Genomic DNA, 114391 nt, shown 5'->3' on the forward strand with positions numbered 1-114391 from the left:
CTTGCCTCAGCAGGGAAAACGAGCAATTATCTATCTCATCTCTCATCTCAGCTCTCCTCCTTTGGCTTTGTTGGGTTCTTTCTGGCCATTATGGACTGGAGCTTTGGACTGGAGCTTCTGTTGAGAGCTGGCTCCAGTCAGCCATCATCCCCCATTCCCTGTTGTTCTTATTGAATGTGAAAATTGGAGTTAGGGAAAGTAGCCAACCCAAGGATGTAGCAAAACACAAAACACATTGAAACCAAATGAGCAAATAAACAGATAAAAAGGCTACCAGACACATAAGTCCACAGATGCACTGACAATCAGAAATGCACACACACACAGACAAAAAACAACTACAATAAAAACAATGATAATCATAATATAATTGAAAAAATATTTTTAAAAAACCTCTAAAAATCTGATGTAAGCACTCTCAACAACCATAAGAAAGGAAGAAGAAGAGAGAAAGAAAAAAAATAGTATTAAATAAAAAGTTAAAAAAGAAGGAAAAATTAACAATAACTCCTCCAAGAAAAGGATGAAAAAAGAGAGGGAAAAGAAAGGCCACAACCACAAAAATACTATTCTTGTATATATATAAAAAAAATACAACTCTACATATTATGTAGGGGTCAACTTTAGCAGGAATATATTTATATTGCACCAGGTGGTGCTGTGAGTAGTTCCAAGGCTTATACCTGATTCACAGGTTACATAGTTACCATGGTAACCACCGTACCTGGCCCCTAGCCATTTCTGAAGTTTCAATATATGTCTGTGTCCTAACTGTTGCCTAACCTCCACTGCTCTGTTCCAGATAGCACCCCTATCTGACCTCCAAATTCGGTGCAGGCATCCACGCTTCACAAATCTTTCCATTCAGTTCCCAGATTCTCCACAAACTGCAAGAACTTTCCATCAGTTTCCATGGCTCAGAATCTCACTTTTGAATCCAGCAACCCACCAGTTCACTACACACCCTGAACTGCCAGTCCACACTAGTATTCCCCACCAGGAAGGTCCAGTCTATTCAATCACACCTGTTGTTCTGGGAAAAAGGTGTCCGCCATTTCTGACATTTCAAAATGTGTCTGTTTCCCAGGCTGGATCCTTTTCCCTTAATTTTCTATGGGGCTGCCTAGCCCCTTGCGGCTCCGGACAGCAACCCTTTCTGGTCTCCAAATTCTGCTCAGGAATTCATCACTGAAATTTCCATCAAATACCTAAGTTTCCCCATGAACTGGGAACTGCAGTCCTCTATGGGGGAGGAGCCGGCTGCCGGCTGCTAGCTGCTGGGTCCACAGGGGTAATTTCTACAGCAGAGTCTGTGGCTTTGGATTACAGCTCAAATACAGAAATCGACCAATTCGCTGCACACCTATAGCTGCCTATCCACATGACACTCTATGCTGGAAAAAGATCTAGAGCCCCCTAGCTCTCACCTGATGATTTGGGAGAGAGGGGCTAAACATTCATCCCATCAGCCATCATTTGTAATTCTTGATGTGTTTAGCCAGCCATAACCCCATGCTCAGTTGAGAAGCAAATTGAATGCATACCTCTTTTGTATCATTGTAAGTCAAACCATTCTAAGTCTGGGACTATCTGTATATGATCCAATTTATCTGAAATTCTAAAAAGTCTGAGTTAACCTAGAGTGATAGCACTTCTCCCTTGAGAAATAAAGAAAAGGTGGAAGGACATCAAACAAAAGTGAGGAAATGTTGGGGGGATGAGGAATACGTACCATAACTCATTATGGGTGCTTTGGACCACTTGGTGATGTCACCTAGTCACATGTCCCATTGCTACCAGTGCCCCCTATTGTAATATGAATTCCTTTTCAGTAGGTCTATAATTGTCTTTGGTAGATGGCACGATCTTACCGCAGAACCATGAGGGACAGCTTAAGGGATAGCAGAACCTACTGGGGCCAGCCAGAGACTCCACAGGCAATCATACCACAGATACTGTGGGATCTGCCAGTTCATATGGACCAAGTGACAGGGCTTTTCGTACCATGCTTGGACCTGCTGTAGAAACTTCTCTTACTGATTCAACTTCGAACTGGCAGTTGTACATGTCACTTGGTCTATGGATTGGAGCAAAATTCCCAAGTATGGTAAATGCTGTCCCCGGAATCCAAAAAGGCTTTCAGAGGACTATGAGTCCCACTTTGAGGAAGAACATGCAAGGTGTAGTGACTTGACCACTGGGGGTAAAAAATTAGAACTAACATGTCTGTGAATTTATTCCTTTCAAGTAAGGCAAATGTGATGATCCTTTCTCAGACTTCCTGTAGGAAATCTGCCTCTAACAATTTGTACCAGATTTTAATTTTCATTCAAATAAAGAAAATCATATCAAGAAATTGTTTCTGATTGAACTCTCCTCAAATAATTTCAAGGAATTTCTAAATTATTTCTTCTCCTGGACAGCTTACCAAGGGCTTGTATTGAGGAAAACCTCTAAGGCCTAGCAACCTCAACCTTGTTGCGGATGGAAGTTTGAATATGGGCTGACATACTTTAAATGAATCAGAAAAGCCTAAAATCAACTGCATAATGCATTAATTATGCCTGAAGTTATTTTAATAGACCTTTTAAAAACTAAAAATGCATACAAATATATTTATTGGTCTATGATTGATTCTGAAACTTCTGCCTATGATATGTCTGAAACACGTCAGTCCCAGGAGAGAGAAAAATACTCCAATGAAAAAAGCCAGAGAAATAAGATGAAAACTAGATAAAGCCCTGTGTAGGATTTTCTAAATCCTTCGTGACAAACATACATGTTAGCTTTACGCAGACTCCAATGTCTGTCTTTGGGCATAAGAACTTGGAGAGATACATTTGTGTGGCTATACAGTGCATTGAAGAGGGGCCCCAACAGGTGTCGTACTATCTTCATCAAATATCTAGCATTCTTTTCTGGATTAAAAGAAATGTTTTCAAAATAAAAAATAAAAGTGCGTGAGCAATAAAAAAAATATATATATATATATATTCTGCCTGACTAGTAATTTGCAAATAAATATATTTGTTTTCTAGACAAATTCCAGAAAGGCCACAGACACTGTCTTCTTATCGGTATGCCATAATCCACAGATGAATTTACTTGAGGAGGGACCACAGTTGAGCTAGACTATAACTTTTTCTTATTTGGGTTCTGCATCTTCTGAGGAAACTGGAGCCCAGCTTGGGTCACAGTCAGCTGGGTTGAAGTGAAGACCTCCCCTCTAGGGCACATGCTTACTAGAGCTGGCCCATGTGCCACGTGCCCTCGGGCTATAGAAATAAACAAAGGGAACCCTGTCCTACAGGAGAGGAGGAGGTAGACACTGCCTGGGTTGGAAGCCTGGCTGGGCCACTCCCACCACTGTGACCTCAGAGGTGAGCTAAGGTTTACCTGTCCTTTTACCAAACATGCAAAAAGAAGTGAAAAGAGGTGACTGCCAAGAAGGGATGTCACAGGTGTAGCACCTGTCAAGGCACCGCAGTTCCCTCCTGGGAAAGCATCCCAGCTGGGCCAGAGACCCAACTCCCCCCAGCCCACAGGCATTGAGATGGGAAGGGATGGACTGGAGGGTGTCACTGGAGGAGGCTGGCAGGATCGGGTCCCTGCTCTGCCTTGGGGAAGCTCTGCCCCTGTGACCTGGAGCCCTTCATCAGGTGCCCTGGAGCCTGCAGAGCCCCCTCCTAGCCAGGAAGGCACCTGGAACATGGAACTCATACAGTCCCCACACAGTGGCTCAATTTGAGCCCAACACCTGCCACCAACTGCAGTGACTTGCCCTTTGCCCCTTGGCGCCACTTGTAAGTGCCCTCTGCTATGCCCCTCCCTCGACCCCTGGGCTGGGCCTCTGTCGGTCACCAGCTCCATTGGGACTTCACAAGTGCCCCGCTGACCAGTGAGTGATCAGTCTCCCGACGAGGTGGACGCCAGGAGAGATCTCTCCTTCCTTTTGCCTCTTCAGAGAGTCACTTTGCACTTTGCGTAACTCACCAGGATGGACAATCACATCGGTAAACCCGGCCTCCCCAGCCCCCATTGGCCGCCTTGCGCTCATGTCCAGGTGCCACCTGCCCTCCACACCACCCAGCCTGGGGCTGAACATGCCTCTGCCCTCCACACTACCCAGCCTCGGGGCAACCACCCCGCCTCAGCTTCCCCTTCCGCCTCCTGGCCTGTGACAAGGCTGTGCCAACTCCACAGGGAGATGAGGAAACTGCCCATGCCACTACTGCTGCCACGGCCACCACCAGTGCCAGTGCCACTGTGCTGTCATGGGACAGAAGTGAGCTGCCCCCACCTCCGAAGCTTCCAGCTGTAGCAGCAGAGAAAGATCAAGGCACCATGGAGGGGGGCACTGGGGGTCAAAGGAACATCTGGCAGAAAAAGCAGAGGCCTTGGAGAGGAAGACAGAGGCCCTGGGAAGCTGCAGGGCCACCCAGCCTGCTCCTTCCCTTTCCCAGGTCCCACTTCCTCTTCCTTCCTCTGACCCCCCTGCCCACACGGCTGCTGCTGGACCTCCTGTCCTGCCTGTCCCTCCACTTTCCTCCACCCTTAGCAGCCTCGGATCCTTCTCTGTGAGGCAGAGTCCACAAATAATGGATGTCACCTCCCCTCCTTTCCTTCTCCTCCCGCCACCTCCTCCTCCTCCCCTTCCCATCCCGCCTCCTCCTCCTCCCCTCCCTATCCCTCCTCCCCTCCCTGCACCCTCCCCTCCCCCTCTATCTTTCATCTTCCGCCCTCCCCTCTCTATCCCTTTCTCCCCCCTCCTTCCTTGACCATCCCACCTCCCCTTTCTGTTCCTTCCCCTCCTCCTTCCTTCACCTTCCATCTTCCCCGTTTCATCCACTCCCCTCCTCCTTCCTCCCACACCACTTCCTCCCTTCCCTTCCCCTCCCCTCCTCCCACTTCCCTCCCCATTCCTCCTCCTCCATTCCCTCCCCATCCTACTTTTTCTTTCCCCACTTGTCCTCCCCTTCCTCCTACCCCAAACCCACCTTTTATCCTGGAGACACCCAGGTCTTGTGAAGCCACCACGTCCAACATCACAGGCCACCCATCTGCCCATGTCACCGGGCAGCCTGATGAAGAGCCGGAGGACATGGACACCACACCCCCTTCTGCAGCTGGCATTTTCACCTCTCCCTCAACCTCTACCAGGACCTCTCCTCCCTTTCCTCACACTCCTTGGAGCACAGATCAGGGGAGCCCTGTCCATTATGGTGTCCCCACACACCAGCCTCCACCTATCATTCCCCACCCCACACATAAATCCAGGCTGGGGAACCCTTTTCCCACGGCCCCTGCCTTCACAAGCCTTCCCACCATGGCTCCTCCAGTCGCCTCCAGTCTGGGAGGCAGGGCCTCTGCTGTACCACCGTCCATGCCTGCCTTTGACCTCCATGCCATGGACACCACCCCTCCATCTATGGCTGTCATCTTCTGGCCTCCCTCTCTACCTGCTGGAGGGAAGAACACCATTTACTTCTGAGGGGGCTTGCTGGGAGCTCAACCCCTGCCCCGTGGCAGCGCTGGCTCAGCACTGGTCACCATCAGCACGGGCAGTACTGCATGGGTAGTCACAGGGCGGCAGCATCTCTGGAGCCACTCCTCAGCCCACAATGGGCTGCCTCACAGGCAGTGAGTGGCAGCTGCAACTATGGAAGGAGCTCTAGGCACAGTGGCCCCACAGCCCAGCCAGCCAGGCAGCCTGGCCCCTTGGAGGTGTCTGCCACAGCGGCATGATGAGAACTCTAGCATCTTTCCACTGCTGGACCTGTACTCACTTTGGAATACAAATTACCTGGCCAGCTCAGCTCTACCAACTGGGCATCTCTTCCCCTGGAGAAGGGCGAGCTTCTCAAGGTCCTTGCACATAGTTTCACACACATCCGTGCAATTAGTCCCCAGCAAGCACTTGTGCAGCTTGCTACAGAGTTTATAGGATAGGAAATTGAAATGTTCATGTGACAAAGAACGATTAAGCTCGAAGTCACTCCAGGAAAGGAGAAGCTCAGCGACATGCTCCCATTCACTCTGCTTATCAGAGTGGGCCAGGCTGCAAACCCACCTTGATGCTTTCTGCTGAGGCTGTTGCCTTCTTTTAGAAATTTGGAACTGCACTGCAGAGCTGCTCTCCCATCGGCAGGGAGGGATTCTGAGATCTGTAAAACAGAGCAACATTAACACAGGCGGGCACCGTGGAGTCGGGGTGGGGACTGAGCACCAACTCCATCAGATGAGCCTCCAGCCAAGTTCACAACAAGAAGGTGGCTAGGAAAATGGTAAGGAAAATTTAAGATGTCCCAGGAAAAGAACACAAAGACTTTTTTAAATGTACAAAGAAGGAAACCAGCCATTCAACAAAGATTTGCACCACAGGTAAAGAAAAATGTCTCAAGTCAATAACAAACAGCATTATTATTTGTATTATAGAATACAACCCTAGCTCCCACTCTGTATAAAGAAGTACTTACAATATTAAGAAATTAAAACACATATCATACAACGACAGACGCCATAAGTAGAATCCATCAGAAAAGAGTGTTAATAAGCATAAATTTGAGCTGCTGGGTCTTTGGTCAAACCCCTTATGGACCAATCTCCTTCACCGCCCAGAGGAAGAAGCCCGCGGCATTTCTTCCCAGGCCCACCTGAGTCACAATCCTGTGAGCATCTTTTGCCAGTTTCTCTGATTCTTCAATCAGACTCTGGAGGTTGGAATAGACACGGGCTGCATTGGTCACGTTCAGGGACACATGTCTGACATTTTCAAGGTCACTACTGAATCAGCATGTTTAGTAATGTTATGACAAACTAAATCACACTAGCAGAGTCACTTGCGAAAATTGTAAGTGCCCACATTCTTGAAAGTCTCCTAGTTTCTTTCCCCATAGAAAAATATCACTAGCAAAAAGTGACAACAATTGTGCTCCCCTCTAACTTCAAAAGTAATCTTTCAGGAGCAGTAGCCATATTATCATGCTGACACTCAGAATTGCAATTTAATCAATACTAAAGAATGTATTGCTGTTTTTCCCATTGATCACTTCCCACTAGCTGCCTTCAGTATTCCTTGATCTCTGTTCAATGCCCCCTGCCTGTGTTACAGTGCACTTGTTAATTTCCAAACTGCTTTCCTAAGCATACATGAGGATGCTGAATTTTATCCCTCAAATGTCATATACCAAGAGACTTTGGAAGAGGAGGATCAGATAATATTTCAATCAGCTGAACTTCATTCTAACAGTTAGTGGTCAAATCACTTAGAATGTGGCAAAGGGCAACAAGCACAGTTGCGTCCAGCTCGCTCTATCTTGAAAATGAAACCCTGCATTGACAATCTTTGCTTCCTGAGCAACACACTTCATTTTCTTTCCAAGGGTATTGATGTAGGGCAATTTCCAGACCAGATGTTAGCAATTATTGCTTCTTACTACTTGGTTGGCAAAATTCAGTGATTTATAAATCAAAGATAATGATGTTATTTAACTTCGTGTATCATACCAAATTGCTTTTATTACTGTTCCACTAAGCAATCGTGGTGTTGTTCTAGCTACACGTGGACTGGAATATCTCTTTCTCTTTTAAGAAATGAGCAAAGATGATGAAAATAGAGAAGGAGAGTATCTAATGCCATTTTCTGTTAATGAATCCTACAGCCCATGTAGGCAGCAGTGCTCAGTTTAGCACATAATTTACACAACACTCCACCTTCTATCATTTTTAATTGCCTTTGTTGTGTGAGCTAACCTTGCAGGACAGCTTTCCTCAAATGGGGAGATACTAAACTTTCCCCTTCCATGGAACACACATGCACGAAAACACTTGTTCCCAGCATGTGCAGACTTTTTCCGCTCAGAACTTATAGCAAAGTCTAAAGAAATAAATTTACCAATTAACCCCCAGTATTATATAAATCACAGATGAACCCTAAAATACAGGTTCCCATGTTTGCCGCACATGAGAATCACTGGGGGATTTTTTAAAATGTTACAAAGCTCAGGCCACATCCTGGACATATTAAGTCACAATCTTCATGGAGAGAGGAACAGAAGATAAAGCCATCGGTAGTTTCTGAAGTTCCCCAGATCCAGTGTGTGCAGATGAGTTTGGAACCACTGGCATAAAGTGCTTCTCGCTCAAATGCTCTTTTAACACTTTGGGTGCATATTTATATTGTGTCACAATGGCAGACTTCGGGTAGTGGAAAATATTAGTAATTGGGGTGGTATCTTTCCAGAGTTGGAAAAGAAACTGTTCAACTGTAAAGCAGACTTCTATAATCCAAATGCTATTTTCCCATTGACATCTGTGATGAAATAGCAAATCTATCCATCCTCCTAGTAGGTTTGGTGGAGTTTAAAGAAGACAGAAATTGGCTGACAATTTATAGTAATATTCAGAATAACCGCAAACTACTGACAAGGACAATGTAGGAATGCTAATTTCATGTTGATTATTTTTTGTTATTAGAAAGTCTGAAAGTCTTAAATTATTAAGACTTCAGTGTCATTAAATAAAGATGAACCTGTATATGTTCCTTGCCATGTTTTAAAAGACTTATCCCATTAGTATTTATGACTATGCAGATACCAGTCAGTGCTCCATGATGCAAAAGTGATCAAAACAGCTTTAAAAAACCACTACACATATGCAGTCATATATCCATACATTCTAGAAGGCAGAAATGGGAAGATTTGGGAGACAAATATTTGGAAGACAGAGACGCATCCACTGTGGAAGAACAGCCAGACAATAAAGTCTAGAAAAAGCTGTTGTTTTCACTCTGACCACCCAGGACAGAGTGGCAAGAAAGGCCTGGAGCCATGGAAAGTACGGCTGACACACTGTAGCTTTAGTTTATAAAAAATCAAAGCTACTAATAAGAAACTACCATGCAAATGGAGTCCCCCTCCTAGGTTAGGTTGTAGAAAAGGGAAACTCTGATTTTGTGTGCTCATCAGGTATGCAGCGCATGGGTACTAATTGCTGGAGTGACAAGACACCATCTCTGGCAGATGCTGGGACAAGCACAATGTCTGATAAGGACCACAGAGACAGGAGCAGATCAGAGACAGGCAGGGCAGGGCGGCACCATCAGACGGGAAACCCCTGCAAGGCCTCTCTGTGCTAGTCCTAGAGGAGCCCCAGGGGCCAGGGGAGGGGGGTCTCTGAGAGCAGCAGGGCTGTGAGCCCCAGGTGGGAACAGCCCAGGGCTGGGAGCAGGAGGTTGAAGAAAAGAAGTGGCCCGGAGGTCGGGGAAGCCTCAGAAGACATTCGAGGCACTAAGAGGGAATGACACAGCTCTCCTCTGTTGCTCAGCGCAGAGTAACTAAAGTCAGTCGAGCAACTAAGAAAAGCGACATCTATGATGCACTTTGGAAATGTCACAGGGCCCAGTGAAGGCTGTGAGGTTTGGGGAGGCGGGTGCACACAGCTCTCTGTCCCTGCTCTTTTCTCATTTCACACAGGCTGTTTGGGAAAAAGGAGCCAAATTTTTGGTCAAATCCAACAGATGTGACACATGCTACTACCTGTCTTCTTTAAGATGCCCTGTCCTTCTGTCTGTGAGGCCAGCCTTGCTTCTGCCCGGTAGAGCCTCGTGGTGGTGTCCCAGTGAGTGGCTCAGTGTGCAGAGTCGCTGCCAGACAGTGGGAGCTGTCAGAAGAGGAAAAACTTGTTCTACAAGTCCAGGTCCTGTGCCCCATCACTGCCCCCATGGAACGCAGGACCCTCCAGCCTCCCCTTCTTGGGACTTGACACCCAGCACGGAACTGGGGACTTGGGAAGCAGAGAGGGAGGAGTGTGTCAACAGCTTGTCATTGTCTGGCTCTTCCCTCTGCCCAGCACCAGCCTGTCACCTGCAGCTGCTCTGGCAGTCACTGCCCCTCCCTCCACAGCTATGGACAGAACCAACCACTAACTGTCCGAGGTTCCAATAGTCCTGCCCAGCAACTGCTCCCAGCAACTGCCACTGGCTCCCAACCCTGCCTTGGCATCCCACAGGGACCAGGCTCCCCTCAGCTTCCCTGTCACCTTCATTTTTCTTCTTCCCCTCCTGGAGGTCTCCACCTCAATCGGAGCCCTGTTCTCTCACACTTTGTAAATGGTGCCAAGGGGAGCATCAACTGATGTAGAGCTTTCTCCAGCTTTCTCAACATCCCAGCCTACTTAAATACTATTGTCAAAAGCAACTCAGAATCACACAGTAACTCTCTTAGGAAGAATACCCTCTCCTCCGGCACTGCTGAGGCTCTTCCAACTACCTGTAAGATTTGTCTAAAGCCTCGTCCTGGGTGTGCCTGTCCCTCGTAGCTCAGCAGTAAGGTTGTGACATCTGAACTCAAAACCCAGAAAACTGTCATTTCGGGTGTTGCACAGCTAGGAACAGCCAGGGGTCTGCCCCAGTGGTCACTCTCTTTCACTGGGAACAGCAGGGCCTCTGCTGCCCTGGGCCCTCTTGTTCTTCCATAAATCATTTCATTCTTCATCTAGATACCAACCCTACTCCTCTTCATGCCAAATTTCTTGAAATTTTGCTTTGTTTATTTTCCTTTTCCTTGCATTCCTCCTGACCACTCTTCAGTCTGTGATGTTCTGGGTTCTCCTACCACAATTCATGCAAAACTCTTTTCTGAGGAAGATACCAGTGAGCTAATTGCCAGAAGCTATGAACACATTTTACACTCCCCTTGGGCTATACCTCTGGGGAAGCGCCTTCTGTCAAGTACTTTATTTTAAAACTCTGTTTGAGCTCTTGGTCAAGCTTTCTGTTGCATGATGGGGCTGCCAAGATGGATCTAGACCCTGTCCCTTCAGGGAAGCCAGAGTATGGCTGAGGACAGAGGCTGAGCTCTCTGACAGACACAGAGGAAGTTACACAGTTTTCTCAAGAACAGGTGCTTGAATTGAATCTGGAAGGATGAATAGGGGTCCACCCACACAAAAGAAATGTGAAAGGCAAACATGGGGGCTTTATTTGCCCGGACAGTGGATTGTCTCCAGACCCCAAGGCCAAGACCACAGGTGGCTTTAGAAAGAAAGCCAACATCAGGAAACTCTCAGCATCACTCCTCTCTGCTCCCCTCTGAGCAGTCCTTTCCTTCTTTTCTCTCTGAGGACCTACCTCCTGTATGGCTCCTGCCTACCAAAACAGGCAGCAGTGACTTGCTTAATACTGCTTTCTATCAAAAATGGCTTATCCACAATTAAGGCTCCTCCAAGCCCATTAAATATGGCCAGAGGACAGAGTCACACAGTGCAGTTGGGTGAGCCAGAGCCCCCCTGCGTAGAGGGCATCCTCCTCAGCCAGGCCAGCAGTCACCTGAGCCCCCTGTGTGTATGTTGGAGGGGGATAGATGGGGCTGTCACTGCCTGGTTTTTGAGTTGAGCCATGCTATTCCTGTAGTAAACTCTGTTTCTGAACTGGCAGGGGAAAGCTCCCACCTGCTTCAGCCTCTGCTCTTGAGTCTTCTTGCCCAGTGGGCACCCCTGCGAATCACATGGTAGGAATGAGTTGAAAGTGTTTGCAGTTTGGGGGGCTCAGCCCTCTCTGACCTCCTCCTGGATATCTGGCCAGATGCCTGGGAGAGTCCCTTGTCTGGTGGTGCTGCCATTTGTAGGACAGGGAGGCTCCCAAGATCCTCTTAACATTGTTTCCCCTACACATGGCTTCTGCAAGCAAAGGCAGCTACTGCCCAAGGTGATTTCTGTATCTCCTTTTTTTTTTGGATGCTAATGCAGATGTTATATCTCTAAATTGTTGTTTATGAGAACATTTGTACTGTGAATTATAAATACATACACAAGTCTATCACCATTCATTTTTACTTAAATGAAATAAAATGAATAGTAGAAAATAATTTCAGGATTAAAGTAGTCTGAGGAAGCAAAAGTTGATAGTAGGAAGAAAAACAGCGAAAGAAAAATATTTAAAAGAAATACATGTTACATATGGATCTCCATACATGAATTGGAGTCTCAATAACAGCATTTAAGCACAGAAACATTTTCAGAGATATTCACTAACTTACCACTTCTGTATTTTTGTGCATGAAAGTAAAATTGATGTTATTCTTTTGCTCTTGTAGAATATTTTCAATAACACCAATGCCAATTTTCTTTACAGTTGCTGGATTGTCTGTTCCTTCCTGTAAAAAAAACAAAAACAAAAAAAACAAAAACAAAAAAAAACCTGACTTCAGAACACATTGTATTTATGGCATTAACTCATCCCCTTGGTCAGTAAGACAATAAATATTTAGTGTGTCTATCAGTCATGGGCAGTATTCTCAGAGGAACTGAACATGTAAAGAGAAGACACATGCTACCCTATTTTAATGTGTGCGTAGAGGTGTATGAAAACAAGAATGGAAAAGGACAATTCACTAGCTCTAAAATTAAAGTGAATGAAGGACGATAAGGGCACACAATGGAGGGAACAGTCAGTTCTATCTGGAAATTCAGGAAATGCTACAGAGATAGGACCAGATTGTGAAAGACAAAGCATGAGGGTGTGCAGGGTTTCTAGACAGGGCAACGTGGGCAAAACAAAGAGGCATGAAACAGAACAGCAGGTGAAGGGTAGAACAGGAATGTGGAAAAACTGGAACACAGTTATAGGGAATGAGGTGGAGAGAGAAAAGGGGAGAATAAGGCCAACCAGAGTGTACCATCCTGGAACGTGCACTTTCCCCTTCATGTCATGGGGATCTGCTCAATGAGCAGGTGACTTAGATCATCACGAATATATTTTAGAAAGGTCATCCTAGCAGCAAAGTAAAGATAAATGAGCTGAGGTGGGGGAGGTGACTAGAAAAGAGTGTTTCAAAATCATAAGTCAGGGTGAATTAGTGTAGTAAGATATGGAAATTAGTAAGCAGGTGGCAAACACAGCACTTGGTGAATGACTAGACTAGCTGGAGGTAGGACCATTCCTGCTTGCCTGTTTCCGTGCTATGTTCTAGATGTTATTTACTAGGGTGGGAAAGCCAGATGACAGAGAAGATTAGAAAAAGTCAGGAAAGAGTCAGATGAGGGCCCAGGACATCTTCATTGGTGATGTATCGAATTCCAGGCCCCAGGGGGCTGTAGAAGACAATTCTGGATATATACATTGGGAGTAGGATTAGATAACCTTACTTAGAAAAAGTATATGAGATTAAGAGGATTGTTCTTAATTCTAAACTAGGAGAATTAATTAACACAAACCTACACAGAATTCTCAAATTTTGAAAATGAAAACAAGAGGAGGGAACAAATTTAAGATTCAGTTTATCAGTTAAATATTTTAATATCTGTTTTGAAAATATAAAATATACTTTTATTAACACATTTAAACATTTATTTCTGGAACATTGTTGGCATACGCATTTTTTTTTTTTTTTTTTTTGTAGAGACAGAGTCTCACTGTACCGCCCTCGGGTAGAGTGCCGTGCCGTCACACGGCTCACAGCAACCTCTAACTCCTGGGCTTCCGCGATTCTCTTGCCTCAGCCTCCCGAGCAGCTGGGACTACAGGCGCCCGCCACAACGCCCGGCTAGTTTTTGGTTGCAGTTTGGCCGGGGCTGGGTTTGAACCCGCCACCCTCGGCATATGGGGCTGGTGCCCTACTCACTGAGCCACAGGCGCCGCCGGCATATGCATTTTTAAATCGAATAAAAATATTTACTACTAAACCACTGGTTCAAGACACTGGAAGGAGACTTCTTTATAAAAATTAATCTTAAAAGTTTTAGACTGTGGAAGACATGCATCTCCATTTGTGCGATTACAGCACCGAGGCATTCCTATGTGCTTCCATAATTTAAGAAAGAAACAAAACCCTATGTTAAATATCACATGGGTTTTTTTATACCCCTGTAAGCAACATACTAATAGCTCTTAATTTCTTCTCTTTACACCACACAGGATCTTAGGTAAAAATTGGATAGTGTATCTAGTATAAAGGAAATAAGGCTTCTTGGTTATTCAAGTTGAAGATTAAAAGTCTTCAAATGCATCTACAATTGAACAAAAGACAATAGCTTTAAGAATAAGAAGTACTAAACTGGATAAATTAAGTATAATTTTCACCACGACTCCATGGTCTAACGAAAAAGTAAACAGGTTGTGTAGTCACTCAGACGTAGACTCCAACCTCCATTCTGCTGTTTTCTAACCTGTTTCCTCCTGGGGGAAGGATTATGAGAGATGGTACAGATGTCATCAAAATATTACTGCCGCCCAGAAAGGCGGCGACTAGGCGGATGACAACTTTAGGCCGCGGCGCGCTCCGGGCCGGGCGGCGGTGTTGGCGGCAGCTCGGGCGGCTATGCGCTAGCTTGGCCGCCGCCGCAGGCAGGCGGAGGGCAGGCGGAGGGCAGGCGGAGGGCAGGCGGGAGGCCGCTCTGGCGGGCGGACGGCGGGGCCAGAGTTCCCGCCCCTCTTCGCGGGCCGCGCCGGCGGCGCCCCGGTTGCACCTAGACAGCGCCCTCAGTCTGGGCTCGCGCCCCAGCCGCCGCCGGCCACAGCCGCCAAGAGAAGTTGGAGTCCGACCCGACGCGTGCAGGGCCCCGGACCGCGGCGTCGCTGCGACTCCAGAGGAACCGGCTCCCTGCCTCCCGCCTCGCTGGGGGCCCGCGCCGGATTTGCAGATATACATGATGGCTGAACAATAATGTAAAGAGAAGCAGAAACCTATCTTCTTCCATTATGGAGACAGGTTTGCCAGATGGAGAGCCTGACCGAACTTCCATGTTATAGCAAACAGTGAGGAAGCTCAACATCTAACCCCAGAAAAGATGAGTCAGCGCCAAGGGAGAGAAGCTTATCCAACACCAACCGAAGATTTACATGGGCCATCTCAGTCCAGCAAGTCCTCCTAGCCAGGGTTTTGAAAGAGGGAAGGAAGATATTTCTCAAAATAAAGATGAGTCTTCACTTTCTATGTCAAAGAGTAAGTCTGAATCTAAACTTTATAATGGCTCGGAGAAGGACAGCTCAACTTCAAACAAGCTCACAAAGAAAGAATCTCTTAAGGTGCAAAAGAAAAAATACTGAGAAGAAAAGAAAAGAGCTACAAAGGAGTTACTCAGTACAATCACAGATCCTTCTGTCATTGTTATGGCTGATTGGTTGAAGATTCGTGGTACACTAAAGAGCTGGACCAAGTTGTGGTGTGTGTTGAAACCTGGGGTGCTGCTGATGTATAAAACCCAAAAAAATGGTCAGTGGGTAGGAACAGTCCTTCTGAATGCCTGTGAAATCATTGAGGGTCCATCAAAAAAGGATGGCTTTTGTTTCAAACTTTTCCATCCTTTGGAACAATCTATTTGGGCAGTGAAGGATCCAAAAGGTGAAGCAGTTGGATCCATAACTCAGCCCCTCCCTAGCAGTTATTTGATCATCCGAGCCACTTCGGAGTCTGATGGAAGGTGCTGGATGGATGCTTTGGAGTTGGCTTTGAAATGTTCTAGTCTTCTTAAACATACAATGATCAGGGAAGGAAAGGAACATGACCTGAGCATTTCATCCGAGAGCACACATGTGACTTTGTATGGCTTGTTAGTGCTAACAATCTCCACAGCGGTGACACTTTCAGTTAAATGATAGTGAAATCGAACACCAACATTTTAAGGACCAAGATATGTATTCTGATAAATCTGATAAAGAAAATGATCAAGAACACGATGAGTCTGACAATGAGGTGATGGGGAAAAGTGAAGAAAATGACACAGATACATCAGAAAGGCAAGATGACTCCTACATTGAACCTGAGCCTGTTGAATCTTTGAAGGAAACTACCTATACTGAAGAGAGCCATGAAGAGCTTGGGGAGGCTGGGGAGGCTTCTCAAACAGAAACTGTGTCTGAAGAAAACAAAAGCCTTATCTGGACGCTGTTGAAACAAGTTTGTCCTGGCATGGACCTGTCCAGGGTGGTTTTGCCTACATTAACTTTGGAACCCCGTTCTTTCCTGGATAAACCTTCGGATTACTACTATCATGCAGATTTCCTTTCTGAGGTTGCTCTTGAAGAAAATCCTTATTTCCGTTTGAAGAAAGTAGTGAAATGGTATTTGTCAGGATTCTATAAAAAGCCAAAGGGTCTGAAGAAACCCTATAATCTTATATTTGGTGAGACTTTCCGCTGTTTATGGATTCATCCCAGGACAAACAGCAAAACTTTTTATATTGCTGAACAGGTGTCCCATCATCCACCAATATCTGCCTTTTATGTTAGTAACCGAAAAGATGGATTTTGCCTTAGTGGTAGTATCCTGGCTAAGTCCAAATTTTATGGAAACTCATTATCTGCAATATTAGAGGGAGAAGCACGATTAACTTTCTTGAATAGAGGTGAGGTGAAGATTATGTAATGGCAATGCCATATGCTCATTGTAAAGGAATTCTTTATGGCACAATGACACTGGAGCTTGGAGGAGCAGTCAATATTACATGTCAAAAAACTGGATTCAGTGCAATACTTGAGTTTAAACTAAAGCCATTTCTAGGGAGTAGTGATTGTGTTAATCAAATATCAGGGAAACTTAAATTGGGAAAAGAAGTCTTAGTTACTTTGGAAGGCCACTGGGATAGTGAAGTTTTTATTAATGACAAAAAGACTGATAATTCAGAGGCTTTCTGGAATCCAACACCTGACATTAATCAATGGAGATTAATAAGGCACACTGTAAAATTTGAAGAACAAGGAGATTTTGAATCAGAAAAACTCTGGCAGCGGATAACTCGAGCCATAAATGCCAAAGACCAAACAGAAGCTACTCAAGAGAAATATGTTTTAGAAGAAGCTCAGAGACAAGCTGCCCGAGATCGAAAGACAAAAAATGATGAATGGACTTGTAAGTTATTTGAACTTGATCCACTCACAGGAGAAGGGCATTACAAGTTCGCAGATACCCGACCATGGGACCCACTTAATGATGTGATACAGTTTGAAAAAGATGCTGTTATCCAGACCAAAGTGAAACATCAAACTCCAATGGTTAGTGTCCCAAAAGTGAAACATAAGCCAACCAGGCGACAGAAGAAAGTAGCAAAAGGATATTCTTCCCCAGAACCTGATATCCAAGACTCATCTGAAGTGAAGCTCAATCATTAAAACCAAGTACAAGAAGAAAGAAAGGGATAGAACTGGGAGACATTCAAAGTTCCATTGAATCCATAAAACAAACACAGGAGGAAATTAAAAGAAATATTATGGTTCTTCGAAATCATTTGGTTTCAAGCACACCTGCGACAGATTATTTTCTGCAGCAAAAAGACTACTTCATCATTTTCCTCCTGATTTTGCTTCAAGTCATAATAAACTTCATGTTTAAATAGAAGTTCTCTACTGTTGAATCAATGAACTAGAAACATGAGATTTTGCCTAGGACTAATGACCAAGTTGGTTTGGTCTTTATTAAAACATCACAAAATTTCAAAAAACCTAGGGGATAAATGGAGAGGTATTAATCTTTTGTATCTTTTATCCTTAACCTGAAACAAGAGCTATCCTATTTGGTTATTAAAGTGACCTGTGTGTGAAGTGCCAGGACATTTCTAGCTTTCGTGAAAATGTGTCCACATGTGAGTATAATAAATCTACATGTATACACGGCTGTCTCTTATCAACTCTTACCTGATAGTGGTCTTTGTATTCTATAATATGTTCTTAGATATAACATTAACATTGTTCATAACAAAAATGCTATTACTCTTATAAATATATGTAATTTATTTTCTTCTTAAAACTGGCACAAAGCTTTTATCAATAAGAAATTACAGATTGAGAAATGATAGAATACTACACATGAATAACTCAGTACATTGTACTGTTAAAATAATTTCCAAACACCCAGCTCAATTGTCTTCTTATAAACAGCAAGAAAATAGTGTGAATGATCAGTGTATAATATGGAGACAGGTGGCAAATTGCTTTTTAAAAAGTTTACACAAGATTTTTTTAACCCCTAGAATTTAACTTAGTATTTATAGATACAGGTGTGTATGTACTTACGTGTATATCAATATGAAAAAACTTGTATGTAACTATTTGGATTGATTGTAATACCACTTCAAGCACTTGTTGAAAAAGGTATGGTCAAAATTGACTGCTTTTTTTCCCCCACATTTTTGTATTTTTTTAAATCAGCTGGTCAATTTTAGGTCAACTTCTAGAGATGTTTGTAGGGTATATGGAATGCTGATAATTCATTTTTTTATCATGAAACTTTACTTTAGCTTTCATTTAGAGTTAGACTCTAGTATGGTCAGTCAATAAGTAGAATACAAAAATTATAACCAATATTTTACTTAAAATGCCAAAAAGAGAAAGGCCATAAAACCCTGTGTGGTGGCCTTTCTGTGTATATTGAAATTGGTTTATTTAAAATGTGCAATAAGTCGAGCATCTGAGAAGAGTATCACGTCTGAAGTTTAATTCCTTATTATCCTCCTCTGTCTCAGTAAATTCTTTCTGTGGCAAAACCACAGTTCTTTAAGATTCCTTTTGTTCAGCTCAGGCATACTTTTTCCTAAGTTTTTTTTTGTTTCTTCAGTTTAGTATTTTAACATTTTTTTTTTTTACATAAATATCAACAGTCTGCAAAAGCAAGTTTTGCCAAGGTAGTTAAGCCTAGGAACATAATGTCTTAAAATATATCTTGGAATCCTGAAAGTACAGATTTTGAAATGAATCTTAATGAAAGTGGAGGTCAGAGAGTGGATTTTCTCTGGCCACATTTGCCTTTGCTTAAGACTGTGAGACTAATAAAACTATAATCAACTGTTTATTATGCTATGATAAATACAAAATCAAGGGATGAATGCTGAATTACGAAAATTAAAATGATAAAAAGAGCTTGCTCTTTTCCCCTAATAAATATACCTATCTTAAGTCTTGTATTTCTATAAAGAACCATTCACAGCCAGACGCAGTGGCTCACACCTGTAATCCTAGCACTCTGGGAGGTCGAGGCAGGTGGATTGCTTGAGTTCAGAAATTCAAGACCAGACTTAGCAAGAGCGAGACCCTGTCTCCACTAAAAATGTAAAAATTATCCGGTAGTTGTGGCACATGCCTGTAGGTACCGCTACTTGGGAAACTGAGGCAAGAGGATTGCTTGAATTCAGGAGTTTCAGGTTACTGTGAGCTATGCTGCTACAGCACTCCACCCAGGACATCAGCGTGAAACTCTGTATCAAAAAAAAAAAAAAAAAATACCATGTTTTGTTGACAAACTATTGTACTCTATATGTACATGTAAAATTATTTTTTAAATTGATAAAAGCATAAATAAGATGTACCTATACTCAGTATTTTCATGACTACAGTAGAGCAAGTGTTTTTTCTGTTTTGGTTATATTTTGTATTTGTCATTGTAATTTTTTGTTAATATTCTGTTCCAACATTATGTTCCACTGCCTACTAGTTGATATGTGATATTTTGTAAATACTGTACAATTTGATCTTTCTTATGGTTTAAATTAGAATTAATTTATTTACATGTAACTTCATTGGCTAATGATGAAAATAATTGTATCATTAAATCCTGAAAACTTAAAATTTTTTGTTAGGGACTCAAATCTTGGTCCTATCCACTTGTATATTATTTTTATTTGGTCCAAATGTGTCTTATTTTATGGGTATCTTCTAAGACTAGAAAGGTAGTTATTTTCCTTATTAAAAAAAAAAAATTAGGGAGGATGTTATGGGTTCTTACCCAAAGAGTCTAAACACTATTTCATAAGAGCAGGTTTATTGGTGACAGTTTTTTTTATTTACTGAAGTCCTCTCAATGCTTTTAGTTGTATGACTTCCTTTCTATAAACTGAACACAAAACTCAGGAATTGGTGGCTTAATTTTAGATCAGTGCTTATATAGTAGGATTAGTGTGTGAATCTTTAAAACACATAATTAATTTTGTACTTAGCCATAATATGTAATTGACTTTAAATTTTCTTTACCTGAGAATAATCTCCTTTCATACGTGGATTCATAGTGTGATTGACAGTTTCCAGTTGTCTGAGAGCCTCTTGAGGGTTTCTGAAATTTACAATCTTAATGACCAGTTTTCTTCAAAAAAGTATCAATTTTATTTTCCCACATAAAAACTTAAATAAGTAATAATTACTGACATGTACATTTCTTTCTTGGTTGTTAAATTACTATGCCATCAGTCATCCACCGTTTACTAAGATGTAACTGGCCCAGGAGGGTAAGGCAATAATAAATAGGGCATGTGAAATGTTAAGTTTCAGCAATAGATACTTCACTTGTGTTTCATGTCAGTACTCTTCTGTATCAATTATAAAGGTACAATGTAATCTTTGTCCTAGCTCAGTTGGCAACTGCATTCCATTGAAAAGTTGGCCTTGTAAAATACAACCATCATTTAGTATTCACGCTTTTGTGCCTTTAAGAAAATACTTCCTGTCATTTTTGTGTTACAGAACTATAGTATGATTCGGTGTTTATAGGCTTAATTGTCATAAAAGAGTCATTTCTCTGTGTCATTTTATTTCCTTTTATATAGCTTTAGTATAAACAGAAATGCTATAATTTTATAAGGGTTTGTCTATTTACCTATTTCAAATATATTCACTCAGACATCACTGAAGTAGACTTGTCAGATTCTGAGGTTTGTAAACAGTGCCTTTTTGATGGAAATCACACTGATTTGGAGGTCAACTTGTGCCATATACAGACAAAATGTTGCGGCGGGCAGTTTTAACTTTTTGAAGAATATCTTAAGCAAAATTTAAGAAAACAAATATATAAAATTCCATCTTCCTAGTGTTCAGCATTTCTAGTGAGGAAATAATAGTTTTGGTATTTTGTTTGAACATAAAGTTATAACATTATTGAAGAGCCATGCATGATTTTGAATTATGTTAAATAAACAGAAATAGAATATTAGCATTTATATCAAATTTTCCAATTTGAACCAATAGGAGAAACCACAGAAATCAGTTTGTTTCCACTTCTACCTTATTTGACTAAGTGCAAAAAGAGATTCTTTAAAATGTATAACCTGCCATTATGATGTAATTTGGTTTCATTTTGTTCTACCTATTGTGTGAGTTCAGTATTACTTGCTTTTTATTACTTTTGACATACTGTTACAGTTTTTAATTGAAGATGGACTGTTAAAATTGTATAGGACCAGTGTCTTCTTAATATGATTAACATATTGAGAACAGCCACAAAAAAACCCCATGACAAATGAATGTGAATGTACTTTCTAAAATATTTAGAAAATTCCTTTCTGCATTTATCATGTAAAATTATTTTAACATGGTAACATCAAAATTTTTCATTTAAAGAAAAAATGCCATAAAATATTGGAACTGGTGAGCTACAGAATTCAGCTATTTTTTTTTTCACTTTTTAGCATGCTAAATATACATCTCAGTTTAAATAGTGTTTAATGGCCATTTATAAATTCAGACACTCCCACTGGTCAGTTTTGTATGATAGAATAAAAGTATGTTACCTGCAGTTTAAGTACAGCACACTGTCAAATAATTTTCCTTAAGGTGCATAGTAAATGTACAGATAGTCAAAGGCTACTGTTTTGTAATGTATTATATTTCTAATCTATTATTCCTAACATACTATAAATGTTTGCAGAGACAAAATAATTGGAATTTTTCTAATATGTAAAACATGCTGACTTCTTCAAGTAGCCATTCTAAATAAAGTTTTTTTAAAAGAGAACAAAAATATTACTGCCTTCACTTCTCGTTCACTATTATATAAACACTATGATATCCAGTAGCGTCTTAATACAAATAACTTAGAACAAAAATTTTCCCAGGTAGTTACAAGTATCACCGAGATAATTAACATTAAAAACTTAAATTAATTACATGTTATGTTTTGAAATGTATCTGCATGATTTACAATCGTATGAATCATCTCCTGTCCAGAAATATGTGGGAGTTTAGTTTTTTTTTTTTTTTTTTTTTTGCAGTTATTGGCTGGGGCTGGGTTTAAATCCACCACCTCTGGCATATGGGGCCGGGGCCCTACTCCTTTGAACCACAGGCGCTGCCCGGGAGTTTAGCTTTTTTAGCAGTATCTTATTTAGATTGGTTGACACTTTAAGTAGTAGAAGTTGTTTCTGTTATGTTTGACACTCTAGTACTTACAAGAAAGACATAAACAAACAAGAACAAACCCTGTTGGGTAAGGACTGATGAGTGAGAGGCACACATACCTTACTACTAAATAGAAAGTTGTAACTAAATATGGAGACAGAGAGGAACTGAAAGGAAAGACACTGAAGAAATGTATTCTGCAAGAAAAATAGAGGCAAGGGTCATCATTTCCAAAGTTAGAGGAGGAGGAATAAACATGCAAACAAAAAAAAGTGACATGATTGGTCAATCAATTACAAACTTAAGTCAAGGAAAAAAGAAGGAAACATATTTAGAACAATAAGATGTATAAAAAAGACTTGTATTCATAGTATATCTATAAAAATACTGATTAATATTTATAGTTAGTTTTTCTCTCTGTAGAGTTTCATTTCATTGCTATAAAAGAAGACACTTAAGCGGTTAAAGATGGTCATCTACCACTACCTGAAAGCTGAAACCTTATTACCTACAGAGAGACAAAAATGAAAACAGAAATGTTCCATCAATTTCTACCTAGAAGAATTCTAAAGAGTAATATATGGCTTGTAAAAATATCTGTTAATATCTTGGCAAGCTATCACTGGTGAAAATCATAGAGGGGATATGGAGAAAACAGCTGATGAGAAAAATCTGTCATTAGGTTGTTTCTTTCTGAAGAGAGCATTCCAGATTAAAAGGCACACCCCAGGTATAATTCTGAGGGAAGAGTGCCAGAAATGCTCCAAGGTGCCCTACAAATCAAACACAATAGTCAATACACACCTGTATAAAAACTCAAAAGTGAAACTTCACAGTTTTCCTTTTCCATTCCTAGTTACTTTTCTAAAGAGGATGTTCTCCAACTCTAAAGAGGATGTTCTCCAACTCTTAATAAAAAAGATGTAATGTACACTCAATGCTAATATGAAGCCAGTAGACAAACTAAATAGATGCCCACATACACATAAGAGAAACACTCAATTTAATTCAAGTTTTAGGGAGTGAAAGTGGAGGAGAGAAAGGGAGAGGGGAGGAGGGAGGGGGAAGGGTGTGCTTCCACCTAATGGGCACAATGTGAGGGTACACAGCACACCTACTGGGGGAGGGGCACAACTGCAACAGGGACCTTCCCTAACACATGCAGAAATTGTAACTTCATTATATGCAGTCTCGTATTAGCCTGAAAAAATTAATTAATTTTTAAAAAGTCACAGTTCTTAAGAAAGAGCAGCAGAAGAAAAATACAAAGCTACTGATAACAAAGAACATGATGATCAGAACAGTGTCTCTCCTATCAATGCTAACATTTCATGTAACTCCCCCCAGTGCCCCATTTAAACGGGACAGGCTCATGGAATAGATTAAAACACCACAAAACAAACAACCCCCTCACAACCCAAATTCAAATACCTGCTGTCTTCAAGAAACCCATTTAACTCATTAAGAGTCTCGCAAAATGAAGGAAAAGTGGTTTTGGGGAAAACCATTTCCTGGGAGTGGAAACCCAACTCCAGTAGGAGTAGCTAGTATTGCATCAGGATAAAACAGACTTTAAGTTACCAACAGGTGAAAAACACAAAAGTGGTTATTATATAATGATACAGTGATCAATTCAACAATATATTACAACCCTAAATACATACGCACTTAATGCCTGAGATCCCAGATACATAAAACAGATGCTGCTACTCATAAGAATAGACATGAGAGTGGTGAGAGCTGTCAAGCTCCACTGACAGAAGATGTTAGAACTGGAAAGAGATGCCAGAGAAAATGGACCTATCAGATATTTACAGAATATTTACACATAAACTGGAAAATATACTTTATTCTCACCAACACATAGAACATTCTCCAAATTAGACTATATGTTATGCCATACACCAAGTTTCAGAAAATTTTCAAAAATCAAAACTAAACCATATGACTAATTTTTCAGATCAGTGAAATAAAACTATTTAGTAGAAATCAATTGAAAGAGGAACTACCAAAACTAAACATATACCTAGATAGTAAACAACCTCCTGCCAAATAATCTTTGGTGAACAATGGAATCAACAAGAAAAACAAAAAATTTTGTAAAGTAAGTTACAATGGCATTGCAAGATATCCAAACCTCTGAGACATAACAAAAGCAGTGCCAAGAGGGAAGTTTATAGCACTAAATGTCTACACCAAAAAGAAAAATGCCAACCCTCAGAAAACGGAAACAATGAGAAGAAACAAGCCCACAGCTGCAAGAAGATAAGAAATAGATCAGAGCAGAAATAAGAGAAATTATACAACAAAGTAAAAAAATGAAACAAAACAAAAAAACAAATGATCAAAGACACCACAAGTTGTTTTTTTAAGAGTTAGATTAAGAGGAAAAGAAAAGAAAATCGGGAATAAGAATCTCCCAAACAGGGCGGCGCCTGTGGCTCAAGGAGTAGGGCGCCGGTCCCATATGCCAGGGGTGGCGGGTTCAAACCCAGCCCCGGCCAAAAACCACAAAAAAAAAAAAAAAAAAAAAAAAGAATCTCCCAAACAAAAACATTCAGAACAAGATTCACAGCTGAACTCAAGGAAACTGGTATCTGTCCTACTAAAACTATTCCATAACATTGAAAAGGATCGAACCTCTCTAACTCATTATGCCAGCATCACCCTGACCTCAAGGATAGGAAAGGAAACAATATCAGAAAACTATAGATCAATGCCCTTGATAAAGAGAAGTGCAAAAATATTGAAACAAAATATAAGCAAACTCAATCCAAAAGCACATCAAAGGGATAATTTTCCATGATCAAAAGGGTTTCATCTCAGAGATGAAAGGATGGTTGAACATATGCAAGTCAGTGAATGTGATTCACTGCAGGATCAGAATTTAAAACAAAAAACCAGGAAATCATCTGAATCGATGCAGAGAAAGCATTAGACAACATCCAATATCTCTTCATGATAAAAACCTTCAAAAAACTAGGCAAAGAAAGAACGTAGCTCAAAATAATAGAAGCCATATATAAAAAACACACAGCTGACATCACATTGAATGGGGAAAAAGTAATAGGTTTCCTGTTAAGTCTTGGAACAAGACAAGGATGCCAGCCTTTGCCAGTTCTACTACATATAGTACTGGAAATCCTAGCCAGAACAATCAGACAGGAAAAAGAAAGAAAGTGCATCCAAGTTAAGAAAGAGGAAATCACCTTAATCCTGTTGGCTGATGATATGTTCTTAGGTAAAAATTGGATACAGTAACAAAATCCCAAAACTACAGATGTTGGCGTGGATGTGGATAAAAGGGAACACTACTGCATTGCTGGTTGGAGTGCAGGCTAATACGTCCCTTTTGGAAAGAAGTATGGAGGATACTCAGGGATCTACAAGTAGACCTGCCACTTGAACCTCCAATTTCACTACTAGGTGTATATCCAAAAGACAAAAAATCACTTTGTAACAAAGATATTTGCACCATATTGTTCACTGCAGCTCAATTCATCATAACCAAGACATGGAAGAAGCCCAAGTGCCCATCGACCCATGAATGGATTAATAAATTTTGGTATATGTATACCACGGAATATTATGCAACCTTAAAAAAGATGGAGACTTTACCTTTTTTACATTTACATGATTGGATCTGGAACATATCCTACTTAGTAAAGTATCTCAAGAATGGAAGAAAAAATATCTAATGTACTAAGTACTATTATGAAACCAATTTACAATCACTCACACTTTCATATGAAGAATAGATCACAACTATGACCCGGGATGAAGGAGGAAGTAGTGGGGGAGGGAAAGGTCAGATCGAGGGAGGGTGAATGGTGGGATCACACCTATGGTGCATACTGCAAGGGTACATGTTGTATCTATTAAGCATAGAGTATACATGTCTTAACACAATAATTAAGTAAACGATGTGAGGAATATATTAACTAGTGCGATGTAAGCATTCCTAATTGCATATGAAATCAGTGCATTGTACCCAATAAATGCATTAATGTATACATGATCTATGTGTTCATGCTTTCATAAAAGAAAGAAACTTGAAAAAATGGATACAATGTCTAGTATAAAGAAAATAAAGCTATAATTATTCAAGTTGAAGATTAAAAACCTTCAAGTACATCTACAATTGTCAAGCAAGACCCAATATTCATAAAAAGAGAGAAGAAAGTGACTGAAAATGTCAAACCCACAGGATTCCTGAGTTTTTCAGATGAATGAAATTATGTGCTAGGTGGAATGACTTTGAATATTACAGTTAATAAAGCTTCTTGAAAACAATATAAAATGTCCCCTTTGCTGGAGGTATTTGTAAAAGTGAAGAACCATCATCCAAAAGTGATTTTGCTTTCTGTTCTTACATGAGTTAATTTTTATGTCCAAATACAAGGATAATGAAATATATTTTCCATGCAAAACAGAGGTGATCTTGTACTTCCTCTTGGGAACCATCCCTCATCGTGTTTCTGTGATAATGGGCAGTTTATGTTAGAGGACAACTACTGATTTTAAGTTCGTGTGATGTGCGTATGTGCATGTCCATTTCATACAGATATTAATATCCCAAGGTAAATCAGAACTATTCCAGAGATAAATAATTGTTGCATCTATGTCTTTAAGAGGGTTGCAGCACAAAATTTCTTTTCTCATTTAATTGATACAGATTTAGAACCTCCTATAAATAACCAGAAATTTTGATTTTAGTTAATGAAGGATTATACCAAGGCTTATTTATGTCTCTCTCTTTATTCTACAAAAGATCTATAACAGCTACCAAGACACCGTCGGGCAGTAAGATGATTTGCTTCAGTAAGTTATGAACAGACAAGACACCCAGTTAGAAACCTTCACCAAGAAATAAGACAAGTCAAAAATTAATAATCCATAAAATATCTTACAACACCCAAGACAGATATATCTAGGAACACAAGTTTTACTAGATTCAACGTAAGACATCACTTTACCAAATTTAAAACAAGTGAGGATTAAAGAAAATTTCTTTGCTTGCCAAGTTGCTTTTCATTGATGCATAATAGGGGTACATATTTGGGGAGTGCATGTGATAATTTGATATATTTACAGAATCATATAGGGTAACAGGAATGTCCCTCATAAAAAAAAATTTATATTTTCTTTATGACAACACTAAAATTATTCTGTGACAGTGATTATGGGTGTTCTGCCCTTGGAAGCCATTAGGATTCTGCCAAGCCATACAAAAGAGGCCCACTGTGTTTCTGATGCAGATGACTCTGTTTGCCCTGGTGCATTTCCCATATTCCTAGGGAATGGGGATCCATCTTGCCTCTTTCTTCTGGGTCTGTGTGGGTACATCTCTAACACTGAAGCTTGCCTAGGTCCCTGCTCCAGTCCCCCACATAGGCAGCATGGTGATCCTTGCATAGCCCATATGTTGTAATGGGCCTCGGTCTCCAGCCAACACCTTGCAGTGGATGCCTAGGGGGCCAGGCAAAGGTGGGAATTGGGTGTTGAGGATAAGTCAGGAAAAATGAAATGATGAAAGGGTCTTAATACAGACCAGGGATGATAATGGATCAAGAACCAAAGAGTGTGAATAAATCAGTCTCATCTTTCCAGTGCTACACTGGAGGAGGTGCTGTCTCAGCTCAGACCATGTCCTAGGGACGTGGGCCTGTCCCCAGTGTCCCTACCCTTCTTCAGAAGAGTGCCTGAGGGCAGCTGCAGCTGGGTGTGCCAAGGGCAGGGCTGGTGCGTGGGGGTCCACCCCCCCATGAGCAGTTCCAGGGCTCATGCTCCAGGGCTCCTGCCAGCCAGGCCACAGCTAAGACTGCCCTTGAATCCCACCTGGCCTGGCTCCTTCCCAGATTGCCTCCTGACTCTCCATCCATTTCTCCTGAGATAACTTCCTTAACTAGCACCCAACTCTCCGTCTCAGGGTATATGTCTGGGAAACCCCACCAAAACCCATCTTCAGCATGAAAAAAAAAGAGAAAAGAAAAAAAAAAAAAAACCACCGGGCTGAATTTAAACCATGCTCCAAGAGAAAGGGTTAGAACAGAGGAGAGGGAAGGGAAGGGCCTTGGGATTCATCACCTCTCAGAGTCCAAGTGAAAGAAGCAGAGATTGCAAAGAGGAATTGGAGGGGAGGCAGGCAGAGGTGATGAAGGCTGGGGGAGCCCACACCATGGGCCAGAGAGGGCACATCCTAGGGTACTAGGGAGTCTTTCAAAGGCAGCTACATTGGAGGATGATGCAGCCATGTCCATGAGCACCTGGAGGGCAGTGCTAACCTGGATAAGGTCCTTCAGCAGGTAGGGACACAGGTGTCAGAGGAAGGGGGTTGAAGAATGATTGGGATATGAATTTCTGCTGGGGATGACCCACCAGAATCCAAGGACTATGTAATTCAGAAAAGAGAGGGGATAACCAGAGGACACCAATGCTGAAGAGTGAGGGGATGGCACCCCATAGATTTAGAGGGACTAGCCTTTGATAGGAGCAGAGACACCACCCACCCACAAAGAGGAAGATAGAGTAGAGGTTTGGACAAACTGGGTTGACGTGTCCAGCCATGAGAAGATGAGGCTTCCCCGTGAGGTGTGAAGCACAGTGTTTAGACCTTGATCTCAAGGCATAACTGACTTCTCCCTTCCCTGCTTCCCCAATTTCCTCAGTGCCTAATTCTGAACTTACACAGAGTGCGGTAAGAAGCCGTAAATGTTTACTAAAAACCAAGTCTGTGTTCACTCAGTGAAGGGGCACAGTTCCCTGCACCCTTGTAAGGTGAAAAAGTCTCATTTGTGCTCTTTGGGGTACGAGGCCCTGAGAAGGAACATTTCCAGTACTTGGGCTAGATGTGAGCTTGCAGAAGTGGCTTTGCTGAAAAATGCAGGCAGTTACACCTTAAAGGAAAGAATGTGCCAGAGGGCCCCGCCAAGTCACAGCTGGAGACAGATCATCTGCCTAGGGCAATGGCCTGTTGCACTTAATTCTCTACCTGTATTTACACAATAATTTTCAGTTAGTCATATAGGCCAATGGGCAAAGAGAACAGACAACCCAGTGCCTTTGTGGTTTATCTCCATTATTGTTTATCTCCAAGCAAGACATTCTTAGTTTAGAAAAGTGTGTACGTACTTTGCTGCATTAACGCTGATAAGGAATCTTTACCTTTTGTCTTCTTTATTCTTGGATTATTTTTATCTGATGAGTTTGGATATATAAGAAAGTGAATAAAGACTGCAGATTGCTGTTGTGCCTGAGTGAGCACCAGCCTTCCCTTCTAAAATCATTCATTTTGTCTGAGGTGCTGCCTCTGCATCATCAACCAAGTAGCCCAGTGGACAGTAAAATCTCAGGGTGCATGGAACTGCATGGGGGCACAGGTCTCTTTTCATGAATCTGAATATCATCCAAACACAGGCTGTTGTGGCGCTTCTGGATGGTCAGTTTGCTTCATCCAGACAGGATGATTTTGGTGTCACGATAAAGCTACTTCTGGCAGAGTTCATTTCACAAGTTTTGGTGTCCTAAAGAGGAAGGTCTTAATTCATTAATGCTGCCAAGTGATAATGTCTTTTTTTTTTTTTAATGGAGCCACAAGAGGGCCTGCTTTATATAAAATTTCTGTATTATGTGGAAATTGTAGGATTGAGATACATGGGATAGTTGTTGATGCTTCCTTAATTTTGGCCATATTTAAAAATGGATCAAGGACATTTAACTACTACTGTCTCCCCACACCCTGTCAGATGGAAATAAACCTAAGGCATAAAAGATAATAAGAGAGAAGAAAACAGATTTTGGAAGTCAGAAAGGAAACAGATCAGTTGTAACTGACAGAAGAAGATGGAGAAAATCACACTGGAAGTCAGCAGGGGGAAAATCCAAGACATGTGGTTTATACTGTCAGACTCTCCAGGACCCAGGAACTAAGCTAACCTAGAAATCAAGGTGATTGTGGAGCCAAAAACTTTAAAAATCATTTATTTTTTTTTTGACTTGCTAATCATAAACCACAATGTGAATTTCTGCAAAAGCCATGTCAAAAAAAAAAAAAAAAGAAAAGAAAAGAAAAGAAAAGAAAAAAGAAAAGAAAGAAAGCATTCTGAAACTGACATGGTTTGTAAGTCTCTGTTTTGAGGCCTACGCTAATGATAAAATCTCTATCAAAATCTCAGAGAATAAACTAATGTTTTTTTTTAAATAAATAAAAATAATTTAGACCCTCTCCCCTACTCTACGTAGCTGAACAAAAGAAACTTTTCTAGGGAATCTGATCATCCAGGAGAAAAGTTCTAAAAATGCTCAGCTGGGGGATCCACTCACCCTCAAGCTAAACATTTTAGCTACACCACTCTGCAAGGAAGACAGCAGAGTTTAACAGTGATTCCCATGTGTGCAAATTTCAATAAGCTTTTAAGTTCAAAGGATGACTGGACAATTTGAGGAACGAAGATATGAAATTTAAAACATTAAAGTAACATACATGTAAAGAAAGGAAACAGGTGGCAACTGTGGCTCAAGGAGTAGGGCGCTGGTCCCATATACCAGGGGTTGTGGGTTCAAACTTGGCCTTGGCCAAAAACTGAAAAAAAAAAAAAAAAAGAAAAAGAAAGGAAACAAACTCAAGAATGGAAATTTCTGAATACTCTCCTAAAGATCCTTACAGAGGCAAAGAAAGATATAAACCCATTTTAAAAAAAAAAGCAGAATATTTTGTGAAATATATATATAAGAATATATATATATATATATATATATGTTGAGGCAGCGCCTGTGGCTCAAAGGAGTAGGGTTCCAGCCCCATATGCTGGACGGGGTGGGTTCAAACCCAGCCCCAGCCAAAAACTGCAAAAAATAAAAATAAAATAAAACAAAACAAAATCGTCTTTATAAAAAAAAAAGAATATATATATATATATATACACCAAAGTATATCTTTGAGAAATATAGATATATGTGCCAAAGACAAAATACTGTTGGAAATTAAAAGTTTGCTAGCATATTTTTAAAATCAATGATTAAACATCACTAGTCATTAGGGAGATATAAATCAAAACCTCAGTGAGATACCATTTCAAATGGACTGGGATGGCTAGAATCAAAAAGACACACAACAGTAAATATTAGTGAGGTTGTGGGGATGTGGGGAAACTGGAATTTCTATATGGTGGGGATGTAAAATGGTGCAACCACAGAAGAAAACAGTCTAGTAGTTTCTCAAAAAGTTAAATATGAACCACCAATTCCCAAGATAAATGAAGACATTTGTCCACACAAAAGTTTTCTAACAGATGTGCATGACAGTTTTATCATTTTTTTTTTTTGAGACAGAATCTCACTAGGTCACCATTGGTAGAGTGCTGTGACATCACAGCTCACAGTAACCTCAAACTCTTAGGCTTAAGCAATTCTTGTGCCTCAGACTCCCAAGTAGCTGCAATTACAGGCACCTGCCACAATTCCCGGCCATTTTCTTGTTGTAGTTGTCATTGTTGTTTGACAGACCCAGGCTGGGTTTGAACCTGCCAGCCCCGATGTATGTGGCCAGCGCCCTAGCTGCTGAGCTACAGGCACTGAGCCTACAGCCTATTCTTAGTAGCCAGAAAGGGAAGACAAAATGCTCCCAGATAAATAAACCTTGAAAGCATTACACTAAATGAATGAAACAAAACACAAACAAAGCACATATATGATTCCATTTGGATGAAACGTCCAGAATAGACAAATCATAGAAACATACAGGAGACTAGTGGTTGCCAGATCTGGGGAAGGGAGAACACAGAGTGACTGCAAATGTGTATAGAGTCTCTTTGGACCGTGATGAAATATCCCGGCTACTAGGGAGGCTGAGGCAAAAAGATGGTTTGAGCCCAGGAATTGGTTGCTGTGAGCTATGATGATGCCACAGTACTCTGCCCAGAACAAAAGAGTGAGACTCCATCTTAAAAAAAAAAAGGCTGAATTACACACTGAAAGATGGTGAATTTTGTTTCAATAAATACATGTGTATTTTTTGTGTATTATTTTAAGAAATACATGACAGTTTCAAATATAAAATTGTGAAAAATGCCCAAAGTAAAGCACAAAGACAACTGGGGAAAAAAGAAGGGAAAAATAAAATTATGATAATACCAGGAAGTCCAACATCTGGATGGTCAGGTTTAGAAGTGACTTATAGAGGAAAGAGAAAAAGGAAAAATCATAAAATTAAATTTATTTTCTCAAAACTGAAACATCAAGTTTCTGGATTGTAGGAAACCAGTAGATAAAGCCTAAAAGTGAACAAAATAAAACAAAACAAAAACAAAAACAAAAAAAAAAGCCATGCTTAGCAAAATGGATAACAGTTAATACCACTTTAATCCCCACACTGTGAAACATCAGAACCCAAAAATAAGAGTAAACTTCTGGAGAGGGAGGGAGAAACAGTTTCCATAGAAAGGCTCAGATGGCAATGGAATTTTCAAAAGCACCATCGAATAATAAATATCAATGTAATGCCTTAAAATTTCTAGAAGAAAAATATTTCTATTTTACAGTTGTATATCCAGACAAATCAGCAATTTAAACAGATAGGGAGGCATTTTTTGAACTTTCAAGGTCTCAGGAAATCTCCTTTCTAATGTATTCTTCTCAATAAGCCAAGAGAGGACACCTTCCACAAAGCAGAAGGAGTGAACCAAAAGAGAAATCCCTGGAAGCCAGAAAATAGAAGGGGCCATCACACAATCCAGCAATGGTGCTCCTTGGTATTTACCCAAAAATGTTAAAATTTTTGATCCACACTGCTGGGAGAATGGGGACTGAAGACCCCATTCTTGGCAAAGGAAAGCACCCCCAGAAAAAGAGGAAAACTAAAAAGCAAGCTGTGTGAGTCAGAACAAAGAAAAGTCAGCTAATTTATGTTTAAGCTAGCCATTGCTAGCAAGCTTCTTGCCTTTTCTGAAATTCTAGGCTGGCAGCCTAAGCACAGCACTCCACCCCATCTCAACCAGCATGCAGTAGTCTCTCCTTCAGCTTTTCACAATGTGCTGCCCCAGCCCCCATTGCCACCCAGCAACCGAGCCGCTGCCCTTCCTCCCAAGCCTGCCTGGCCCCCGGCTGTGTCATCTGCCCTGGCCCATCCCCCCTCACTCCCACAAGCCCCCATGGCTCAACCCCCTCAATTGCTGCTGGAGGATGAAGAGCCCCCGCCCCACTCCTCACCTCCATGCAGCTGCAGCTGTACCTGCAACAGCTGCAGAAGGTGCAGCCCCCTGCACCACTACACCCTTCCGTGAAGGTGCAGTCCCAGCCACCACCCCATTTACCCCCCAGCCCCACCCCTCTGTTCAGCAGCTACAGCAGCAACCACCTCCACCACCACCACCCCAGCCCCAGCACCCACCTCAGCAACAGCACCAGCCCCCGCCTCGGCCTATACACTTGCAGCCCATGCAGTTTCCCACCCACATCCAGCAACCCCCACCACCCCATGGCCAACAGCCTCCCCATCTACCCCCAGGCCAGCAGCCACCCCCACCTCAGCCTGCCAAGCCTCAACAAGTCATCCAGCATCATCCTGCACCCCTACTCAACTGCTGCCAGCAGACGGGTGGTTCCTGTAAACCACGGGCCTGACAGCCCACTATTGCCCAGGTCAACCTCAGCAGGTGCTCCCGAGACTGCTATCCCAGGTCATCTTCGTGAAGCTCCCTCCCCGCTTACGATACTTTCCCCCCAGATGCCACAGTTCCAGAGCCTGACCCACCAGTCTCCACCCCAGCAAAATGTCCAGACAAGGAAGGAGCTGCTATGGCTTCTGTAGTCCAGCCCCAGCCCCAGCCCCTGCTGGTGGTGAAGGAGGAGAAGATCCACTCACCCATCATCTGTAGTGTGCCCTTCAGCCCCTTTCTGCGGCCGGAGCCCCCCAGGCACCTGGAGAGCATCAAGGCTCCCATCCACCTGCCCCAGCGGCCAGAGATGAAGCCTGTGGACGTTGGGAGGCCTGTGATCCGGCCCCCTGAGCAGAATGCACCCCCGCCAGGGGCCTCTGACAAGGATAAACAGAAACAGGAGCCAAAAACTCCAGTTGCACCCAAAAAGGACCTGAAAATCAAGAACATGGGTTCCTGGGGCAGCCTGGTACTAGAAGGATCCAACCACCCCATCCTCCACAGCCAAGTCATCGAGTGACAGCTTTGAGCAGTTTCGTCGCGCTGCTCGGGAGAAGGAGGAGCGTGAGAAGGCCCTGAAGGCCCAGGCCGAGCATGCTGAGAAGGAGAAGGAGCCGCTTCCGCAGGAGCGCTGAGGAGCTGAGAAGAGGAAGATGCGCTGAACAGGCCCGCTGGGCCCAGGAGGAAGCACGCAGGCGCCAGGAGCAGCAGCAGCAACAGGCAGCAGCAGTAGCTGCCGCCGCCGCCCCCCAGCCCAGAGCTCCCAGCCCCAGTCCATGCTGGCCCAGCAGAGGGAACTGGCCCGGAAGCGGGAGCAGGAGCCAAGGCGCCGGGAAGCAATGGCAGCTACCATTGACATGAATTTCCAGAGTGATCTATTGTCAATATTTGAAGAAAATCTTTTTTGAGAGCACCTAGGTGACTTCTGACTTTAATTTTCTGGCAAAACATTGACTTTCCATAGTGTTAGGGGCGGCAGTGGAGGCAGTAGCAGCAGCCAGGGGGTGCCTCTGGGCCTGGCCCTCCTGCATGCCATGCCCTGGGCAGGCCTGATGGCAGCTGAGGATTGCAAAGCCTGTCTGCCTTACGGCCAGCCGGACAGATGTCCTGCCACCTGCCACCCTCCACCCCTCACAGGACATCAACTCGGAGCATGCCTTGTTATGAGCAAGTGCCCACGGGACCCAAGCCCTGAATCCCCAAGTGTGGGGCAGAGGCCCTTCTCTCCCCCAAATGTCTACATAGTATATACAGGACATCGTTGATGCCGCCACCGTGAATGGTTTTTTGTCCCTGACAAGATAACATTTGTGATGTCCTGCCCACTGGGAGTTCTTCCCCACACCCCAGCCTTTGCCGCCCACTCCAAGGAGGCCAGGGCAGGCCCGCGTGGGCTGGTGGCAGGCAAGGCAGGCCCACCCACTTGCTGGCACTGACTTTGCCTTCAACAGATCCCACCCCTCCTCTCCCCCCACAAGCCTTTAATCCAGAGCCGCTGTCTGTAAGTGTTCGCTTGTGCAAAAGGGAATAGTGCCGTGGAGGTGTGTGTCCATGGCATTTTGGGGCAAGGTAATTGTCCCATGCATGTGTGGGCAGGCCTTGCCCAGGGAGTGAGGCCACCAACCAAAGTCAGTTCCTTCCCACCTGTGTTTCTGGTTTTTTTCCCCCCTATATATATTTTTTGTTGTTGAATTCTATTTTATTTTTAATTCTTTCTTCTCCTCCAGACACAATGGCACTGCTTATCTCCAAAATGGTGTGAATGTCTCCTCATTGAGCGGCAGCTACCACCGCGCTGTGGGTAGTGTGTGACCGTGGCTGTACTGTATGGTGAACATAGTTGTCATATCTTTGTTGGAAGTTTGTTGGTGACTCCACCAAATGGATTTAAAAAAAAAAAATCCACAAAAAGAACAAAATGCAAAAAAAGCCTGCCTATATTTTACTCAGTTTCAAACTTTATTAGTCTATTTTTAATCATAAAATCAGAAAGCTGCGATTTCTTTTATTTCCCCCTCTTCCCTCCCCCCATTTGTTGGCTTATTTTTTAATGTCGAATCTGTTTGAGTTGTTTTTTATCAATAAAGGAAGGGCCAGGGGACAAAGTGGGCACCAGGCATTGTGTGGGTGGGAATATCACAGACTGAGACAGAGGCTCCTCAGCCCTGCGCCCAAACCCAAACAGCTGGCTGCTCTTTCCCACACTTTTCTTAATTTTGTAATTGGAGCCCTTGGTGAGGTTATGCATGCCATGAGAGCCCACTCTACCACCAGAACGCTGGTGCCTCAGTGTTGGCCAAACTCTGGAGTCACTGCTTGGTTTGACTTTCATACAGTGAATATGCATTTGGTCTGTGCTGATCATGGAATAAACACATCTCTCTTAAAAAAAAAAAAAGAGAAAGAAAGAAAAAATTCTAGGCTGTTGGGGATGCAGCTTACAAACACCCTTGCTGGGTCTGTGAGCACTCTGAGGAGAATAGTGGTCATAGAAGAGGCTATGACAAGTCTTAAGAAAAGATACATCTTTTGGAGCATTTCCTGCTCAGTAAACAGGCAAAAGCAGATACCCATTGCGGAGATTTGCATTTGCCCAAGGCAGAGACCAAGTGAGTAGCTCGAGCTCTGAGCTTATATCCCTTACAGCATAGGAAAATCCTCTGGGGTGATGAAGGGAGGAAAATGCCTCTCTCCCACTGATCCCTAAGAGGAGATTAAAGCTGATGGCGGTTTACTCCACAGAGAACTAGTGGAGCTTAACACCTCCCTAGAAATCTGTGTGTGTGATCTCAAGCAGGAGGCTATCTCAATACAAGGCTCAGATTTCAGTTTACTGAAGGCCACAATTAATGTTAATAATAATAACAATAGCTGATATGATCAATGAGAGAAAATGCTGACCTCTTTGTCCCCTCCCTCATCTTACCCTCTGGGCAAATAGACTCCAGTAAAAGCAGAATTGAGCAAACACTCTGGGCCATTGCCAGAATCCCACAATGGGCAATGGACCCTTGAACTCCTGCTTTTAATTCTACTCTGTCTCATGTCTTTCTTTACTGTCGCTTTTAACTCTATATTTCGTCACTCAATCAACGCCAGTTTCCACAAGTCTTAGCAGATGCTGCTCTTGGGGCGGGACCCCGACACATACAAAAACCTTGACATGCATGTTTACAGCAGCTTTATTCATAGTTACCAAAATGTGGAAGCAACCCAGATGCCCTTCAGTGGGTGAGTGGGTAAACTGTGGCACATCCAGACAGTGGAATATTACTCAGCGGTAAAAGAAATAAGCTATCAAGCCACAAAAAGACACAGAGGAAACTTGAATGTGTATTATTAAGTGAAAGAAGCAAATTTGTGTGATTCCAACCATGTGACATTCAGGAAAAGGCAAAACTGTGGAGACAATACATGTTCAGTGGTTGCCAGGGGCTGGGAGGGTGGCGGGGGGACACGAGCAGGGGAGCACAGGGCTTCTTGGGGCAAAGGAGGTGGTCTGATGCTGGAAGGATGGGTACACATCCTTACACATCTGTGCAAACCCACAGCAAGCACAGCACCGAGAGTGAGCCCTGATGTGACGATGGGCTTTGGGTGATATTGTAGGTCCATCAACCATGACAAATGAACCTTGGGGGAAGCTGGGCATGTGGGGGACACAAACTACATGGGAAATCTCTTAACCTTCTGCTCAGTTTTGCCATAGACCTAAAACTGCTCTAAAAAAAATCTGATTTTTAAAATTAATTGATTTCAACCAGTAATACTGCTTCTAGCAACATTTGCTAAGAAAAACATCAGAGTGAATAACAAAACTAGCATATGTCTCAGTGGTGATATGTTATATAATAATTAAACTGTGTGTTTTCAATCATTGTGTAAAATGATGGAAATGGAGTGAAGATACCATCTGGGCCCAGAACATTTCCTAGTAAAAGACGAGCTCCATCACCATTCACCAAACAGGCTGAGGGAACAGGTTGCTGCAGGCCAGGTAAAAGCAGACAGGACATGGACAGCCACTTCTCAAAGGAAAGAAATTGGTGGGCAGCACCTGTGGCTCAGTTGGTAAGGCACTGGCCCCATATACCGAGGGTTGCGGGTTCAATCCCGGCCCCGGCTGAACTGCAACCAAAAAATAGCTGGGCGTTGTGGCAGGCGCCTGTAGTCCCAGCTACTCGGGAGGCTGAGGCAAGAGAATCGCTTAAGCCCAGAAGTTGGAGGTTGCTGTGAGTTGTGTGATGCCATGGCATTCTACCGAGGGCCATAAAGTGAGACTCTGTCTCTGCAAATAAAAAAAAAAAAAGGAAAGAAATTGGTAATAGGAATGTTAGATTTGTCTCAGCATTCCCTGGTGCTCCATTCTCAGCATCAGGGATGATTCTTGGTGCTAAGTTGAGCTGATGATGGAGTGACCATGTAGCAGTAATCTAAGCCTAAGCAGAGAGAAGGAATCACCAGAGCATTTGTGACAGAAGAGGAAGAGGTTTTATTTCAGCCGGTGGAGCCACTGCAGACTAGAATCCAAAAGGACCCAGTTCCCCAATCAGCTCTGTCCCTGCCCTTTTATTAGACTCAAAAGTAGACAGACAAAGGAATCACCTTACAATATCTCATTGGAGATATCAAATCATGTGCAGGGTTTAGGAAGCAAGCAGCAAGAATTAGTTCAAGGGCCTAGGAAGCTATGTTTCATAAATTCTTTTTTTTTGTTTGTTTTGGAGACAGAGTCTCACTGTCACTGTAGGTAGAGTCCCTTGGTGTCACAGCTCAAAGCAACGTTAAACTCCCAGGCTTAAGTGATTCTTTTGCCTCAGCCTCCCAAGTAGCTGGGAATACAGGTGCCCACCACAACTCTGGCTCTTTCTGCTCCAACTAGCATTCTGGCCTGGGCTGGGTTTGAACCCGCCAGCCTCAGTGTAGGGGGCTGGCACTGTAACCACTGTGCTATGGGCACAGAGCCAATGTTTTATAAATTCTTAAAAGCTGAGTTACCATGGGAGGACCTTGTAGGAGTGTGCCCTTGGGCTTCTGTGAGAGGCTTTTGTTTTGTTTTCATTTTTTTTCCAAGTCAGAACACATTCTCCCCAGATATCGTCTCTCAATTACAAATACAAAGCAATCTCACACCTGCAGTGTTTATTGCAAAGCAGAAATACATCTCACCGGGACAGCCGATGCACACTCCTCTAGTGGGGAACCCAAAGTCTTAGTACACACTGTCTGTATATGGTCACTAGCTTGTCCCACCCCCTTCCTGGCTGGAATTGGTTGCTGTTTCCTGCCTCTGGATGATTGGCAGGTTGGGGTTATACATATATAAGATGTTAGAGAACAGGTTGTGGTTATATAACAGTTTCCTTTCTACCATGTGTCTTCCCAGAATTCTTAATGAAAACTCCACTGGGTGGTCAAAACCGTAATGCTAATTTTATGGTAATAAGCCTCTGGTAAGCCAAGGTCACTAGAAGGTCCTCACTGCACATGCTCCAACCAGTGAGAATCTCTAGCCACAAATATGCACATGTATTGTTCCTTTCCTGCATTCTGATGGGCTCCCACTCCCTACCCTTAGCCCCTCTCTCTGCCTTGCCACCTGCTTCACCTCCTCCTCTGCTAACACAAATGTGTTTGTGTTCAGAGGAGCTTCTTATTATGGTGGAGGGAGGCAGATGGTAGAGTTGAATGAGTCATAAGAACATAAAAAGCAGGGTAGACAAAAGGGATTACTGACTCCAGAAGACATTTTGTTTTTATTGTTGCAGTTTGGCCGGGGTTGGGTTTGAACTCACCACCCTCAGTAAATGGGGCCAGCACCCTACTCACTAAGCCACAGGCACCACCAGTGTGCAGAAACAGAAAAGTGATTCTAATGTATCAAAACAGCTCAACTGTGATTAAATGTATTATTTGACTAGTAATGGTGTAAATACATACAAGTGGGAACTTGTGGTCTGGATGAGAATTCTTGACACAAAGATTAGAAAGAAGAGAAAAGTTTATTTTACTTTTCCAAGGGAAGGGGAGAAGGGTGCAGAACACAAAAGAAAGGAGAAATCCTGTTTGTGGTGAGGGTAAGGAGTCTGGGGCTTTTTTGGGGGGGGCAAAGGGAAAGAAAAATAAAAGAACGCTGACAGGAAGAGGTGGTGGAGAGAAACTTACCTTTTTCCTTTTCTCTGTGAGGTTGTCTTATCAGGATCCTTGGAATACAGTCTGGAGGAACCTGCAGGGGTTGGGTGGGGGGTGGGGAGAATTATGCCCCTTCTATCTTCTCTGCTCTTTTGAAGTGCTGTAAAATGAGTTAACCTCTTTCTGGGGATTGATCTTAAAAATGAGTTAAGCCTTAGGTGGTTAATGACAGGTGTAGTTATGCTCTGAGATCTTTTCCTCCTCTTTCTTTTCTGAGACCAAATTTTCACTCTGTCACTCAGCTAGGGTGCCCTGGCATCAGCCTAGCTCACAGCAACCTCAAACTCCTGGGTTCAAGTAATCCTCCTGCCTCAGCTTTGCAAGCAGCTGGGCATCCTCCCCAATGCCCAGCTGTTTTTAGTAGAAATGGGATCACGCTCTTGCTCAGACTGTTCTCAAACTCCTGAGCTCAAGCGATCCTCCTGCCTCAGGCTTCCAAAGTCCTAGGATTACAGGCTTGAGCCACTGCCTGCCCAGGCCTGTGATCTTTTCCTTCAAAGGGGCAATTCTGTATTGATGAATTTTCTCCTCTTTTTTTCTGTTAGTGTATTTTTCTCCATTAGTTTATTGAAATTCCACTAAACTCTTTTAATTCCAGTAAAACTTCTGGGATTTTTTTGAGATACAGGCAGTGTGGAAGAGAATGTGAGGTGTCAGGTCAAAGGTGAGGAGTCAGAGGAGTGAGTGGGAGCTGAATTCCCACCTGCCCTAATGGAGCCCAGGGAGGATGCCTGAAATTGAAAAACAAAAAACAACCAACCAAACAAACAAACAAAAAAAGAGCAGCAGAAATGTAAATAACAAGAATATGATACATACTTTCAAAGAAGAGTTAAGAAAGTTGGAATTAATTGCCTTCTGAGAGTAAGAAACTGAAGGGAATGCTGGCAGAGGAAAGCCATTTCTCATAAACATTAGAAAATAAGGTGCCTCTAAATGCGTGTTTTTCTACCTTTTTTAATCTCACAGCACACTTGAACCTATAGTTAAACTTCTACGGCACACTTAAATTATGTTGATAAAAAATAAAAAGAGTAAGAAAAGAAAAAGAATATACCTTTTTTGATTTATTTATTAACACAAAGTAATTTAATCAATGATCTTAAAAAAAGAAAATGTGTGGCACACGTAAGATCCTCTCAAGGCAAACAGGTTGAAAATCACTGCTCTAAATGATGTAAATAACTTTGATAAAAATAAAACTAAAGTTTCTGAGAGAGAACGTGCCACACAGCCATCAGCACTGTTGCTGAGTGGCAGATATTTAGCACATGCCTACTATGTGCAGGGCAACATTTTAGATGCCAAAAATACACCTGTGAGCAGTCAGACACACATACCCTTCCAAACACACACACACACACACACACACACACCATACACACACACACACAGGCTCCCCAGTGCACCCACAATCCATGCAGAGCAAGACAGCTGTCATATTTTTATGGGCACACAGAAGCAGCCTGGTATGAGAGGCGAGATGACCAACTCACAGCATTGAACCAGCAGTGAAAGTTGTCTGCAATCCCAAGTTTCATAAGCTTGTCAAAATGCCCCTTCTCTCTTTCCTTGTTAAATAATTATTTTCATCACAATAATGATGGAATTCAAAAACATATCTACAAAGTACTGTTTATGTAGTTAAACGGAATGCCAGGTAATCATTTAATACCTCATTTTCTGAGTGCCGAGCTCAGGACATGGCTCCACAGGCAATTCTACATGAGACTCTTGGAGTAGCAAATGAAATTACTAAAAAATATCTAATGTGCATTCCAGCTTTGTACATTTTATCAATCATTAAAGGAAAACATACTAATTAAGTTCTCCCTTTACGTCCTGGCTTGCTTCTTGACAGCACTGCAGAATTTGAGTACTTTCTTTTAGTTTTCTGACTAGTGTTTTTTCTGGCAAAGTCTAGGTAGAAGGAAAATAAAGAATGTTAAGACATTTCCTTGAGTGTGCTCTTATGTTACAGATTTCATTTCTTTATATCTTGCCTCACTTTATCTACTTCTCCCACATGCAGAGGGTTGCTAAACTATTCAGGGATACTACATTAAAACACAATAATTAGAAACTAAATTGGTTACATTTGCTTTATTTTTAATTTCATTTCATTTTTTTTTTTTTTTTTTTTTGTGGTTTTTGGCTGGGGCTGAGTTTGAACCCGCCACCTCCAGCATATGGGACCGGTGCCTTACTCCTTGAGCCACAGGCGCCGCCCTTAATTACATTTTTTAATTGTCAAATAATTATTGTATATATTGATGAGGTACAACACGATGTTTTTATATATGTTTACATTGTGGAATGACTATATCAAGCTGATTAACATCTGCATCACCTCACAGACTTATCTCTTTTTTGTAATTAAACCATTTAAAATGTATTCTTTTAGTAATTTTAAAATATATGTGTACATCACTTTTCGGCTTTTGGCTAAGATCAAGTGCGAAATCTATGTGTACGATACAGTCTGGAGGTTCCTCAAAATATACTAAAAATAGAACTGTGCTATGATCTAGCCATCCCATCATAAGGAATTGAAATCAGTATGTCAAACCTTTGTCTTCACTCCTGTGTTCATTGCAGCAGCACCATTCACAGTAGCCAAAATAGGCAAACGACTCAAGTGTCCATCACAGATAAACAGAGGAAGAAAATGTGGCATACAAATGTATACACAATGGAATAGCGTATGTGTGTACATGGTCAAATTGTTTAAATGCACATCAAAACTGTAAGATGGCAAGCTATTGAACTGTGCATTTAGTTGAGTTTAAGGTGAAAGACACACTATGTCATATGTACCTGGGTCGGGTTGGGAACAGTCCTCACGACAGCAGCCTGCCCGTGGCTGTGAGGAGCAGTCTGGTTCAGATCGTTCAGTCTCTGCCCAGAGAACAGCACCCAGAAGCAGATGCCTCCTCAAATCTCCAGACAGGCCCTCTGACAGCTCCTGAAGGCCCCCCCACCTCTCAGGTGGGACCTCTCTCTTCAGAGCACCTTCCCAGGGAGCTCCTCAAATAACACAGCCGCCAACTGTCTTCTCAATTGGTGCCCTGGGATTGTTTTGTTCACTCAACAAAAAAATAATTTCACTCCAAAACCTTAATGTATGTCTAATTATCAACTGTACTGATTAACACATAACAACCATTATGAAATAGACAAATACAGACATCAAATGAATCGGGACAATTCAAATACAAGTTTTTAGAGATGTCATTATGTTTTCTTCTGGAATCTGAGGAAACCCCTGCACATGCCCTGGGAGAATTTACTCAGTCCTCAGAATCCCTCAGCCACGTGAAACTGGAGGTAGACAGGCCTCCTGGACTTTTTCTTCACTGACGGAGATAGGAAATGAGCAAAGGCCCAAACTGTCCATGGGTTGAGCTAGTTATCAGTTATATGCAAGAATTGTAAGAAAGAGATTAATATAATGATGAAACTTTACATATTTACTGGAGGAAAACAAATAGGAAAAAAGCATACAAAAAAATTAAAATCGCCTATAATCCCACTACTGTATAAGAAATAATCCTGCTTGGCAGCGCCTGTGGCTCAGTGAGTAGGCCGCCGGCCCCATATGCTGAGGGTGGCGAGTTCAAACCCTACCCTGGCCAAACTGCAACAAAAAAATAGCTGGGCGTTGTGGCAGGCGCCTGTAGTCCCAGCTGCTTGGGAGGCTGAGGCAAGAGAATCGCGTAAGCCCAAGAGTTAGAGGTTGCTGTGAGCCGTGTGATGCCACGGCACTCTAACTGAGGGCGGTACTGTGAGACTCTGTCTCTACAAAAAAAAAAAAAAGAAATAATCCTGCTTATATTTTAGAATGCAGTTTTTCTGTGACTTTCTACACATTGGTATGTGTCTTTTCAAAAGGTACTTTTTTATAAGTTCATTTTTTCCATTTATTCTGAACATTTTCTATGTCATTAAATTTTCGACATTTTTATTACAGTCTATCTAATATTTTATAGCTCATGTTTTTAAAATGCTCTATTATAGAAATTTTCAAACACCTACAAAGTGAACAAGGCAGCATAATGTATTCATCACTCACCTTCAACAGCTATAAACAATCCACCATCTGTAAAGCCACTCACTCCCCTGCACCCCAGTAAATTTTAGGAGCTTTAGGTAAAATTTACACATATCTTAGCTACACTATTTTTTTAAATGGCTAAATAAGAATAATCTACATCTGTACCAAATATTGAATATTTTTCATCTCCCCCAAAATTCGCTTATGAGTTTTTGATTTAGTTCTCTGTGCCAGAGTCAACTATTGTTATTTATTTATTTTTTTCAACTTGAGTTAATTTTGTTCTGGAACATTTTTTTTTTTCTTGTGTTGGCTTTTTTTACTTGGAATAACATCTGTGATATTTATCCATATGGTAAAATTTATTCATAGTTTTTTTGTTTTTATTCAGGAGTAGAATTCCATTGTATAAAGTACCAGAATTTGTTTACTTGTCCTGATGACAAACATTCATTTGTGTTGTTTCTAGCTGGGGTTACCTTGAAAAAAGCTGCAATAGTTTCTTTTACAAGTCTTCTTGTGAACACATAGTTAATTATCTTTTGGATAAATACCTGGGAATGGAACTTCTGGGTTAAAGAATGTCAACGTTTAAGTTTATAATGTTACACTGCAAAGCTGTTTTTCAATGTAGATGGAATTTTGTGCTTTCCCACCAGAAACATTTCAGCCTGCTCTTTCCCTGCCTGCTTGGCTGCATTTGGTACAGAGTTTCATTTTCATTTCAGCAGATGTTTTTATTTGCATTTTGCTGTTGACTTGAACATATTGATCATTTTTTGCTTTGCTTTTGCTCATTTTTTAGTTCTTTTTACATTGGTTTGTGGAAGTTTGTTGCACGTACTGAGATTTTGAATACTTTCTTAGTCTTTTCATTTTAACAGTATCTTTTGATGAGCAGTGTTGTTGTTTGTTTTTGAGACAAAGTTTCACTTTGTTACCCTCAATATCAGAGTGCTATGTCATCATAGCTTGCAGCAACCACAAACTCTTGGTATCAAGAGATGCTCTTGCCTTAGCCTCCCAAGAAGCTGGACTAAAGGTGTCTGCCACCACACCAGCTATTTTTAGAGATGGGGTCTCCCTCTTACTCAGGCTGGAGTCAAACTCCAGAGCTCAGGTAATCCAGCTGCCTTGGACACCCAGAGTGTTACAATTTCAGGTGTGAGCTACCATGCCTGGCTTAATAAGCAGTTTTTAATTTTATGAAGTCAAATCTATCAGGGCTTCTTTTGTGGGTAATTTTTCTGTGTTATACCTGAAAAATCTTTGCATGTCTCCATGTCATAAAGATATTCAACTATGTTTTCTTCAAAATAAGCTCTGTAGTTTTAGTTTTTACAGTTAGGTCTATGTTCAATCCCCAATTATTTTTGTGTATGAGGTGAGGTGGAGGACAAGGCTAGCTCTTTCATAATGTGAATCTCCAGTTTTTCCATCACTATGTGTTGAGAAAATTTTCTTCCATTAAATTCCATTGGCATCTTTGTTGAGACTCAATAGACAATGTTGGTGTGGATCTGTTTCTGTTCTTAGTATTCTGTCTCATTCACCTATTTGCCCCTCTTTATATGTAGGAGGTAGATAGGCTGACTTTATGCTGAATCTCTCGCCTCTATCCGGGGAAAATCCCATAGGTTTGCCAATCCTGGGGGCTCACCAAGACCACCAAAGATGAAAGGAGCTCAGAGGTGCCCCAGACAGGGCAAAGTTGCTCAGACCATCTCTGTGGGGAGAGTCAGCAGGTAGGAGGGCTGAGCTCTTTGAACTCCTGATCAGCAATTAGATTAGGGAGGCTGGGTTGCTTGTCCTGTGGAGATGAAACTTGTTTTCTTCTCCTCATTTCTAAATATGTCATCTGTCATCATCGACAACTCACTACCCTATGTTCCTAATTACCCATCCATTTTCTCTTTACCCAATCTTCCTGGGATCTTTGGATTTTTCTAATCCTATTTTAGAATTTTGACACCTTTACATTTTGCATATACACTTTGTTTAGAGATCAATAAAAGGTTTATGAGAAATTAGAAAATTGCTGTATTGTCTCAATCTGCTACATGACATGTGAGTCAATGTATGCCTCTCCAGGCTTTATGCATTCAGTTGGTGTAAAGTCTCATTATTTCCCCAGTGTTGTTTGTTTTCCTTGTCAACGCTCAACTCATATCAGACTCCCAGTGATCCCTGACACTTAAGTATGACACTCTTTATTTTTGTGTCTTTATAGTGAGTTTTGAAGAAAGGTAGTATAAATCCTTTAAGCATTGGTCTTTATAAAAATTCCTTTGTTTATTATAAGTCATTTGCATTTCCATATACATTTTTAGAATCAGCTTATCAATTTCTATGAAGAAGCTTTCTGGAAGGATAATTGAGATTGCATTGAATCTATACATTGATTTGGTAAAAATAAGTCCTTCAATGTGTTGGAGTCTTTCAATCCAGAACATGTTATACTGCTCCATTAAGTTAAGTCTTCTTTATTTTCTCTCAGCAATGTTTCGTGTGTTTTAGGAGAGAGGTTTTTCACTTGTTTTATCAAATATATTTATGAGTATTTGTTTGGGATTCTATTTTTTTTTTGTTTGTTTGTTTGAGACAGAGCCTCAAGCTTTCACCCTGGGTAGAGTGCCACAGCATCACAGCTTACAGCAACCTCGAACTCCTGGGCTCAAGTAATTCTTCTGCCTCTGCCTCCCAAGTAGCTGGGACTACAAGTGCCCACCACAATGCCTGGCTATTTTTTGGTTGCAGCCGTCATTGTTGTTTGGTGGGCCCAGGTTGGATTCCAACCTGCCAGCTCAGGTGTATGTGACTGGCACCTTAGCTGCTTGAGCCACAGGCACCAAGCCTGGGATTCTATTGTTAATTAAATGTTTTTAAGTTTCATGCCCAAGTTAGCACATAGAAATATATATATATATATTTATATTTTATATTTATATAGTATATTTTCATATCCTGCTCACATATTAGTTGTAGAATCCCTTGAAGATTATTCCTTAGTATTTTCTATAGAAACAATTTTCTCATTTTTGGCCATGTACAGTAGCTCATGACCAGCACATTGGGAGTCCAAGATGGGAGGATTGTTTTAGTGCAGGAGCTTGAGACCAGCATGAGCAACAATGTGAGATGCTGTCTTTACAAAAAATTACAAACTTAGCCAGGCATGACAGTATGTATGTATAGTCCTAACTAATCAGGAGACTGAGGCAGGAGGATCACCTGAGCTCAGAAGTTCCTGGCTGTAGTGAGCTGTGCTTAGCCAGTGGTCTCAAAATAAATGTCATTTGGGAATGAAGACAATTTTAGTTTTTCATTTCCAGTCTTATCACTTATAAATTCTTTTTATTATTGCTTCATTACAATGGCCAAAACCTCAAGTGTAATGTTAAGCAGAAATTATTTAAGATATCTAAAATCAGACATCCTCAGCTTGCTATCAATGATAGGAAGGAAGTTTTCAAGTTTTACTATTAATTATGATGTTAACTACAGGATTTTAATGACTTTTCAAATATCAGAAGTTTATTTTTATTTCTACTTTGACAGGGGTTTGAGGATTTTTAAATAAATGAACCGTAGGAGACCTCATAGTTCAAGGGAAGGAGAAGTGAGAGTTAAGCTTTAAACGCTCTGTAACTATAAGAAATACCTGTGATAAAACATCTCAGTAATCTAACACCTTGGGGATAAGGGCATGGGGAAGGGATTCGGCTCTCCTCAACACAAGAGCATGAAAGCACAAGAGCAGGAGCATCAGTGCTTGGCAGTCTCCACACTTGTAGTGTAAACACCCACAGGATCATTTCTATAAGTAGCTGTAGAAGAGGTTAGTCCAGATTTGTTCATTCTCTCACAGACTCGCTCACTCTAACTCTTTTGCTCCTCCTACTTGGAGGGCGCCTCCCCAGCACCCTTCTACAAAGACTGCTAAGATTCACTCTCCTACTAAGACTGTTTATCTCCCTCGAAGACTGCTTCTCTCTCTCTCTCTCTCTCTCCTGCTAAGACAAATTGCTCTCTGGCACCTAAAGGGAGTTAATCCCAAGCAAGGTAGCACAGCAGTCCAAATCCAGACAGTTTCATAGGCTGGAGCTGTAAATGAGGATGGGATAGTGAACTTGGACCAAAGGGAAAATGAGCTTTTAGAAAACAAAAGACAAAGAGATAGGAGAAATATATAGAAAAAGAGGGAAAAGAAATATATAAGTAAAAGACAACAAGAGGCCTTCCTCATCTAGTTTCTTCCCTTCTCACCTACGCTTTTTCCTCCAAAATTCTAATCACCTCTTCTGTAGAGTGGCATGGAAAAAGCAGACAAAAGGCTTTAAACAAAAGGGAAAGAGAAAAGATAGACCTAGGGAATCAGAAAAACCTTTAGCAAACAAAAACCTTTAGACTCGGGGGTGAGAGAAGCCTTTGGCAGATAAAAATAGTAAGGGGAGAAATAAATATATAAAAAGTAAAAGAGAAAGATAAGAAGGTGGGAACAGGTTGTGAGAGCTCATCAGTTAGGGAAAAGAACCTCTAACTGCCTTCCCCTGTATCGATGTCCATGCTCAGCAGGAAGTGGTTTTGGAATGATGGACATCCTCTGTCCCTTTAAGGCAGTCAAAGGTTCTACTTGGAAGGGAAGGATTGTAAGAATCAAAAGAAAGGCTGACAGTTTCTATAACATCTTCATTTCAAGCTATAGGCAAAAGAAAACAACTCAGCTTCTATAACATCTTTATTTCAAACTATGCTTTGGTAAAATAGCATAATTCATTCAACTTTATGCTAAGGGAGGACCCTGCCCACAGTGTGCCAGACCTTTGCCCCCCCAAATACAAGTATGGGAAAATAAAAACAGACCAACAAGTGACAATGGAGGAAAAATAGGTAAACTAAATTCTTTCTTTACTTATATGGCTCTCTCTTGAGTATTGGAAGCTCAGGCTTGTACCTCAGTCCATAGATGAGGACCAAAGGAGGAAAATACACTCTAAGATAGTGCACCCTTCATAGACAGCAAGAGGGAGTAACAAAGGGAAGCAAAATTGGGGAAGCAGACCTTTGTCTTGGTTAGGGAGACTCTATTTGAAATAAGGCCTGGATTCAATTAGCAAAGGAAAAGCTCCACAAGAAAAGCAGTACCTTTGTTCGTCAGCTACTGAAGTCAGAAGTGGCAAAAGGTGGTGAAAGCAGTAAGATCTTAGCTACCAAGGACGGCAAGAAAAGTGGGATCTTTGGTCACCAGCTACGAAAGGTAGAGGTAGCAAATATGTGGTAAAAAGCAGTAAGATCTTCATTAGCAAAGACTACAAGAAAAGTGGGATTTTTGTCCGTTAACTACAACTCAAATAGCAAAGGAAAACTTTGTGAGGGAAGCAGGACCTTTGTTTTCTAGTTAACACAATTTATAATAGAAGAAATGGAAATTGTAAAGTCTCTCAGACAAAGGTTTTCTTAGTTTGAAATATCTTTAAAGAAAGTAATACTTTAGTCATTATCTTTTCTCCAGTGGCAGCTAAAGCTTGAGGTTAGATACAGGGCTCCACCACTTAGGGAGGCCCCCACCTGGAATTCTGAATTTTGACAATCTTCATATATTCTTTATTCTTTTGCCTAGCAAGAGGAAGGGCTGTACAGCAAGAACAACTGCCCTTGCCATACTAGACCCTATCTTAAAATACACAAAAAGGGGGAATATGTTGGAGACTATATAGTTCAAGGGAAGGAGAAGCAAGAGTTAAGTTTGAACACTCTGTAACTATAAGAAACACCTGTGATAGAACATCTTGGTAATGTAACACCTTGGTGATAACGGAATGGGGAAGGGATTCAGCTCTCCTTAACACAAGAGCTTGAGAGCACAAGTGTCAGTGCTTGGCAGTCTCCATACCTGTAGTGTAAATAGCCATGAGATCATTTCTATAAGTAGCTGTAGGAGAGGTTAGTCTGGATTTGTTCATTCTCTCACAGACTCACTCACTCTAACTCTTTTGCCCCTCCTGCTTGGAGGGTGCCTCCACGGCGCACTTCTACAAAGACTGCTAAGATTCACTCTCCCACTAAGACTGTTTCCCTTAAACGCTTTATCTCTCTCTCTCTCCCTCCTGCTAAGACAAATTGCCCTCTGTCACCTAAGGGGAGTTGGTCCCAAGCAAGGTAGCACAGCAGTCTGCGTCTGGACAGTTTCATAGGCCAGGTATGGTGATCTGGCATCCTGGACCCCAACAACGAATATTAATTATTTTCAGATGATTTTCCTGTATCTATTGAGGTAATTTAGTGCTCACAGGAGTAGAGAAATCTGCATGGGCCTTCTTTTAGGACATTAGCTGGAAAAAAATATATCATGGTGGGAGAACCACTTGGGCTTTGTATTCATGTAAGGGCATATTTGAGACCTTTACTGGGAAGCTCCTGAAAGAAGACAGACTTATGAACAGCCAAGTGAAGAAAAAGACTTTCTGGATTGCAGCTCAGCAGATGCCCCAAGCTGGTTCTTGACACCTTCCAACCCCCAGTATGGTGTGCACAGGAGTCCTCCCGGGTCCTCCTCTCCACACACAGCCTCAGCCTCACAATACTGTGAGCACCACACACCTCACAATCAGCTTTTTATGTCACTTAGATGTGCAGGTGGCCCCAGGGTGGAGATTGGAATGGGAACCAGCTTCCAGAAGGAGTTCATAGGTTATGGCCATTGTTACTCAGATTTTTGGGTCCCACAAGAAAGCAAGGCCACCTCTGCATGGGAAGATCCAGGAAGGACATGAGCCCTCCCTCAGGTTAGGGCCCATGGTTTCTACCACAGAGTCATGGCAGTGTCATCAGATCCCTCTTCCCATCCCTGGGCCATGCCTGAATTAACCTGGGCCCTGGAGCTGGAAGCCCAGGCCAGATCCTAACAGTGCTAACTGAGTTCCATACTCCTCATCACCCTGTACCTGTGTGGAGGAGTGCCCATCACCACCAGCCCCAAAGAGTCAACAAACTCCAGAGGCAACTGATAAAATCTCCTGATGAGTCTTGGCTCAGATGGCCCAATTGGAAGCTTGGATGTTGTTGAGCCACACCCATGAACAGACCTTAGGGTCAGGTGATGCACATGGATCCAAAAACATCCTTCTAGCAATACAAGTGTCACAAGCAATCTTCTAGAAAACCTGGAAGAAGATAGGGAACTGGGAGGGAACGTGCCCCACCCCTCCCAGGAGGACAGTCATCTTTAAGCATCAAGATGAGCATGTGCTCCCCTCCCCAATAGCTGAGAGTGCCTCACTGTGAGCAGGCGATGCCAGAAATTGTGCAAGAAGGAGTGAGGTGCCCTCACCTAGGAACTGGGGGGAACTACCACCCACCTCTCTACCCCACCTTTCCCTGTTTTAGTTTTCTGCCATAAAAAGACTGGAATTTCTTTTTTCATAAAACATGAAGGAGAAGGAGAAAACTCAAAATAAAAATGTAGTTCAAGTCAATGACCAGAAATATCTCTCCCTATCCTTTTCCCAAAAGGATCTTTCTGCACATGACATTTTTTTTTTTTTCTTGTTTGGAGTTTTAGTGCTGAGACTTCAAAACTTGTTTTTAGGGGAAAACAATTTTTTTCAATGGAAGTCTACAGCAATCCTCCCACCTCACCCCAATCAACCTGTATAGTTTCTTTTTCGAGAAAAAGAGGGAAACAAAGGGCAAAAAGGTAAAGAAGGAAGAAGTAAGGAAGAAAAGGAAAAGAAGAATAGGGAAGGGAAGGTAAAAGAAAAAGGAAAGGAAAGAGCAACAACAACAACCAAACTGTAGTGACAGGCAGCCTTGCTAATAGACTAACCGGGAAAAGTAAATTCTCTAACCTGCAGTCTAGGTAAAAGCATGAACTAAATCCTGTCTTTAAGATTAATCACATGAGCTTTCAAGTTAATTGACTACCTGGGGGAGTTCGTGTCTACAGCAATAAAAAAGAAGGAAGCTGACAGAGGGAGAGTGTAAATTCTCCTCAACATTCACCAGATAGACCAGACCCTTTGCAGTGATAAGATATTTTAGAGGAGAAAGAAGGAAGAAAGAAGAAAGGAAAAAGCAAACTATCTCACTTGCTGTAATTAAAATTAACTGAATATCTTTTGGGGGCGGGACACAAATCTAAGAGGGTCCTTATCTAACAACAGCAATCAGTGTAACCTGTTCTGCGTACCCCCCATGAATCCCCAACAATAAAAAAAAAATCAACTACATAGAGGTTGAATTGCTTTCAATTTTGTGATACTATACCAGACTTGAAGCATTCCTAAGAGGACAGCTTCCTGCCTCAGTTACTGCAAAACAACATCCCAAGGTGAACCCACCTCTCGGGGGAACAACAGAGGGACAGGCAGCTCCCTGACACCTCACAGCCACTCCTGTTATTAGTCTGCTGGGAAGCAGGAAAGGAGAAAGCAAACGCAGCGGTTTCACCACTGTCTCCTGATAATCGGTCTCAGCCATGGGATTTTCTTTACCTTCCTTCATAAGGAGGCCAGCTGCGTTGTTCTTCTGCCAGCACTCACCATGCTGTCCTCAGTGCTGTGCCACTTCCCTTCTCTCTCTCTCTCTCCCTTCTTTCTCAGGGAAGTAAATAAACCTTTTCCTTTGTATTGTAAGATTTGCACTGAGAATTCTTTCTCCAGCCTACTTACAAATTCCCACCCTAACAACTAGTAGCCCTTCTGTCTGTACCCAGCCTTTCCACCAGGAAAGACAGTCTGGGCGTGAGCACTCACATGGCATTTGTGGCCGTCTTAAAATATTAACAATAAACTTAAAAATGTACAATTGGGGATTTCTTTCCAAAATCACCTTTTGTGAAGGAGAGAAGGGGTCACCCTTTTCACTTGGGGTCTTCTTGGCTTATGGGGTAGACATGGACTGGTGGAGGTGGCTGTGTTCTGGCTGGCTTCTGAGGCTGCAGCCACAGCACACTTGTACCCAAGAACCCACCCACCCTCATGACATGGCTGGAGGGGCCAGACCACCCCACCACCTTTCAGGATTCTTCCACAGTCCAGACCTTCAATGAGACCTGGTGGCTATGCTGTGGTCCCAGGAGAGCTTTAACATACCCTCTCTCCTGGACTCTCTCATCCTGGCCACCCCGAGTCTCCTGCCCTCTTCCTCCCAACTCCAGTCTTCCCATTGAGAATTCTGCCACCTGGGTTATGTCCTGAGGCAGAAAAGCCACCGCCCACAGGAAGAGAGGCACTGGGACAGAGGACCTGGGCCCTCCATATGCTGGTCCTCCGATCCTTGTATCATCCTTATTGTGGGTGTGGGCAGGGTGGGCTGGGGGTGGGTTTCTTTGTCCTCTTTATTTGCCCTTCTTTTTCAAAGTTGGGATGTTGACTGGAATGCTTGGAACTGGGGGCTTCTGGACTCTGGAGGACCTGTGGTGATCCTGGTTTGATTTTCAAAAACTGACAGACCCCATGTGGGGGCCTCTCCTCTCCCAGGAAACAGGTTGCTCATGGCCACCTCACCTCAGCACTGCTCAAGGAAATCTTTGTGACCTGCCCTGGAATATACATTCAAATTCTCTACACACTGACCCACCTTTCTCCTCCTTGTTCCCTCCCCTGTCGCTGGTCTGTTTTTCTTTGTTACCTCCTATTTCTAATCCAGGTCTATCTTATTAAATGAGATAATTTCTGCCTGAAAAAAGACCTTGTGGGGATTATTGGGAGCATTGTAGCTGTTTTTCTGATTTTTCTTTTCTTGTAGTATGGTTCTGAGTTTAGAGTTGGAAAGTAAAAGTATTTACAATTATAATACATTTCAGTTTGTGTGTGATACATGTTGATAACATTTTCCTTTTCAGAACCTTGTTGCTGCAGGTACCTTTTTATCAAAGTGGGTCAGGGATCCTGTCGGTAGCTCCCTCTCTTGTTAACCATGGCATCTGCTGTCTGCCTTGTGCAAGAGCAGCCTCTGCTCATCTTGATGATCAGGGTCCCTTGTTCCTGCCAATTTGGGGACATCGTCTTTTACCTTGTGGTGTTTCATTGAGGGTTTCTTTTCTTTCTTTCTTTCTTTCTTTTTTTTTTGAGTTCTTACAATTTTATTTTTGGGGATTGTATTGATTTTTTCAAAATTTCAGTTTAATCTGAGGGTGCAAATAATGGAATCATAACATTTGAATTTGTCAGGTAGAGTCCCTCTTATATCTATGTCCTATACGCAAAAGGTGTGCCATACACTGCTACCTTGTGAATGTTTCAAATAAGTGACACAGTGGAGTTTACTGGGTATTTAGCTGTGACTTCTCTTGTGCACAGTCACATGTGGAAATCACAAACTCCAAGCTCAAAAAGTCAAAAGTTTAATAGCACACACATCCCCATGTGGGTCACCAAGGTGGTGGAATGTGGCTTGTTCCCACCTGTCCCCTGGAGTGTCGGAATCCATGCTTCAGTTCAGGACACATGCCCGGTGACAGTAATGAGGGGCAGTGGACACACACTGTTGAGTAGGTAGTCACCGTGCAGGGCGTGATCCTGGGCTGGCTCTACTGTTGTCCTTTCAGACACCCCTCTTCAGAGGCTGCTCTCTGCTGCTGGGTCTAACTCTAAAGTTACTGAGTACATACAATTTTCTATTAAACCCTCTACTCTTTATCTTCTACAATGGGGAAGTACAGCAAGTGGGTAATATTCTCCCTGGAAGTCTAGGTCAGTATTTGTCTGGTATCCTGGTCTCCAGCCTTAGCACCACCTAGATCTTCTTTTTATTGGATGTGCCAAATGCCCAACAGAGGCCATTGTTATATGAAGCACCCCTGTGAACTTACAGTATCTGCACCCACTTCCTGGTGGTAATGACTTGATATTAATAGCAAATATTTATAGGTAGTACTTAACCATTGTGAAGTAGAAATCATATTGGGCAGAAATGGGAAATGTTTTTATGTGTGCACAATTCATTCTGACATCTGCTAATGGTGCTTATGCTAACACCTGTAATTTAATTCTAACACTCCATTGTTCACTGTAGCATTTTCATTTTCTCAATAACAGCTTCCTGAGGTCAGACACAATGGCTCACGCTTATAATACTGCCACCCTGGGAGGACGAGGTGGGAGGATCCCTTGAGCTCAAGAGTTCAGTTCGAAACCAACCTGAGGAAGTATAAGACCTTCATCTCTACAAACAAAATAAATAAAAAAAATTATCCTGGTATTGTGGTGGTCAACTGTAGTCTCAGCTATACAGGAGGGCAAGGCAAGAGGATTGCTTGAGCCCATGAGTTGGAAGTTACTGTGAGCTAGTCTGAGGCCATAGCAACATAGCTGAGGCTGCGGCAACAGAGTGAGACTCTGTCTCAGAAAACAAACAAACAAATAAACAAACAAAAGCAAAAATGTACTTGTCTTTTAGTGAGAAAACCGGCTCTCAATAATTATAATGTATTTTCTTATTGGTTCAGGCTGTAAAGCTCATTACATAGATCTATAATTGCTAATTCATACTACTAATGTATCCAAACCTAATAACTAGAGTTACATATATTGTTCTAACAGTGAGGGCAATAGCCAAAGTAATGTGTAGAGCATTACTTGGATTATGTTTGTTTGATTACAGATGCTACAATATTTTTAGAAATTTATGGTCTTCTATTTCCATAGGAAAGTGAGAATGGAAATTCAAAACTGTTCATAAGTTGATCACTCCTAAAATTAGATGATCGTACATGATGGTGATCCCTTATTCTATTCTCTCACTTCTTCGTGTTTTGGAAATTTTTATTAATAGAGAAATTAATTTATAATTGACATAAATGATGAAGGTAAATGGAGAATTAAGCAGAAACATTAAAAAGGAGAACATTCTTATTTTTCACAAATTAAAATTAGAAAATGGCAATAATAACAACACTCATAACAATGCTTGGTGGCATTGCCTCTATCCCCAGGAGCAGAGTCACTGCCTGTCCACACTCTGTGATCCTACTGTCAGGAAGCCTTGGCTCTCATAAGCCTAGACTCTGCAACCTCACCTTACACACCTGGGCTAGCTGAGAGGGAGACTTACCTTTAAAACAGAAATAGGAGACAGATTTGGCACTCAGAATATTGGAAATCAAAAACTGACTCTCAGAGCTTCCCCATTTTGTCACATTGTTGGAGGAAATCGTGTAACTGCTCAGCTCGCTCTTCCATCTCATCTCCTCCCCCTCTCTCCACTGGCCTCCCTTTGCTTCAACCACATCTGGCTTATTCTTGCCTCAGAGAGTCTGCACATGCTGTTCCCTGCCCTGAAGTGCTTTTCCCTGCATACCCACAGTGTCCCTGAATGCCTTCACTGATTTGAGGGGGGAGCAGAAAGTAAGTATCCACCCAAGGAATGAGGTGGTGTGGGTAATTTTGGCTGTTGGCAAATGAACAAAAATTATTTAATGACATGATCTCTTGCGGGAGGCCCCTGTATCTTGGCCACTGATTTCTATATTCTCAGCACAGAGAATATAAGTATGTGCCAGGAATTTAAAAACAGATACACTATAAATTTTAATTATTTCTTCATACATATGGTTGAAAATACAAACTCTTCATAAATGTAATAATGAAGTAAAAATATTTGACACAATTTCTACTTCCACTTATTTTGTTCTCACTCCAACTTTTTAATTAATTTTTTCATTCTTATGGAGGTTTGTTTGTATTTTCTATACATGAACACTAGTACATTCCTGTTCCCTTCATATATCACAAAATTATGCTCACTGCAACATCTATGCTGATGAATTTCCTTTAGCCCTACATTCAGAGACCTTTTTAGGCACTACTGTTTTAATATTTTGACAGCTACATAAAATACAGCTGACGGATGTACCAATACCAATTAATGAACATTAAGCTCTAAAGTGGATGTTGTGTGTTGTGAAATATTTTAAAATTTTACTTCCAATACTACTTGTAGGAGGTTTTTAAAATATTTAATAAATAATGACTTTAATGACCATTGTAGACTGTATGATATGTTGCTATTTTTAATATTTGTCGAAAATAATGCTGTAAGTTTTAAAACTAAAAATGAGGTCTGAAAACAAAGAAGCATACATGCTACGGCAAAAGTATATGATTGTAGAGAAAACACTCAGATAAAAACAAGAAACAATATTTTAATGCAAAGAAAAAAATAAAACTTTTGTAATAAATATTAGATATTGGTCACACTGAGCGTGAGTGTCTGTTCTTCCTGGAGAATCAGTGACGGTGATACAGGACAGGTGGTGCCTCAGCCAGCTGAGCTCAGCTGGAGGACCTACCTCCTTAGCCCTGGCAGTGCTGGTGCAGCACCGGTCAGCAGTGGAACCAGTGGGCTGGAGGGTGGGGGAGAGGGCGTAGGAGTCTCCAGTAACTGCAGGTGCCAGACAACAGCTGGGGAGATAGCAGCACCTTAGGTCTCCTTCCCCTTGCACTTCTGGCTGAACTGGGAACCCCAGCTTTCCTAGGCCTGGTCAATTTCATGCAAGTTTCCTGGGCCTGAATGAAAGGGATTGTAGCCATTCATTAACTGAATTCCCGCCCCATGCTGCTAAATGTAACAACAGAGTTCCAGCTGAATGTAACTTTAGAGGACCCAGCCAGCTAAATGTAACAATTGAGTTCCAGCTAAATAACCCCTTGTGACTATATATATCCCCGACAGGAGAGAGGGAGAGGGAACAGGAGGTTTTTTTGTTTGTTTGTTTGAGACAGACTCTCATTTTATCTCATTTTAGCACTCTTGGTAGAGTGCTGTAACCTCACAGCTCACAGCAACCTCCAACTCCTGGGTTTAGGCGATTCTCTTGCCTCAGCCTCCGGAGTAGCTGGGACTACAGGTGCCCGTCACAATGCCTAGCTATTTTTTTTGTTGCAGTTTGGACGGGGCTGTGTTTGAATCCACCACCTTCCGTATATGGGGTTGGCGCTCTACTCACTGAGCCACAGGCGCCTCCCGGAAAGACAGAGCTTTTTCCCCCCACCTCAGTTCTCTTTGCCAGGAGCTTTAGTATTTTTGTATTCTTTTTTTCTGTAAATAAATTCTGTCTTACCACTGATCTGTGGTCAGTGGATTCATTCTCCGAATCACTGAGACCAAGAACCTACTAAAGACGAAACTCTGGTGTCAAGGGGTCCTGGGTTATCACAGCCTGTGAGCTAAAACCTGAAACGGAAATAAATTCATGTCAGGATTGAGGAATAAGAATGGAGGGATCACCCCAAAGTCTGCTTCGAAATCCCATGAACTTGAGCAGAGTGAGGAGAGGGAGCAGGGGAGTCCAGGCCATGATGTGGGAGTGACAAGGACAATCTGGCTCACATCGGTGCTGTTCTCTGTGATGGCGCTTAATCTTCCATCAGCTCCCTGGGTGCAGAGTTTGCTTCTCAGTGATGTTTTAGTCCATTCTGAGCCCTTTTCCACCCACAGCCATCCAGTCTCTGTCCTCAGCCCCAAGAGTAGCTCCAGTGTCAGGATGCTTTGGTGGGTTGAGCTCCAAGTGTTTCCCTTCCCTGCAGGAAGCAGCTGCTTTGACCTCTACCTCAGGCCAGTGAGCAGGGACCCAGGGCTCTCTGAAATTGAACTTGCATCTGGCCTTGCTCACCCTGAGCAGCTTACAGCACCTTGGTGACACTCTCAGAAGAAGATGGTGAGTGCTGTGCAGACTGAGGGATCAATTTTACCTTCCAATAAATGGTGTTTAATCTATTTAACATTACATTAAAAATAAATAAAAAGTAAAATTGGAATGTTAATGACATGAAGAAATAATAAATCCCTGAGGTGATGAATGCACCGATTATCTGATTTGATGAATCCACATTGCGTGCCTGTATCAAATCATCACATATGCTCAATAAAGATGTAGAAATTTTATATACCCATTATAATTAAAAATAAAATGTAATTGTCAAAAACCGTAATACAGAATATAACCACAATAAGTCCTCAGAGGAATAAAATAAAGAAATTTCACAAGTTCAGAGAAAGACAAAAATATGATGTTTATAAACAGTGGAAGAGTATTTAACCATAGAAAAAGAAGAAAAACTGATTTTTCATCAACATGGATGGAAATAGATGACACTGTGTAAAGTGAAATAAGCTAGGAACCGACAGACATGGCATATTCTCTCTTGTAGAAGCAAAAATAAGATGATCACATAGAAGTTAAAAGTAGAACAGATGAAGCTGGAGGCTGCCAAACAAGGATATGGAGAAGGGAGGGATAGGGAGAGATCTGTCACAGGGTACAAAGTTACAACTAGATAAAAGGAATCAACTGTGTTCTATAGCACTATAGGTAAGTGGAATTAAAAGCAAAATGTTAATTTCAAACAGCTAGAAGGAGACTAGCAAATGTTCCAAACACAAAGAAATGATACAACTTTGAAAGGATGGATATGCTAATTATGCCAATCAGATCACTGTATATTAAATTTATCAAGACGTCACTAGGCAACCCATGAATATTTTAAAACTATTGTGTGTAGCAATATAAAATGATTGATTAAAGAAAATAACCTCAAGTTTTGTATCTGGACAAAGATAAAGTTAAACAGAATGTCACTGCACATCCCATGCCTCACTGCCACATCTCTAGATCTCTGTGATTCATTTCCCTGGCACCAACAATTAGCAGCCTCTAATTCACTTCCACAGCTGCACTATTCCTGAGAATTATAAGTAAAACCTGGGTGTCCCTCACTGTCCAGGTCTGAGGCACTCACTCTCCCTGTGTCTCTGATGCTTTCTTAAGGAGATGGTGCAGCAGCTGGGAAAAGAGGGGGCTGGTGCTGTTGAGGATGGAGGTCAGGGAGCATAAGAGGCCAAGGCTACCTCCAGGATCAGGCCTCCCAGTCCAGGGGCCGCAGGAAGGTGCAAGCACTGGGTGCTACCTGGACACCATGGCCATGAGGCATAAGACTCATTCCAACATAAAGTGTCATCTGGAACGTTGATGTCCTGACCTACTCAAATATAAATATGTGGAGGTTCCTGCATTGTTCTGGTGATCTGAAAATGATCTAATGTATAATTTTAGTCTTAAGTATAAACGTAGAGAACATTAGCTAGAACCTGATATTTGTCGGAGGGAAATGGTGCTGCTGTACCATCTTTCTGTGGGGGGGACCCTTGTCATCCTGCAGACTTAGAGAACTGGAGAGGACAGAGCCTCGTAGGAGGTCACAGCTGCACAGTCACTGCGGGGAGAAGCTGAGGGTTTAAACACTGTAGCTGTTTCCTCCCCAGGTCCCTCTGTCCACTAACGCCCCCTCACCTCCTAGGAAGCAGTGTGGAAAGAGAAGGATGCATCGTGTGAATTGTGGGTCATGTTCCCTTCTTGCTGAAAATGCTCCTGTGTGTCAGGGAGGAGAAAATTCACTGAAGCCTCATCAAATTCTCAATGGGCCTAAGACACAGACCCACTGTGCTGTCTTGAGTCCTGTCCCTGCTGTGTTTCTGTTCGCCACAGAAATGAGCACCTTCTGCTGTTCTGTCTCAGTTACTTGTTTAATATGCAGGCGGGTTATTTCTCATCTCAGGAAACTGGAACTTAGCTACAAGAGGTAAAATATTTTGTGTCTGTTTTACAAAATATTCCCAAGCACCAGGGCAGTAGCTGGCACATAGTAGGTACTCAGTCAATAATTGTAAATGATACTAATAGAGATTAATTGTGTGGGTAATACTGACCCAAATCAATGAAGGAAAATTGTAATTTCTGGTCTCTGAGTCTGTAAACTGAGGCATTTGGAGCTCTAATTGACAAACAGGTACAAATGATGTAGAAGGAAAAGACAATAATTCCCTTTACATTTCTGAGAGCAGTTTGTGCCTAAAAAAAGGCAGTGGTGCCTTTACGCAAGTGAAGAAAGGGAACTTTGAACTGTGACTCTCACCTTCAGCACAATTCATGTGCAGGTACAAAAGACCGTGGCGTGCCACCTTGACAGGGAAGCCCTTAGGTGATATTATTTCCCTGGTCTCTTGCAGAGGAACGAAGAAACTTCAGACAAAAACAATGCCAAGAAAGATGTAGAATGCGATATATCACAAGGACCAGATTTGCTGTTATTTGTACCAATAAGTCCCAATGAGGGTGATATGAGAGGGTGGGACCTTTCTGGTGCTCATCAGGGTTATTGCCTTATAACAAATTATTATGAACTACCTGTCTTTTGTTCCTTTTCTACATATAAATTTCATTTTATATGAAGTTTTTATAGAAAAACTGTAATATTGTTGAAAGAAATGAAATTCAACATTAGATATAAAACATCTCTAAAGATAATTCTTAATACAAGCAATTACAAATGAAATACCTGGACCTACATTAGCTGACTTGGGGCAGACCAGCAGCGAGCTGGACCTTGTCCTGTGGCCTCCTATCTTACTCAAGCTCCCAACCCTGTGCCAGCTGCAGCCCCCCTGAGGCCCAGCTGAGTCCTGCACATCACGGGCTTGTCAGGCGTCGGTTCAGGAGTGTGCAGCACAGACAGGGGCAGGGACCCCCGGGGAGGGACAGCGAGGGGGCAGGGGCTCTCTGGGTGGGTGTGCAGGACCCAGCAGGCTCCTCAGGATGCAGGGAGATGTTATAGGTATTAAAGATGCAAGTTCATCTGGCTCAGTGCCCGTAGCTCAGTGGCCAGGGCGCCAGCCACATACACCACAGCTGGCAGATTCGAACCCAGCCCAGGCCTGCCAAACGACAATGACAACTACAACCGAAAAATAGCCAGGCATTGTGGCAGGTGCCTTTAGTCCCAGCTGCTTGGGAGGCTGAGGCAAGAGAATTGCTTAAACCTATGAGTTTGAGGTTGCTGTGAGCAGTAAAGCCACAGCACTCTGCCCAGGGCAACAGCTTGAGACTCTGTCTCAAAAAAAAAAAATGCAAGTACATCAACTGCCTGATAAGACCAGATCCTGCAGGGAGAGACGGAAAAAGGGAAAGAGGGAGTGGGGAAGAGCCACCAGGAGGAGCTGGTGTGTGGGAAATAGAATAGGACAAAAGAGATGCAAATAGGAAATAGACTCCTCAGGCTGCTCTCCTCCTCCTCATCTGAGGACCCTGCCTCCGTGTGGACCACAGCAGTAACTACAATCTGGTGGCCTTGGGGAAATGAGAGATAGAGTTAGATTTCAGGTAAGAATGTGGAGCCAGCTGCTGCTGGTATTTGATAGCCAATGACATAAGTCAAGTCTTCCAGTCTCTGCAGACTTATCTCAGAGACTCATAACTTCACCTATGCAGTGAGAAATGGCCTGTGGATCTCCAGGACCCCTTAAATAGTTGAATTTTTGTAAATATAACCAGGGATGGATGCCTGTGCTATTCTGTCCCTCCAAGGCAGCCACTGTCCCCACTGTTCCCTGTGCCTGGCACTGCCTCCCCTTCCTGTTTCCCTCCCTCCCTGGCTCCAGGCTCAGCTAGTACTGGGGAGGGTGGTGCTTCCTGGGAGGTGTTTTCCAGTGAGGGTCAACATCAAATATTCAAACCATAATCCCTCATGCACACCTCCCAAGTGCTGTGAACCTATGAAAGCTGAAGGCTGTCATACTTAGGAGAGGCAGACAAGAAAAAGCAAGTCTGATAGGAAAGATTATCATTCACTGATAAAGCAAGAAAAGAAGCTACAATCAGCATGCTCCGTGCCAATACACACACTAGCTCTTATTTTCCTGTCATTACAATATGAAAAGGTCACATAATTTTCCCTTAGGATTTCATGCACCTGCCTCAGTGTCCAAAGCAGCAGAAGTGACACAGCCCCTCCCAGGACCCCTTTCTCCTGGGACCTGGCTCAGACGTTGTCCCTACCTGCAGGGTCTTCCTCCTTGTCACTGGAGATGTACTTGATGTCATAGGTCCACTCTGCAGAGACACAAACAGGAGCCAGCAGGTTACCCAAGGGACTGACTCTCCCCATCCCTCCTAATGATCCCCATTAGTATTATTTACGATTATTGACCAGTGAGGTCAGCCAGATCACACCTGGTCACCCTGCCCTCACCTGGGTACTTGCATCTTTAATACCTATAACATCTCCCCGCATCCTGGAGGTTCTCAGAACCTCCCTAGGCTCTGTGGAGTCAGAGGTCTTCAACAATACAGGGCTCACAGTTGCAAACCATCAAGGGAGAGGATCCGCTTGCATCTTCTCACTTCCCCATTTCCATCGGATCATCACAGCTCTTAACTTTGGTCTCATCATCCTGACATTCTAACTCTCACGCACACAGTCAGAAGACTTTTAACAAACACTCCCTGTGCCAGGCTGCCCAGAGAGCCTGCGGTAGGGACAGAACTGCTCTCTATGTCACTATGGGGCACTGGACATGTGGCTAGTGTAATGAAATTGTGGATTTTTCTAAGCTTATTTATTTTAAATAATTAAAACACACAGAGACAACTGTCTCTTGTTGACCACACAGAATAGCACACCTCTAAAGATCCAAAGATCTCCTGGAGTCTCCTGGCAGAATAGTTGGCTGCTCTGATCCAATCATTCACTTGTGGGCACGTCCTGGGCTCAGGGTCAGAGTCAGACACTCCCTGAGGCCTGGGACACCACAGCAGTGAGGACGGTCAGAGGGACTCCCTGCAGAGGGTGCACTTTCCCTTTTTTTTAAATTTTAGATTGATATGAGGGTACAAATGTTGAGATTACTTTGTTTTAATTTCTGAGATAAATTTGAAGTTGTATTTGACCCCTTCACCCAGGGGCCATTCTGAACACCTCTTGTGCACATTAAGTAAGATTCTGCCATCTGCCCCCCTCTCTGACTAGACTACACTTGTGTTGTTCTTTCATGTAGACATGTAGTTGTTTATATATTGGTTTCATGTTAGTGTGCAGTACATTGGTATTTTTTTTCCATCCTTGAGATAATTTACTAAGAGAAATATGTTTCAATTCCATCCAGGCAAACACAAAAGATGTAAAATCTCCATCTTTTCTTATGGCTGATATAGTCCATGGTGTATATACCACAGTTTGGCAATCCATTCATGGGCTGACGGGCACTTGGGTTTCTTCTATGTCTTGGTGATTGTGAACTGAGCTGCAATAAACATTCTAGTGTAAAAGTCCTTGTGGTAAAATGACTTTTCTTCTGGGTAGAGACCTAGTCATTGGATTGCAGTATCAAATGGAAAGTCAATTTTTATTTTTTGAGAATTCTTTACACTTCCTTCCATCCATGGAGGCTGTACTAATTTGGAATGCCACCAGCAGTGCAGAAGTGTTCCCTTTGGTGAACATCCACTCTAGTATCTGCAGATTTGGGATTCTCTGATGTGGGCTAATCTCACTGGAGTTAAGTGATACCTCGGAGTGGTTTTGATGGAATTTCTATGATGATTAAGGACAATGAGCATTTTTTTCATGTGTTTATTGGCCATTGGTCCATTATCTTCAGAGACATTTCTGTTTCTTGCCCAATTATAAATGGGATACTTCTCTGTAGATTCTAGTTATCAGCCCTTTGTCTGATTTATAGCATGCAAATACCTTCTCCCCTTCTGAACGCTGTCTGCTTTAGTTGTAGTACACTTAGCTTTGCAGAGCTTTTAACTTGATCATAGTTCATTTATTTATTATTAGTCTTGCTGCACTTAACATGGGGTCGTGTTCATAAAATCTTTTCTGAGCCAATTTGTTCAGAGTTTTCTCTACACTTTCTTCTAGAATTTTGGATGCACTTTTAAACAGAGAGAAGAGTGTGGTCCTGCCAACAGTCCCCAGACAGGATCGGAGCAGCTGCAACACAGGGGACAGGGGACACAGCAAATCTTTGTTTGGAAAATCAGCTTCTATCATTAACATCAGATCCTCTTCTCCCCGGAAAGCCAACATGGACACTTCAAGCTTTCTAATAATATAACTTATTCTTCAGTGAGTGAGAGTACCCAGAATATGTACCCTGTCTCCTGAATCCTGAGGCCACCAGTAATTATAAAAATATATATATATTAGCATGAACATTACACCATTTTGTGTCCTGTTTGCACAAGGTTTTTCTTGACTTGGTGACATTAAAAAAGGAAACAGTGGTGAGGGTGAGGGAACCAAAAACCAAGAACAGAGCAAACTCATTGTTGCCCAAAGACACACAGTTTTTGTGGAAGATGTATCTCTGAAGTCCATTTTGATTGGCAATTACAGAAACATTTTCCAAAGAGAGAAAAATGTTGCTAAGGAGTAGTCTCACTAGAACAGTCTGTATTGAAGCCGCAATTTTTAATGGTGTCTCAAATCCTTGAACCAGGTCTTAGTCATTAACACAGTCTCAGTCAAAATTTCACCCACCACAGAAAACATATATGACATCTATACAAACAATATTTGGGTTTTCCCATTTTTTATTTTAATTGGAAAGGAAAAACCAAGATAGCAATATTTCAATTTCACACAAAGACAGGTAGCCTGACCTTGGTCATGGATGAAATCTTGTCATCTGCCCAGTGATCTTATCCCATGTTGTCAGATGGCTCTAGGAGACAGAGTGACTGTCATTGCCTTGCCAGGGGTTGGTCATGAGTTATTTAGTGGATAGTGCTTGATGTGGACATGGAATGAGAGGAAAGACCAATGAGAGGACCAGGAAAGACATGAAAAACAAAGCCTTTGCTGTCTGGGTGAAGACCACCTAACCAATGTGGACTAATCTATCTAAACACTAGATGCCCTGGAATGTCCCCTGTGTGTTCAATGACAGGGTCTCTGGCTCCCCCTGCCCATAGGGAAGGGAAGTTACATGTCTCTACCTTACTGACACCTGCCAGGATCCTTTCTGCCTCGGGATGCACCTGTGCTGCTCCTGTCTAGGTCAGCTCTTCTAGAAGACTTACACCTGCTACAAGTCATCTTTCCTGGGGCACAGCATTCAATTCTGGGTAATATACTCACTGATATTTCTTTGTTAATGATTGTTATAAGTAATTAAATGAAAAAGATTAGAAAATGGTGAATTCTCCTATCATTTAGACATAACCACCACTGATCCTGGGGCGCTTTTCCCTCTGGACCTCTTGTTCAATACTCGGCGTGTGTCCATTGGTGAGTTGCTGCTCATGCTCACATCAGGCTCTGGCAGAGGGACAGTGCTGTGTGGAGTTCAGAGTGTGGTGAATTCTGACCCTCTGACCAGCTCTGTAGGACAGTTCATCTAGGAAATCTCATTTGGGCACCAGGCTGATAACCATGTTGTCCTCTGAGTGCTCATTTAGAAGTAACCTCAGAATTTGTGAACTGCTGGACTTGAGCATTTCTGAGCCTTGTGATAATCATTTATTAAAAAAAAAAAAAAACAACAATATGTCCCTTCTTCGTCTCTGCTTTACCCAAGTGTTGAGGAATGACCTCAGCATTACCAGATGCTGACCTACGGGTCCTATGTGGGCCTCTCAGTTCTCAGAATCTGTCTGCTGATCAGAATCCTGAGATCTCTCTATGTGCTCTTTACACTAATAATCTTCCCTAAGTGTGCTGTTCAATGTAACTGTTGCTACTCTGCTAGTTGTGATCACTACTGTCACTTTATGTTGATGGACACTGTTGGGATGTCTGTGGACCATAACACATCCAGGTGTGCACTTGGAATTCCTTGACACGTTGGTAAGTGCTCCACCCTACAGGTGGGTGTTGATTTCAGTTCAATGTCCCAGAGCATCAACAGTGTGACTGGAACTGAGTTCACATGTTCCTCTTCTTAGGTCAACACCTTGAGCCATTCATCTCTGCATGGAAGGGGTGACAACAGTAAACCAGACGTCAGATGTGCCTGTGCTGAGGGACGACTGAGTGGATTTAGGGAAAGTGGGATTTGCTGGTGAAATACACAAACTTAGATGTGCCTTTGCTGAGGGACAACTGAGTGGATTTACGGAAAGTGGGATTTGGTGGTGGAAGTTTTCCTTTAAGGAATATGACACTTGTATTGCGCAGTGCGGGTAGGTACAAATGTTTACAGGGAATGCACACACTCAGACAACCACACTAAGATTTGATGCATATGGAGTTATCCCTAGATCCCTGCCAAACCTCATGCACACAATCCCTGCCATCTAAAAACTCAGGTGTTCTAGAGACAACAATCCACGGTCACAGTTCTTTAATGCACCGTCAGTTGCTTGCTCCACGCCCCAATGCCTGTCTCCAGTAGGCAGCTGGAAACAGGAAGATCTCCTGATAATAGCAAGCAAGTCCAAATTTTGTATGACTTAGATTTTTCCACAGCAAGAAATTGATATGAAGATCTGTACAACTGACATTTTCCTGGAGTGCACCTGCAATGAGAGAACGGAACACACTGTTCCGTTTGCAGAGGTCTTTTGTACAAATCCTAACATCAGAAAATCAGATGGGGAGCAGTGATTGATACAATAACCCCCAAACAAAGCATACAAGATGCTTGTGTAAAAACCAATGATGTTTATGAAGGATTTATTGAATGCATTTTGGTAATGCAAAACTCTTTTTTTTTTGATATTTCATTTTATGTTTAATTTCAGATCAGTATGAAGGTAGAATTTCTTAGGTTACAAGGTTTGCTTTAGTTAGGTATGGTCCCTGTTGTAGTTGTGTCCCACACTCAGGAGGTTTGCCCCATATGCCTACCTTTTACATCATGCCCACCACTTGGGAGCACAATGCTCCTCCCTACTCCCCTCACTCTGCTCCCCCTACTAGAATTACTTTGAGTATTTTGTTTGTGTTGGCCTGTATTAGATCATGTACTGGCTTCTTATTAGTATTGAGTACATTAGATACTTCCTTTTCCATTCTTATGATATTTAATTATAAATTTTTTTTATTGTTTTCAATTCTATTTATTTTTTATTAAATCATAACTGTGTACATTAATGCATTTATGGGATACAATGTACAATTTATGTACAATTATGTACATAATTTTATGTACAATTTGGAATGCTTACATTAAACTGGTTAACACAAACTTCACCTCACTTATTTGTTGTGTTAAGACATTTACACTCTACTCTGAATAGTTTTGGCGTATACCTTGCATTGTTCACAATATGTGAGGCAACACCAATACCCTCTCTCCTCTTAGCCTCCCTCCATCCCTTCCCTGTCTCACCTCTTCCCTCCTTCATTCTGGACTACAGTTGTGTTTTTCATTTGTATGAAAGTGTGGGTGATTATATATTGGTTTCATAATAGTATTGAGTACATTGGGTACTTTTTCTTCCATTCTTGAGATACTTTACTAAGAAGAATATGCTCCAGCTCCATCCAGGTAAACACAAAAGATGTAAAGTCTCCATCTGTTTCCTGGCTACATAATATTCCATGGTATACAGGGACCACAATTTGCTAATCCATTCATTAGTCAATGGGCACTTGGGCTCCTTCCATGACTTGGCAATTATGAATTGGGCAGCGATAAACTTTCTGGGGTAAATATCTTTGTTGCAAAATTATTTTTGGTCATCTGGTTATGTTCCTAGTAGAGGAATTGCAGGATCAAACATCAGGTCTGCTTTTAGTTCCCTAAGTGTTCTCCAAACATCTTTCCAAAAGGATGTAAGAAGAATGTGCTTCAACGCCATCTGGGTCAACACAAAAGATACAAATTTCATGTTTTGTTTTGTTTTTTAATGCCTGAATAGTATTCCATGGTATACATATACCATAGTTTCTTAATCCATTCCTGGGTTGGTGGGCATTTATATTGTTTCTACATCCTGATTAATTGTATGTTGAGCTACAATAAACAATCTAGTGCAAATCTACTATGATAAAAGGATTATTTTCTTCTAGATGCATGCCTAGAAATGGGATTATGGGATCAAACGGGAGTCTATTTTTAGTTATTTGAGGATTCTCCATACTCCTTTCCAAAGAGGCTATATTAGTTTGCAGTCCCACCATCAGGGTCAAATTTCACCCTTCTTTCCATGTCCTTGCCATCATCTGATGCTTTCAGACTTTGTGATGTGATCTACTCTCTCTGGGATTAGGTGTTATCTCAGGGTGGTTTTGATTTGCATTTCTCTGATAATTAGGAATGATGGGTGTTTTTTCATATGTTTGTTAGCCGTTCTTCTGGCTTCTCCAGTGAAAATGTTCTTCATGTCTCTTACTCTGACAGAGACACATATGGTAGATGGGAGTGCTTACTCTTTTTTGTTGATTAATTTGAATTCTCTGAAGATTCTACTTAGCACATCTTTGTCAGATTCATGACATACAAATATCTTTTCCACTTCTGAAGAATATCTATTTTCATTAATTGTCATATCCTGAGCTGTGCAGAAGATTTTTTATCTTAATTAAACCTCATTTATTTATTTTTGTTGTTGTTACAATTCCCAGTGAATTCTTCCTCATAATATCTTTCCCTAGGCCCACATCATCAAGAGATTTTCCCATGTTTCCTCTAGGATTTTTATTGTTTTGTGTCTTAGATTGAAATCTTTTAGCCAATGCACACCATATTTTTTCCATGATGAAAAGTGCCGATTCAGTTTCAGGGTTTTATATGTAGTTATCCAATTCACCTAGCACCATGTATTGAATAGGGAATTTTTTCCCCTACTGCAGCAGTTCTCAACCTGTGGATCATGACCCACAGGAACTGTATTAAAGGGCCATGACACCAGGAAGGTTGAGAACCACTGCCCTAGTGTATGATTTTGTTTAGTTTATGAAAGATTAGATGGTATTGAAGAGGCCAGTTGCATCTCTACATTTTCTAACCTGTTTCATACGTATATGTCTCTTTTCTTGTGCCAATACAATGCTGCATTGATCACTGTGGACTTAGACTATAACCCGAAGTCTGGTGGAGTGATGCCATGGGATTTGTTTGTGTTACTATTGTTTTTGATATACAAGATTTTTCTGATTCCATACAAAACAGAGCACTTTTTTTTTTTTTCAAGTTCTTCATAGTATGGTTTGGTATTTTAATGGGAATTGCATCAAACCTGTAGTCTACTTTGGGTAGTGTAGACATTTTAATAGTGTTGATTCTTCTCTGCTAAGAGTATGGTATGTTTTTCCATTTGTTAAAGTTTTCTGCTATTTCTTTCCTTAGGGTTTCACAATTTCTTTTGTAAAGATGGTTCACCTCCTTTGTTGATGGTGACATTGACAAATGTTTCATGTTCTTTGAAGCTACTGTAGAGGGTATTGTGTTCTTGATTTGCTTCTCAGCTTGATTGAAATTGGCATATAACAAAGGCTATTGATTTGTGCACATTGATTTTACCATGAGATATTACTATATTTCTTGATCACTTCTAGAAGGCTTGTGGATGAGTCTCAGGGGTTTTCTCAGCATAAGATCATATCATCAGCAAACAGAGTTTGACCTCTTCTTCCCCCATTTAGATGCCTGTAATATCTTTCCCTTGGCTGATTGCTTTGGCTAGAACTTCCATAACTATGTTGAATAGTAGTGGTGACAGAGGACGTCCTTGTCTGCTTCCAGTTCTAAGTGGAAAAGCTTTCAGTTTTACTCCATTCAGTATGATATTGACTGTGGGTTTGTCATAGATGGCTTCAATTGGTTTAAGAAATGTGCCACCTATGCCTATTTTTTAAAGTGTTGTTGTTAGAAAAGATGCTGAATTTTGTCAAATGTTTTTCTCTGAAACTCCTGGGAGGATTGTATGGTATTTATTGTTCTTTCTTTTTATGTGGTAAATTACATTGTTGGATTTGCTTATGTTAAACACAAACTTGCATCACTGGGATAAAGCCTACTGCATCATAATGTGTATTTGCTTTAATCAGTAACTGAAATCTATTTGTTAGAACTTTATTGAGTACTTTTGAATCAATATTTATTAGTGAATTGGTTTGTAGTTCTTTTATAGTTGGATTTTTTTTCTGGTTATGGTATCAGGGTGATGTTTGTTTCATAGAATGTATTCCTTCCTTTTCAGTGTTTGGGAATAGGTTCTGCAGTATAGGTACAAGCTCTTCTTTGAAGTTTTGGTAGAATTCTGATGTGAAGCCATCTGGCCAATGGATTTTCTTTGTTGGGAGGTTTTTTATAGCTTCTTCAATTTCAATGCTTGATATTCAAGAGATCTATAGCTTTCTCAAAGGAGGACGTGTAATTCAAGTATTGTTCCATTACTCCACGTTGTCAAATGTCTTGGCACGGAATTTGTTGTAGTCATCAGAAATAACCTCTTGTGATATTAGTTATTATGTCCACTTTTTCATTTTTGGTTGAGGTTACTAGAAATCTTATCCATTTCTAGTTAGTCTGGCCAAAGGTTTATCAATTTTGTTAACCTTCTCAAACAACGTACTTTTTATTTCAGTACTTTTCTGAATGATTCTTTGGTTTTCAAATTCATTTATTTCTGACTTAATTTTGCTTATTTCTGTTCTTCCACTAGGTTTGGGACTGGATTGCTTTTCCTTTTCCATTTTCTTGAGATGAGTCCTTAAATTGTTGATGTGTGCTCTTTCTGTCTTTTGATATAGGGATCTAATGTGATAAATTTCCCTCTTAGGACTGCTTTCACAATATCCCATGGTTTGGGGTAGCTTGTGGGTTCATTATTGTTATGTTTCAGGAATCTAATAATTTACTTCTTAATCTATTCCCCAATCCAAACTTTTAATCCTCATAAAGTTGTTTAGTTTCTATGGCTTTGTGTGGTAATGAAAGTGTTTGTTGAAGCAGTTGTTCTACCTTGATTCCCTTGTGGTCTGAAAAGTTACAAAGTATAATTTCAATTTTTCTCAATCCATTGAGGTCCGATATGTGTCTTAGGATATGATGAAATTTGCAGGATGACCTACAGGCTGACAAGAAGAACATATACTCATTAGTTTGGGGATAATAGGCTGTGTTCATGTCTCTTAATTCCAATTGTTCTAGGGTTGCATTTCTGTCCCTTGTTTCTTTGTTTACGTTCTGTTTAGAGCATCTGTCTGGTTATGTCTGAGAGATGTTAAAGTCCACAGCACTTATGGTGTTGTTTAATATCATACATATTGATCTTGCTCAGACCATTAAGGGTTTGTTTCAAAAATATGCTTATACCTACATTGCATGAATATATATTTAGAATTGAAATGTCTCTTGATATATTGGTTCCTGAATGAGTTTACATCATTAAGATTTACATCATAATGCCCATCTTTGTCTATCTTTAATTGCTTGAAATCCAATTGTATCTAAAACTAAAATAAAATTGTGACATCTTCTTTCTTCTGTTTTCCATTTGTCTGAAATATTGTTTTATAAGCCTTGGGTATGAATCTTGCTTTGTCTTTTGATGTTAGATGTGTTACTCCTAGAGATAGAATATAGTTCGGATTGTACTTTTTATCCAGTCCATCCTGTGCTTTCTTGGTGGGAAATTCAAGCTATTCCCATCTATTGAGACAATTGGTAAGTATGTGGAGTTCTACTCATTTGTTGAAAGTCTTTTGCTTAGTTTTATCCCTTGTTCCACTGTAGAACTTATGTTTTGTTCTTTATTTTCTTGGTGTCTACTTTGCTGGAGATCCATTGTGATGGTAAGTTCAGAGAATTGGTCTGAATATTTCTGTAGAGCTTGTCTTGTTGTGGCTGGCATAGTTTGGTATTAGTAATAGATTTTATTTCTTCATTGGATTTGAAGTATAGTTTAGTAAGGTACAGATTCCTGGGCTGCAAATTTCCTTGTTTAAGAAGGGTAAAGGTAATTGATCAACATCTTCTAGCTTAAAAAGTTTCAGCTGAAAATTTCGCTGTCACCATAATGGGTCTGCCAATGTAGGTCAATTGATGCTTACTCCTAGCTTCTTGCAGGATTTTCATTTTGACCTTGACCAGGATCATGACAATGTCTCTAGGAGATGTCTGTTTCTATTGAGATAAACCAGAGTTTGATATGCATCTAAAATGAATGTGATGATGCTTGCCAATCTTTGGTGATGCTCACAAAATTTTAAGTTATCATATCCTCCAATAAGACTTCTATTCCTTTGGGTCGATCTTCCCCTTCTGGGATGTCTATCACTGATATGTTTGACCACTATACTAATAATTTTATGACCACTAGTCCCATAATTCTTAGAAAATTGTTCTGCTTTTACAATCTTCTTTTCTGCCCCACTAAATGCCTGAGTTCACACAAGAGCTTTATCCTGTATTTCTGACATTCTTGCTTCATCAACATCTAATCTGTTATTGATAGTTTCTACTATATCTTTACTTTCTTTGACTGACTTCTTCAATTCCTTGAGCACTGATGTATCTTTTCAAATTCATCATGTGTTTTGTTCTTTTCCTGGGTCAATTTTTGTATTTCCTTTTGGTGGTTTTCCACTTTGTCTTCAATTCCCTTCATCATTTTTGCCATCCATAATCCAAATAACCTTTCTGTATATTCCCTAACTTCTTTTTAGATGGGATTTTCTTTGGCAGCTGCCTCAGGGTCATTTGGTGGTGGAGACCTGTTGTGACTTTTCATGTTGACAAAATTTTCTTGTTTGTTCCTCCTCATGTGTGTTTTCTTCTTCTTCACTTCCTTCCCCTTCTTTATCTTCTTGCTTCCTTCTTCTCCTTAATTTTCTTTGTCTTTGTGCTTGGTCAGAGTGGTGTCTTCCTCGGCCACTGCAGTCCTCTGCTATCTCACCAAGTCCCCAGAATCAGGCTCCTGGGGAGCAATCCAACCACAGGTGACTGGAGTCTGTTCTCCTCAATCTCCCGAAGAGCAGCTGATGAGGAAATGCCTCTAGGCTACCAATTTTAACATCATCAGCAAAACTTGTTCTCAAGAAGGAAAAATTGCCACCAAGGAGAGTGCTCACTACTACACATTTTGTAACTAATATTATATTTTCAAATGCCATCACTAGTCATGATCTGTTGGTAACAAATCCAACTAGACATTACCTTAAACAAGAAATTGTTTATATTATTTATAATGTACATAGTCAGACTTTCATATCTTAACTGGAAAAAAAAAGAAAACAAGAAAAACATTTCTATTTCTGACCATGAAAGATAATCTTAACTTCAAAGCAGGTGGGGCCTTCATGAAGTTCATACCTGGAACCTCTCTCACCAGAAGCTCTGGGGAAGGTGGGAGGACACAGAGGAGCTGTCAGTGTGAGGGTGCTGCTGGAGACTCACCCAGGGAGCTCATGGGTGATGTGCATATGGGCTGAAGAGTGTGCAGGTGTGGGCCACAACACAGCGTGAGATGCAGATGGGTCATGCTCTGTGGTGGAGAAGGAAGGCCAAGGAGAGGAACAGAAAAGAAATAAAAGATAGAGCCTTGGCTTTCAATCCACGGCAACCTATTCAAGGTGAAATTGTCATTTTACAAATATGTTGATATGAAAATGCACTTTCTTACTCAAATGCCACTCTTACTCCTCTTGCTCTTTTTGAAGCTGAGATGATACACACTTATTTCACATGAAAAAATATAGTATCCCATTTTTAGAATTTTTCTGAAATATGGTAAAGTGAATAAACTATAATTATTATTACTTAATGTGTATTTCTTAATAACTGGCATTAAATCCTACCTTCATTTGGCATCTTCTCTAAGTGTGCTCTCTTTGTGGCCACTTTTGGATTTTTGGCCCACTTTCTGGAGGTTCCAGACTTTGTTGTGCCTAGGAGAGAAAGAGTTTTCATAATATATCCCAGTGTCAGGACCCTGGGAAATGTATTACAATAAAGACAGCAGTGGACAACTTGCTGGATGAAGACCATAGAGGAACTAGAATAGTTTATCCATAGAAAAGAATTTTCATCCACTTCTCTAGCATCTTCTTAGCTGAGAATCAGAATTGTGTTTTTGGATCAACGTGCAGTGTACATTTCACTGAAAACCCAACAGACTATTTCATTAGGCATATAAATCTCTTTAGACCTGACAGTGCAGAACAGCAGCAGAGGAGATGTACCAAGAACATAGTGGCTTGTGCCTAATGGTCTGAGTCCTAATTCTGTTTGGCCTCTGCCTGGACTTTGTACAGTAATAGAGACCCTTCTATTCCTAAGTTCCCTGTTCTGATATGTGGACATCATAATGTGTGTGAAAATGATCAAAATCATGTAAGGCCTTAAGAAGACAGGTGCTAAATAAAGGACCTACAGTATTTAGTCATAAAATATGTGAAAATAATAAGCAAGACACTCGACAGTGTTTGAATACAGGGCAGGAGCCTGGGTGGCTTCAGGGCAGGGAAGGTTGTAAGTATACTTTATTGTTTCCATGGGAGTGATGCTTTATAGCTCTGTTTGTTATCTTTTGTGATACTAACACTAGCCCTGAGGGTTAAATTAAGCAGGGCTGACAATCCATACTGTGCAGTTTAGAGAACTTAATTTGCAGACTTTTAGTGACTTTCCCAGAGACACAAAACTGATAAGTGATGGATCTTGGATAATAATGTAGTTGATTTTCTGGAGATGAAGATCCCTGAACCAAGAGCTCTTATCATGTCCCTTCTCAAGTATCCTGAGTCAAGGCAGATGACCCAGAAGAGAGGGTTGAGTCAATAGAAGGGGTCACAACATAACTTTGCCTTCTGCCTCTAGGATTCTATCATCACCTCAAAGGTGACCATTGCCTTCCAGCAAATCTCCCCTGAAATTTAAGGCCCAATGTGCAACCCTTCTACCCTGAGAATCTTCACAATGTCAGTGCTTTGGCATGAGCTTTCCCATCACCAGTTGACCACACAATGTGGTCCATGGTCAGTTTGGCTCCCAATCTGGCACAGAATCCTGGATATTTCAAATGAACTACAATGTGGTGTCTATGCCAAGAATTACATCCCCTTCTATTGACCAAGCCTGGGGGAGCAGTTCCTAGGAATTGCATGGAAGGTGGCCACTGGGCTGGGGCCTCAGAGGCTCAGTGAATTAAGTATGAGGTCCCCACTGTCTCCCTGATGACTTACCTGAGCAACAGCCCAGAGTGTGTAAGTTGCTGCTCACATCCTTCCTCTCCAAACTCATTCTGGACAAACTACCCGTGCCTCCCAAGATCTCACAGGGTAGAGGCAGAGACCCATATCCTCTAAGAGGGACCTGTCCACAGATAGAACTGGGGAACCCATCCCACGACCTTCTTTGGACAACACAGACCCTCCTTATTTATTCCACTGAAGGTCCATCCCACTAACTCTCAGGACTGTCCATTCTCAACACTCTTGGCAGCACTTAAACCAGCAATGAACCCATCCTCATCAATCCCACGGATATCCCACCATGAAATCTCATTTTCCTTCCTTTCAAATACCTCTAGCTTTAGACATCACTATAATTTGTTTTGGGGTGGCCTTTCATTCCATTCCCTGTAGTGTCTCTTGCTGTATTTAGTGTCAGGATTCTCCAAATCTAGTGGAGGTTGTGTGGGTGTGTTCTTTCTGTAGCTATTCTCTGGAAGATTGTACAACATTGCATTGGGAAATGGTACGTTTTCCTAAATAGAAACAATTATGACAACCAACTTGATAAAGGTGTCAACTGTATAAATTTAGAAATAAAATAGAACTGTAAAATACATTCATAAATCAGTAGACTCTACTCTAAAGTAGAGTAAGCGAATTGAAAATAAATAGGGAGAAGATCCTGAGCAGAAACTAATGGACACATCTGAAGAAATAACAATCAGATCGGTATGTGCATGCCAGCCCAGCAGGAATTCAAATTTCCCATGCTGAAGGAGTCTATGAATAAATGAAGGGAAGATATGTGAGACTACTCTGAAGTATGAAATTCCCAACTTAGGGTCACATTTGAAATGTTAGGCAAGATATACATCATCACATCATTGTGGTGACAAATAATCACAGGACTTTGAGAGTGAACACAGGCCACCCAATGGGATCCAACTGTCTCTATGTAGACAAGTGAATTTTTACATTTACAAGAGTGTTATTTGAAAGAAAAACATTTTTATTTGTCAAAAAGTCAATCTTATACTCAGACATAATTATTCTGTTTATGAATCCACATTAAGTGAGAACAATAACCAGCCTCCCAAACATATTTGGGAGTGAATGTTTCAAGGTGAAAAGGGACAAACCTAACATGTTGAGAAAAAAAAGAAGTTTTGTCATGGTTTAAAATACCATCCTCACCCAGCTATGGAGCTATTGAGTTACCAGGCATTTCCTGATCTAATAATTAAAAATTGTTCCTGTAAATTAATAAATAATGCTTGAAATTCATTGTGCTTTCTAAGGCACTCAAATGTGAAATGATAAATCCTTGTTTATCACTTGTATATTTCCTTTGCTCTGCATTCAAGTATGTACATGTACTTAGTTAACAAGGTCTATGAGTAACCAGGTCACAGAGCTGTTTCTCTGTCATTGTATAAGGAAAGGCTTACTAATGACTCAGCAATGTTTTTTAAATGATTGTTATATATTCAGCATTTGGTTGGTGGATGGCAGGTAATTAATAATTTTATTAATGGAGTGTTTCTGATGACTTCACACTCTAGGATTAAATATGTGTTCTGGCTCATATGTGAACAGTCTCACCCATTCTTATGATTTGGTCATGAATATTGTTATCAAGCCCACAAGAAGGATTCATGTTGCTCACTGCACAGAAAGCCAATAACTGAGCAAACTAGGATTGTCGGGAAGGAAAGGATTTAATGGAAGAGAAGAATCCACTGGGAGGTGGAGGCACAGATTGCCTTAAATTTGCCTCCCCGACCAACAGGGTCAGGGGTTGTCATGGAGGGAAAATGAATGACATGCGAGAGGAATGAACAGCATTACATGTTTGGGTGGAATGTGCGGCACGCAAGCACAGTGGTAAATCATGTCAATACATATAATCCATGAGGGGAATATGATGGATATTCCCTCCCCAGGGCGTTGAGCATAGGATTATAATGAGCTAGTTGTTAATACTGGTCATTTTTTCAGTCTCGGGCACAGGCTTACACGATCCTTGGGCACGATCTTTGGAAATGAGGTGGTGTAAGGCTCTGTAGTTATCTCATGCCTGCAAGGAGTTTGCATCATTCCTCCAGGAAACAAACTCCAAAGGGAACACATCAGCGCAACAGAAAGTTACAAAGTTCTTGGCAAATCTTACTGGCCTGGGAATCTGAACCATAAAAGAACTACAAAAAAATTGTTTAAAAAGTTTTATTGTTTATTGATCCAGTTACAATATTGGACATAGGAAGGGAACAGAAAAGCTCCCAATCCAAGGAAAAAGTGAAATTATTACAATAAAAGTGAAATGATTACCTTATTTAAAACACAGTGGATGTCTGGCAAGACATGAGACATTCCAGGACAAATCCCCATCTCTGCTGGTTCTTCCCAGAACTGTGGAGCTAATAAATAGACAATTTAGGACGGACAGCAGCTTCATTAATATAGAGGGGGCTGTATTACTCTAGGGATGATGTAGTTGAGGGGTGTGGGAACGATGATGTTCTAAACAGAGGATTTTTTTTTTCCTTTGAGACAAAGTCTGACTTTTTTGCCCTTGGTAGAGTGCTGTACTGTCAGAGCTCACAGCAACCTTCCAACTCTTGGCCTGAAGACTATCTGTCACCTTAGGCTCCCAAGCAGCTGGGATTACAGGTGCCTGCCACAATGCCCAGCTATTTTTAGAGATGGAGTCTCCCTCTAGCTCAGGCTGGTCTCACACTCCTGAGCTCAGGCATTCCTCCCCGCCTCAGCCTCCCACAGTGCTAGGATTACAGGTGTAAGCCACTGTGCCTGGCCTCATAAATGGAGGATTCCTTTTAATGGTTCTCAAATGGATAGAAAAACGTGTATATATGTCTGAATGTCTTACGTATACATATATTTGTGTGTATACATGCATACACGTGTACACAGATTGTGCCTGTGTATATGTATGTATGTATTCTTATGTATTTGTACATATTATGTATATGTTTAAGAAAGAGAGATACATCTTTGAATGTCAAAATGGGGTAGAATATGAAAAAGAATTGGAGAATATATTAAAAAATGTGAAACCATCTGGTTAAAGGAATAACATTTGAAAAGCAAGAGCAGTTCAGACTCCCATTTGCAGACAACTGTTAGGCTGAGCAGGGGACTTTCCTTCCTGATGTCTATTGAGTGCCCACATTAAAGGGACAATGAATAAGTGAATGTAGGCAAAACCTTTAGGAAGCTTTGCAGCAGTGTCAGTGCTATATGACTGCTCATTTAATATATCTGGAAGATATGCAGATTCCAACTGTTGCTACTTCCAGAGGCAGGACCAGGTAGGCTGCAGAAGAGGGAAGGATGGAACCCAGGTTTTAATGTACACCCTTTTGTATCTTTTGTCATTGTTACAAGTGTGTTATCCTTGTGCTCTCCCTATGAAACTTTCTTTTTAAAAAGCCTCCTCCCCCAAGATAGGTGTAAGTGACCCTTTTATTTTGCTCATGGTTCTCAGGTACAGGGACTCAGACAGGAGGCAGTAGAGATGGCCCTCTTCTGCCCACTGATGTGTCTGCGGTCTGCAGAGGAGACTCACTGCCTGGGGTTGAATCAACAGCCAGGGGTTGGGATTATCTGGAGGTGACCTCACTCACAGGTCTACACTGGAGTGTGGGTTTGGCTGGAGGACCTACAGGACCCTCATGCGGCCTGGGCTTCCTGACAGCGGAGAAGGCCAAGGTCCTTCAGAGCTCTGATTTGGTGCCCAAGGGCTGCATGGTGAGTGACCTTAGTGAGTCAGGAAGAGGTTCTTGGCCTTTGCAAACATGACCTTGAAGGATACACAGTGTCACCAGTTGCCTGGGTTTAAGTCGCAGCCTGGACATTTCCTATGGAGCAATGGAGGTTCCTGTGACTCACTTTCTTCTCTGTGAAATGAGGATATAATAGCAGCTACTTTGTGGGGCTTCTGTAAAGACTAAGGCTGTTAATGGTTTGAATCAGGTAACAAGGGCTGGCACAGAGTGGGCCCTCAGGGCAGGCTGGCTGTCATCATCAACAATATTGTACAGGTGAGGAGGGTAGGGTGAAAAGAGGTGACATCACAAATTAATTTCACTTGGCTACATCAGTGGGGAGCCAGGCCATTGAGGAGCCCTGGTGTGACTGAGTCTTAATGACAAACCTGTCACTCCTGGAAATTCCAGGACTATCTTTCCACCACACAGGGCTCTGCCTCTGAGGGCCAGAGTCCTTTCCCAAGGTCAAAGGAACTTTCTCTGATGGTGGGGATGTTTTCCATTTGTCCTGCCCAGTAGGGTACCTACAGGGAGATACTGAGCACTTGAAATATGGCACATTCCACAGAGAAACCACATTTTTAATTCAGGTCCACTGTCCTGCCTTGCTCTCTGCTTGGCTGCTTAGATTTTGTTGAGAACACAGCGCTCCCCTCCACCTCAGGGCCTTTGAATCAGTTTTTCCATCTGCCCATAACACACTTTCCAATTTCACTATCCCCACACAAGTCCCAAATCTTGGGTCCCAATTTTCTGTCCATGAAGAGGGCCTCCTCTATCCTGTTTTTTAAACTTCGGGTAACAGTGTTGGGCTGGGCCAGTGACACAGTGCCCATATCAGCTGCTCACACTCCCAGGAGGTTCCCCAGGGCGTCACACGCATAATGCACAAAGGTGAGAATAATGGAATTGTGAGAAGAGCAATGTAATTGTTAGGCATTGCAGCACGGAGTGAGCCCTGTACTGTATTTTGGAGAAGGGTAAGGTTTGCGTGGACCAGATACTTCGTCATATCCCCCATCTGGATCCCTCCTCCTACAGAAAGGAAGCCTTTGAGTTTTAGGGGTAGAATATTGAAGTCTGCCTCCTCGTGGAAAGATGCCCATGGCTGCCATCACTGTAATACACTTCCCAGGATCATCTTCAGAATATAAAAGTGCTTCCTCAGGGGACAAGAAAATCAACAGGCCCATGCAGGGCGTGAGAAAAATTCACCTCTGGCCAGACAACAGATAGCATCCTGCACATCGATCAGGAGAAGGTGCAGTGAAATTCAACTACAACTTCACTCAAGTATAATGATTCAGTATCCCAAATTTAAGACAAAATTTTACAATAGCCACACAATAGTGTTGAGATATTTCAAGTGTGCAGATTGAAAATTAATAAGTTAAGCACTAGTGCTGCAACTACAGATGTAAAGATATATTGACAGCTTAGACTAGAGTGTGGTTCAATTTTAATGGTAAAGAACATCTCAATTAAATGTTTAGACATTTAGCAGCTCGTTCAACATTAGCTAAAATGGATCTCCTCCTGAGGCAGTGTTGCCAGACTTAAAAAATTTATAGATATGATGCAGAACAGGTCTGAATTATCAGAAATACCAAAGAGCATGTACCAACGTTCTCATGTGCCTTCTCCTCAGTTTCCTTTTTAAAATAGCATTTCATGTAAGGGTGCTTCATCTGTTACAATAACTGAGCCTGTATCAACATATAATTGTGAACCCAAGTGCAGAATTTTCATTATAGCTTACCCTGTGTTACACGGTCTATGAATTTGGATGATTTCATGTCATTCTTAAATATGACAAAATAGAGTCCCACCCTAAGCATCACCTGGGCTGCTCCTGTCAGTCCCTGATACCTCTGGCAATCAGTAATCTTTGCCCTTTCTCTGCAATGTTTCTCTTCCTGAATGTTAGATGAGTAAAGTCATACCAGAGAAAGCTACTTAAGATGACTTGTTTCACTGAGAAATATACAATTAAGGTTTTAAAAAACAACTTTTAGCAGCTAAATATTTCAATGGTTTTGATCACTCAATAATACACTGTTGGATCAGTGTATCAAAGACTATTGGGACATGAACCTTGTGAAGGACATCTTGCTTGCTTCCAGATTGAGCAATTATAAAGCTCCTAATCTTTTTGCACAGTTTTTTTTTTTTTTGGTGTCTAATTTTTCAGGTTAGTTTGGTAAGTTCTTAGGAGTAAGATCTCTTGCTTGTATGGTAAGACTATGTGTTTGTAAGAATTTATGCAATTCAGCAGTGAAACCATCTGAAATTTGTGTGGGAGGTGTTAAAAGTTGTCAATTACTGATTTCATTTCTGAAATATAGATTCAGATTATCTGTTTCCGTAGGTGAGTTGTGGTAATCAAAATTGGAAAATGGCACCCAACCTGGGTCACGGCAGCTTTGACAGAGCGCGATGGCCGCGGCCGGGTCGGCGACCGTGTGGGAAAAGCAAGACTTTTACCAGCTTCTGAAGAACCTGATCAATCCAAGCCGTATGGTGCGCAGGCAAGCGCAAAAAGTCTATGAAAATATCCAAGGATCCTCATCCAAGAGTAAGGGCTGCAGCCTGTACTACACTTGTACAGATGGCTACAAATTTTGCACCTAATTTCCAAAAGAAATTCCATGAAACAGTGATTGCAGCTTTGTTGTGTACCATGGAAAATCAAGGTCATCAACGTGTGCAATCGAACACAGCTTCTGCTCTTATTACTTTTATTAAAGAATGCCCCAAGTCATTGCTAGTTCTATATTTGTTTTTTTTTTATTATTAAACCATAGCTGTGTACATTAGTATGATCATGGGGCACCATACACTTGGTTCACATATCGTTTGACACATTTTCATCACATTAAAAAGTTAACATAGCTTTTGTAGCATTTTCTTAGTTATTTTGCTAAGACCTTTACATTCCACATTTACTAGGATTCACACATACCCTTGTAAGATGCACCGCAGGTGTAATCCCATTAATCCCCCTTCTTCCCCCTCCCTCCCCCTCCCTCCCCTCCCTTTCCCCTTTCTCCCTATTCTTAGGTTATAACTGGGATATACCTTTCATGTGAAGGTCCTACATTAGTTTCATAATAAGGGTGAGTACATTGGGTACTTTTTCTTCCATTCTTGAGACACTTTACTAATACTAGAAGAGAGTGTAGGGAAAACCCTTGAAGAAATTGGGTTGGGCGAGTTTTTTATGAGAAAGACCCCCCAGGCAATTGAAGCTGCTTCAAAAATACACTATTGGGACTTGATCAAACTAAAAAGCTTCTGCACAGCCAAGAACACAGTAAGTAAAGCAAGCAAACAGCCTTCAGAATGGGAGAAGATATTTGCAGGTTATGTCTCCGACAAAGGTTTAATAACCAGAATCCACAGAGAACTCAAACGCATTAGCAAGAAAAGAACAAGGGATCACATTGCAGGCTGGGCAAGGGACTTGAAGAGAAACTTCTCTGAAGAAGACAGGCACATGGCCTTCAGACATATGAAAAAATGCTCATCATCTATATTTGGATAATAAGGTGAAAAATTTACATTCCATCTTGGTCATAAAACTTCAAGAGTTAATTCGGAATGGAACTAAGTTGGCTTTGGAACAACTTGTGACAACCATTGCATCATTTGCAGATACAATAGAAGAAAAATTTCTTCTGTATTACATTTATGCCCTCACTAAAGCACATTTTTGAGCTTGCTGTTCAGAATGAACTCAAGCTTCTGAGAGGAAAAACTATTGAGTGCATTAGCCATGTTGAACTTGCTGTTGGGAAGGAAAAATTCATGCAAGATTCATCAAATGTGATGCAGCTATTGTTGACACAATCAGACTTAAGCAATACGGAAGATGATGACCCTCAGACCTCTTACATGGTTTTGGCATGGGCTAGAAAGTGTAAAATTCTTGGGAAAAGATTTTCAACAATATCTTCCATTGGTTATCGAACTCTTATTAAGACTGCTTCAGCTAAACCTGATATTGCTCTCTTAGATACACAAGATCTACAGAATATGAGTGATGATGATGGCTGGCAATTTGTAAATCTTGGAGACCAGCAAAGTTTTGGAATTAAAACTTCAGGACTTGAATAAAAAGCAACTGCTTGCCAGATATTGGTTTACTATGCTAAGGAATTAAGGGAAGGATTTATGGAATATACTGAACAAGTTGTGAAGCTGATGGTTCCTTTACTGAAATTTTATTTCCATGACAATGTTCGAGTGGCAGCAGCAGAGTCTATGCCTTTTCTCTTGGAATGTGGAAAAATTCATGGCCCAGAATATCTTGGACAAATGTGGCAATTTATATGTGATCCCTTAATCAAGGCTATTGGTACTGAACCAGATACAGATGTACTCTCAGAAATAATGAATTCTTTTGCAAAGTCCATTGAAGTAATGGGAGATGGTTGCCTTAATGATGAACACTTGGAAGAACTGGGAAGCATATTGAAAGCAAAACTTGAAGGGCACTTTAAAAACCAAGAATTGTGACAGGTTAAAAGACAAGAAGAAAATTATGATCAATAAGTTGAGATATCTCTGCAAGATGAAGATGAATGTGATGTATATATTCTTACCAAAGTATCAGATATTTTGCACTCATTATTTAGTTCTTGTAAGGAAAAGATTTTGCCATGGTTTGAACAGCTACTTCCATTAATTGTAAATCTAATTTGTTTAAGTAGGCCATGGCCAGACAGACAGTGGGGATTGTGCATATTTGATGACATCATAGAGCACTGCAGTCCAACCTCATTTAAATATTTAGGATATTTTCAGTGGCCAATGTTGCTTAATATGCGAGGTAACAACCCTGAAGTTAGGCAAGCTGCTGCTTATGGCCTAGGAGTTATGGCCCAGTTCGGTGGAGATGATTATTGTTCATGTTCAGAAGCTATTCCATTGCTGGTAAAAGTTATTAAGTGTGCAAATTCCAAAACCAAAAAAAAGTCATTGCTACAGAGAACTGTATCTCAGCAATAGGGAAGATTTTGAAATTCAAGCCTAACTGTGTAAACGTAGATGAAGTTCTTCCACACTGGTTATCATGGCTTCCACTGCATGAAGATAAAGAGGAAGCTATTCAGACTTTGAGTTTTCTCTGTGACTTAACTGAAAGTAACCACCCTGTTGTAATTGGTTCAAATAATTCTAATCTTCCCAAAATAATCAGCATAATTGCAGAAGGAAAAATTAATGAGACTATTAACTATAAAGATCCTTGTGCCAAATGCTTAGCTAATGTTGTGCATCAGGTACAGATTTCTGAAGAATTATGGTTGGAATGCATATCCCAGCTTGATGATGAACAGCAGAAAGCCTTACAGGAATTGGTAAATTTTGCTTGAGCACAGTAGTATTGCTTGAATATCATTTACCATAAAAGTAACTACAAATAAGTGTTGCAAATGGATTTCATTATAAATGAGAGAACTGTTTTTGTTCTGCTAAACAGTTTATATTTCTTTCCTCTGTTACTCCAAGATTAGTCAGTGTTACAGCCTTCTGTTTACTTGCATGTTTTATCTTCTAAACACAGACCTTGGTGATAAAAAAAAAAAATTAGAAAATGGCAATAGTGACAACTCTTATAACAGTGCATGATGGCATCGCCTCTATTCCTGGGAGCAGAATCACTGCTCCTCCAACTCTGTGACCCTCCTGCTCAGGAGACCTTGGCTCTCACCGGGGCTTGGTGAGAGGGAGACTTACCTTTAATATAGGGATAAAAGACAAACTTGACGCTTGGAATATTTGAAATCAAAAGCTGACTCTCAGAGCTTCCCCATTTTCTCACATTGTTGGAGGAAATCGTGTAACTGCTCAGCTAGCTCTTCCATCTCATCTCCTCCCCTCTCCTTTTGCCTGGACTCCTTTTGCCTCAACCACATCTGGTTTATTCCTGCCTCAGAGACCTGCACATGCTGTTCCCTGCCCTGAAGTGCTTTTCCATGTACACCCTCACAGTGTCTCCCAAAGCCTTCATTGATTTGGGAAGTGGGGTAGAAGGTAGGTATCCTCCCAAGGAATAAGGTGGCTTGTGTAGTTTTGGTTGTTGGCAAAGAAACAAAAATTATTTAATGACATGATCTCTAGCAGAAGGCCCCGGTATCTTGGCCACTGATTTCTATACTCTCAGCACAGGCACTAAGTCAGTTTGGGCAGGATTTGAAAACAAATACACTATAAATTTAAGTATTTTTTTCATATTTATGGTTCAAAAATAAAAAATCTCCAAAAATGTAAGAATGAAGTAAAAGTATTTGACATGATTTTTACCTCCATTTATTTTGGTCTCACTCCAACTTTCTTAATTAATTTTTTTAATTCTTCTTGAAGTTGGTTTGTATTTTCTATACTTGATATAGATCACTGATATATTCCTGTTCCCTCCCTAATTCACAAAAGTATGGGTACTACACCATCTATGCTGATGGTGTATATCCTTAAGCCCTGCATTCAGAGACCTTTCTAGACACCTTCACCACTGTTTTACTATTTAGATTTGAAATACTGCTGACAGTTTTACCAACACTAATTAATGAATGTTACGCTCTCAAGTGAGTGTTGTGTGATGCATTTTTTTTTTAATTTTACTTCTAATACTACATCTAGGAGGTTTCTTAAACATTTAATAAATAACTTTAATGACCATTCTAGACTATATGATATATTGCTGTTTCTAATGTTTATAGATAATAATGCTTTAAGTTTATAAATCTAAAAATGTGGCTGGAAAACCAAGAAGCATAAATACTATGGCAAATAAAATGATTGTAGAGAAAACACATGAGATAAAAATAAGAAACACAACATTTTAATAGTGAAACAAATAAAACTTTGGTAATAAATATTAAAGACTAGTCACAATGAATGTGGGTATCTGATCTTCCTGGGGAATCAGTGAGGGCTCCTGGGTAATCACAGCCTGAGAGTTGGACCCTGAAACAGAAAGAGATTCATGTTAGGAGTGAGGAAGGAGGATGGAGGGATCACCTCAAAGTCTACCTTGAAATCCCATGAACAGGAGAAAAGTGAGGAGGAGGAAGAGGAACATGTGCAACCAGGCCATGATGTGGTATGACAAGGACACTCCGGCCCACCCCTGGTGCTGGCCTCTGTGATGGCCCTTTATCCCACCTCAGCTCCTGGGTATAGAGTTTATTTCTGGGTGTTGCTTCAATCCAGTCTGAATCCTTTCCCACCCACAGTCATCCAGTCTGTGTCCCCAGTCCCAGGAGCAGCTCCAGTGTCAGGAGGCTCTGGTGGGTTGAGCTCCAAGTGTTTCCCTTCCTGGCAGGAAGCAGCTGCTGTGACCTGCACCTCAGGTCAGTGAGCAGGGACCCAGGACCCTCTGAATTTGAACTTGCTCCTGGCCTTGCTCTCCCTGAGCAGCTTACAGCACCCTGATGACACCAAGTAAGGAGACAATGAAAGCAAATAGATAACCATCAGAATGGGAAAAAATATTTGCATATTATCTATTGGACATAAGCTTGATAACTAGACTCTACAGAGAACTCCAATTAAGCAACAAAGAAAGAGACAACAATCCTTTATGCCAATGGGAAAGTGAGATGAATAGAGCCTTCTACAAAGAAGACAGATGAATGGCTAATATGTTCATCATCCCTAATTATCAGATCAAAACCACTCAGAGATATGACCTAACCCAATGAGAACGGCCCACATCACCAAGACTCAAATCTGCAGATGCTGTGTGGATGTGGAGAGAAAGGAACACTTTTACACTGCTGGTGAGACTGCAAGCTAATACAACACTTTTGAAGAATACTCAAAGAACTCAAACTAGACCTCCCATTTGATCCTGCAATCCTATTACTAAGTGTATACCCAAAAGGAAAAAAACAAACAAACATTTTTTTCATAAGGACATTGGCACTAGACTGTTTATTACAGCTTAATTTACAATTGCCAAAATGTGGAAACAAAATAAATCCCCAGCAATCCAGGAATTGATTAACAAGCTATAGTATATGTATACCATGGAATACTATTCGGCCTCTAAAAAACATGGTGACTTTACATCTATTGTATTAATTTGGATGAAGGTGAAATACATTCTTCTTAGTAAAACATCATAAGAATGGATATGCGTTGATAAGAATCCAATGCACTCAATTCTGATATGAGAACAGTAGATGCTAGTATATGATGTGTGAAGGGGAATGGGGGGGTGGAGGGAGGTAGGGAGGGGGATGCAGGGCCCAAGTGTTTGACACAATCCTTGGGAATGGTACACTATTATTAGGGGGATGCAAGCAGTTGAACCCTGGCTGTTTGTACTCTCACTGATTTCCCAACATTAAAACATAAAAATGGGCAAAAGATCTGAATAGACATTTCACAAAAGAAGAGGTACAAATGGCCAATAGGAATATGATCAAACACTCAAAATGATGAGTCATCAGGGAAATGCAGATCAAATCTACAACTACATATCTCACAAAAGTTAAAATGCCTTTGGTGAGATAGGGAGTTGAAGATTTGATTTGCATTATCAAAAAGATTGACAATAATGATTGCTCTTGAGGATGAAGAGAGAGAAGAACACTCATACACTATTCGTGAGGATGTAAATTAGGACAACAGCTATAGAGAACAAAATGGCCGTTTTTCAAAATACTAAACATAGAACTGAAGTTTGACTCAGCAATTTCACTCATGGGCATATATACAAAGGAGAGGAATCAAGTATATCAAAAAGATTCCTGCACTCCTATGTTTACTGCATCACTACTAACTATAGCCAAGATTTGGAAGCATACTAAATACTGTTGGATGTATGAATGGATAAGGAAATAGTGGTTCATATCTACAATGGACTATCCTTCAGGAAATCCTGCCATTTATAGAAACATGCATGAAACAGGAGGCCAGTTCACTAAGGGAAATAAGCCAAGCACAGAAAGACAAACTTTACATGTTTTCACTCATATATGCCAACTAAATACAGGGTGTTCATAAATTCTGCATGCAATTTAAAATCGTTGTCTAAAGTAAAAAGATTTCATGAAGACAGAGAATAGAACTATAGTTACCAGAGCTGGGAAGGGTACCAGGGAGGTGGAGGGACAAAGTGCTAATGATTAATTGGTGCAAAAATACAGTTAGGTATTTAGGCAAAATGAACAGTATTTGATAGCACAACACAGTCACTACCTTCAACAATGAGGTAGGGCATACTTAAAAATCGATAAAAAGTAAAATTGGAATGTTAATGACAGGAAGAAATAGTAAATGCCTGAGGTGATGAATACACCAGTTACCTGATTTGATGAATCCAGCTTGCATGCCTGTATCAAAGTATCACATATGTAGAAATTTTATATACCCATTATAATTAAAAACAAAAAGTAATTAGCAAAAAACTATAATACTGAGTGTAACCACAATGAGTCATCAGAGAAAGAAAATAAATTTTACAAGTTAAAAAAGAGATGACATATGGTACATATAAACAATGGAAGAGTATTCAGCTATCCAAAAAGAAGAAAAATGTGATTTTCCAGCAACATGGATGGAAGCGATGATACGATGTAAAGTGAAATAAGCTAGGAACTGACAGACACGGCATATTCTCATTCATATGTAGGAGCTAGAAAAAGCTGATCACATAGAAGTGAAAAGTAGAACAGAGGAAGCTAGAGGCTCCCAAAGGTAGGGAGAGGGAGGGGATAGGGTGAGATTTATTGTAGGATACAAAGTTACAACTAGATAAAAGGAATCAACAGTGTCCTATAGCACTATAGGATAAGTGGAGTTAAAAGCAATTGTTAATTTCAAACAGCTAGAAAGAGATTAGTGAATGTTCCAAACACAAAGAAATGACACAACTTTGAGATGATGGATATGCTAATTATGCCAATCAGATCCCTGTATGATAAATTTATCCAAACATCACTAGGCATTCCATGAATATTTTAAAACTATTGTGTGTAACAATATTAACTGATTAATAAAGAAAATAACCTCATGTTTTCTTTTTTCTTTTTTTTTTTGAGTGTCAATACTTTATTTTGGTGTAAAGATGGGAAGCTGGAAAATACACTGTATTTAAAATTTTCTTGGTTCCCCCTCACAATGTGGAAACCCCCTCCCCCCCAGGGCTAATCTGTTCAAACTCAAATACTTAAAAATTACAGCAGCCAAACAAAAGCACAGAAGAAAGAAATCCAGATGGAGAAGGTAGCCTGGGCCAGTAGAGTCACTCGGTGTAGACAACTGAAGTACTGAACAGGAGCTTCTGTTTCTGTTTCTGTTTTTTTTTTTTTTTTTCTTTTCTTCCCTCCTTTCTCTTCAGAGAGGGGATCTGAAGAAGCTGGTGTGTCCAGTTTCATGAAGGCTGCTTCAATAGCTTGGCTGAAGGAATTTTGGAAACTGGGCACAGGAACACCGTCTGAGTTATCACTCTCCCCATCACTGTCCACCGGGGCAGGAGGAACTAGGCTGTTCTCATCTTTCTTTGGAGAAGTTTTGGGACACACTTCTGCTTTTGCTTTTCCAACCCTCAGCATCTGAGCAAAGGAAGGGAAGGGAGAATCTTCTTCCAGACTCACAACGCAGAATGAGGGACTGCCCTGAACAGCTGTGGGTGACAGAGAGGTCAGCAGAAAATCTGCATGGGAACCTGGACTTCTGCTAAGAGGAGAAAGAGAGAGGGCTCCATGGCCCTCAGTGCTGGTGGAACCCAAAGCAGAATCAGAGGAGCAAGTATAGGAATTGAAGGCAGGAAACTGCTGTAAGTTCTCTAGGGGAATGTGGACTTCCGGATACTTGCCCTGTTCATTCTCTTCCATCTCGACCTGTGCTCTCCACGGCGTTCCTCTCGCCCCTTCTTTTGGCGCTGACGTTTCCTCTTCTCAATGTCATCTGAGAATATTTCTAGGGTTTCCTTTGAGACCACAGAAGGCTGGAGAGCCAGTTCACAGATACTGAACTCACAGGTGAGTGGCAAGTGAGAGAGATATCTATGACGCTGTCGAACATCCTCAGACATGGGGTACCCAGCAATCTCCACTACTGTAGCTGATATCCTCTCAGGGCTCCGCTCCGGGCTGCCATACTCCCACACGAGGCAGCGCACATTCCCAGGGTGCAGTAACATGCGTTGCCCATCTTCTGCTTGGTACAAGTAGTAACAAGGAGAATTTCTCAGTTGTTTGGTGAAGCCTGGCTTGGTGACAGGTTCCTGCTGGCTGGACACAATACAAATAGTCCCTTCCCCAAGTTGTCATCTGTTAATTCCCAGTAATGACAGCCCTCTGACAACCCCTCGGGCTCTGGCTCAGACACTGCCTCTTCTTCCACTACCAGAGGGAGAGCAAGAGGAGAGAAGGGGAGTCCAGAGAACAAACTGCTGTGGTTTATTCATCAAAAGCAGACGGATACTCTAGCACACACTTCCTGGGTTGAAAAACAGACTCCTTCACCAAGGGAGCCATGAGCACCAGTTGTTCTAGGGCAGCCATCACACCAGTGACCTCCCCACTGCTTTCAGCCAATCCTGATAGAGCCTCCTCCCGAGTCTTGAGCTCTTGGATAGCTGCCTCAATAAAACAGGACTCGGGAGTACGCTTCTCCTCTGCCAGCTGTTGTGCTAGTGCTACTTTCTCTTCCGGAACTACCCGGTGCAGCACCTGCTCCTTGGAGGCCAGCAATAACTTGGAGTACTGGCTGTGCTGTCATCTCCTAGACGAATGGGATGGTCTACATCCATCCATTTGGATTTGGGCAAAGCCAGCAACACCTCTTTCTCCCTCTTCATCAGCTGCATTGTAATGGTATTACCAACAACATACTGACGTGACTCTGGCAACAGCACTCTTGAGATCCTTCTTATGCACAGAACTATAACAGGTGGGACATTTACTCCAGATCTTCTCACTCAGTGAAAGCTAGTGCAGGATGCGGGCCCAGCAGAAGATGTGTCCGCAATGGGTTATCTTGGCTGCAGTAGGTGGATAGAGGCATATTGGGCAAGATGGCACTTCCTGGCTACATATGCGCACTTGCTGCACAAAGTCCCAGTTGACTAAAGTATTGGGATCAGCAAAATGAGCTGTGTAGTCTTGGTCTTCAGATACCACAAACTGGCAGTTGGCCTGTAAAAAGAGTTCCTTATTAAAAGGCTTATGTCCCCACTTGTTCCTTTTGCCCCAGCTGCCATGTCCACTGCCTTCAAAGTGATCTGTCTGGCCACGGGGTTCAAAAGTAAAATTCAACAAGTGGTTCAGGTTGATCTTCTTCGGTCCAGAGAACTGGGCAGGGCTAAACTCTGCCCGTTGAGCCTCTGCTACCGCTCTTAGGTTTAGACTCTCCGGCTGGCCCCGCCGAGGCGGAGCGGGGCGGCTGTTGCCCTTTGCTGCTGCGGGAAGAGGCGGAGGAGCTGCTGGTGCCGCTGTTCCTGTCCATGTCGGAGGCGGAGGCGGTGGCGGCAGCGTTGGGGGAGCTCTGCCGCATCAACCGGGGCCTCTGCGGCGACTGTGGTCGGAGCGGAGCGGGCGCGGCGGGGACCCAGGCTCATGGCGTTAGGGGCCGCGGCAGCGGTTCTCGGCCCTCATGGCGACATTTTTCCTTGTTTCCTTCCTTGGCTTCTCAAATTGGGAAGAGAAGCGACAGGCGGGGCTGCTGAGCCCGGTGGCAGGGGTGACACGAGAAGGAGGAGGAGGCCGGAGCTCGGGAGTCCGGCAGGCCTGGCGGGGCGGAGGCTGCGGGGAAAGGGGAGGCGAGGGACACGCTCTCCCGCCGCCGGGGCGAGGGAGAGGGCTGGTTGTCTTGGTGTCGGGGACAGGTGTCTCCCACACAGCGACCGACACTCGCCTCTGAGCCGAAGCCGAGCTGCTCCGGGAATCAACCTCAAGTTTTCTATCTAGGCAAAGATAAAGTTAAACTGAACGTCACTGCACGTCCTATGCTTCACTGCCCCATCTCTAGATCTCTGTGACTCGTTCTCCGGGAACCAACAATAGAAGCCTCTAATTCACTTGTACAGCTGCACTTTCTTTTTTTTTTTTTTATTAAATCATAACTGTATACATCGATATGATCATGGGGCATCATACACTCGCTTCATAAACCATTTGACACATTTTTATCACAGTGGTTAACATAGCCTTTCTGGCGTTATCTCAGTTACTGTGCCAAAACATTTACATTCTACATTTACCAAGTTTCGCAAATACCCCTGTAAGATGCACCACAGGTGTTGAGATCAGTTCCTTCAGGGAGTCAGAAAGGGAAAGAGGGAGTGGGGAAGGGCCACCAGGAGGAGCTGGTGTGTGGGAAATAGAATACAAAAGAGATGCAAACAGGAACTAGATTACTTTTCAGCTTGCTCTCCTCCTCTTCATCTGAGGACCCCGCCTCGGCATGGACCAGGGCAATAACTATGATCTGGTGGCCTTGGGAAAAGAAAAAGTAGAGTTAGCTTTCAGGTTAAGAAGTGGACTGTGCTACTGCTGCTATTTTATAGCCAATGACAGAGTCAAGTCTTCCTCATCTCTGCAGACTTGTCTCAGAGACTCATAACTTCACCTCTGCAGTGAGAAATGGCCTGTGGATCTCCAGGGCCCCTTAAGCAGTTAAAATTCTGTAAGTATAACCAGAAGGGGAAACCTGTGCCATCCTGTCCCTCCAGAGCAGCCACTGTCCCCACGGTCCCCTGTGCCTGGCACTTCCCCTTTCCTGTTTCCCTCCATCCCTGGCTCCAGGCTCAGCTGGTGCTGGGGAGGGTGGTGCTTCTTGGGAGGCGTTTTCCAGTTATTTTCAACATCAAACATTCAAACCATAATCTCTCGTGCCCACTTCCCAAGTGCTGCGAACCAATGAAAGCTGAAGGCTGCCATGTTTGGAAGAAGCAAGTCTGATAGGAAAGATCACCATTGACCAATAAAGCAGGAAAAGAAGCTACAATCAGCATGCTTCATGCCAATACACACACTAGCTCTTATTTTCCTGTCATTACAATGTGAAAAGGTCACATAATTTTCCCTTAGAATTTCATGCACCTGCCTCAGTGTCCAAAGCAGCAGGAGTGACCCAGCCCCTCCCAGGACCCCTTTCTCCTAGGGACCTGGCTCAGACGTTGTCCCTACCTGCAGGGTCTTCCTCCTCCTCACTGGAGGGGTACTTGATATCATATGTCCACTCTGCAGAGACACAAACAGGAGCCAGCAGGTTACCCAAGGGACTGACTCTCCCATCCCTCCTGCTTCAGGTGAGGTCAGCCGGATCACACACAGTCACCCTGCCCTTTCCTCTGGGTTCTCAGACTCTTCCTGTGCTCTGCAGAGTCAGAGGTCTTCAACAAGACATGGCTCACAGTTTCAAACCACCAAGGGAGAGGATCCCCCTTACATCTTCTCCCTTCCTCATTTCCATGTATCATAACAAGTCTTTTTTTATTATTTAATTTTTTTATTGTTGGGGATTCATTGAGGGTACAAAGAACCAGCTTGATGACATTGATTCCATTTGTTAGGTAAATTCCCCCTTATAACTGTGTCCTACCCCAACAGGTCACACACTGTGACCCCCCCCACCCTCTCCCTCCTTCCCTGTCCCTGCTCTCCCCTTTCCCCACCCCACACCATGTACTAGGTCATTAATTGTCCTCATATCAGAATTGAGTACAGAGGATTCTTGCTTCTCCATTTTTGTGATGCTTTACTAAGAACGATGTGTTACACTTCAATCCAGGTTAATACAAAAGATGTGAAGTCTCCATATTTTTTTTTCACTTTTCTTCTTTTAATCAGATAGTTTTTGGTATTCATTATTTTCTAAAACGTGTCAAATATGGTACAGCAATTTTACATAAACGTCTGCCTATTTATAAATTCCTGAGTCCTTTGGTCCTTCTAGTGACTTTCAAATCGTCAAATTCTATTTTCTATTCTGTTATAGCTTCACCTGATAATGCATCAATGACATTAATGGCTGAATAGTATTCCATGGTATGCATATACCACAGCTTGTTAATCCATTTCTGGGTTGCTGGGCATTTAGTTTCTTTCCACATTTTGGCGATCGTAAATTGAGCTTAAATAAACAGTCTAGTGTGAGTGTCCTCATGGTAATAGGATTTTTTTTTTCTTCTGGGTGGATGCCCAGTAATGGGATTGCAGGGTCAAATGGGAGATCTAGTTTGACTTGTTTGAGGAGTCTTGATACTTCCTTCCAAAAACGTGTACTAGTTTGCAGTTCCTCCAGCAGGATAAAAGTGTTCCTTTCTCTCCACGTCCATTCCAGCATCTGCAGTTTTGAGATTTTGTGATGTGGGCCATTCTCAAGGGGGTTAGATGATATCTCCGGGTGGTTTTGATTTGCATTTCTCTAAAAATTAGGAACAATGAGCATTTTTTCATCTATTTGTTAGCCATTCATCTGCCTTCTTTAGAGAAGGTTCTAGTCATCTTTCTTGCCCAGTAATATAAGGGACTGTTGGCTCTTTTATGTGGATTAATTTGAGTTCTCTGTAGATTCTCGTTATCAAACTTTTGTCTGATACAAAATATGCAAATATCCTTTCCCATTGTCTAGGTGTTGATTTGCTTTGGTTCTTGTCTCCTCAACTGTACAGAAGTTTCTCAGTTTAACTAAGTCCCATTTGTTTATTTATGGTGCTGTTGCAATTGCCACAGAATTCTTCATAAAGTCTTTCTCCAGGCTGATGTCTTCAAGTGTTTTCCCTATGCTTTCTTTGAGGATTTTTATCATTTCGTGCATTCAATCTAGGTCTATTATCCATCTTGAATCGATTTTAGTGAATAGAAAAAGGTGTGGCCATGTTTCAGTCTTTTACATGTGGATATCCAGTTCTCCCAGTACCATTTATTAAATAGGGATTCTTTCTCCCTGTGTATGTTCTTGTGTGGTTTATCAAAGATTAGGTGGCTGTAAGATGTTAGTTTCATTTCCTGTTTTTCTATTTGGTTCCAAATGTCTAGGCCTTTTTGTGCCAATACTATGCTCTTTTGATCACTATGGCCTTGTAGAACAGCCTAAAGTCTGGTAAGCTGATGCCCCCGGCTTTGTTTTTACTATTAAGAATTGCCTTGGCTACACAGGTTTTTTTTTCTGGTTCCATACAAAATGAAAAAATATTTTTTTCCAAGTCTTGAAAGTATGATGTTGATATTTTAATGGGGATAGCCATTCTCAAGAATGGAAGACAAAGTATCCAATGCACTCAGCCCTACTATGAAACTAATTTATAGCTTTCATATGAAAGCTATAACCCAACTATAACCTAAGAATATGGGGAAAGAGGAAAGGGAGGGGAAGGATGAGGGAGGATGGGCAGAGGGAGAGTAATTTGTGGGACCACATCTATGGTGCATACAAGGGTACATGTGAAACTTACTAAATGTAGAATTTAAATGTCTTAACACATTAACTAAGAAAAAGCCAGGAAGGCAATGTTAACCAGTATGATGAAAATTTGTCAAATGGTGTATAAAACCAGTGAATGGTGAAAAAAAAAATAAATAAAAGTAGCCAGGAAAAAATAGTAGGGATAGCATTGAATCTGTAGATTGATTTGCGAAATATAAACATTTTGATAATGTTGATTCTTCTCAGCCTTGCACATGGTATGTTCTTCCACTTGTTAATATCTTTTGCTATTTCTTTTCTTAGTGATTCATACTTTTCATCATCAAGGTCCTTCTCGTCTTTTGTGAGGTGTATTCCTAGGTATTTCATTTTCCTTTGGAGCTACAGAGAAGGGCATTGTGTCCTTGATTAGTTTCTCACCTTGGCTGTCATTGGTGTATACAAAGGCTACTGACTTGTGGATGTTGATTTTATACCCTCAAACATTACTGCGTTGTTTTTTTTTGTTTGTTTGTTTTTGAGACAGAGTGTCACTATGTCGGTACAGTGTCATGGTGTCACAGCTCACAGAAACTCTTTGGGCTTAACCAATTCTCTTGCCTTAGCCTCCCAAGTAGCTGGGACTACAGGCACCCACAACAATGCCCAGCTATTTTTTATTGCAGTTGTCATGATTGTTTAGCTGGCCCAGGCTGGATTTGAACCCGTCAGCCTCAGTGTATGTGGCTGGTGCTGTAAACACTGTGCTGCAGGCACCAAGCCATTACTGTATCTTTTTTTTTTTTTTATCACTACCAGGAGTCTTGTGTTTGAGTCTTTGGGGTTCTCTAAGTATAAGATCATATCATCAGCAAAGAGGGAGAGTTTGACCTCTTTTGCTCCCATTTGGATGCCCTTTATTTCCTTCTCTTGCCTGATTGTATTGGCTAGAACTTCTAGCCCTATGTTGCATAGTAGGGGTGATAAAAGACAACTTGTCTGGTTCCAGTTCTAAGTGGAAAAGCTTTCACTTTTACTCCATTCAGTAAAATATTAGTTGTGGGTTTGTCGTAGATGGTTTCAATCAGCTTAAGAAATGTGCCACCAATGTCTATATTCTTCAGTGTTCTAATTGGAAAAGGATGATGGATTTTATTGAATGCTTTTTCTGCATCTATCGAGTGGATCATATGGCCTTTGTTTTTGCTTCTGTCGATATGGTGAATTATTTTTATGGACTTGAATATGTTAAACCAGCCTTGCATCTCTGGGATGAAGACTATTGATCATGATATATGACTTTTTTGTGAGAAGCTGCAGTGAATTGGCTAGGATTTTATTGAGAATTTTTGCTTCTATATTCATTACAAAAATTGGTCTGAAGTTTTCCTTTTAAGTTGGGTCTTTCCCTGGTTTTGGTATCAGTGTGATGTTTGCTTCATAGAATGTGCTGGGGAAGATTCCTTCCTCCTCAATTTTTTGGAATAATTTCTGCAGTATGGGAATAGGATTTTCTTGGAAGGTTTGATAGAATTCTGGTGTGAAGCCATCTGGACCAGGGCATTTTATTGTTGGGATATTTTCAATTGTTTCTTTGATCTCAGTGCTTGAAATCGGTATGTTCAGGAGATCTATTTCTTCTAGTGAGAGGGTATGATGCCAAATATTGCTCCTTTTCCTTCACATTGTGAAATTTCTGGGCATAGACTTTCTTATAGTTTTCGTAGATGCTTTCTTGTACCTCAATGGCATCTCTTGTTATTTTCCCTTTATCATTTCTGATTGAGGTTACTAGAGTTTTTCCTTTTCTGTTTCTAGTTAGTCTGGCCAAAAGACTTATCTATTTCATTTACTTTTTGAGGTTGCGATTTGTGATAATCGTTTATTCAATACAAAACAATAGATTCCTTCTTCATCTCTGTTTTACCCAAGGGTTGAGGAGTGACCTCAGCATTACCAGATGCTGACCTACACTGGCCTATGTGGGCCTCTCAGTTCTCAGAGTCTGTCAGCTGACTGGAATCCTGAGATCGCTCTATGTGTGCTTCACACTAATAATCCTGCCAAGGTGTGCTGTTCAATGTACCTTTTGCCACTCTGCACATTGTGATCACTGCAGCACCTTCCATTGATGGACACTGTTTGGGGGTATCTGTGGACCATAACACATCCAGGTGTGCACTTGGAATTCCTTGGCATGGTGGTAAGTGCTCCACCCTACAGGTGGGTGTTGATTACAGTTCAATGTGTCAGAGCATCAGCATTGTGACTGGAACTGAGTTCCCATGTGCCTCTTCTTAGGTCAACACCTTGAGCCATTCATCTCTGCACCAAATGCCACCACCAAAATTAATTCACCAAATCCCTCTTTCCATAAATCCATTCAGTCATCCCTCAGCACAGGCACATCTGAAGTAAACCAGATTTATGGTTCTTTATGAAAAGAGGGATTTGGTGGTGGAATTTTCCTCTTGAGAAAGGTGACACTTGCACTAAGCTGTGCTTATAAGTACAAATGTTTTCAAGGAATGCATACACTCAGACAACCACATTAATAGTGGTTGAATATGGACTTACTCCTAGATACCTTCCAACCCTCACACACACTATCCCTGACATCTAAAAACTCAGGTGTTCAAGGGACAACAATCGTGGTCACAGTTCTTTAATGCACCATCAGTTGCTTGCCCCACACCCAGGCAGCTGGAAACAGGAGGCTCTACTGAGAATAGCAAGCAAGTGCCAATTTGATATTACTTAGATTTATCCATAGTAAGAGATTGATAGGAGCACACGTACAATTGATATTTTCCCCGGAGTCCACCTGCAATGAGAGAAAGGAAAACACTATGAGGCCTTGCAGTGTCCTGTTTGCAGAGGTCTTTTGTCCAATTCCTAACATCAGAATAACTCTAAGCAATTGCTCTGCTCTTACAAGCTTTTTTCCTGCCCCCTCAGTTTTCTTTTTACTGAGACAAAATCTCACTTTGTCACCCTTAGTATAGTGCAGCTCACAGCAATCTCAAACTCTTGGGCTCAAGTAATTCTCTTGCCTCAGCCTCTCTAGTAGCTGGGACTACAGGTGCCCACCACAACACCCAGGTATTTGTGTGTTTGTTTTTTTAGCAGGCTCTGACCAGGTTCAAACCCACCAGTCCTGAAGCACCTGGCTGGCACCCTAACCACTGACATATGGGTGCCCAGCCTTTTCTGCTTTCAATGCCTGAGTTCACTCAAGAGCCTTATCCAGTAGTTCTGAGATTCTTTCTTCACCATGGTGTAATCTGTTATGACAGTTTCTCCTGCATCTTTAAGTTCCCTGAGTGACTCTTTCAATTCCCTTAGCTCTCATATATCCTTTCAAACTTCATCATGTGTTTCATTCATTTTCTGGGTAACTTTTGGATTTCCTTTTGGAGGTTTTCCACTTTTCTTTCAATTCCTGTCATCATTCTCACCATCCTTTCTCTAAATTCTCTTTCTTCATATTCCCTAGTTTTTTTTATAAATGGAATTTTCTGTGCTAGTGGCCTCATGGTACTCTGGTGGTGGAGACCTGTTGTGACTTTTCATGTTGACAAAATTGTCTTGTTCCTTCCTCCTCACATGTGTTTTCTTCTTGTTCACTTTCTTCCCCTCCTCTATCTTCTGGCTTACTCCTTCTCCTCAATTTTCCTTGTCTTGGAATTTGGACTGGCCTCCTCAGCCACTGCAGTCCCTTGTTATCTCACTGTGCCCCAGAATGCTGATTATTCTGTGGGGGGACAATTAATCCAGAGGTGGCTGGAGTCCACTCTCCCCAATCTCCCCAACAGCAGCTGATGAGGAGATGCTTTTCATCCACCATCTTGAACCATCAGCAAAACTTTCTCAAGCAGGAAAATTTGCCACTGAGTATAATGCTCACTACTATACAGTTTGTAAGCAAAGTTGTCTTTTTCAAATGCCATCTTCAGTCGGGTTTAGTTGGCAACAAACTCTCACTAGACATTCCCTCTGCCAAGAAATTGTTGACATCATTTATAATGTACACGGTCAGACTTCGAATCTTAACTCAAAAAGAAAAAAATAAAAGAAACCAAAAAAACTTTTCTATATCTGAAAATGAACGGGAATCTTACCTTCACAGCAGGTTGGGCCTCCTCCAAATTCGCACCTGTCACCTCCTCCACCACAGGCTCTGGGGAAGCTGGGAGAACACAGAGGATCTGTCATTGTGAATGTGCTGCTGGAGACTCACTCAGGGAGCTCGTGTAGATGTGGACGTGCACTGGAGTGTGTGCAGGTGTGTGGGTCACAGCACAGCCTGAGCTACAGCTGGTCCGTGCTCCGTGGTGGAGAAGGAAGGCCAAGGACAGGGGCAGAAAGGAAATGAAGGGCAGAGCTAGGCCTTTTGTCCAGGGCAACCAACTGCAGGTAAAATTTTCATTTTACAAATATGTTCACATGAAAATGCACTTCATTATTCAAACACCACTCCTCCTCACTCCTGTTACTCATTTTGAAGCTGAGGCAATAGACACTTATTTCTTGAAATGTTCCAAGGCCATTTAGCTTCTGTGCAGCTGTCTATTCTTCTGAATATATCATCTCTTCTGTTGGATTCTCCCCCAATATATTGTGGTGATACATTGCAATAGTTATTACTTTAACTATAAAGTGTATACTTCAGTGACATTATTTACATTCACAATTCTGTATCAAAAATAAGAAAAAAATGTAATCTAATTACATAGCTTTCACATTAGGAAACCAGAGATAAAAAGAGATGTGTGTTGTAAAGCAAAGAGAAGAAAAAAAGAATGCTTTCAGAATCCAGTATAATGGAAAATAGTAATAGAGAAAATTCTCAAAGCTAAAACTAATTCTTCAAAAGGGTAATCTTAACAAAGTTCTAGTGACACTAAACACAGGTAATGAAGACACAGTGAACCAATAATGTAAATAACTGATCTCCTACTGCTAAAAGGGTAATGATAAAACAATCGTGAATATCTATGCTCATAAATTGCATTGCTTAGACAAAGTGGACTGATTTCTGTCCTCACTGAAACTAACAAAACTCACCTGTGGTGAAATAGATAAACTGAACAGGGATGTATTTTAGAAATTGAATCAATAGCTAATATATTTTCAAAATAACAACAATAACAAAAACATTAGCAGTCTAATAAGGTTTCACTTGTAAATTCTAGTATTATAGAATTATAATAGTATTATATATTATAGTAGTTATTATATAGTATTATGGGAGTTAGTTATCATAATTATAGTAGTTAGTTATCATAATCTTAATATATTTAACCAAGTAAATTAAACGTTATGTCCACATAAAAAAGAGCACAAGAAAGTTATGGTAGCTTTTTCGTGTCTGTCCGTTCTAGAAGCAACCATCATGTCCTACAAGATGTGAACGTTCCATTAAACTCTGTTACACTGATCCACTGAACTATTATTCAGTGATAAATCTACTGAGATATTCAGCTACAAACAAATCTAAAAAATACTCAGTCTATATTGCTAAGTAAATAAGTCTATCTGACAAAACAGTATCTACTGTGGTTCTAACTACATACAGTTCTGAAAAAGAAAAAAGAAAACCTAAGGAGACAGTAAAAATATCCAAAGTTGGCAGAGATTGACACAAAAGGGGAGAGATATTAATAGTTAAGGCACAGGTCAGGTTCAGGGCATGACACTATATTGTAACAGGGATGGACGACATTATGAGTTTGTCAAAATCTCCAGACTGTACAACACAGACTGAACCTCAACCCAAACTCTGGTCTTTAGTTCTTGATACTGTATCATCCCCTGCAGGGGTCAGAACATCTGTGCATTTAGGAAGGGTCTTTCCTTCTTAGAAGGCCTCACAAGCTGCAGCCTAGTGATTCTGAGAAGCTGGGAAGGGCAGGCTCAGCAGAAGCAGGGGACAGGCACTTGCAGGAATGAAGAGTAAGACAAGAGTTTATGAAGAAGTTGGTCAGGTGTACATATTCCCAGGCTGCAAGAGGAGCTATGATACTTATGAAAGAGACCCAGGCACAGATGTACTAGGTTTCCATATATGTAACATACATGATCATATTGTGTTGGAGATATGACGTTTAAAGGCATCACAAGTAGGTCCCGTATATAAAAGAGTGAAGTTTACAGGATGAGTCCATGAACTCCACACCTTCACCTGACTGGACAGAACCACTGCACAAGGAGCAGTGACTTATTAAGAAACTCTTCCTGGTTTATAGTGGATGTCACGTTTTACCCACAGAAATGAGAGGAGTGTGGCACAGTCAGATAATGTCGCAGAGGGGTCTCCTGGCTCTTTTTTCTCTCACACTGACCTTTAATAAAATTAGGTAATGATTAGCAAACGGAAAGGGTAAACACAGAAGAAACATGGCCAGCCCTCCATCCTGCCACAGCCTGGAACTCCACAACGTGAATGTTTTACCCAAGCTGTGTCTGTTAGTTTGCTGGAGGAGTTTAGCACGTTTATTTCAGTCCTCAGGATCAATATACCTGCAGTCACTGAAGCACACACACCACAGCAGTGAGGGCCGTGAGTAAGAAAAGAACTGCATGGAGAGAGGGGAACACCAATGCTCTGCTCTGTCTGTTCAATTTATATGATAATGTAAGATTCTTCTGCATAAGGTCTATTAAAAGTCAGTATTTTAAAAGGTAGTATTTCAGGAAAAATTCACACCAGGCCATGTTTTAAAATACATAAAATTCTAATATTAGACTGAGATGTTATGCTGTATGCTATTAAAATTTTACAGAACCTAAAGTTCTAAATCCAGTATATCATTACTTTTGTAATAGTATTACCATTCATTGTAGTAGTATTGCTAAAATTGCACAAGGGAAAATATATAGCATTTTTTGAATTTGTCTTAAATATGGGACACTCAATAAACCCGTATTATTATACCTGAATGTGTATTACTTAATACCTGGCTTTAAATCATACCTTCATTTAGCTTCTTTTCCGAGCATGTCCTCTTTCGTGGCCACTTTTGGAATTTTTTTGCCCACTTCCTGGAACCACCAGAAAGTGGCTTTTTTGTCCCTAGGGGAGAAAGAGTTTTTATAATGTATTCCGGTGGCAGGATCCTGGAAAATATATTAAAATAAAGACAGCTATAGACATCTTTCTGGCAGATGACCATAGAGAAATTAGAATATTTTATTCATAGAAAAGAGTTTTCATCCACTTTTCTTGAATCTTCTTAGCTGAGTCTTCAGAATCTGAAAGATTCTGATTCTATAGGATCAACTTGCGTGTGGGTTGCAATGAAAACCCAACACCCTAATTCTGTAGGCAAATATGTCTCCTTAGACCTGACAGCACAGAACAGCAACAGAGCGGAGGGACCAAGGACACAGAAACTGCTGCCAAAGGGCGGGGTCTAAATCCTCTACGGACTCTGCATGGACCTAGGACAATCATGGAGATGCCTCTGTTCCTAAGTTCCCCGTCTTGAGACGTGGACATGGAGATGTGTCTAACAATGATAAAAAACATGTAAGGCATTAAGAAGAAAAATGCTTCATAAGGGCCTTGAAGGATTCAAACTTGAAATGTGTGAAATAACAAGCCAGACACTTGAGATTAGTTGAATACAGGGAAGGATCCTGGATCCTGAGTGGGTTCAGGGCAGGGAAGGTTGAAAGTTTACTTCATCATATCCATCATCACAGGTGTGATGCTTTCTAGCTCATGGAGACTGTCATTTTCTGTGATACCATCATTACCCTGAGGGATACATATAGCAGGGGTTACAACACACAATTTATAGTTTAGAGAACTGAATTTGGAGATTTTAAGTGACTTTCTTCAGAAGTAAAGAGTAACAACACTGATAAGTGATGGATCTGGGATAACAATGTAGTTGATTTTCTGGAGCCAGAAATCCCTGAGCCAAGAGCTCTTGTCACATGCCTTCTCAAGTGTCCAGACACTAGGCTCATGCCCTGGAAGAGGGTGTTGAGTCAAGAGAAAGGGTCACAGCGTAACTCAGCCTCCTGCTTCTAGGATTCTATCCCTGACCTCCGTGTGAGTTTCCTACAAACAAAGCTCCGAAAGGCAGCTTCAAGTGTTCGGACCTCTTATTCCAAGGATCCTCACACTGTCAGTGCCTTGGCATGAGCCTTCCCATTACCAGTTGATCTCTGAATGTGGTCAGTGGTCAGTTTGACTCTCAAGCTGGCATAGAATCCTGGATGTTCCAAACCAACTGCCACCTGGTGGCAATGCCATGAATTACATCCTCTTCCATTGACCCAGCCTGGAGGAGCAGTTCATGGGAATTACTGAAAAGGTGGCCACCTAGGCTGGAGCCTCAGAGGCTTAGTGAATTACATCTGAGGTCCCCACTTTCTCTCTGATGACTTACCTGAGCAACTGTCTGAGCAGCCATGGCTGAGAATGGGCAGTGGCAGCACCAGCACAGAGTGTGTAATTTGCTGCTCACATCCTTCCTCTCCAAAGTCATTCTGGACAAACTCCCCCTGTCTCCCTAGATCTCACAGGGTAGGGACAGAGACCCAGGCCCTCAGAGAGGGACCTGTCCACAGATAGAACTGGGGAACCCACCCCAGGCCCCTTCCTGAGGACCACACATACCCTCCTTCCCTTTTCTATGGAATGTCCATCCCACAACCCTCAGCACTGTCCCTTCTTACCACCCTTCCTGGAAGCACACAGCCAGTGACCCGTTATCATCAACCCCACAGATATCCCACCAGGAAATCTTAGTTTCTTTCCTTTCAAATACCTCTGGCTTTAGACTGCTCTACAGTTTGGTTTTGGGTGGCCCCTCATTCCCTTCCCTGTACTGTCTCTTGCTGTATTAGGTGTCAGGAGGCAGTATGGGCGTGTTCTTTCTGTATCTATTGTCTGGAAGATTGTACAACATTTCATGGGGAAACAGTACATTTTCCTAAATAGATTCAATTTAAAGCAACCAACTTGATAATGGTGTCAAATATAGAAGTTTAGAAATTGAACAAAACTGTAAACACATTCACAAATCTGTACACAAAGTAGAGTAAGCAACGTCAAAATAAAGATTTTCAGCACACAGTAATGTGCTGTGATTGAAGAAATCACAATCAGAAGATCAGTATAAGCATACCTGCCCAGCAGGAATTCATATTTCCCATGTTGAAGGACTCTAAATAGATAAATGAAGGGAAAATCAGTAAGACTTTGCTAAAGTATGAGCTTCTCAACTGCGGGTCACAGTTGAAATGGTAGGCAAGACATACATCATCACATCACCATGGTGACATATCATCACAGAACTTTCAGAGTGAACGCAGGCCACCCAATGGGGTCCAAGTAGTAAATTTTTACATGTCCAAGGGTGTCATTGAAGAGAACTTTATTTTTTTGTCAAAAACTCAATCTCACATTCACACATAATTATTCTGTTTATGAAACAAAGTTAAGTGAGAAAAATGACCAGCCCCCTGAATATATGTAATAGTGAAAGTTTCCCTGTAAAAAGGGACACACCTAACATGGTAAAAATAAAAAGAAATTTCTGCCTTGATTTCAAACACTATCACTACCCATGTATAGAGTTTTTGAGTTATCAGGCATTCCATGATCTAATAAACAATTGTTCCTGAAAATTAACAAACAATACTTTAAATTCATCGTGTCTCTCTAAGGCACATTAATTGTCAAATGATATAAATCCTTTTCTATCATATATGTATATTTCCTTTTCTGTGTTTAATGAGTTAATAAGATCTGTGATTAACAAAGTCACTGATCCTTTTCCTTGTCACTGTATGAGGAAAGACTGACTAATCTCTGAGTAATTTTTTTTAAAGGATTGTTATAAGTTCACTATTTGTCTGATGGAAAGTATATAATTAATATTATTAATGCAGAGTTTCAGATGACATCACATTCTAGATTAAAACATGTAGCTGGCTCATATGTGAACAATCAGTCACATCACTCTTATAATTTAGTCATGAATATTGTCACCAAACCCACATGGGGGGTTCATGCTGCTCACTGCACAGAAAGCCAATTACTGAGAAAAGGGGGGAGTGTCAAGGAGGTAAGGATTTACTGCAGGAGATGAATCTGCTGGGAGGGAGGGGGAGGCAGAGACTGCCTCAAACCTGCCTTCCTGACCAATAGGTTAAGGGGGGTTTCATGGAGGTGAAAATGAATAAAACACAAGGGGGTAAACATCATTAGGTGTTTGGGGTAGAGTGTGGGGCATGCAAGCGTAGTGCTAGTACATATATCCCATGAAGAAAATACGATGGATACGGCCTGTCCAAGGCGGGGATCATAGGATTATAATGAGCTAGTAGTTAATATTAGTCATTTTTTCAGTCTCAGGCACAGGCTCACTGGATCCTTGGACACAATCTATGGTAGTGGGTCACTTGTCTTTTCTGAACAAAGGTAACATAAGGCTCCGTAGTTATCCCATGTCTGCAAGGAGTTTCCACTGTTCCTCAGGGAAAGAAACTCTAAGGGAAACATATCATTGGCACAGAAAGTTACAAAGTTCTGGTTAGCAAATCCCACTGGCCTGGAATTTGAACCACAAGGGAACTACAAAAAAATTATTTTTTTAATTAGAATTTTTATTGCTTATGGAGCCAGTTACAATATTGGGCATAGGCATGGAATAGAAAAGCCCCCAAACCAAGGAACAAGTGAAATTATTAGGATAAAAAATGAAATATTGCCTTATTTAAAACAAAGCAGCTTCTCAGAAAGACAGGAGACACTACAGTATAAAATCCCCATCACTGCTGGTTCTTCCCAGAACTGTAGGGCTAATAAATAAGTCACTGATGAGGGACAACAGCTGCGTTAATATAAAGGCTTCTGTATGTCTCTAGGAATTAAGTAGTTGAGGGGTGTGGGAAGGAAAAGGTGATGTTCTAAACAGGACTTTTAATGTTCCTCAGCTGGATAAAAATTATGTATATATGTGTGAGTGTCTTACATATGCATATATTTGTGTGTACATGAGCACACATATACACGTGTGCGTGTATTTATGTACACGCATGAATGGATGTGTAAGAGAGAGAGATACATCATTGAATGCCAAAAGGGTGGAGAATATGAAAACGAATTGGGGAATGTATTAAATGCAGAACAACATTTGAAAGGCAAGAGCAGTCAGACTCCCATTTGTAGACAACTGTTAGACTGAGCAGGGAGCTTTCCTTCCTGCTGCCTCCTGAGTATCCACATTAAAGGAACAATTAATAAGAGAATATAGGCAAGATCTTTAGAAAGCTTTGCAGCAGTGTCAGCGCTATATGATTGCTTGTTTAATACATCTGGAAGGATGTGCAGATTCTAACTGTTGCTACTTCCAGAGGCAGGACCTGGTGGGCTGCATGGGAAGGAAGGATGGAACCCAGATTTTAATGTACACGCTTTTGCACCTTTTGATGTTGTTAAAAGTGTGTTATTCTTGTGCTCTTGTTATGAAATTTTCTTTAGAAAAAGCCTCCTCCTCCCCTAAGATAGGTGGAAACAACCGTTTTATTTTGCTCATGGTTCTTAAGGACAGGGACTCAGACAGGAGGCAGTGGAGATGGCCCTCTCCTGCCGACTGATGTGTCTGGGGACCTCAGAGGAGGCTCGCTCACTGGGATTGAATCTACATCAAGGGGTTGGGATCTTCTGGAGGTGACTTCACTCACAGATCTGCACTGGAGTGTGGGTTTGGCTGGAGGACATACAGGTCCCCAATGTGGCCTGGGCTTCCTGGCAGCAGAAAAGGCCAAGGGCATTCAGAGCTCTGATTTGGTGGCCAAGGGCTGCACAAGTGAGTGACCTGAGGGAGCCAGAAAGTGTCTCTTGGCCTTTGCAAACATGACCTTGGAAGATGCACAGTCTCACCTTCGGCCTGGGTTTAAATCTCAACATGGACATTTCCTAGGGAGCAACCAAAGTTTCCTGTATGGTAGAGGACCTGTCCTCATCAGTGTTCCTCCTGAAATTAGGAATTATTCATTTCCACCCACATGGACTGGAGAGAATCCTCCAGGGAAAGCCCATGCCTTTTCCACAGGGGTCCTCCACACTTACTTTCGGGCCTTGGACAGGACTACAATTTGCCATTTGCTTTCATTAAGTAACTGAGAGAACAAAAGACCTCTGTGAGTAAGGCAGAGCATAACTGAAGCTACAGATTTATGCATGTATTTTACAGTTTTGTTTCATTTCTAAATTTACAGAGGTGACGCCTTTATTATGTTGGTTGCCTTCAATTGTTTCCATTCTACAGGGAAGAATAGACACTCCAGGGAAGGGAATGGAGGGCCACACAAAACCACACTGCAGTGCAGCCGAAAGCCAGAGGTCTGTGAAAGGACAGAAACTAAGATTTCACGGTGGGGTGTCTGCCATGAGTGATGGCCAAGGGTGAAGTGAGTGAGCCAGGCAGAGGCTCTTGGCCTTTTTCAACATAACCTGGGAAGACCCAGGTGCCTTCCCTCCCTCCTCTTCCCTGCCTCAGATGTGCCCTGCCGCTCCCTGCAGTGTTCACTTTTGACCTGTGATTCCCTACTGTGCTCCTTTGCCTCTTCATCACAGACCAGGTGAGTGCTGGGCGCCTCTTTTCAGCCTTTTTTTTTTTTATAATTTCAAAATATTAAGGGGGAGCAAATATTTTACTTACATGCATCACTTTTGTAATGTGTGAGTTCCAGTAGGAGGTGTGCCCACCCCACGAGTGGTGTTCATAGTACCCCACCCCAGAGTGTTTCTTTTTAGCCTATTTTTTTAAATTGCTGTTAATATTTTGTTTTCATACAACTCCTTTGTCATTTGCACATACTGGGAACATTTCTGTAATTTTGTGGTTTGCCTGGTTAGTTTCCTAAAGGAGACTTTTGTTAAGTCACAGTTTATCAATTTGATGCAGTCCAATTTATCATTTTTTTCTCTCTTATGATTGGGAATATTTGCGTCCTCTATATGAAGACATCATCTATTTTAAGGACACGAAAACGTTTTTATGCCCGACCTAGGAAGTCTAAAGATGTCTCTTCCCGTCTAAGTGCAGCTCAAGAAATAGGCTTGATTTTTTCCCTCAATTATTATTTTTTTGCATGTCATATAATATCTAGTTGTTTCCATATTTTAAAGTTTTTATGCAGTGCCTTTTGATATATAAAAGTTTTGCAGTTCATTTAGTTAAATGTATACTTTCAACTTCTGCAATTTTTAAGTTTCCTGTTTGTACAATAATGTTCTCCCACAATAAAATACCAAGAAAAACTAGAAAAGGTTAAAGTAACCAACTCAATAAAGTTAAAACAGATAAATAATTCACACTCATGTGCAATTTTTGTATCAATGAAGATAATAATCTTCTGAAAAAGTGAAAACTTTTTTTTTTTTTTTTTTTTTTTTGCTGCTGAGCCTACAAGAGAAACAGGACTACTGAGGTTGGTAGAAAGGTGCATCGCTTTAACTTTTGAAACATAGTCTATCAATACCTATTAAAGCACACGCAAATGTATCTTGGGCTCAGTTATAGCACGTCAAGTTGTCTATACATAGAAATAAAGCCACCAGTAGGAATTAGTGTATAAAGATGATTGCCACCACACTACTCATGGTCACCAAAAACATATTTAACCTAAATATCCATCTGAAAGAGAATGATTAAGGAAATTATATATGTCCAGTATTATAAAGTATTAAGCCTAATTTTTTATTTTTTTATTTTTTAGAGAATCTCACATTATTGCCCTTGGTAGAGTGCTGTGGCATCACAGCTCACAGTAACCCTCCAACTCCTGGGCTTAGGTGATTCTCTTGCCTCAGCCTCCAAACTAGCTGGGACTACAGGAGCCCACCACAATGCCCAGCTATTATTTTGTTGCAGTTTGGCCGGGACAGGGTTCAAACCCACCACCCTCAGTATATGGGTCTGGTGCCCTACCCACTGAGCCAAAGTCACCAGCAATATTAGGCCTAAATTAAAATGAATACATTTGATTTACATTAGTTAGGCTTAACGATAGTTCATTGTGCACTATAAAGAGAGAAAAGCAAATGCGGAAACAGCAGGATTGGAGAACATCCTGATAACAAAGGAAAGATGGCAGACCATCAAAGGATAACCAATTGAAAGCAAGTCACAAAACACAGAACCCATAGGAAAAAATAAAACAGTTTGACTAAGTAAGAATTAAAGCTTTTGGACATGAAAAGACAACATGAAATTAAAACGCAAGACACAGCCTTAAAGAATTTACTATTTATATGTAAATGAAAACAAACAAGATCTCTGAAGAATATCTACAAATTAATTTATAAATTGGCTAAAGCATCAAATTAACAAAACATGTAAATAGCTAATAAATATATGCAAATATATAAAAATGGAGAAACTAAAAATAAATTTACTTTTCAATTGTTTAATTGATGAAAATTAATTACGATTGATAATATAGTCTGTCATTATTAAAGAAAACTAGATGCTACATCTAAAGGTGAACATTCAGGCATGTCCAGTCGAATGTTATTGATAATAGCAAATAATTGCTACCAATGTGAATATCTCTCAGTAGAAAAGTGGCCAAATTATAGAAAATAATCCTATGGAAAGTAGCACAACTCTTAAAAAGAATGAGGGAGAACTATGAGTACTGGCAGGCAAAGATTTCCAATGTATATTTTGTGTGAAAAAGTCAGTCACAGAATAATACTAAGGGAGGACTGCACATTAGGTAAAAAGATGTGCGTGTCTACAAAAATTACTGGAGTTTATGCTTTCAACTGCTAAAGCTATTTCTCTAAAAACTTCATGAGAGTAGAAAGACGAATGTGTTGTCAGTGTAGAGTAATATATTTATTCTATAGACAGAGCATTGTGTGAATCTTCAGAACAATATGATGAATATGTGTCCCTATGCCATTTATTAAACACATTTTAATATAGTTTGTTGATTTACTTATAAAAGTTGAATTTTCAAACCTGTGTATAATCCAACATAGAGATAATTGTTCTTTCTGATATTTCTTCTTTTTGATAAATTGAGAAAAAGAAATAATTCTCATTCAGAATGTCAAAATAAAACAGAAATTAGGACACAGAAACATATATTAAAGTAAAATATGCCAATAACTAAATTATTATGATAATCTAAAATTAGATTGATAACTGTTGTAAACGCTGAGAATATATTTTAAAAACTAAATTATATACTTTATGTAAATGAGTTTAATGATATGTGAATTATATTTAACAAGGCTGTAATAATATCAGTAGTTTGATGTTCTGGTAATTAGTGTGGGATGGATTTAAGACAAAACTAATAATTTCTAGCATATTCAAAACTATTTACAACAGATATGTCTAGCTCACTCTCCTCCTCAACTACTAGGAAATAGTTTTCTTTTCTAAATCCTTAAGATCACGAGATGAAAGTGATTTGGGAGAAGTCATGTTGTATAAATGAGGAGGTTGATAGGTGAGGCAGAGTTGGGAGAGGTGTTCCTTTTAGTTTATATTTCAGATTAATATGCAGGTACAAACAATTAGGTGACAATGTTTGCCTTTCTTAGGAAAAGTCCAAGGTGCAGTTCAGCCCTTCACCCGGGATGTGTGCCATATACCTTTATGTTGTGTCATTAGGGGAGAGCACACCAATACCCCTCCCTCCTTCCTTCTCAACCCTCCCTTCCACCCCTCAACTTGAATTTAATTGTAGGAGTATAGTTGTTCATCTATTGGTTTCATATTAGTATTGTGTACATTGGACGCTTACTTTTCCATTATTAGGGTACTTTCTTAAGCAGAATGTTCTCCAAATTCATCCAGGTAAGTAAAAAAGATGTAAAGTCTTCATCTTTTTATGACTGAATAGCCTTCAATGGTATACATATACCACAGTTTATTTATCCATTTATGGGTTGTTGGGCACTTGGGTTGATTCCACAAATTGTTGATTATGAATTGAGCTGTGATAAACATTGTAGTGTCAATGTCCTTATAATAAAGTGATTTGTTTTATTCTGGGTAAATACCCAGAAACAGGACTGTGGGATCAAATGGAAGGTCTACTTTTAGCTCTTGGAGGATTCTCCATACTTCTTTCCAGAAAGACTATATTAATTTACAGTCCCACCAACAGTGTAAAAGTTGGACTTTGTGGTGTGAACTATTATCTCTGGGATTAGGCAATATTTTGGGGTAGTTTTGATTTGCATTTTTCTGACAATTAGGGAAGGTGAGCATTTTTTCATATGTTTGTAGGCGATTCTTCAGAGAAGGTTATGTTCGTGTCTCTTGTCCAATGATAAACGGGATTGTTTCATTTTTTTCTGTTGATTAATTTGAGTTCTCTGCAGATTCTGGTTATCAGCCCTTTGTCAGATTCATGACATTCACGTATTTTTTTCCATTTTGAAGGTAACCTGTTTGTTTTAATTGTTATGTCTTTAGCTGTGCAGAAGCTTTTAAGCTGAATTAAGTTCTATTTATTTATTTTTTGTTGTTCCTGCAATTACCAATGAAGTCTCCTTCATAAAATATTTCCCTAGGCTGAGATCAGTAAGAGTTTTTCCCACAATTTCTTCTGGAGTTTTTAACATTTCATGTCCTATATTTAAATACTTTATTCATTGTTAATCAATTTTTTTATGTCAGTCTTGAGAATAGTCAGTGAGAATTGTCACTCTTGTTTTAGGATTTTACGTGTGGTTATCCAGTTCTCCCAGCACCATTTATTAAATAAGAATCATTTTCCCCAATGTATGCTTGGTTTGGTTTATCAAAGATCAGATGGTTGGTTTTTTCTGTAGGTTTTGTGTCCTGTTCCACAGATCTATGCCTCTGTTTTTGTGTCAATGCTAGGCTGTTTTGACCACTATTGACTTGTAGTGTAACCTGAAGCCTGGTAAAGCGATACCTCTGGTTTTGTTCGTTTATTTCTAAGAATTTATTGACTATATGTGTTTTTTTCTGGTTCCACACAAAATGAAGTACTATTTTTTCAAGGTCTTCAAAGTATGATGTTGGTAACTTAATGGGTATTGAATTAAATCTATAGATCACTTTGTGTAGTATGGACATTTTAACTATGTTGATCCTTCTCAGCCAAGAGCATGGTGTGTCCTTCCATTGTTATTTTTTTCTGTTTCTTTTCTTGGGATTTCATAATTCTCTCTGCATAGATTCGTCACCTCTTTTGCTAGATACATTCCCAAGTATTCCATTTCCTTTGAAGCTTCTGCTTAACTGTTACTGGAATATATGAAGGCTTCTAATTTGTAGATGTTGATTTTATAACCCAATAAATGCTGTATTTCTTTACCACTTCAAAAAGTTTGTGGTTGAGTCTCTGGGTCTTTCTAAGACCATATCGTCAGCAAAGAGTGAGAGCTGGACTTCCTCCGTCCCCATTTGGATATCTGTAATATCCTTTTCTTGTGTGATTACATTGTCTAGAGTTTACAGAACTAGAATACAGCTACACATCAAAAAAAATTATACATTATGGTGGTGCCTGTGGCTCAAGGGAGTAGGACACCAGCCCCATATGCCAGAGTTGGTGGGTTCAAACCCAGCCCCAGCCAATAAAGAAATAAATAAATTATATATATATACACACACACACATACATACATACATCCTGATCAAGTAGGCTTCAACTCAGGGATGCAAGTGTGAATTAATTTTCACAAATTCATAAATGTAATTCACCACATAAATAGAAGCAAAAACAAAGGCCATATGATCCTCTTATTTATTTATTTATTTTATTAAATCATAGCTGTGTACATTGATATGATCATGGGGCATCATACACTAGCTTCACAGACCGTTTAACACACTTTCATCACACTGGTTAACATAGCCTTCCTGGCATTCTCTCAGTTACTGTGCCAAGACTCTTATATTCCACATTTACCAAATTTCACATATACCCTTGTAAGATGCACCACAGGTGTAAAGCATTTGACAAAATTGAGCATCCTTTTCCGACAAGAACCCTTAAGAAATTAGACATAGATGGGACATTTCTTACACTGATAGAATCCATCTACAACAAACCCACAGCTAGCATCATATTTAATTGAGTGAAACTGACAGCTTTTCCACTTAGAACTGGAACCAGACAAGGATGTCCACTACTGAGGTGCTCTTTTTAAATGGACATTTCTGGAAACTGCAGAAAGCAAGTGGGATGTAGGGCATCATGCCTGATCAACTATATAAAATAAAAACTTTCCACCTGTGAGTGGATCGTACTGTATTTGCCTTCCTGTGTCTGGTTGATTTCACTTAGCAAAATGTCCTTCATGTTCCGCCATG

General features: G+C 41.2%; 4 pseudogenes across 2 annotated transcripts; 3 read left to right on the forward strand and 1 right to left on the reverse strand.

Moving 5' to 3' along the window:
- Positions 1–14490: 14490 nt before the first annotated feature.
- LOC128574208 (oxysterol-binding protein-related protein 8-like) lies at positions 14491–17866 on the forward strand (annotated as a pseudogene). The gene has a single exon (XR_008376641.1). The product of XR_008376641.1 is annotated as an oxysterol-binding protein-related protein 8-like (transcript).
- A 7991-nt stretch (positions 17867–25857) lies between these two features.
- LOC128574202 (bromodomain-containing protein 4-like) lies at positions 25858–34866 on the forward strand (annotated as a pseudogene).
- On the forward strand, positions 34797–85063 carry LOC128574203 (ran-binding protein 6-like; annotated as a pseudogene).
- Positions 85064–89739: 4676 nt separating this feature from the next.
- Positions 89740–92213, reverse strand: LOC128574211 (RING finger protein 10-like; annotated as a pseudogene). The gene has a single exon (XR_008376642.1). The product of XR_008376642.1 is annotated as an RING finger protein 10-like (transcript).
- Positions 92214–114391: the final 22178 nt, after the last annotated feature.

Source organism: Nycticebus coucang, chromosome 21 (assembly GCF_027406575.1).
Source record: "Nycticebus coucang isolate mNycCou1 chromosome 21, mNycCou1.pri, whole genome shotgun sequence".
NCBI lineage: Eukaryota > Metazoa > Chordata > Mammalia > Primates > Lorisidae > Nycticebus > Nycticebus coucang.